Source organism: Marmota flaviventris, chromosome 3, assembly GCF_047511675.1.
Source record: "Marmota flaviventris isolate mMarFla1 chromosome 3, mMarFla1.hap1, whole genome shotgun sequence".
NCBI lineage: Eukaryota > Metazoa > Chordata > Mammalia > Rodentia > Sciuridae > Marmota > Marmota flaviventris.
In genome coordinates, this window is record NC_092500.1 from 65,336,316 (window position 1) to 65,480,470 (window position 144,155).

Below are 144,155 nucleotides of genomic sequence, written 5' to 3' on the forward strand. Positions count from 1 at the left end.
CCCTTTTCGCCAACCCTATAGCAATGGGATTTGAGAGAAAAGAAGAAACAACACTCACAAAAACAACCCAGGTGACAGCAGATTTTAAAATCTAAGTTTCAGGACAGTGGACAGTTTCTAAATATTAGCAATTGCTCTCAATGGCCTGGTTTTATCTTCATAATTGGCTTTCTTTTTCTACTGTCCTGATTGCCTCTGCCTGAGCAGCTCCCTAGGAAAAGGCCCGGATGGCCTCCTTCATGGCTCTGCCCCAAGGACTAGTCAGAACCTGCACAGAGGAGGCATATATCCTCTCAAAGCATCTCAGCAATACCACCACACCTTTGTTTCACCCATCTTCATAATTCTTCACAAGTTCTGCAATTGCTCAACAGTGGCTCAGCCCCTTGATTCAGGCTCAAAGAACACTACAGGTACACAGTTTCTACAGATTTTATTTTCACCGTTGAGGTGAGTATACACAAGCCTGGGCAGGCAGAGGTCTAGGAGATGCAGTGTCACAATTACCTGCCCTAGGTCACAGACACAGATTGGAAAAGGAGTCTTGTTCCTACCACAAATTGCTATGGGATTATCACAATGACACATTTATTCCCAGTTCTATTTACACCATGGAGTGTGGAGAGGGTACATTTCTTACACTAAAAATATATACTTTGGAATCTCTAAAACAAAAATAGCTCTATCTCTACATGGGACCTACTAGAAAGAACAACATAGAAAACAAGAGAAATGTACCAGCACCTCAAGTTGTCCCCTTGCAAGGGAAGGTTGCTCTACTCTCCACCCGACCCTATTTAGCTTGGAAGGGCAGCCGTTTCTAATCAATCAGACAGACAGACACAGAGAAACAAGAGGGAGACTTATTATCCCAGAGGAATGAATATGGGAGAAGGGGAAGAGGAGGATTTTGGCTTCTTATACAAAAGGAGTAATTGCACATTCAGTTTGGTGCTTCTGTTTCCAGCGTTATTGCACATGTGAAAAACCTGCATGTTGAAGTCATCCGCAAACCTGCTAAGAGAAGCCCAAGCTTGCTGATTTCTGCTGGGCTCAGAAATGTGCCGTGGGTGGGTTCTCCCTCTTCTCAAGAAATATTAATGTCATCAGCTAGAAGAAAAAGTTCTGTATTCCCCATGCTGAAAGTGGGTTAAATTTAAGAAAAAATGTTATTCTTTATCTCTTCAGAAGGGTCAGAAACCATTCCATTCCCTTTGAGCACAGAATCTTCTAAAAGAATTATGCCTATGGATGAATCATTCAACTTCCTGAATTTTCTACTGGAAAGGTTCACGTAACACTCCTTTCCTCTTTTCACACTTCAAGCAGTGATATAGTTACTTCACACTTCTTTTGGTTATGAAAATTACCTTCCTTTCTGACAAAAAAAAAATGTAACTGAGTCAACCACCCATTCTCTATAATTAATGTTAGGAGACCAGGGACAACAAGAGTCATAAAGAATAGATTTAGTAGAAAAATCACTTCTACTTGGCTTTGGAATGTTTTTTTCTTTTTACACTAAAATATGGATGAGCCTGAGGGCTTGAAAGTCCTCAGTCCCTCACCAAAAATAAGAACATAACCATACAGTCCCCTTTCCAAGAAGCCCAGCACTGATTGACCTCCTTATTCCTCTATCTACCCCAAACTGGTAGTGGTTTTGGGACTTTTGATCAAGAACTTCTTCCCTCCCAAGAGAACTTGAAATACTGAGGAAAAGGTAGGAGGAAGAGTTAAGGGTGCTTGAAAGCTGAGACAGTAAAAGGGGGAAGAACTTGAATGACATCTTTCTTGGCTAGCCAGGGCCTGCTCAAAGGAGGCCCAAAGGCTACCACCAGAAAAAAGTCAAGAAAGCTGGGAACATTCAATGCAGGGTTCCTGGTTGGCCTGCTAGGATGTAGCTTAGGAACCTGAGAAATGTGAGGAAAAATGTAGTGACAAACTTGCAAAAATGATTGTTTAAAAGTCCTAGGAGGAGGAGCTGTCTCTCTTGCAAAAGAACTTCAGAGACTTTGATAAAGTGGCAGAGAGAGCAAAGTGGGTAGTGTTTCTGATTCTGATTTTTTAAAAAAGGGGGTTCTGGCATCAAACCTGTTCCTATGCTTCAGGAAAACTTGAGATACAGAACATGGATAACAAAATCAACAGAGCAGATGCAGGGAAGATTATTGATTCCTCTAGTAAGAGGGAAGTGTGGAGAGTTGAGTAGGCAGAAAATAAAGTAGAATTAGAAACTGTCCTTTTTGGATGACCAGAAACCACAGATTCCCCAACACTAGAGACCTCTTGAAGGTCACAGCTCTCATAACCTGAGCTAGCAACCAAGCTGAATTCTTAGCATATGCCAGATTTTTATCAAACACTAATAACTAACTTACAAGCCAGTCACAACCCAGACAAAGAGAAATAATGACTATTCACATTGTCTTTTGGAACAATATGGTTCACTTGCCCTCTACCCCCCAAGTTTTTAAGAGCAAGAGTTGAGGAGAGGAGCTGCATGTTGTAAAGACCATTATCTCTCAACAATCCTTCAGAAGTTGGAAATCATATCTAGCCACAAAGAGTCAGTCTGTGTTTTATCAATCAAACATATTTGGCAATTTTACAGTACATTTCTGCTGGTCTTCGCCCTCTCTGTAGACCAACTCTTCCTTAAGAGTCATGACTAGAAAGCAAATTGCCCACTTAGAACCAAATTCCACTTACCATCATTTTCTTAAATCCCTGGCCTCCTTCCCTTCCTACAACACCACTAGCCTGTCAGGGTGTGCCAACAATTTCAACCGTTCTTGAATTTTCCTCTCATCATGAAAGCAACTGTGGGCCTGAGAAACACCTAACAACCTGTCTTTCTTTCTACTTCTAAATCAGTTTCTCCTTTATTGAACTTCAAACACCTTTCTTCATATATTAATCTGCCTGTATTTGTCCTTAAGCTATTTTATCAAAGAAGCTCAGATGAGAATTCCCTAGATGGGAGAATGACCGCATTTTTTCAATGTTCTAACAGCCAGGTGCACAAAATGCTTAAGAGTAGCGATGAAAACCTGCAGCTACAGTCCGTCCCGTTTGTCACTATGTGCACATGCATACACACTGCTGCTGTTTCACCGCCTCTCCCAGTTTCTTGCCCCTAAATGCTGCCAGTATGACTATTGCTACCATGATCACCAACCACAAACTTAAGCCAAGAAAGATATCATTCAAGTTCTTCCCCCTTTTACTATCTCAGCTTTCAAGCACCCTTAAAGCAGCCAGGACTGGGGCTGAGTGGTGAGACCTGGGAGAGTGGAGAGAGTAAGAGTAGGGAGTGGTTCCTACCATTGGGTACAACAGAAATGAGGCTGACTACTGTTTGAGAAGAAAAATCTAATGACCTAAAAGGGTGGGCACAGCCTTCCAAAGTGCCTAATGTTCCTAAGGTATAGTGATCTGGGAGACTCTGGCTGGGGAGAACTCAAAGCCTACATGTGATCCTGAAACTGCACTGCACAGGGTTAACAAAGGCAGGTCTCCTTATCCTCAGGCAACTTAGCATACACAAGGTATCAGTGTGTTAGGAAACACATTTTTCTGATGACACTGTCACTGGTTTTGTTCCACAATGGGTTCTTCCCAGTGCAATGGGTGCACTGAGGCTAGGGAAACAGAAGTTGCCAACCTCCTATGCAAAAGTGTGGCTGAATGACGTGGGGGGTGGGCAAGATGGAGCAAGAAAAGGTGCACATTCTCAAGGAACTAAAACAATGGAAAAGAGAAATGCAAGAAAGTAGCCAAAGAGTGATATGGGAAAGTTGGTAAGAAATGGGAAAAGGGGGTACAATGATTAGATTTGTCCTAAAGTAATAAAATGTGAAGCTTTGGCTCACAAAGATTTTAATGCCCATATATTTTAAAGAAACATGCCTGATCCTGTCTGCACCACGTGAAAGAAAGCCAAGGCTGTCCTAGAACAGCCTTGTGAATACAAATCAGACAAACTAGGAACTCTACAATTTAGTGGGATGCCATTTTAATATTTGAAAGCAGTGTGACATTCAGCCAATAGGCACTGGTGCAATCATAGTGTTTGTTCATAGCAGGTACCTGTTCCGAGTGGTTGGTGTCTGTCCTGTAACAGTTGTTAAATATCTTGAAAATCGTCTCTGCATTAAAATAACTGTGGTCTTAAGAGATAGGGAAATATTGGGAAAATGCAGGGTTCCTTTGACATCAATCAAAGGTCATTACAGTAAGACTAGAATACCTTAATATATTTTGAGTGTAAAGAATGCAACATTCAACAAAGTGATGCAGCCAACTCCTCACCTATAAAAGGACAGCACACTAGGGGATCTTCCCACTGTACAAAGATTTTCCAGGATGGAAAACTGAGAGGCTTGGGTTTTCTGGGTGCTAATGGGCTGGCTGGTCACATTCTGTGCACAAAGGCAGGGAAGGTCTATATGCACGGGCACTTAGACCCTTGACATTCATTGCAACAAAGAAGAGAAAAAATGCAAAAGTAGTTTAAACTACATTCTAAAACTAACTTCACTTACAGTTCATTTCCCAGTGTAGCTTTTTATGTCTGAGAGTCATAACTTTTTGTCAACTGAAAGATACCCATGGATGAAGAAACCACGTGGCTGAAGGTGGATTTTGTCCATTGAGCTGATGATGGTTCACTACTAAGGCAGCTAAGAAGACAGTACAAAAGCACTTGGATCTCTCCAGGATGGAATCAGAATGTATCCTGAAGAGATGTCAAATAGTATCACAAAATGGCCAATAAAAACATCATACCTCCTTTTCTACTCACAAACAACTGTTATCAAATCTTTCCTAGATATCTAGAAGGGAGACACTGACCAATCTTCAGAATTGGAAGTCCTTCCTGGCATCTACACTAATTTCTTTCGTAGCAATTCAACTCATTCTCTTACTCTATCCTCAATGAAAACCAAGAGAAGATTCTCATTCTTACTTGTCATTACTGATTTTCCCCTAAATAAGCTAAGCAACTCTAATATCCCCCCTTGGCTTTTGTATCTTCCAAGGGTCTCACTGAGTTGATCCCCCCCCAGGACAGAAATGTCTTCCTGACTGAAGTGGTGAGTACTGCCAATATCTAGGGCGCTGACCGTCCTAGTAGCAGACCTCTTGACTGGGTATGACCAGCATCCCCCCCACCCAGGGTACGCAATCAAACTAAGGCCCAGGGCTTCCTAGGAGCCTGCAGATACCAACATGACTAAGGAAGTTTCCCCTTTCTCTCTGTTCTCCTGCTACTCCCCCACCTCATCCTTTAGGAAGAGGGACCTCAATGCACGACTCCTCAATGGCAGAATGGATCCACGTGGCTCAGCAGGCCAGCAGAGAGTTTCAGAGAAAATGTCTGAAAAATGAGAAGCTGGGTCTTTAATGGTGGCAGTTCTGAAGAGAAAGAAGAAAGAGGACTACCAACAGGAGGTGGCCTTCTGCTTCCACGTTCACATCTGGTGACTGGCTGCTGGTATGGGGATGGCTGGATGGCCTCCAATGCACACCAAGAATAACTGAATGCTTCAGCATGGCTTTGAGATGACCAAGGATAGGGCCAGACTTGGTCTTGCTTCTTCTCTGAGGGACTCACCATTTTCTCTGTAACCAGAACTTCCCTGAGGCACCTCATGGCCCAAATCTTCTATCCCAGCAAAGACTCTTAGTTGAAGAGACTGAATAAAAGTGTTACAATGAGACAAAAAGGGAACACATGATTCATTCCTGCTTTTAACACAATACTTTGAAGATGTCACCACAATTTGGATCTGGCTATATTTTAAGTTCATTTACAAGTAGACTAGTTCTCAACTAAAAATAACTGTGTGCGTTATACAGTTCGACAGCTGCCTGGATTTTCCTCTGAAGGAAATAAGATTCTATATTTCACTCACATTCAGCACAGATTTATTTTAACCCATTCGAAGATGAAAAAACCCACCACTACCACCCACTGGTGGCTGTGACTTTTCAAAGCACTTCAGTTTCTCCTCAGAGCAAACTTATCATTATGTCCATTTTCCTGCTAAGTAAACTGAGTACCAGAAACAGGGATGGGCCAAATTGCACAGCAGGGTTAAGAGCAGGACCAGGTTTCCTAGGCTTTTTTTTTTTTTTTTTTAACTAGAAAAGGTATCTTTAATAAGGACTTAGATTTTGCCCTTCAGTTATCTATATAAACTTAAATGGTGTTTGGACTAAATTATTTAAGCAATTTGGATGTGCAGCCTACCTCAATGTAGGCAAAGATGTCTTAAGTCCTTTCATTTTCTTCATTAACCTGATTAAAACTGAGCTATGGTATTAGCAAATGATATACAGAACATACTTTAATGCAAAATAAGAAAACAGTTATAATTTAACATTTCAAAATCTGTTCATGGCAATAATTCTCATTATGGAACAAGTTAAATAGGTTCAAGTCTGTTATAAATACTATTTGTTTGTATTAACAGTACTAATATAGACCTGTAGCAATTTTCCAGTTTGTGTGGTTAGGTAACAGGAGAGATATCCTTTAGAATTTGAAATGAGAACTAAGAAGAGGATTAAGTTACAAAACAGATAAAGCAAATTTACATCTTAAATAATTTAACCCCGACTGGACCTATATAAAAGGACAGCTCAAAACAGCCTCTCTTCAAATATTTAGAAACCATTTTTACTTAATTTTTTCTTATGCTTAAATCTATTCTTGTAGAGTTAGCAACAGTCCTAGACATGCTATTTATTAGACAAATTCAATCTTACAACTATATATATTTTACCTTTAGCATTATTACCATTTCCAAAAGCCAAAAATAAATAAAAACCTTAATTATAGATCTCTTTACCTTTTTTCCTTTGTGGTTCCAGAATTCATACTGAGAGCTTTCCAGACCGTGGTTTTAGGCATTTCATCAGATATATTAATCTCAGAGGGGTCACATCTGAAATCAATGCTTGGTACAGTGAATGTCAAACATATGGATAAAAACATATCTTACTTTATAATGATTGCCACTCCACTAGAAGTGAAAAGACTGGAAGACTAGCTAACAGTTCTCAGTAGCTCTGGTCATTCCTCCTGCAGCCACTGAGGTCAGAACAGAAAAAGGTAGGCTGCCTATGAGATGATTCTGCAGGCTGAGCTTTTGTCCCAAGTGATGGCTAGTCCTCTGAAAGACCTCACTGGAAATGCTGACCATGTTATGATGCCAAGAGCACAGAATCAGGAACTACTATTTGCTTGCTGGGTTCCAGGCACTCTTCATTCATTTTCTTATTTACATGGCTAAATCTTGTCCATTGATAGTTAACAAAGAACTTTCTCACCATATTAACTATCATAGCAACAGAGATTAATAACATTCTCATTTGAAGGTGCAGAGACCAAAGATCATAGGGCTAAGTGCTTGTCCACTTATGACAATAAGTGGAATCAAGACTCTAAACCCAGTCTTTGGTCCTCTAGAGCCCAAGAGTACTCTAAAGTCTTCTATACACCAGGAGGTCTCTTAAAATGCCAAGAGTGAAGACAGCATCCCACTTGAGAAGAAACAGAGAATTCAAAGTCTACGGCTTCTTCTATAATAACTTATAGAAAATTTATTAGGAACCAAAGACTTTTCTAATTTACCTCACAGTGTAAACCACAACGAACCCAATGATTCAGCAGTCAATTTCCCCAGATCCAGATGCCCCAGATGCCCTTTCTTTCTTTCTTCTCTGCCCCTCTCGACCTCTAAGCTCCTTCACGCTGTGTGTGCCCCTTTCAAAACAGAAACAAGATGACGGGAGCAAAACCACACATGGACCAATTTAGCTTCTTGTAATTTGTGGAGACCAATAGGTTTGGTAGAGAAAGGAATAAAATCAGTGGCAGAACTAAGGCATTTTTAAGATCCCAGCTTGTTCCCCCTGGGTCCCTGAACTATAGATGCCATGAGCCAGGTTGGAATGGACTATTCCAACCCAAAGGCAGGCCTAAGCGTAGGAAAGTCATGCACACCAGGCTGAGAACTCTCTAGAAATAAAAAAAACACATCCTATTCATCTTTGGAAGGTAACAAAGAAAAGCATAAGGAGTACTGATTTGAGGAATAGACAGACCAGGTTTGAAAATTGATCTTTCTACTCAGTAGCACTGTAACTTTGGGCAAATTACCTAAACTCCTATAATCCTCAGTTTTCTCACAAGTACAGAAGTAGATAAATGAGACCTTCTCAGAGAATGGTTGTAAAGACTAACAGAGAACATATAAGGAAACCTTCCTGCACAGTTGTATTATGGAGGAAGGCACTAGGGACACTGCCCGCCTCTTCACCTAGTACAGTGCTGGGCACAGAGTATGTATTCAGTCCACAAAGAAAAGGAAAAGGTATTTTCATAGGATGAACCTGGGAGACTGGATGTTTAGCTCTATACACCAGCAGCTGCATTTTGATAACACCCTACTTCGAAGTCAGAATGTTTACAGAATATCCCAAATAGTAAATTCCTTTGTGTTTGGGGAGCTTTACCTGAAACTGTTGTTCTTTGCAGGACTACTTAGTAACTTCCTGCTTTCGAGAGGAAACTTTTCTCCCCCAATTTCTAACATTTTCTCAGCCTCCTGGGGGAAAAAAAAAGAGATATTATTATATCTTCGACAAAGTAAGATCATGAATTTTTTCACCACTCATTCTTCTACTATCATAATTTTTATTTTTCTCTCACATTCATTATAAAATATAATTAAGTCTTTTATAGGTTTGAGTCACTGCAAAAAGAGACAATCTGATATTACTACACATGGAATAGTATTGGGAAAAAACAAAACAAAATATCTGAATCTGAGTAAGCTTCTAGATTCAATGACCAATTTGACTGGAAACACCATGGATATAAGATGATGTTAAATGACACCAAAGAAGACATTTGGCAAAATCTGCATCATGGGAAAGCTTATAGGGACCCAGTTTGTCAATAAAAAGAAAAAACTGGAAAGGAAACCCCTAAAAAAACTTAAGAAAGATATCAATTGAAATATAGCAATCTTCTTTAGATCCTGATTCAAATAAACATTGTTAAAAAATAATAAGGTAATTGGGAAAATATGAATATTGACTTTTCTTTCTAATGTTTAAAATCTCCCATAATAAAGTGTTTTCTTTAATTTAGCCAGGTGCAGTGACACCTGCCTGTAATCCCAGCTATGGGGGGCTAAGGTAGGAGGTTCCCAAGTTTGAGGCTAGCCTTAGGCTAGACTCTAAATTTTCTTTCTTGTAGACATAATTAAAATCTTTTGTCAACATTGTCTACATATCCTTAAGGATAAATTTTAAAATTAGGAGTTACTGGGCTAAAAAGCATATACTTTTTCACTTTTTTTTGGATATAGGGTCTCAAATAGGCTGGTCTCAAATTCCTGGGCTCTGGGCTGAAGCAATCTTCCCATCTCAGTCTCCAAGTGCTGGGACTACAGGTATATATCACTGTGCTTGGTTTGGGCTTATACATTTTTAAGACTCTCCTTTAAGCTGCCCTCTAAAAGAGATATATCCAATTTATACTACTACTACTTTTATTGTAGGAGAAACCCATTTTAATAATAGTGTTACCAACATTTTTTTTTCAAAATCTTTGTTAAGTAAAAAATGTATTTGAAATTTCCATTTCTTTGCTTATTTGTGAGAATGAACTCAGTCATGAAGTAATTAGTCATTTGTATTCTTCTTTTGTAAATTATCTATGTCCACTGCTCATTTTCATTCTATTATTGTTTTATTAGAGATAATTATTTGAATAGAAAGGATTTTGACAAATGTCTTAACATTATTTAAAAATTTTGTTTATAGAATTTTGGATACCTGAAAGCTTCACATTTAAGGTAGTAAATTCTGTCAATATTCCATTTAAAGTTTTCTTCCATTGCTTTTGTTTTTAAAATTTCTAAAGCTTATTTAATTATACAAGGTCTTAAAAATTCAAGATATTAGAAAAAATGCACGTTGAAATATATTTAAAGAATACTATCTGGGGCCCTAACTGTATTTGGAATCACTTCCAAGTGCATTCATCTCTTGGTCTGGTATTTTCATTTTGCTGTACATCCTTTCTTTGCACGTGTAAGCCAATTATTGAAGTTCCACTGTATAGAAGACAAGATGCTAAGTGCTAAGGGAAATGAAGGACACAAAGTCCTATGCAAGTTATCTCTGCATTGTGCCAACCACAATACTGTCAGCAATGGGGTACATAACAAATACTCTCTGAAAATATACTTGTTAATTAGGTCTTTGGGAAGAACATGAGCCATCAGATCTGATAATAACAGATTCTATGTTCATATTCTAGATGGTAGCCTGGTGGATAGACTCTAGAAAACAAAGGGAAAAACTACTGATTATTAAATCCAAAAATGAAGGGCAGACAAGAACATGAATCCTGAATCCACTCTCAGATGAGAACATTATGGGGTAATCTTCCCAGCTCCTAAATATAACCCCTGGGATTCCAGACATGCTGACTTTTCATGTGCCCTTTCCTATGTTCTGTAACTTGAGGCCCCAAAGCTGGTACAAGGACTGTGACCTCTTCCTCCTTGGCCTTCTTTTTGGCATCATCCAACTTCTTCTTTTTGCTTTCAGGCATGAGATCATCTAACCAGCTCAGCTCTCGCTTAGAGAAGCAGAGATCCATGACTTTCCTGACAAAGACCAAGGCCAAAACCTGAAGAAAAATAAAGGAAGTGAGTTAAAGGGGCCAATTTTCTTCCTGGAATGAAAAGTAAAGTCTCATTTTCATAGCCAATTAGGAGAACATTTCAAGAAAAATCCAATTTTTAATAATCACAATAGTTGCCATATTTTGAATGTGTTCTTTGTACCAGGTACTGGAATATTTTAACCATCACTACAACAACCCCACAAATTACAGAGAAACTAATTTAATTTCCTCACTGAAAAAACAAACCTATCATCTGCAGATGGCCCTGACAACTGCCTTCCCCTAGTTTGCAGTCATCAGGAAGGGCTACAGGGCAGCATGGGAGTGGAGAACCTCTGCAGGGCTGGATCAAAGTAGGCCAGCTGCACTCAGAATAAGCCTGCCTCATCAGGGATGATGGGACCTTGGAAGACCATCTTTATTCCCTCTAATCCTTTGTACATTTCTATCCAAAATCCTTGCTCTATGCCTGCATTGTGTATCTGTAGGGTTTTTATCTCTGCCCTTTGGCCTAGGCTGATGTTCACTTTATAGGTGAGGAAACTGAAGCCCAGAAAGAGGAATTGTCTTGGCTAGAATCTGGCAGCTAATCTCTCCAACAGAGGCAAGTCCAGGGTATCTCAACTACTGCTCCACTTTCTTTTCAAGAAGGCCACATAACCCATAAGGATGTACCTGGGTCCCTTGGGTTTTCATCAATTATATCTCTTGGTAGGATGAGGAATGAGGCAAATTTGGCTCATTAAATTCTATCATATTTCTAATTTTATTTATTTATTTTTAAAAATATTTATTTTTTAGTTGTAGGTGAACACACAATAACTTTATTTCATTTTTATGTGGTGCTGAGGATCAAACCCAGTGTCTCACACATACTAGGCTAGCACTGTGCCACTGAGCTCCAACCCCAGCCCCATATTTCTAATTTTAATGACTACATTTTAAATAAATTTAAAATTGATAGGATTCCTTCCAGATGTTCCCAGGAATTTGATATGTTTTTAACTAAACACTTAATCCTTGAACATAATACACAAATGCAGAGCTCTACATGTATTCTGACAAAACTGAAAAAAGAAAGAAACCAGGAGGATATTGATCTAGAAGTTTAGATAAAAAAAATTAAAAATGGAATTACCATATGGTTCAGCAATTCCATTCCTAGCTGTATTCCTCCCCCAAAACTGAAAGCAGTTACACAAACAGAAATTTGTATACCCAAGTTTGTAGCAACATTATTCACAATAGCAATATTCAAAAGGTGGAAACAAACAAGGTGCCCACTGACAAATGAATAGAAAAACAAAATGTGATTTAGGTGATTTAGATATACAATGGAATATTATCCAACCTTAGAAAGAAAGGAAATTGTGACACATGCTACAACATGGATGAACCCTGAAGATATTAAGTGAAATAGGCCAGTCACAAAAGAAAAAATACTATATATGAGTCCACTTACATGAATTACCTAGAATAATAAAATTCATAAAGACAGAAAGTAGAATTGTGTTTTCCTAGGGGTTGGTAGGAAGGAGATAATGGGAGGCAGGATTGAATGGGTGTGGAATTTCAGTTTTACAAGATGAAAAAAGTTCTGGAGATGCATGGTGATATAACAATGTGAATGTACTTAATGCAACTGAACTGCATACTTAGAAAGAGTTAAAATGCAGAATTTTATGTTATAGGTACTTTACCACAACTTTAACAATAACAGTAATAATATATATTCCAGAAAACCTCACCATCATTGGGAAAACAATGGCAGCTGGTGATGCCTTGATGACCCAGAGCAGGACGAGGCAGGTCAGCTGGATGAGGGTGAAGAGGTGCACTTTGCGCAGTGGCACATGACGCAGGTAAATAAAATCTGGCTGGTGCTTTGCGGGCATCCCAAAGAGCTTCAGACGATCAAAGAACTGAAAGGAGGGAACTGGCATTTATTTTCAGGAGGCTTCGCTGGGTCAGAAGCTGTGTTAGACCCATTCATGTCTCTTATATCTCCTGCTCTGAAAAGTAAGTAACACCATCTCCACGGGACACTTAAAATGCAGAATTTTATATTACAGGTACTTTTACAGAAATGGAAACTTAAATCTCAAGAGAACAGGAAATATGGTCAAAACTGGGAAATTTCAGTTGAGTTTTGACTCAATCTTTTCTAATTCTAGGTTCAAACTTTTTTTCTCCTATGCCACACTGAGGCTCCTAAGAGAGTTCTTTCTCAGGGAAAGTAGAAAATAAGTGAATTGCATCTTTTGGCTTACTATTAAACCAAATCTCTTACTTGTTCTTTGTGAAGTTAGGAGCTATTTGTTTATTATTTAAAATGAAACCTCATTAACATTCTGGATATAGAAAATATGATCATTCTTATAGTATAAAAAAGGAAAACAGAGACCCAGAGATTAAGCAACCTGCCCAAAGTCACATTAGAACTCAGTATGTAAGAATGACCACAAGACATTCCATACAAGAAGAATTGGCCACCCAGAGAAAAAGTTGAGTTATTACATCAAGTTATTGATGATGGCTCTCAATTGTCTCTGTTTGAAAGTCTTGGAGGAATGAGTTGATAGATGGGAGAAGATACAGTATAACAGAAAGTGCATTTGCTTACCTGGGGCAACTCCTATTACTTCTCAAAGTTGAACTTTCTTCTCTTACACTTTAACCTGACACTAAATTTCAAGCTGTACAGGTGTGGAAACCAGTCTGGTTCTTGACCAACATTTCAGGTCTTGTTTTATCAGCATTTGGCAAAGCATTTTGTGTTTAATATGTGCTAAATTTTGAATAATCAGTGAATGAATGACTGGAACCATGATATTAAGCCAGGCTACTCTGGAAGTCTGTGAACTTTTGTGCCTATATGACTGTACATCTGAACAAATTTCTGAAACAGCTCAACCAGAAAAACTAGGAAATAATTTCTCAAGAATTGTGCTTCCCTTTGGGAGCTGCCCCTCCCTGGTGAGGACAGGTGAACTCAGTGAGAGGACACTGGCCTGGCTGAACTATACAATACCTGAATTCCTTGTAGTGAAGAAACTCCCATGTAGAGAAAAACTCCATAGAGTACAGGCATTGGAATAAACTGCAGACAAAAGGGCAGAAGGGCCAGAATTAAGTTTGGTATCATAGCATGTTCAAGGATATGTAACTTTTAAATCTCCAAGAACAAAACAAAATCACAAAATGCCTTCATAAACATTGTGTTAGTTTCTGTTGTGTTTACATAATTTTGAAGTAGAAGCAAAAGCATTTGGTGTACTCTGACATAGACTAAAAAAGTTTATCTTTTACTGAACAGAGATTTGAGGGCATGAATGGGGAGATATCTTATCAGAAAGAATGATTTGGGGGAACATATTAATGTTTTTATTTTGTACTTGAATATCCACATGGTCCTTGAATATGAATTTCCCATCACATCATATCTATCAACCTAGATAATCTTCTGAGAAACTCTGGGACAAGAGAATGGGACTTATAGAATCAAGGTAAGAAAACTTTCATCCCTGAAGACTAAATTCAGTTTGTTATTATTTTGGGAGCATTCCAAAAACATTCCAAAGAACAATCTCAAATGTAATTCTTCAGTATTAGAAAATCCACATTGGGTTTCACATCGTTCCCCTTTTGTAGACAACCCAATTCAGCGATGACCTTGTTTGTAGAGCTATTTGATAGGATCCTAAAAGAATTTTTTTGGTGATATCTACCACTAGGCCCTTGTGGTTATATTCTTGGGGGAACAGTAACTTTGGGGTCCCTAATAATGGCACCTAGATCAGGAGAGGAAGTGAAAAGAGCGCTATAGACAGAGAGTAGACGGATAAGGAGTATGAGGAAAAGCAGGTAGTGAAGTTGAGTGGAAAGGAAAGGGACACGAAGATGGTTTCAAAATACTTCATCATTCTCTCAATTCTCACCCTTGAAGGGCATTTGCAGGGTAGGCTGGGGTGGTTAAAAATCAAAAAGAGGGAGAATAGAATCAGGAAAGTGCTCCAGATGGTTGGGACCTTGGCAACATAGCTAGATAGCTTTTTCTTTCATTCCACTTTCCCAGATGCAGTGCTTATACCCCGCCCCCCACCATAAAGTTTTTTCTCATCTTTCACCTTTATAAAAACACCCTCTTTTAGCCAGCTGCTGTTTTTCTGTTTCACTTCACAAACAACCTCTTGAAAGAGTTGTCTGCATCCATACTCTACTTCCTTCATCTCTTATTCACTCTTCAGAAACCTGCAATTAGGCTTCTGCCTTATCATTCCACAAAGTTTGCTCTCTGATAAGATACCTCCCCCAACTCTTGCCCACAAGTTTCTGGCCAGTAAAAGAAAATTTTGTTTTAAAGTCCATGTCAAAATACATCAAATCTCTGAGGAGATAATTTTGATTACAGAAGATTTAAAAAGCATTAATTCTGTAGAAGAGGTGTGTGTGTGTGTGTGTGTGTGTGTCCCCATCTATCTATCCTCAGGGAAAAGGAAGAGCCAGACAGGGTTGAGATGTGAGGCCTATGATTTAACTTACAGGTGATCATTCCATTTTAGAACAAAAAGACTTTTACCGTAGTCAGCTTCTGCTTTTGCTTCTACTTCTAAATTATGTAAAAGCAGAAGAAACTAATCCACTGAATCTGTTCTTGTCTAGTCATGTTAAGTCACCATATTGTTAAATCCAATGGCTTTGGCGTAGTCTTCATCTTTCCAGACAGCTTCTAACCAATCCTTCCTTGAAACACTCTCCCAGCTTGGCTCCTGACATCACACCTTCCTGTTTTCCTTCCTACCTCTCTGGCAGCTCCTTCTGAGACTGTGCTATCTCTTTCTCAGCCCATCCTCTAAACTCTGCTCTTCTGTCTAACCTCTCTTCTCTTTTATATCCACCCATCTCCCAAGTGAGCTCATTTACTTCTTTGGTTCAACCCAACCAGGTGCTACTGGCTCCCAAGTTTGTATTACTAACCCAAAACCCTCCTCTACTCTCTTCACTTAGATAATTCCTGATTTCTTACTCAAGTGCTGATCATAGCCTCACTCCTCACAAAATCAAAATGCTATCTTCTCCATAATAAATGTCATCTTTCCACTAGATGGCTAAGTCAAAAACCTAATAGTCATCTTTGATTTTCCCATTTCCCTCACTCCATTCCACAACCAGTTAATCAGCAAGACCTTTGGATCTGCATCTAAGATGTGCAGAGCCTTGCCTTTTTTCTTATCCCTACTACCAACTTTCTTATCAAAAATCAATTTCTTCCCTCACCTGTATTATTCTCACTTGTCTCTCTGCTTCTCTTCTTCCCCTACCCTAAAAACTTGTCTTCTAGACATCAGCCAGAATGATCTTTTAAAAATATTAAGTGAGTCACGTCTATCTCCTGTTAAAAGCCCTCAAAAGTAATCTTTACTAGTATGAACAAGGCCCTCTGAGATCTGGCTCTGTCTACTCTTCCATCTCATCCCACTGAGCTCTTGCTGTAACTCAGTACCCTTAAGCCACATGACCCTGATATTTTCCGCAACACATATTACTCTTTTCTTTCTCAGGACCTAACTTGACTGCTTTTCTCCCCTCCCTCCATGCTATCTTCCACCATTCATGGCAAGGCTAGCTCCATTTTATTTTAAATATTACCTTCTCAGGGGTTGGAGTTGTAGCTCAGTGGTAGAGTGCTTGATTAGCAAGTGTGAGGCACTGGGTTCAATCCTCAGCACCACATAAAAATAATAAATAAATAAAGTTTTTTTAAAAAAATTACCTTCTCAGAGAGGCTGTCTTTGACTATCCTAACTAAAAGAGAACCTTTTAATTCCCTATAGCATCAAAGAACTCTATATATTTCCTTATATCACTTATTAAATTCTATAATTATCATGTTTATTTTCTTAATTACACATTATCTTACTCAGGTAGAATAAGCTTTTCCAGGGCAGCAGTAGTTTGTATGTGTATCTGTTTGGTGTGCCACTGTATTCCCAGAACCTAGCAGGATTCCTGGCACAAAGGCACTATGTATATGCCTAACAAGTGAGTAAATGATTACCTTTAAGACAGTGGTCATGAAGACGGAGCAGCCCATCAGCACAAAGATCATAAGACCTGTCACTCTCTGTTCTCGGATGCCTAAGAACTTGGGCTGTTCTCCCGGAGCAGAGCACTCAGATTCCAGCTTGAGGCTGTTCACATGTGTGATGGACAGGACAGTTGCAGCCACAAACCAGGGTAGGCCCATGATGGAGCAGACACCCAGCATTATGGCCACCATCAGCAGATCCAGGTGGTAGCCGCAGCCTTTCTGTGGAGAAACAGAATATCTATCACCATCAGTGGGCTGGCTATAGTGGGGCATATAACAGTGAGCTAAGAGTCTCATGCCTAAGGCAGGAAGGGATATATGGGTAAGGAGGAAGGAATCCAAGGATCCCAGAGGAGTTTTACAATCTTCCTAGTTAGGAGAGAACAGAGAAGGGAAATATTAGCCTATCCTATATGTCAATATCCATTCAGTAACCTCAGCTTCCTCTGAGTCCCACACATTCAAAAATCCATCCTTCTCTGGAAAAATAACTAGAGACCAAGCTGCATCTTGACCATTCTAGTAGACACTATAGAAGTTGGAGATAAATGTTAATTCCTACAACACACTTCCAGATCCTTGCCAGATTTGGATGTTGCCTGTTCTGAGTAAGGAAAGCATAGAGATGGAAGGTATGAAACATCCCACTAATACATGTACTAGAACTGTTCCTAGTACCTGGTAAACCTTGGTCTCAGGTTTAATATGAGAGAATACTGCCTCTAGGACATTGCAGTCTAAGATCCAGCCTGAACCTGAGGAAGACAAGCTGAATGGTAGCCAACTCAAAACAAGTAGCTGAATAGGGACCACCAGGAACTCTGTCTGCCACAAACCCACAGGTCTGAGAGAAGAGAAATGGAATCCAAGTTTCTTTCACATTATACCACAACGTTTCACTTTAGTCTCATCTCCAACTAACAAGTAGAGAATGAATACTCCTTATAGGCCCCTTCTGTGACTTTTTATCCAGGTTATTCAGTTCCTGGTATGGAAGGGCTTACCCTAAAATAAAAAACGTAGCAAGCCACCAAAGAAGTCTTCTAGGTCAAAATTTCTTGTTACCTTGAGCTTATGTTCCTTCCTGTTAATGATGACAGCTGTGATCTGCTGGTCCATGAATATCAAGATAGTGCAGAGAAGAGCTGGGATAATGGCAGCTATCACAGTCCACCAGGGATTAGGGCCAATGGGACTGATAAACCATCCTCTATCATCCCTTGTAGGCTAAGAGGAAAAAACAAGACATTATTTTTATATTTTAAGTTAACTATTGTCATTAGAGCACAAGAGATCAAACTGAACCACAGTTCCACATTTCTTTTTATTCTCATTTGAATGAGAATCTTTAAAAAAAAAAAGCACAAAATATAGCAACTTCTTGGAAATCTATAATCTTTCTCCAAATCCGCTTTGAAATAGTCCTCCATTATCAGCCTCCTATGGAATATTCACTAGTCCTATTCTTCCTCTTATTTACTCCCTAAGCTCCAGTGTATAGAAAAAGCAACTTTATCTCAATATCAGCACAAGTAAAATATAGTTAACAGCTAAATCTGTTGTTGAAGAAAAAAAATGACTCTCAAAGACAAATATAAATATCTTAGACTATCTTCATCACTGCTTTTCCTCAGAAGCCATATAATGTGTGTCTATAACATAAATAAAAGCAAAATATAGTCAGTTGCATGAATCTCTTGGGTTTAGATTGGAAGTTCCAATGTCCTTCTCCCATCAGCAGAGGAATGGAGGCCTAGGCACCAGAGATTTGACACAAGGCTTAAGACTGCTAAACTTGGCAACTTTTTGACCTAGGACCCTCTCCAATGCCCCTATAAGACAACTGTTCACAAATTTTATTGAGGTGTTCATGACATACCTAAACTTTCCTAGGTCCTCAACCCCCACTCCTAGGGTACTCTGGGGAAGACAAGTTCACCTTTTTGGCAAGTGGAGCTAGAGGATAAAAGCCCAGGGATTCAATTGTCCCAGAATTGACCCAAACTCAATAAACAAAGACTATTCTATCTGAAACATTAGTTGTGATTCTTGGATTAAAAAAACTTCAATAACATTAGCAAGTCCCAAATTATGAATTAGATTCTAAAAGCTTACAGAACCTGTTTCCTTAGTATTAGTGTTCTAACTGGCATTAAGTTTTCAGACCAAAACAAAAACCTATCAAAACCTTAATGACATTATAACCCCTAGTAAAAGTATAGCTGGCTCGCCTTATCTGTGGGTTTTACATCTTCAGATTCCACCAACCACAGATTGAAGATATTCAGAAAAAAAATACTTTTGTGTTAACACATACAGACTTTTAAAATTGTCATTATTCCCTAAACACTACAGTATAACAACCACTTACATAGCATTTACATTATATTAGGTATTATAAGTAACCTACAGATGACTAAAAGTATATAGAGGATTATGTAGGTTATAGGCAAATACTACACAACTTCATTGAAGGGACCTGAGCATCTGCATCCCCAGAGTATCCTGGAACCAATATCCCATGGGTAGAAAGAGACACTTGCACCTGCCTTCATATTGGGTCTTGGGACTTGGGGGTCATGTGGTTTACAAAGGAAGGGAAGAAGGAAGAATAGAAGAAAACTTTCTCTCTGCTTCCTGAAGGTGAAGCCTGGATGCCATGAGCAACATTTTCTTGGACATTCTCCCATTTCCCTTTCTCAATTCTCTCCTACTTCACAGAGGTTTTCTTCACAGATGTCCCAGAAATTCAGCACCTTCTGATGCTCTTAAGCCTAACCATCAGGGAATTTTTCCAAGGACTGCTTAATGCTCCCAAATTACCTATTTTTATACAAAATCCATTCCTCCTGCAGGGCTGACCTCAGCTAGGTATTAGAGAGAAAGCTGAGTGTGCTCATTCACACAAAGATGAGAATGCCAGATTCTCAGAGATGTTATGCTTAGAAAAGAAAAGGGTGTTTGCTTGTTAACCCACAAATTTCTAACTGAGGGCTGGGGTTGTAGCTCAGTGGTGGAGTGCTTGCCTCAAATATATGGGGCCCTGGGTTCGATCCTCAGGTCCACATAAAAAAAAATAAAAATGAAGATATTGTGTCCATCAACAACTAAAAAATAATAATAAATAAATTTCTAACTGATAGAAGTTCAGCAAATTTAATAAAATTAAACATGTTTTGACAATAAGGAAAAAGACACTTTCAACCAGGTCTTTTTCAGGGAGAGAAACAAAGGGAAGCCAAAAGCAGGGCCTTTATAAGTCAGGGACTGTCTACCTTCCGTTTTCTCCTCACATCCTCTCCCATCATTCTATTACTCTTCTGAAGTCACTGAGCATGCTCAGTCTTCCTCCTCTCTACCCAATGGGAATCTTTGAAACTTAACTTAGCTTTTTTATCTTCTTTGTCTATTTAGTAATCCGAACCTGAAAGACTTTGTATTGATCATTTATTTCATTTATTGTGTAGGCCTTTTGAAAAATACTATAGATTATAGAGTTATACAAACAAACAATAAAATAGTGTTAAAGGACTATCCTATAAATATCCTAGGGCTCTAGAGTCCAGACAAAGTCCCTCTTATGTCCATCCTCCTCCTACCCTGCAAGATCCTTGAGAGGAGGGGCAAAGACCTTTACCTTACTCATCCTTCCCAGTGTCCTTAAACAGCTGCTGCTCAATAAAGGTACTGGTAACCAGACTTTTTCCAGGAACCCACATTTCCACAGTATCCCCAAATATATATATATATATATATATATATATATATATATATATATATATATATATATATATATGTAAATGGGCACATTGCACTATTTTAAATCTTAACAATAGTATTTATGATAATAAATAATACTTTTCATTCATTAAATTTAAACAACTTTACATTTTCTGTTCTCTCACTTTTCCAACTTGAACTCTACCAGATCTAAAGAGTTTGCTTTTCTGAATGGCCAGGTATGAGGAACAAGGTTCAGATTTAGAGGACTACAAGACTCCTCTTATGATTGTGATGTGAAAAGGCCTTTGAAATCAACTTGGGATCAGATTCTATGAGACTACATGAGGCACCACACATCCTGAGACTTTTTTACCTTGAACACACTGGGAACTTGAAGCTTTGGTGATGGGACTCCAATCAAAAAATCAATAATCACCATTGTGAAGATTGTGAGGAAAACGGCAAAGTCACTCACCATGGAGCGTACCTGACGTGAGAAAGGATTAGAACAATGTTTTTGCAGGTTAAATATAGTAGAAAAGAATTTAGTCTTGCAAAAGGTTTAGAAATTCTCAAAAAATTCCCTTATTTTACATTTAAACTAATACAAGCATATTTAAACCATAGGAATATATTAGCATTTCCTCCCCCCAATCATGAAACCCCTTTCAACTAACCAAATTAATGCTGACAAAGTGTGGATATAATGAAGGAGAAAAAGTCTCTGACAAACTCTAATGTAACTCTGAAGAGTTCTTTTTAGGGTATTTAGAACCAGGTTCGGGTTCTAGTTCTAAAAACTTGGAATACAATTTTTTGAAACCAGCCATAGTTCATTATGCTAGCCCAGAACCTTAGCATCAAGGCCAACTGTGCTTCTCCCTCAAACCCTACATCCAGTTCATCTCCAAGTTCATAGGCCCTATCTTTAGAACATATCCAGAATCATCACTTCTCATACCTCCACTGCTCCTGCCCAGATCAAAGTTACACCAGCTCTTGCTGGGTTAATGGCAGCCATCTCCACATTTGCTTCTGCCTCTGCCCTCCACAATTTTCTTTAAATATAGCTGCTGGAGTACTAATTTAAAAATTGGATCATTATCACTCCTCTGCCAACACCCTGAAATGGTTCCTTGTCTGAGTTAAAAACCTAAAAGGCCCCATTGGTTTCTGAAGCCCATACAACTGGTGTCATCTCCTTTCCAGTCCCAACTCCTAATGTTCTCCTGCTTACCCACTCTACTTCAGCCACACAGGCCTCCTTGCTGCTTTTTAAATAAATCAAGCTCACTCCAACTTCAGAGTCTACCTAAAATGTTACCTACAATTAACCTCTTGGGTAGTTCCCTCACCTCCTTTAGGCTAACTCAAATACTATCTTCTTCATGAGATCCTCATTCATCAGAAGCCACCCTTCCCTGCTTTATTATTTTCAACAACACTTATTTCCATTTTGTTGTAGATTCTCTCCAATTGAAGACCTGCCCCAAGAGAACTGTCTCACTTTATAGCTTAGTGTCACTTTAATAAAATGCAGTGACCTGTTGTCTGTCTTAATCTGCAATTCCAACAGAGACAGAATAAAATATTTCTTAGCCATGCGTAACATCATTAGTAACTTAACCTGACTAACTAGTAACTAAACCAGCATCCTCTTCATGGTTTTGTTAGTTCTTCCCTGAATGTTATATTAATTCTCTGAAGCAATCACCCCTTTCTAATTATGAAACCCTGCTTGACCATCGTAGGGCTCAGTGCCCCTTCTCTCCTCTGAACTTCTGTGGCACTTACATCTCCGGCTTACCACCAGCTCTTGCAACACTTACTATTGTAGCATATGGCACCTACTTGTTTCATGTGCTCCTCTTCCTCTCTGATGGCAGACAGCATCTTTTAAACTTTGTTTATGCGCCCCCGGGTCTGAGCATAGTCAGTATCCAACAGTCACTTAGGTTAATGTATTTTTCCAGATAGGAAATAAAGACTTAGAATTTATTTAAGACATGCCTCCCTTAACTATTATGCAGGTTCAATGAAGCCCAAGAATATTTTTTAGTTATGTATGTGTATATAATAAATATCTAATAAACTGTGCCCCTACCCATTCATATCTCTGTTCTGTGAATGTACCTGATTGAAACCTCACAGAAAAAAAACATTTCCTCCTGAGTCTAGCTCCCTTTTAAAGAAATAGCCCCCTTAGCTGCCCACACTCAGCCTCTAATTCTGCCCTGCAGGAGTACTGCTCCTGACATGCTATCTGTGTCAGAGAAAGCTGTTGAGGCTTCCATCATGCAAACCAAGACAAGAGCATGCGGGCTGCTATAGTCAATGTGGGCAATGATTTCATAAGTTATTATAGAAGCCATTCCTGGGAGGGGACTTCGTAGCTAGAGTATCTAAGTACTAAAGTATCCAAGACAGTCACCCCAATTACCATCATCACAAGCCAGCTCCAACTACTAATGCTAAGTCTCCCAGAATTCTGGAAATGACACTTAACAGCATTCTAGAAATGAGACTTAATAGCTTTTAGAGAACGTTACTACCACCTTAAACTTACCCAGCACTTTTAAATAAAAAAGGTTTTAAGTATCCTCATTCAATACTACAGATCTATGAAAGCAAGATCTATGAAAGAGGCTGCCAAACACTAGAACTGACTGCCGCAGTGTACCTCATGGGGACATCTGGAGCTTTCCCCACTGACAATCTACTCCAGAAAGTATGGAGGCTGAGTATATTAGAATCCTAACACAAAAGTAATGCATGAATATGCTACCTACTCTGGTTGGAAAATAGCGGCTTGTCTTAAATGTCTTTAAGGTGCTTGAGAGGATGAAGGTGGTGAAGAAGAGAATACAGGACCAAAAGAGCACATCAGGAGTGTAGGGTCCATGATGGCCACATGCAGATCCCATGAACTCTCCATGCATTTCTTGGCATTCCTGGAAGAACAAGCAGTCTGGTGACAAAAGTTAGGCACAAGGAAATAAATAGATGCTGCCTATCAGAATAGGCTGCCAGCAATATCTACTTGACCTTATGAGAGGCCCTCACCTGCAGGTCTTTTTCAAATGGGGCACTACTACAGTTATAACTAAGTTTTAAGAATAAAGCTATAAATGTCCTGAACAAACAGTACTTTCAAGGCTTTGGGAAGGCCTTAGCAATCTGAATTGTTTTTATTACAGAGGACCTCCAAACTTACTATCCTTTAAACTCCACAAACTTGGATCCTACCCTATGTGGTTTCATCTCCACATGTCCTTGATGCAGAATCACAGGGTAGGGTGCATATGGTAGAAAAGAGAAGGGTGATCTACTTTTATGTACAAGAAAATTTTTGAAAGGGAAAAAAAGTAAGAACAATTTTTTGTTTGTTTTTTAATTAATTTATTGTTTTTTTTTTAAGAGCTTTCTTTCTTAAATGCTAGAATTCTCCAAAAGGCTACTCCCAGACTTACACTGACAGTCAGGTTATCCCAGTGCACTTCTGCTGTCACAATGTTGTGGTCCTTCCAGTACTGCAGGGTATGATTGTTTGGATTCTCTGGGAGAGTACACCTACAGCTGGGGGGAAAGGAAAAAAGATTCCTGAGGAAAGCAGTAAGAGGGTTAGTTAAGTATTTTTAGACATGACTGGATTAAAGGCTCTACAAAGCCTATCTTCTTTCTCTTTTGCCTACTTCAGATCTGTGAGATGGGTCTAGTTTGGGCCAAGGACCAATAAGGCCAACCAAACCCTGAGTTTTCACTGGCCATTATTAAAGATGGATTCAAATCAGCAGGTGGGTCTTGGATAAAAATGTGCTGACAACCACACTTGGCATATGATTTTCCCAGAATAAATAAGCCCTGGTGGTTTCCTTTCCTGCTTCTATCTCTTAGGTTCTAGCTATGAAATTCAATCTACTTGGCAAGGAGGTTCTGATACACCACTCAGTTCTCAACAATTTCCTCCAAGTCTGGATAATTTTATTCCTATACTGCTCCTGTTCTAAAAACCAGAGATTCCTTAATTGTGATGCAAGCTCTTCCTCACACTGCATTATCATTAATAATCCTTGGTCATTTCCTGGATATTTATGCTGAAGCCAGGCCTAGCAGCTCCAATAGCTTCCTCAGGCCTCTTCTTTCATCCAAACCAAACTATACCATACCTGTTCTACCATGTTGCCTCCCAATCCCAGCATGCTTCTTGCCTGAACTGGCTCCCAGTATGATCAATTGACATAGCTGTCCCCACCACCTTTGTTTCACCTGTGAATTTAATAAACATGCCTTCTATGACAGAACTAAAATTCAGAAAGTTCCCAACAGGTCAAAATAATTGGAAGAAACCAACAAAACAAAAAGTAATGGGGAAAGCTATAAAAGTTCTACATTTAGGTTAAAAAATAAATTCCATAGATATGCCAATTACTCTAGTTTGATAATTACATATTATACATATGTATTGAAATGTTACACTGTATTCCATAAATATGTATAAAAATTACTATGTGTTAATTAAAAATAAAAATAAGCTGAGTTTGGTGGCATGCATCTGTAGACCCAGCTACTCAGGAGCCTGAGGCAGAAGAATCACTTAAGCCCAGGAGTTTGAGGCCAGCCTAGAAAACATAGCAAGACCCTGTCTCAAAAATAAATAAATTAGCTGGATATGGTGGTGCACACCTGTAATCCCAGCAACTTGGGAGGCTAAGACTGGAGGATTGCAAGTTTGAAGCCAGCCTCACCTGGATAAGTTAGTGATACCTTGTCTCAAAATAAAAATAAAAAGGATTGGCGGGGGTGGGAGGAAGGATTGGGAACGTAGCTCAGTGCACAAATCCCTGGGTTCAATCCCCAGTAATACAAAAATAATAATAATATGATGGTAGATGTATCTATACATTTGTCAAAATCCATGGAATATACAACACAAAAGTTAACTCTAATGTAAATTGTCAACTTTGGGTGATACTGATGTATCAGTATAAATTCATTGATTATAACAAATGCACTTTTCTGGTGGAGATGTTGAGAATGGGGGAGGGTATGCATACACAGCAGCAGGTGGGCAGGGAGTCTAGGAGAACTCTTGTACTTTCTGCTCAACTTTGCTGTCAACCTAAAACTGTTCTAAAAAATAAAGTCTTTCTACCCCCTAAGACTGGTGATTGAACCCAGAAACACTTTACCACTTGAGCTACACCCCCAGCATTTTTTATTTTTTTATACTGAGACAGGGTCTTGCTAAGTTACCCAGGCTGGCCTTGAACTTGCTATCTTCCTGCAATCTTCTTGCCTCCGCCTCCCAAGTATCTAGGTTTACAGATGTGAGCCACCACACCCAGCAATAAAGTATTTTTAAAAAATCAATTTTGTGGACATTAACATAAAATCATTTAAAGAGTGGAGGTTTCTAATTTCACATCAATTCCATATGAAACAAAAGTCAAATGTAACTAAGAAAAAATACCATCTTCAGTTTTTAAAAAAATATTTATTTAGTTATAGATGAATACATAGTATATTAATTTATTTTTATGTGGTGCTGAGGATTCAACCCAGTGCCTTATACATGTAAGGCAAGCACTTTACCACTGAGCTACAGAGCCTCAGTCCCCCATCTTCAGTTTTATTAACAAAAAAAGATTTCAGCTTCCAGATACGAAGTCTAAACTTAATCCAGGGCTGGTCACTTTTGTCTGTCTTCTCCCACTACAATATAAGCATCCTAAGTTGCCCAGTTGAATTGTTCATTGCCCCAAGAACGGAAAATGGATATATTGATGTCATTTGAAAATAAGATTTTAAGTAACTGTATGACAACTTGTAATGTGAATAGCACCATTGTGCCTTTTATGTATTTTTGAATACTGAATTGAGTCTTTGAAGAACAAGAACTTAATTAAGGAATCATATGTAAATGGATTTGGATACCTGAATTATTAAAGTGGGATCTGTTTGACTATTGTGTTTACTACTGTTTCCAAGGCCTAAAACAGTACCTGGTGCATAACAGGTGTTTGACAAACATTTTTTAAATAAATGAATGATTAAAAAGAGGTCAAAAAATTAACTTTACAAAAGTAAGAACTTCAATGACAATAGGTCACAATTCATTAGGCTTTGGAGATGATAGTCCTTAATCATTGTTATTAAAATACTTTGTTTTAGGGGCTGGGGATATGGCTCAAGTGGTAGTGAGCTCGCCTGGTGTGCGTGAGGTACTGGGTTCAATTCTCGGCACCACATAAAAATAAAATAAAGATATTGTGTTCACCTAAAATTGAAAAATAAATATTAAAATATATATATATATATATATATATATATATATATATATATATATATATACTTTATTTTGTATTAAAATACTTTGTATTAAAATACTTTAAATTTTTTTAATAAAAGTTAATGAATGGATAACTAGAATAGATGAAAGTATATTTGTGGCTGGTTGGCAGATGCTTCCAATCAGATTCTCCACATGAGAACTATATAGTCAGAAAGGAGGGAATAATGTACAGAGCCAGAGGAAGAGGATCTTTAATCATAATTTGGAAAATACTATTCCAGAGAAGAAATGATATGTAGGACTAGATTTTCCTAGATGGTTGATAATACAGCTAGATATGGTGTTTATTTTCTAATTGGTCCAAATAATGTCAAACACATGAAGAAAACACTCTCTTGAGTTGAAATCTAGAAGTAAAGAAAGAGGTTTCTAGATCTTTATGATACAGTGGGAGTGACTCGTGATCTGAAAGGAATTATTAAACCATCTCTACCTAACATTTCCTACACGTTGCCTATACACCTTCAGAGAAAGGGTCCATTCTCTCACTTGATGGTGTGGTCCCGGGGGCTCACAAGTCCTTACAAAAAGATCTTTTCAATAACTAACTCAAATTTTCTCTGCTACATTTGAAGCCTATTTTTGTTTCAAGGCCTAGACCCAAAAGACATTCTCTAGAAAGAACTTCTCAAGTCTGCTCTGGGCTTCATTCTCAGTCCATCCTTTGTCATCACTTTTGATTGTTCTTCTCTGGCGGTCCTCCAAGCTTCCTCATACATATCTAAGTTCTGTTTCCCAGAAGGCCAAGACGCTTCCTCAACAGAAGCTACAAGCGCTGCCTGGCACACTACACAAGCTATTAAACTTGGGCCCCTTTGTCCATTAAAAGAAGAAGAAAAAAAAAAGACAAGCAGAAAGCATACTTACTAATAGAGGCTAAGGTGGTCCAGCTGGCTGTGCATGTGGATAGGGTAGGTCTCTGCCAGATGAATCAGCTTTTCTATAGCTTCATAGATGAAAATAATGCAAATCAGGGAGGCAAATGCTTCTTCAGTGAAGCGGGTAATGTAGCAGACAAGAGAACTGGCATCAGTTGCCACAAGGACAATACACAGGAAGGCGGTCCACAGTCCGATACAAGCTCGAAGAGAGAGGTATGAAAGGGTGTAATCTCTGAAACAAGACCAAAGTTCATCAAAAAGCATGAATGGCACGAAGACACAAAAGGGTCAAATATGGTTAATTCATCTCATGTCAGCTACACCACCATTGCAACCCAGCTGATACTTAATCCTGACTGAACTTCAGTTCTAAATAGTGCCCTGGGACAGGTATGTTACAGATTTGTTTCCCAAGTGCTATTCGCCTGTGAAGCTATATAGAAAGTGGAGAAGGAAGGAATCCTTTTGAACACATTTTTGCCACTAAAATTCAATGTAATTAAGAGACTGTTCATGCAATAAGAAAAAAGAGCTGGTTCTAGTCCCATATTCTCCTAATTCTAGTACAAAATGGAAAAAAAGACTTTATAGAAAAAATAGGAAATCTAAGACATTGCAGAGCCCCTACTACCACCAGCCACCAGAACATTAAGGAGGGATAGCAGGAAAAATTATAAATTGACTTGAAATGGACATGGAAGACTTGGGGTTAGCTAGGGAAAGTTTTTTTAAAGATTAAAAAGTCAAGATTTCAGGCCTGGGTTGCGGCTCAGTGGTACAGTACTCACCTGGCATGGGTGAGGCACTGGGTTTGATCCTCAGCACCATATATAAATAAATAAATAAAATAAAGATCCATTCAAACTAAAAAAAAAAATTTAAAGAATGGGGGGTGCTGGGGCTGTGGCTCAGCGGTAAAGCGCTTGCCTAGCATGTGTGAGTCACTGGGTTTGATCCTCAGCACTGTATATAAATAAATGAATAAAATAAAGGTCCATCAACAACTAAAAAATAAATTTAAAAAATAGAGGATCTACAATTTTAGGTACGTGTTGCCTGGGGGCAGAATTATAGACCAAATGATGTTCTTTCTTCAGGTTTCTTATAATTCAGAATATTTGCTTACTTTTAAATTTGTGTAGAATCCTGTTATTCAACCCTGGCATCACAATAACCACAGCCAATAACAGTTTTCAGAAAAACAAATATCTTACTTGCAGAATTTGAATAAAATCTTTTCAAACACAAGAACGGGCCCCGTACTTCCTAAGATGGTAAGGGGCTGTCCTGCAAATAAGGAATAGGCAATCCCGGTCATGGAGGCTCCAAATAAGGATTCAATTGCACTCTGAGAAGGAAAAGAAATCACTTAAGTTCACGTAGTCCATCAGTAAAGAGTAATGTTGGCTTATATATACTCCCGACTTAGCCCTAATATGTGCCTTGACAGTTATTTGCTTGTATTTCTTAGCAAGGGTGATGTGCACACACCATCTAATACTCTTGTAAACAGATCCCACTTTAATAATTCAGGTATCCAAATCCATTTACATATGATTCCTTAACTAAGTTCTTGTCCTTCGGTGATTCAATTCAGTATTCAAAAATACATTAAAGGCACGGTGATGCTATTCACACTACAAGTTGTCATACAATCACTTAAAATCTTATTTTCAAATGACATCAATATATCCATTTTCCATTCTTGGGCCAATGAGCAATTCAACTAGGCAACCAGCTATTGTAACTGACATTGGAGCAGAAGATAGTCTGCTCAAGAGGGAGAAGGTTTTTCTTATATGAAGACAGAAGTCCTCAGTTATTCAAGAGAAAGAATCCAATTTCCTCAGTCCTAGTCCAGGTAATTTCCTCCCAATGGAGTTGGCTGCCACCATAATATTTTTAAGTTGTGTTTAGGACCATTAAAAGTGATTGAAAGTTCTTACTATGCGTCCCTCAGTGGCTTCTCCAAGCAATCCCCCAAAGGTGATGACAGGTGACATGCAGGCACAATACAGGAACAGAAAGGAGGCTAGACACTGTAAGCTGAGTGCATCCCGGTAGTCGCTCCAGTACCAGGGGGCCTTCCGCTTGATGTCCAGCACCAAGCCCCCAAATAGCCTGCAGAAACATAGCAGACAGGCCTCTAACACAGCCCCTCTTTCACAAATGCATAATGAATGGCACACATTTGAAAACATTTTAAATGTACTCTGTACTAAAGTAGTATTTTGGCTTCAATTTGACCTCAAGTATAGCAGATCTCTCTGGGGTCAGCACAGATTCTATGTGCCATCAAGGCATAGCTTACTATAAATCTGAATGATTTATTCAATTCAAAAAAATTAATTTGGGTATCATATTACCCATTTAATAAAAAGTTCAAAAAGTTAATAAGGAAGCAAGTATTGGCTTCAAACTTCAAATTCTGATCTGTTTGGAGAAAATATACAAAACTGACTCGAGATATAAAATTGTTAGTTTTATTACACATTTTCCAGATGAAATGCCCCATCACATGTACTTTCTTACTCTGAACAACTACCTACCTTCCTCTTGAGAATTAGCATAATCGTTCGTGCATGCCATTGACAAGTAGTAGCAGATACTTGGTGTTAGGCACTGTGCCAAGGTACTGGAGATGCAGCAGTGAGCAAGACAAACACAGCCTTTGCTCTCCTCTAGTACAGGAGACAGGCACTGTGGTAGCACAGAACAAGGAGGGGAATTTCAGCAGGGACTCAAAGGATGGACTGGAAGATAGCCAGATGAGGCAGAGGAACCAGCATGGGTGACACCTAGAGTTGAGACTACACAGTGGTTCAAGGTGCTGGAAGATTTATGACTAGACAATACAGTGCAAGGGGCAAACACCAACAGACAAGGCTGAAGAAGCTGAGTCACGAAAGGCCTTATGACAGTTTTAAGTCAAGCTACTCAAGGACTGTAAACACAGTGGAGCTTTATAATCCAACAAGCATAAAGCTCTCAAATTCCTTCCATTTTTCTGCAAATGACATAATTTAATTCTTCTTTGTGACTAAATAAAACTTCATTATGTATATATCCCATAGTTTATTTATCCATCATCCATTGACCAACACTCTTGTGGCAGTGTGATGAAGGCAGTGTAAATTGGGATGAGGAGAAAAGTGGATGGATTTAAGGTTTAATCAGGAAGTAGAATCAATAGGACTCAGTGGCAGGACTTCAGAGTCCTCTCCACTTCCCATGGATGAGACAGATGAGGAGCAAGATCTTGGAGAGCCAAGGAGGAGATCTTGCTCCCAGACTCAGTCATTTTTTTCTAAGAATGGAGTCACTGTACCAGGGGGGAAACTGCCTAGTGAGTAACAAAAAGAGCCACACTGTATCTCACAGGACACATCACTTGGTTTCTTCTACAAATCAACAGCATAGAGAAAAAGGAAAGGAAGAGGGACTATTGTAGGATGAGAACATAGTAACCAAATGCAAAATGGACTGGATCCTACATCAAACAAATGAACCCTAAAAAGATGATGGTGACAATCACAAAAAATTTAAAGTGCACCTAAGTATTAGATGATTTAAAGAATTATTATTAGATTTGTTACATTTGATAATGGCATAATTATTTTTTAAAATGTTCTTATCAAACATGATACATACTGAGGTATTTATAGGAAAAAATATATTTTGTGATTTGGTTTAAAATAACCTAGAAAGCAGAAAAATAAGTGGGAAGAAATAGATAAAACAAGATTGGAAAAATGTTGATAACAGTTGCTTCTCTTCCTTTTTTTACATTTGAAATTTTCCGTAATAAAGAGCTAAAACTAAATAAAAAACAAAAAAGTTGGGCCGGGTCTGTAGCTCAGTGGCAGAGCGCTTGCCTAAGCATGTGTGAGTCACTGGGTTCGATCCTCAGCACCGCATAAAAAAATATACAAATAAAGGCATGCTGTCCATCTATAACTATTAAAAAAAAGTTACTCTCTCACGAAAGGAGGCTTGCCAGCTCTTTCTTCCCTTCTCTCTCCTAGGAGCCTGGAAAAGTATGGTGAGGTCTAGGACCCACATGCCAGGGGAGAAAGCCCAGCCAGTTCTTTCTCCACTCACTCTTTCTTATCTAGCTGCACAATGGGTATGCAGGTGTTCACAGGGCAGACACTGTTCTATCATGCCCACTTGCTCTATTTCTCTGGGTGGGTGTAGTTGGGATTCACCTTTGCTCCATCTATAGTAGTAACATGACATCTGAGTGTAGGCTTAGAGAAGAGAGGCAAAGCCAGTCTTATGACCTGCCTTTAATTTTAGACTGTCTGGCAAACCTAGCTCAGGTAAAGAAGTATCTAGAGGGTTCAACATAGATCAGGAGCCTTCAGCCTCAGATTTTGATTGTTGCTTTGTCTTGCTCTCTTCTCTGGATAAATAACCCTTCAAGGATCTCACAGGCAACAGTGATTATTCTGGGGATAAGATTCAAGTGTTTCTGGGTCCTTAGCTGCCATAGCATCCAGTGACTGTCACCTCCTCATCACAAGCAACCTTCCTCTGAAGGGCATTATCTTCGAAAAAGAACTTCCTTCTGACCTCCCACTGAGGCCACCAGAAACACTGCCATGATTAGCCTATCCCTGGACACAGGAGGCATCTTTGGAGAGGAGAGTCTGTGAGCAACAGACAAAAGATTGATGTGACATGTGCTTATGAAAAGCCACAAAAAGGGAAGAAATCTGTCTGTCTAGCAATGATTAAACAGAAGAGGGAGATTTGAGGCTCGTACTGATGGTATAACATTTAAAAAAATAATTTCTGAATACTGTTAATACCTCATTCATGCATAAAACCAGATGATAATTTCACATCTACCACAGATATTAACTTAGGCCTCAATGCTTCTTTTCATATTTGAGACTTCCTTTCCCTTTCAACACTGTTCTTGATGTTCAAGTTTTGGGGGGCAGGAGGCACAGAGGAATATGAATTTAAGCTTGACGTAAGAAAGAACTTACCCGTGTAGAGGGTCACTAGGATCTGGAGCACTGACTTAGGGAGCCCTTTCCTGGAGGGCTTTAGGGACAGGCCAGTCATCCATTTGTCTGGTGTGCTTTGGAAGAAACCTGTTTGAAGTGTGGGGGTATCATCGAGATAGCAGCTCCTGATTCTTTTTTTTACATTAACCCTTCCCCCAAACTGGCACCTCCGATAAAGGATATAAATCTACCCTGGAAAACCCCTTTCCAGAGTATCTTTCTTGCTGTGGATCTTCTGGACAAGGAAGACTCTAGACATACTTTCTTGCAACATATGGTGTCCCTGTCTGTGATGACATCAGGGAGGTTCAAAACACTGTCATAGCCCTGGCTTGGAGGGTCAGATAAAACAGAAATCACAGTACTATTTTCAACTCTGACTCCTTTCCCAGCTTCTTAGAGTCTACTCTACTCCGTTTTCAAATACCTCTTAGTCCTACAAGAATAACGTCCCTTATGTCTTCAAGTTTTGCCTCAACGTTGTATAACATGATATGCACAAAGCAGGCTTTGCTTACAAAGAAACTTAACTAATGGTTTGAAGAATTATAAAACCTAAGATAATGTGTTTATCACATGTTTTATTGGTGCATTATAATTATACATAAAATTGGGATTCATTGTTACATATGCATACATGCATGAAATATAATAGTATAATTTGGCCCATTTCATTTCCCAGTACCTTCCCATTTCTCTCTTCTCCTCCCTCTATTCTACTGATCTCCCTTCTATTTTCATGAGATTCCCCCTACCGTTTTTTTGTCCCTTTTCTCTCTAACTTCCACATATGATAAAAAAATAACTTATGATCTTTAACTTTCTGAGTTTGGCATATTTCACTTAACATAAAGCTCTCAAGTTCCTTCCATTTTCCTGAAAATGACATAATTTAATTCTTCTATGTGACTAAATAAAACTTCATTGTGTATATATACCATAGTTTATTTATCCATCATCCATTGACCAACATCTAGGCTAGTTCCATAATTTGGCTATTGTGAACTATGCTGCTATAAACATGGGTATATATGTATTGCTATAGTATGCTGACTTTAATTCAATAGGATAAAAACTAAGGAGTGGTATAACTGAAAAACCCAAGTTAATGAGTTTTTTAAATTTTTATTTAACAATGTATTATTATTATTATTATTTTGGTACTAGAGATTGAATCCAGGGGTTCTTAACCACTATCACTGAGCCACATCTCCAGCCCTTTTAATTTTTTAATTTAGATACAGGGTCTCACTAAATTGTTTAGGGCATCACTAAGTTGTTGAGGCTGGCTTTGAAGTTAAGATCCTCCTGCCTCAGCCTCCTGAGCTAATGGAATTAAAAGCATGTACAACTGTGCCTGGCTACTAATGTGTTTTCAGATTGTGCAGTCCGGGAAGGTCCAGAAATGTCTGGATGTCCATCTACAGCAAATGTCTCACATTTCTTTCCCACATAACTTGAAACGGAGAAGGGGCCAGAGATGGACTGAAACTGGGATCTCTGATACCAATACAGGCAGTAAGTCACCTGGTCCAAGAAGAAAGTCATGGGTCTGAGGCCCTTTACTAAGTGCTCAGAAGGAAAGGTCTAAAGCAAAACTAAGCTCTGAGCCCAGTTTTTAGCTTTGTTAATTTCAGAATTTCCTGATGTGACATTATCAAACTCTATCTGAATTTATATGTTAAAGTACTTGGGGCAGGAAGATCACAAGTTCAAAGCCAGCTTCCACAACTTAGTTAGGACCTAAGCAACTTAGCAAGACCCTGTCTCTAAATAAAAAATAAAATGGGGGCACTGAGGTTGTGTCTCAGCAGTAGAGTGCTCGCCTAGCACATGCAGGGCACTGGGTTCGATCCTCAGCACCACATAAAAAAATAAATAATAAAGGTATTGTGTCCAACTACAACTAAAAAAAATATATTTAAACAAATAAAAAAGGCTGGGGATGTAGCTCAGTGGTTAAGTGCCCCCGGGTTCGATCCCTGGCACCAAAATACATACATACATACGTAAAAAATACTTGGGGCTTTTGATTAAGCATGTGATAGACCTGTTGATATGAAATTTTCTGTGGATACATTAGGTACCTTTTCTGAGATCTCAAAATGGTTGAGATGCAATCAAATGGTTTCCCAAATCCTCATGTAGAATTAATCATAAACATGGCTATCTTGTTTATTATTTTATTATTATTATTTATTTTCTTTGGCAGGGAAAGAAAACTGAAATCTTTTTTTTTTTTTTTTTCTGAAATCATACCTCTGTACAGATACCTGTTTGAGGAAAACCTGTTGCTTTTGATTCCATTATTTTCTAACTTTAAGTCCTAGGGTGTGGACACCCTTTTTATTATTAAAAAAAGTCATAATTCTGAAATTATCAAATCCATACTCAAGACCCTTTCCTTAAACAAACAACAACAATTACAAACCCCATTTCTTCTAAGACAGTCCCAATCCTGGAGCCAATTCTAAGGACAGTCATTCCCTTATTGCCTCTCAGGATCAGGCCTCCCTGCCATTCAGACCTCTTCTCAGTGACTCTTTCCTTTCAAAGGCTCCTCCTTTGTGCCAAGGCTCCCTCTCAGAGCATAGCTATCTTCTTGAATGCACTCCTTCAACTAGAACATATTACTTTATCAGGATACTATTAGATAAGTGCCATTCTCTTGTTTCTCCTAGTTTCTCCCTGAATTTTCATGAGTGAAAAAGTAAATCACTGTCCATAATTTCAAAACAAAACAAACAAAAATCTGACTTTCCACTGGGTAGAATACTAAGGATAAAAGACGAAAGGAAAGCAATCTCAAGCAAGATAGGAAAAAAAGGATTAAAAAAAAAGAAATAGAAGCCATAAAAGCTTTTTTTTATGATATGTGAATCTCCATCCAGTACATTCTTCTCAGCACAAAAATACAGAGCCAGAGTCAGAGTCGTAACATTCTCTAATCTGAGAACACCACTGGATGTCACACCAATGCCAAATATCATCCCCTCTTTTACCACCTTCCTGGCTGGGAAATAAAACCTCCTAATCTGGAGATTGTTGCTCTCACCTACCATAAAAGCCCTTTTCCTTGGACATCTGTTCTTAAAAATATTGGCCTAGAAGATTAGATTGCCTATTCTGAGACATACAAACCTAAGATAGTACCTTTTCCCTCTAACGTAATGCTGAGGCATTACACCACAGGAAAACCTACCTTTGACTATGGAGAACACAAGAAAGCTTTCCAAAGGAAGGGACACCTGAGTTGAGCTGAGTTAGCCAGGAGATGAGGAAGGTGGAGAGTGTTCAAATCAGAGGGAACAATGTGTGGAAAGGATTGGACACGAGACAGAACATGATAGGTGGTTTCAGAAACTTGAATGAATGAATACATTTGATATATTTATAATACCTATACTTGGTAATTCCATCTGAAAAGTTATTTCCAGACAATAAAGTCCCACTACAGAGAAGAAGATTGAAAACAAAAAAGGATGCTTCTTTCCTTCACACAACTTCTGCACAGTAAGCAGCATCAGCTGTGAAATAACCCAGAACTTACCGCCCAGTACGCTGCAGTTCTGGTCCACTATGACCCCCGTGTGGTTCTGGTTCTATGTGGCAAACATTTCCATTTGGAACACCAGGCATTTTCCTTTTCTCCTTTTAACAGAAGACCATAAAGTTAGTAAAATCAGTATTTATCTGTAGTTCCTGCTAACAGTGGGGAGTGGTGATGGGATAACCCAAAAGCAACCCAAATGCTCAAGTGTTTGTAGTTTTCAAATGCATTTACTGAGTTGATGCAATTTACTGACTTTCCTGGGGAAGAAAAAAGTGTGTGTGAATTTATATATATAAAATTTCTTTTCCTCTGCAATAGAACCTGACTCCTAACTGTATCTTGCCCAGAAACAAAAAATGGAGGCTTTGGCATCAGAGTTTCAGTTTCAGATCTGCTTCTGTATAATCTTACTTTACCATAAAACCTTGCCCTAAGATCATTTTATTTCTCATGTGTAAACTAAAGATAACAATACCTTTTGGAGGAAATATTGCTGGGAAAGTTGAATTCACATGTATGAAGCATCTGCCCTAGTACCTAGTACATAGCAGAAATTTTCTTCCCACTCTTAATATGTCAGAAAGGTAAAGAAATCCTATTTGTTCTCTCCATACAGCTTGTTGTCTTTTTTTCACTTGATAACTTTAAACATAATATACTGTCAAGAAATGTTCTCCCTTCTCCTCTCTGCCATTCTACATCAATGCCTTCAAAATTTGGCTGAAAATTCATGCCCAGACTGAAAATTGGTGTAACCACTCTGGAAAGCTGTATGGAGATTCCTCAGAAAACTGGGTATAGAGCCATCATTTGACCCAGTTATCCCACTCCTTGGTATATACCCAAAGGACTTAAAATCAACATACTAGAGTGATGCAGCCACATCAATTTATAGCAGCTTGATTTACAATAGCTAAGCTATGGAACCAACCTAGGTGCCTTCAATAGATGAATAAAAATAGAAAATGTGGTATATATACACAATGGAATATTATTCAGCCATAAAGAAGAATGAAATTATGGTATTTGCTGGTAATTGGATGAAACTGAAGACTATCATGCTAAGTGAACTATGCCAATCCCAAAAAACCAAAGGCTGAATGTTGTCTGTAATATACAGATGCTAACAAATAATAAGGGGAGGGGGGGAAGGGAAGCATAGAAGTACTCTGGATTAGAAAAAGGGGAATAAAGGGAAGGGAAAGAGTTGGGAATAGGAAAGACAGTAGAATGTGTAGTACATAGCTTCCCTATGTTTATATATGAACACATAACCAATGTAACTCTTACATTATGTACAACCACAAGAATGGAAGTTATACTCCATGTACATATAACATGTCAAATTACATTCCACTGTCACGTATAACTAAAAAGAACAAATAAAAAATTTTAAAGACTTCATTCCCATGTAACCCTGCTATCTCATTGCATCTAAAACAATCTATATTACTGAATATTCATTTTTTATTATTATTCTGACATTCTAGGAGCCCCAAAATAGAACCACAGCTCAATTTATTTAGTATATGTCCACATGGACTTTGCTTTATTCATGGTGGGCACTCAGTGACACTAGCCACCACTGGCTAATGTGCATACATTACCTGTGAAGGGACATTTTTAGGTGGTTCAATTCTAATGGAGGGGTCCCATTCCCCTGGAGGAAGCACCGTCACCTGGTCTAGGAACTCATCAATCCCAGCTAGGAGATCATCTCGCTCTTTTGCCTTATATGCCACATCATGAAAAATCTACAAAAAAGGAAAAACTCTTATGAAAGTTGAAAGTTACTCTACTCAAATTATTGATATTTATCTCTGTCATAGGGACCTGAGAAGAAGAAAATTTAGCACTTAGACAAGTGCAAAGATAAAATATTTAAAAAAATGAACCTTTAGAGATGAGTTGGGTCAAAAAGAATTAATAAATATCTGCTAGTATAAGAAGAAATAGATATGACTCTAAAGATATACAAAGCTATTATATTCTCAAAGGATGGGGAAAAATGATGTATGGAAATTTTTTTGATTATAATGTTTAGAAAAATTGGATGGAATTACTAAGGAAGTTGAAATAAGCCTCCCAAAGAGAGCTGAAAAAATAGCCCATACCTCCCTTTGCCTACTACAACATATGCTTGAAAGCTCAGCTTTGCAGTTCATATGTGCAACATGGTCCTCTCCAGGGTTTGGCACTGTGGATCGTACAATGCCAAACAAGAACATTCACATGACACTGGCTAAGATCGTACACCTGACCTTATACAAACTGGTCTCATTTATGTGGGAGTGAAGATTTTACGCAAATAGCTTAGATATATTTAATTAACCATATTCTCTAGGAAATTAAGTCAGCTTTAAGTGTATTTCTCTCCATATATTACTTGGAAATAATAATTTTCCCAGAAAAGGATTTCTCCTCATCCTTAATTAACCAAAAAGGGAGAGATAACATAGGAAGAAAAACCCCCAGATACAAATAGGAAAAGATGAACTCAAACTATCACTATTTGCTGACAACATGATTCTAAATTTAGAAGATAAAAAAATTCCACCAGAAACTTCTAGAATTAAATAAATAAATAAATAAATTAGCTTTAACTAAATGAATTCAGCAAAGTAGCAGGATATAAAATCAATACCCATAAATCAAACGCATTTCTATATATAAGTGATGAATCCACTACAAGAGAAATTAGAAAAACTACCCATTCACAATAGTTAAAAAACAAAAAATAAACAAATAAACAACAACAACAAAAAACACCTGGGAACCAATCCAACAAAAAAAGTGAGAGACCTCAACAATGAAAAAACTACAGAACACTAAAGAAAGAAATTGAAGAGACCTTAGACAATAGAAAGACCTCCCATGCTCTTGGATAGGTAGAATTAATATTGTCAAAAGCATATTGCCAAAAGCGTTATGCAGATTTAATACACTTCCCATTAAAATCCCAATGACATGGGGCTGGGATTGTGGCTCAGTGGTAAAGGCACTAGGTTCGACCCTCAGCACCACATAAAAATAAATAAATAAAATAAAGATATTGTGACCATCTACAAATAAAAAATATATTTTAAAAAATCCAATGACATTCTTCATAGAACTAGAAAATTAGTCTGGAAAAATAAGAGACCCAGAATAGCCAAAGCAGTCCTTAGCAAGAATAGTGAAGCCAGAGGCATCACAACACCAGACCTCAAACTATACTACAGAGTAATAATAATAAAAATGGCATGATATTGGCACCGAAATAGACATGTAGACCGATGATACAAAACAGAAGATACAGAGACAAACCCACATAAATATAGTTACCTCATACTAGACAAAGGTGCCAAAAACATACATTGGAGAAAAGATAGGCTATTCAACAAATGGTGCTGGGAAAAGTGAAAATCCATCTATAGCAAAATGAAATTAAACGTCTATCTCTCACCCTGCACAAAAATCAATTCAAAGTGGATCAAAGATTTAGGCACTAGAACAGAGACTCTGTGGCTAACAGAAGAAAAAGTAGGCCCAAATCTTCATCATGTTAGCTTAGGACCTAAATTCCTTAATAAGACTCCTAAAGTGCAAGAAGTAAAATTAGAATCAATAAATGGGGATCAAACTAAAAAGCTTCTTCTCAGCAAAGGAAACAATCAATAATGTGAAGAGAGAGCCTATAGAATGGGAGAAAATCTTTACCATATGCACCTCAGAATACTAATCTCCAGGATATATAAAGAACTCAGTGGGCTGGGATTGTGGCTCAGTGGCAACGTGCTTGCCTCACATGTGTGAGACACTGGGTTCAATCCTCAGCACCACATAAAATAAATAAATAAATAAGAGTATTTTTGCCCTAGTCCGGCTGGGTTAAATAACCGAGAGATGACAAGCAACTTGAAGGTTGAATCGGGAACTACTTTACTGCGAGTGAACTCAGCAGGAACTGAGCGAGAACTCAAAGTAGCGGGCACCCGAGATAGTAGGAGCCGCTTCTCTGCTGGACAGCAGAGGTATATATACTTAACTAATTACACACAGCTTAACTCAATTAACATAAACAAGATACAGCAGTCAACCAATAAGGAATCCTCATCATCTTAATGGCTTGCTGGCATTGCTTCACAGACCACTCCTCCTGGCAAAGTGCCAGGCGCCATCTTGACTTGATTTCAGCCCTCAACATATTTTTAAAAAAAAGAACTCAAAAAACTGAACACTAAAAAAACAAACAACCCAATCAATAAATGGGCTAAGGAACTGAGAAAACATTTCACAGAAGAAGAAATACAATCAATCAACAAATATATGAAAAAATGTTCATCATCTCTAGAAATTAAAATCAAAACTACTCTAAGATTTCATTTCAGTCTAGTCCGAATTGCAATTATGAAGAATACAAGCAATAATAAGTGTTGGTGAGTATGTGGGAAAACAGGTACACTCATACATTGCTGCAATTTGGTGCAACCACTATGGAAAGCAGTATGGAGATTCCTCAAAAAACTTAGAATCACCATTTGACACAGTTATCCCACTCCTCAGTTTATACCCAAAGGACCTAAAATCAGCATACTACAATGACACAGCCATATCAATGTTTATAGCAGCTCAATTCACAATAGCTAAACTATGGAACCAACCTACATGCCCTTCAACAGATGAATGGATAAGGAAAATATGGTACATATACACAATGGAATATTACTCAGCCTTAAAGAAGAATGGCATTTGTAGGTAAATGGATGGAACTAGAGAATATGATGCTAAGTGAAATAAGCCAATCCCCCTCTCCAAAAAAGAGGCCACTCTGATAAGTGGATGCTGACCCATGATCAAGTGGTGTGGGGAGAATGAAGGAACTTTGGATTATGCAGAGGGGAGTGAGGAGAGGGGTAGGGCACTGGAGATGGAAAGGTTGATAGAATGAGACAGACATTATTATCCTATATACATGTATGATTACACTACTGGAGTGACTCTGTACCATGTACAGCCAGAGGAATGAGAAGTTGTGTTCATTTGTGTGCAATGTGTCAAAATGCATTCTACTGTCATGTATAATCAAATAGAACAAATTTAAAAAAAATTTTTTAAATCTCCCAGAGGGCTTGGTATTCCTACAAGAGGCTCTCAGAAAAATGCCCTGAACTGATTCCCACCAGACAATGCAATTGTAATTATTTTATCTCCAATCACTAGCACAGTATTTGGCACAGAATAAACAATAAATATTTATGAGATGAATGAGTGAAAAGCAGAAATGGCACATACCTCATCTGTCATGATGGTGGCCATGGATCTGCCAATTTCATGGTACTGCTGACCTTTTCCTACTGGGCCCAATAAGATAAACAAAAATCTGGCAAAACACACAGAAGAAGAAATTACATAAGTAACTCTGTAGAAGCAGCATCTTATTCCTCTCTAGACAGTAAAACATTTCTCTCTCCTATCCAAAAAAAAAAAAAAAATCATCATTGTACCTTCAGAGAGAGAGAGACAGAGAGACAGAGAAACAGAGATGGATCATTTCAAGTTGCCTTAACCTAATAGCCCCACTATGGACACTGAAAGCTATTTGTATGACATCATTCAATACTGTGGCTATATTTCTTAGGGTTTTCATAGACACAATTCCTAGGTGTAGGAAGGACACCTTTTCAAAACATGGCATTGTTGTACAAATTCAAGGTTATCTGACTCCTATTCATTGTTCTAATAAGAAAATGCAGAAAAAGGAAGCTGAAATGATCATTATAAAGAAGTTTAACCTCTGTTCTGGACATCTGAATACTATCTATAATTTGTGGGGCTCTGGATCAATGGCATCACCACCTTCAGAGCACATGAATAGCCTTTTGAACAAATGCAGGCATATATGCAAAGCACATAAACCCTTCCAGAATTGTGGAAAGAGACACCAATACCCTTGCTTAAAGAATCTCCCTTGAATATGGCTCTGTAGAACTGAGAGAGTGAGATTTAGGCTTCCTATTATAACAAGTGACTGGCCTTTGCTATGCCCTCTGATTGCTCCTCCATTTTCCATTTTCAAGGCTGTAGGTACCATGTAATCATAGCCTTAAAAATCAGAATTTCTTTGCATAGCAGTTAATCAAATATACCCCAGTTTTCTGAGCTTGCTGCCAAATTTTTTAACACCATTCCTAAATTAATCAGTTCTAACTTTTGGTATTAGCTATCTTCTACCAGTGTTCACATAGATTTATACTCCAGATAGAAAGTTTTATCTTTGCCTTTACCTTGTTGGGATTGGCACTTCTGTCAGGCCTGAGAGAAGAACAGCTGGAGACAGCCTCACAAAGGCAACGATGGGCCGATCCAAAGTATCCACCTCTCCAACCAGGACATTTGAGGCCTCTGCCCCACTGGGAATTTTTTTCATAAAATGAAGGTCCACCTGAAAGTGCAAAAGAGCCTTCTGACAATTTGGGAGCCATCATCTTAAATATAAACCACTCTCCTCATACCTGAAATTCACATTGTGATTTTATGGTTAACAAGTATTTTCTCATAGTCTTATTTGATCCTTACAAAAACTCTGTATGGATAGATAAGACAGGCCATAATAATATTACTATTTAAAAAATAAAGCAACTGAGATCCAGAGAGCTAAAGTTAACTTGCCCAGGGCTGTAAAATAAAGAATCAAATTTAAATTTAGGTATTCTGAAGGCTGGGGGTGGGGTGTGGCTAAGTGGTAGAGCTCATGCCTAGCATGTATAATGCTCCGGGTTCAATTCTTGGCACTTCAAAACAAACAAACAAACAAACATAAATACAGGTATTCTGGTTTGAATTCTACTCTACCATGCTTCCCCAGACTCTGAAATGCTGGGTCACATAATTTCACTTTTTAAATACTTGAATCCATTGTCAGAGGTTTCAGGTTTTCTAAATAAAGCAGGAATCTTCGAGCAGAGAAAGTGATATGACACTATTTTGTTTTAGAAAAATAGTGCCAGGGGTAGACCAGAGCAAGGAGAGGTTAGAAGCAGGGAGATCAAGGTTTAGACCAGAAACTGCAGTGAGGTGCTGCTATTGCTGCAGGCCTCAGATTACACAGTCACAGCCTGCAAGACGTGTTTCTACCATGAGGTAGCAAAAGTACTGTTTTGGCAAAACTCTTGGATATAAGAAGGAGCTGCAGGAGACTGGCTACCAAAAAATACGTGAAAAAAATCAAGAGGTCTGGATTGGGGAGGACTCTCAGTAGCTGGTCACAATTTTCAGCATTTTGAACCTGGAGAAACAAACTAACAAGTCAATCCCACCTGGGGGTCAGGTAGTGGGGAGAAGACCTGAGCAGATGGGCCTCCTTTTCCACAGAAGAAACTCTGGTCTTGCAAAAAGGGTATTAAAATAGCAAAGCTTGCCCAGATTCCAGCAGTTGGACCTATGGTTCCACTAGAGATAACCTTAAGCTTTGAAATCAACTTCCCATGTCTCTGCTTACCTTGCTTAAATCTACAGGACTGTGTTCACAATTCACTCCATTTTTCACTTCAAGATTTGTAGCTGGAACAGACTGAGGAGATAAAGTTTGACCTATTTGGAGAAAATCAAATAGAATCCTGTAAGTGCCTGCCCTTTTCCTTGTCTGACACACCCTATCCATCACCAGTTGGTTAGGACTTCTCCTGCAAAGTCTACATGGAGAAAAGTTAAGGTGACCATGAAGCCGGGATCCACTCATACCTATCTCCTTACCTACTAGTTAGTGGTAAGGGAAACAGAAGTCTTATTACTTTTGTACCTTTCTAAACATATTAGTGACTCTCTTTTATTTCTCTGTTAAAGCAGTAATTCCTAATCAGAAGTATATAGGAGAGACTCCTTTGAAGAACTTTTCAAAAATACAGATTCCCAGGCATATCTCTGCACATTGCAATTCAATAAATGAGGAGACCAAGAAATGAACATAGATGAGGCAAACAGCAACCGAAATTCAATGAGTGGTTACAACCCACCATGTACCTGGCTAAAGGCTCTATAGAGATTAACTCATTGAAATCTCACAATATACTGAAAGAGTAGGTCCTATTATTATCTTTATTTTACCAGAGAGAAAGAAAGAAGTTTAGTAGGTCATATGCTTTGCAAGTGATAAAGCCAGAAACACAAGCCTAGAAGTCTGACTCAAGGGTCTACACTATCATATTTTGCCTCCCCAGTCTAAGATATTTGTTTACTCCTAAAAGGCTCCAGTTTACCTTCTCTGACCCCAAATTACTCCCAATATTTATATGGCCCCAAAGCTACATCAGTTATGAGACCACCCTGGGGTATAAGTCCTTTATCCTGAGTCCACTAAGATCTATCAAAAGCAAGCATATCAAGTGCTGCAAGAGAGACAAGTACCAGTCCCAGCTACTCACCTCACCAGTCACCGAAGTACCGTGTCTAAGTGAGCATGGAAACATACTGACAAGTACAGTAACTCAGCATCTCCAACGAGTTCCCCATTACTTATTAATAAAAGAAACAACAACCATTCAAAATAACCTTACCATTTTTATCCATTGAATGTGGATCAGACTGCTTCTTGCCAACTTCAGCAAAAGAGCGAACAATAGGAATAAGGTTGTTTCTCTTCTTTTCATTCTGATGATGATGCTTTTTGAGAAGGGCTTCCCGCACTTTAACCCTCATGCTATCGTTTAGGTCACTGAACAGTTCTTGCTGGTCCAGTATCAGGTCTAGAAAGTAGGCATTCATAAGAACACTCAAACTGAGGCCATCAGGTGGGGTGACCTCTCTAAAGCATTTGACATGGATATATAAAACTCTCCCCTCTCTTAGTTTTTGTTATGGGTTGAATGGTAGGTAACCCCTCAAAAGATTTCTGTCCCAACTGCCCCACTCAAACCTATGAGTGTTACTTGATTTTTTAAAAGGGTCTTTTCAGATATAATGAAGTTAAGGATCTCAAGGTGAGATTTCCCTGCAAAAGCCTTCAGAGAGAGTATGGCCTTTCCTATATCTTGATTTTTGGGCTTCTGGCATTCAGAACTGTGAAAGAATAAAGTCTATTGTTTTAATCTACCAAGTTTGTGTGGAAATTGTTACAGCCATCCTAGGAAACTAATACAAATTTTATGGCCAGTATCTGATTCTTCTCCCACTTCTCTGAGCACTCCTTCTCTGACTCCTTGGCTAAACTTTTTTCTTCTAATATCCACAAGCCCGCTATGCTACCCATTGAAGGTTCCCAGTTTCTGATCTTCCTTTCCTTTAATAATCTCAACCACCTCTAAGACTTTAAGCACCAGCTGCCTATGAACTTATCACTCCTAAAACTATATGCTAGTTCAGATCTCTTGCCTAAGCATGACATTGAAGTTCCAACTACCCACTAGACATTTCCATCTAGATGTTCCACACACCTCTGGAAATCAATATGTACAAAATCAAACCCACTCTCTTTTCCAATAGACCTGCTTCTTTTCTAGTCACCCAACCACCTAAGTCAGAATCCTTAACTCTCTTTCTTTCAGAACTCAACTAATCTGTCAAATGGGTTTCATCAGTTCTACATGCCCAGCTTCACTAGAAATTGTCTCACTCCTTTTCCTCCCCTACTACCATTTCTCATAGTGTAGTAGTCTCACCTGAACTACTCTAATAGTCTAATGCATTTCTCCCTTCAATTCACCTTCCATATTGCCGTCATCATTATCTCTTTTTTTTTAAATTTTTTATTGTTGGTTGTTCAAAACATTACATAGTTCTTGATATATCATATTTCACACTTTGATTCAAGTGGGTTATGAACTCCCATTTTTACCCCATATACAGATTGCAGAATCATATCAGTTACACATCCATTGATTTACATGTTGCCATACTAGTGTCTGTTGTATTCTGCTGCCTTTCCTATCCTCTACTATCCCCCCTCCCCTCCCCTCTTCTCTCTCTACCCCCTCTACTGTCATTCATTTCTCCCCCTTGTATTATTTTTCCCTTTCCCCTCACTTCTTCTTGTATGTAATTTTGTATAACCCTGAGGGTCTCCTTCCATTTCCATGCAATTTCCCTTCTCTCTCCCTTTCCCTCCCACCTCTCATCCCTGTTTAATGTTAATCTTCTTCTCATGCTCTTTGTCCCTACTCTGTTCTTAGTTACTCTCCTTATATCAAAGAAGACATTTGGCATTTGTTTTTTAGGGATTGGCTAGCTTCACTTAGCATAATCTGCTCTAATGCCATCCATTTCCCTGCAAATTCTATGATTTTGTCATTTTTTAATGCAGAGTAATACTCCATTGTGTATAAATGCCACATTTTTTTATCCATTTGTCTATTGAAGGGCATCTAGGTTGGTTCCACAGTCTTGCTATTGTGAATTGTGCTGCTATGAACATCGATGTAGCAGTGTCCCTGTAGCATGCTCTTTTTAGGTCTTTAGGGAATAGACCTAGAAGGGGAATAGCTGGGTCAAATGGTGGTTCCATTCCCAGCTTTCCAGGAAATCTCCATACTGCTTTCCAAATTGGCTGCACCAATTTGCAGTCCCACCAGCAATGTACAAGTGTACCCTTTTCCCCACAACCTTGCCAGCACTTGTTGTTTGACTTCATAATGGCTTCATTATGTTGTTTGACTTCATTACTGGAATGAGATTGTATCTTAGGGTGGTTTTGATTTGCATTTCTCTGACTGCTAGAGATGGTGAGCATTTTTTCATGTACTTGTTGATTGATTGTATGTCCTCCTCTGAGAAGTGTCTGTTCAGGTCCTTGGCCCATTTGTTGATTGGGTTATTTGTTATCTTATTGTCTAATTTTTTGAGTTCTTTGTATACTCTGGATATTAGGGCTCTATCTGAAGTGTGAGGAGTAAAGATTTGTTCCCAGGATGTAGGCTCCCTATTTACCTCTCTTATTGTTTCTTTTGCTGAGAAAAAACTTTTTAGTTTGAGTAAGTCCCATTTGTTGATTCTAGTTATTAACTTTTGTGCTATGGATGTCCTATTGAGGAATTTGGAGCCCGACCCCACGGTATGTAGATCGTAGCCAACTTTTTCTTCTATCAGACGGCGTGTCTCTGATTTGATATCAAGCTCCTTGATCCATTTTGAATTAACTTTTGTGCATGGCGAGAGAAAGGGATTCAGTTTCATTTTGTTGCATATGGATTTCCAGTTTTCCCAGCACCATTTGTTGAAGATGCTATCCTTCCTCCATTGCATGCTTTTAGCCTCTTTATCAAATATAAGATAGTTGTAGTTTTGTGGATTGGTTTCTGAGTCCTCTATTCTGTACCATTGGTCCACCCGCCTGTTTTGGTACCAGTACCATGCTGTTTTTGTTACTATTGCTCTGTAGTATAGTTTGAAGTCTGGTATCGCTATACCGCCTAATTCACACTTCCTGCTTAGCATTGTTTTTGCTATTCTGGGTCTTTTATTTTTCCATATGAATTTCGTGATTGCTTTCTCTATTTCTACAAGAAATGCCATTGGGATTTTGATTGGCATTGCATTAAACCTATAGAGAACTTTTGGTAATATTGCCATTTTGATGATGTTAGTTCTGCCTATCCATGAACAGGGTATATTTTTCCATCTTCTAAGATCTTCTTCTATTTCTCTCTTTAGGGTTCTGTAGTTTTCATTGTATAAGTCTTTCACCTCTTTTGTTGGGTTGATTCCCAAGTATTTTATTTTTTTTGAGGATATTGTGAATGGAGTGGTTGTCCTCATTTCCATTTCAGAGGATTTGTCGCTGATATACAGGAATGCCTTTGATTTATGTGTGTTGATTTTATATCCTGCCACTTTGCTGAATTCATTTATTAGCTCTAATAGTTTCTTTGTAGACCCTTTTGGGTCTGCTAGGTATAGAATCATGTCACCTGCAAATAGTGATAATTTAAGTTCTTCTTTTCCTATTTTTATGCCTTTAATTTCTTTCGTCTGTCTAATTGCTCTGGCCAGTATTTTGAGAACTATGTTGAACAGAAGTGGTGAGAGAGGGCATCCCTGTCTTGTTCCAGATTTTAGAGGGAATGCCTTCAATTTTTCTCCATTCAGAATGATGCTAGCCTGAGGCTTAGCATAGATTGCATTATCTCTTTAATATGCAAAACTTGATAGGTCATTACCCTGCCAAAAATATTTCCAATATATCCCCATTGTTTACATGGAGTTATAACTTCAATAATTCCCAGGGATTCTTCTACCTAAGATAAACGCAACCTTTTAAGGGACCATCATTGTATTTCAGGCATTAACCAAAAGTGAACAAAATGTAGATGTGAACACAGTGGTTAACACAAGAGTTCCATTTTTCACAATCATTGGTACTTCTGGGGCACTCCTTTGAAAGGAGAGAGACACAGGATTCCATCACAGCTGACCCTTCACTTGGGTCCCATGTGACCGCAGAGAAGCAGAATTACTTAGATTCTTGAAATGGAGAAAGGCTTGAAAACATCTTTATTTAACTTGTCTTGCTAAACAAAGCCCATTTGAGGGGAAAGTCCCCATAGGTGAGAATACCTAGGTGTTTCTCCAACTGTGATACCAAAACATAGTAAATTAACATCCAATCACACCAGGAAAACTCCATAAGACATGGATCTCCCCTTCACATCTTACTGAAAATGTGAGAATACTATGGCTTGATTTCCTACATATCTTTTCTAGATGCCATATTTTAAAACCTTTGATTCTCTTTAACTCCCTCTTCTCTGCACAACTCCCATTGCCTCTTTCTCTAATTATTCTTTTGGAGGAGGGTACTAAGCATTTAACTCAGGGGCAATTTACTACTGACCTAATTATTCTTAAGCATGTCTTCGTTGATGCACTTACTTTAATTGCTGATTCCATAGCCACTACCTGACTAAAAGATGCGCTCCCTGAAGGTAGAAACAATCTTACCTGTATAACCCTAGCCTCACACATTATGAAGTGTATAATATATACAAAATAAATGTTTGTCAAATGAACCAGCAAATGTAAGACTAAGTGCTGTGTCATCTGAATCCCATAAAAGCCTGGGAAATAGAGTAGCTAACCCTTCCCCCTGCTGAGTACATGGAGGTCAAGAAGGCTATGACTTGCCTAAGGACACACCACCACTATTCTTCCCTCTAAAGCATACACAAGCATTCCTTTTTCACTAACCTTACCTGAAATTTCTTCTATGCTATTTGCACGCATATCCAAAAGGACAGTTCCATTGATGAGGCAGCTCCTTAGCTCAAAGAGACTGTGCAATGAGAGGGTTGCCACATAAGGCTTGCTCCAGCGCTCTCCCCCATCCTCAACATCTTCTTCAAACTTCAGCCACCTAAAAGCATTACAAATAACTAGATGCCAAAGAAAGAAAGTGAAGAATTTTCAAGAGAGAAAAACATCTGAATAGTCATATTGAACATTGTAAAATCTGATCTATATGTTTAGGATACATTGTTCGGTGAAAAAAGCAATTTTTTTTTTCACTGTCAATGTAACAGTGCAATATTGACCATAGTTTAATTTTGTTTTTATTTAAAGAAAAAATTTAAAATACAATTATATACATGTATAAGATACCAAATATATTCTTTGTTATTCCTAAGGTAGTGGGATTATAGATAATTTTCATTTTCTTCTTTTTGCTTATCTTTATTTTCTTTCTATAATAAGCATGCATTACCTGAACAATTAAAAAAAGATCTAGTTTATATCTCTTGGACAAAACTGCCAAATCATATTAATAAATCAATATTTTTTTTTAATCAGTGTTCTGTATGATCTTTAGTAGTTCTATGTTCTATGTGACCTTTAGGAGTCTACAAAGACAGAATGGCAGGAGAATAATTGCCTTTTCACCTGATATCAGGTTGACTGTCCTGTTTAACACTCTCTATCCATAGAAAATGTCCATGATACAGCAGGTATCCAGGAACAGCTATTTCAATGAGAGCTGATGCTACATTTTGCTAGTTACCCACCTTGCCTCCCAAAGTTCAGGCATGTTGGCTTTGTATCATCTGTCAAGATCACTGGCCAGTTACTAGAGGAGCCTAGACATGACCCTGGTTAATCTGAGGACTCTTCTGGGACTTGAGTCTCAGACAAACAGAACCACTCTACAGCAACTCCAGGAAATATAGTATTGAGCTAGTTATAATTTCAATGGTCTCTGTAAGATTAAATTGTCCCAGAGGAAATTAAAGTCTCAAAAATTCTGGGACTGTCAATGAATTAAAACCCAAATGACCCTATGGTTTACCCACAGACAAAGTCTGAACCTATGCTTGCTGTCTGCTCAGCCAGGTCACAACCAAGGTGGCCCTGTTCAGCATCTTCTAAACAAGGCCTGTAGTATCAAGAGAGCCCATGAACTTACTCTGACCATCAAACAAATGGAGGAATCCCTGAAAGTTACATATGTATGTCACCAATCCCATGTTCAAGTTCACTAAGCAACAGGTATGACCAGAGACATCATAAAATGACCAATACTAAGATTCCTCATAGAAAACTCTGGAACATCAGTCCTCATTGTCAGTTATCACTTCTCCCAAAAAGAAAAGACAAGCAGGATTCTCATTTGCCTGCCCAAGCAGATCTTGATCCAGGTTATTTTAGGACTTTACCTGGCTGTCTCCTTCCACTCTGCATCTTCTCCCTCTTTCATACAGATCTCATCCAGCTCTGTGAATAGCTCATGAGGTACATGCTCCTCATCTTCCTCAGTGCCAAGAATGAATTGAACACGCTGAGATGGTGTGTCTAGGAAATCAATCACAGAGAAAGGTCTGCATCTAGCCTCAAAACTAGAACAAAAATAGCATTCTGCCTTATCTAACAACTTCAGGAATGTATAGAAAAGGATCCCTAGTACAGATCAGAAATTTTCCTTTATTTTCAGAGAAAAAGCTATTCTCTGGAAGTAGTTTCATGAGAGGGAAAATTTATGAACTAAGGCCACTTACAGAAATCCCATAAAAACCCTAAAGTATGACAAATTTGATCAAAATGAATGGTTAACTCTCTAGCAAAGGATTTTACCTGTTATTGTATAAACTAGGGAGGAGTTGCTAAACTGTTGAGTTTTCATGAAGATACTTTTGGTTCTTAGAGGATTTCCACTTGGAAGCAAGCTCTGAAAACCGTTCCAAAGGTCTAGAGGATCAAGTGCATCTACTTCTGTCCCTCACATGCTCCTCGCCTCATCAAGCCTTCTGGATACCCACCCTCCCTCCCCAAGTTGTTACCATGGGCTAGAGCTTCCAGGCCCTCCTCCCCCTGGCTGGCTCCTTTGCCCCGCCCTCGTCTTCGGTGCTTCTGGCCATGGGTGCGGTGGTGCCGATGGCTCTGCCGGCCCAGTGGCATCCGAACCCCCACATACAGAGTTCTGTGACCTGGAAAGAAGCAGAAGGTCTGTGGAATTAGCTCCTTTAGTAAAAGGAGCCTAGCATAGTTAAGAGCAAAAGGAACACAGAAAAAATCAGTTTTTGATAAAAAAAAAAAAATTTCAAAGACTTCCAGGACTACAGATATAGCAATCTCAGAGATGAAGGTGTCTTCTTCTGTCCTGTATGTGGCTGCAAACCTTACAGGGATGTTAGGAAGATAAAAGAAATAATGTGCATTAGGGGTTGATAATATAACTCAGTGGTAGAGTGTATGCTTAGAACTCCCCCACCCCTGTAAAAAAAGACACATGAATATGACTTGCAAATTGTAAAGGCCTATATGATTTAAGTTATTATTATTACAATGATAATCTAACTTTTAAAAATGCAATACAATTTGCTTATGATGATTCTGGCAAGTCTTGGCAGGGAGGTAGTTTAGAAAAGTGTTTAAGAGCACAATTAAGGCTCAAAAGAGCCTGCCTGGATCCAAGACTCCATTTCATTATTTGCTAGCCATGTCACCTTGAACTAGTTATCTAATCTCTCTGTGATTCGTCTTTTAGAAGAAATACTAAAAGCTTACTATTTAGACTCATAAGCTTGTCATAAGTAGTAAATAAGATAATGCATGTAAATGCGTAATGTAATATCAAAATACATCAGCCAATACATTCTAGGATAGGCTTGCATTTTTTTTCTTGAATTATAGAATACACAATCTAAAATAGTAGTAAAAGACTAGTTATAAATCATAAGGAGCATGATGCTGGGTTTAAAGAGAAATATTAAATATTGTACAAAGAGTGAGGAACATGAGAAAATAAGTGATCCAATAACATTCCACTCTAGTTCCTCCCTACTCCCTCATTCCTTCAATAAGCCTGTTTTTTGTTTTGATTCTCCTACTGGCTTCATCAGCCTTCCTGCCAAACCTGGAGCTCAGAATCACTAGCTACAGAGCTTCTCCCACCCCCAAAACACAGAGTCTTGGTCTTCCCCTTATTTCTACCTGATTTCTACAAATCTGAAACCTTATCCATATTCCCTCTGTCTGATCAGGTGACTTTGCTTTATATTTTACCCAGAAGACCAAGGCCCTCTCATGTGAACTTTCTCCATCTCAGTCTGGCTCTTCTCTTTGTCAGGCTCTCAATCCCATTGCTGCCCACCCCTCTGGAGTCCCTGTGCCTCAGCTATCCTCAGCCTCTCCTTTCTATCCATCCCTTCCACAGGTTTCTGACGATCTTTTTTTTTTTTTTTTTGGTTGCTCAAAACATTACAATGATCTTGACATATCATATTTCATACATTTGATTCAAGTGGGGTATGAATTTTTATTTTTACCATGTGTACAGATTGCAGGATCACACTGGTTATACATCCACGTTTATATATACTGCCATACTAGTGTCTGTTGTATTCTGCTGCTTTTCCTATCCCCTTCCTATCCCCCCTCCCCTCCCTGATCTTAAAAGGAAAACTTCCTAATGCAGTACTTCTCCCAAATTTCCACTTTTCCTTCCTTTTCCATCAAACCATTTTCAAGAACTCACCGACCTAACTCTTTCCTCACCAATTCCTTGTTCCATGTTCCATAGAAGTTAACAAAGCAGGGGGCCTCCTTCCTGCCTCTCATACTAATTTAACCTTACAAACTAATCCTCCTGGTCACATCTCTGATCACAGCTCATCTTTTTGAATTCACGATTCTTCATGATGAATCCTCAGCCTCCTTTCTAGTATTTTCTTCTGTTAGGATAAGTTATACATTCAATGTGAAAAAAGAAGACCTCCAAGAGATCAGCTCAAGAGACATAAAAGGCAAATCCTCCATGTACTACCTTCTCATACAGTTCTTCTCTACCTGAACCAAATTGTTATTCTACAAATGTGCCAATGCTTTCTGGGCACTGAGTTGGTTCTCTCATGCAAGATTCATTGCAAATGCACCTTCCTTCTTAGTATTATTTCTGATTTCCCTGATCAGATGTGCTGTCTCCTTTCTCTAAATACTCAGATCCCTTGGTTAGCACTTTTCTTATACACTTATTTTCTGCCTTGCATTAAAGTCTAGCAGGTGTCTTATCTCCTCACTATTCATCTACAAGCTCCTCAAGGTCCTAGGACAGACTCTCAGAATCCCTAGCACAGGGTCTTACACATTGTCAGTGCTCCACAAACATTCAGCAAATGGAATGTCTTCTAAGGGCCTCCCCTAGGAGTATAAACCCTTAGGACTCCCTCAGGACTATACCATTTGACCTAAGAGGGTCTCTGATCTGAAAGATGCTACAAAAGGAACCTGTAACTAAAGTAAGGGTGTTTAGGGTAGATGACGCACTAACCAGAGCATGGGGGATTGAGAAGATCCTTAGCAACCTGAGAATGGAAAGCTTAATCAGGAAGACTTCCCAGAAAGGCAGACTTTAGGAGAAGAGTTGCCAACTATACATTTTTCCCCAGTACTGGGATTTCCTAAAACTGCACTCAGCTTCCTTGTTAGCACGCCCCACTTCCAAGTGGTGATAAAGTGTCTTGGGTACTGCTCTAATATCCCTTTGTCTATTCCCCCCTCCTTTCTTTGTCTTTCCTATTTTCTAAATTCCAAAGTGATAAAGAAAAATTGAACAGAAACAATGAGAACTAAATGAGAAATGGTCAGAGACTTGTTAGACTGTGGAGAGGCAGGAGGATAAAATGTTTAGCATCTGATAGAACTGCACCTTTACCCTCCTCCAGTCTAAGAATAGTCTTAGGTTGCCTCATACACATCTCAGCACATTTTTGACTGATAGATCTCTAAATATAATGTGGCCATCTTACAACTTCATAGAAAGAGAAAAAGAGAGTCAGGAATGTTGGCACACAACTGCAATACCAGCTACTCAGGAGGCTTAAGATAATAGAATCACAAGTTCAAGGCCAACCTCAGTAACTTAGTAAGACCCTGTCTCAAAATAAACAAATAAAAAGGCTGGGGATATAGATCATCGATGGAGCACCCCTGGATTCAACCCCTGTACCACAAAGAGAAAAATATAGAGCCAAAGGAGATCAGCTGCTAAGAATCGGGATTCTAGACCTCTGACATTATAAAATATAAAGGGTATAAAATATGAAAATGATTAAGTTGAAGATCATCTGTTAATTAATAATATTCCACTATAGTATACCAATGAAGTCCTTATGGTACACCACTGAGATCAATCCAGGTAACATTAACAGGAGACTAGAGTCATCTAATCCTGTCCCAAAGGCAGGGGATACAGTTGTGAATGGCACAGTCTTCAGGATGTATTTCTAGTTGAGGGAGACAGACATCACAAAAATAAAAAGGTGTTACTTCAAATATTAATAATTGAAAATCAAAGGTAAAGTGCCAAAGTGTCTGTAATAGGGGGTAGAATGGAGGAGAAAGACTATTTATTTATTTATTATTGGTATTAGTGATTGAACCAAAGGAAGCTTTACCACTAAGCTATATCCACAGTTCTTTTTTTTTTTTTTTTTTTTTTTTTTTTTTTGAGATAGGGTCTCACTAAGTTGCTTAGGGCCTTGCTAAGTTAACCAGGCTGGCCTTGAACTTGCAATCCTCCTGCCTCAGCCTCCTGAGAAACTGGGATAACAGGCATGTTCAACAATGCCTGGCAAGAAGCAAGACCTTAGCTAAGATGATTAGAGGGAAAGTCATGATAATGAGATAGTAAAGCCAAAAGAAAACTTGGGAGAGGATTATTTTAGGGAAAGGGAAGATCAAGTGCACATGCCCTAAGCTAGAATGTGCAGGGCTGGTTCCAAGGTAAAATGACATCCAGTAATGCCAGAGCAAGGTAGAAAAAGGAAGGAAAGGATTTCAAAGAGGACAGAAAGACTGGCAGGAGCAAATTGTAAATCCATAGGCCACAAAAAACATAATTAGATCCCAGAAAACCACTTCAAATGGCCCTTAAATTGGTGATGTTGGTGTTGAAAAGTTTGGCTCCTGTAGGTACAGCTGGACTTGGGAAAAGAACCACCTCACTGAGGGATGAAATTCAGTCTTTCATTTCATCCACCTCAACCATGGGCTTCCTCTTTCCTCAAAATGCCCCCAAAAGTCAGGCTATGACCCCCACTTCTCATTGAGCACATTCCAAATACTTCCACTAGGCTTACACTGGAATGTTGCTAGTATTATTTAATGTTAATTATATTCTAAAGAGAAATTGAGAAGGCAGTGATTAGGTATTAGAATCAATGTTATTAGATCACATTTTGTTTGTTAATTAGCTCACTGTAACTATTAGTAAAAACAAAAAGAGTAGATCTCCTTATTGACTTCCTACATCTTGTCCAGATGATGGTGAGTCCAGATTCTAATATTCAATTTCTAGGAAAGGTTCAGGCCAGATCACTCTTTAGAGATAACACAATGGTTCAATTGTTCTAACTATCTCTACTTATCTCTTCAGAGAAGGATCACAGAAGGCACTCAGTAAATGTTTGCTGACTAATTCATATATGGCTTTGCTTGATATCTAAATTCCCACTCTGTGAGTCTGAGTATAATGGGAGCAAGTTTCTGGAGCAAGTAAGACAAAAATCTTGAGAAAGGAAGACCTTCTGCCTACCTCTAGAAAAACCTTTAGAGAGAAGGGCAGAAATGAAAACAAGCTCAACAGGGGTCACAGCTAAGAAGGACCAAATGGTTGTTGGAAAATTTGATATCAGTTTCTAGGCTGGGGATTCTGAAGTAGGAATTTGTATTTTCTGGATGAAATTTAGCAGCAAAGATGACAAATACATTATTAGGAAGAAATATAGCACTAATAAAGTTCAGTCCATCTAACTGGATTCTGGCAGTCCTTTACCAAACTAATCCTGTGGCCACTTCATTGGTCATTCAATTACTCTTCTACCCACAGTCTTTTCCCTTTCATCTACCTACCAACTTACAAAAAAAACATTTCTTCCCATCTAATTCCTCATTCTTTTTCCTACTCAGTATCAAAACTAGTCTATTGTGGCTATCTGTGTGCAAAAAAGTATTCCAATTAAGCAAAACTTATGAGAAAGATGTAACTTTAGTGTGTATTTTTTAAAAATAAGTATATATCCACATATATAGTACAAGCATTATTAAGCTGGCACTGAATCTTGTGGAGCAGGATAGAAACCATAGGTATTACCATGTGACCAATATATAATGCAGTACACTCACACTGTTTACCCCACATTCACAGAGAACCATTAGCATATACTAAAGGATGTTCTGCTCCTCTGGGTTAAGAGGTTGACTCAAAATCACAGGGGGTAACCTATGTGTAGAACAGATGTAAGCCTTTTTTAAAAAAGTAATAATTGTGATCAAATGGCTCTTATATCTGCTAAAACTTACAAAGTCATTAAACTTGTTCCAGGATTTATAAATCTAGTATTTAATCAAAAATAATGACCTGCCAAAAAAAAATGGAAAAAACATTCCTCTAACTAAAGCAACTGCCCTGTTTTCCCCTGGGACTATAAAGCACATCATGGAATATTTCTCTTCTTGCATTTATCTCTGAAACTCTGTTCTAATGTTTGCTTTTGAATATATATATGTGTGTGTGTGTATATATATGTGTGTATATATGGTATATAATACATGTATATATTATACACACACACACACACGGCAACATCATGATATAGTATATATTCTCTTACTGATAGAATTAGTTGGTGCAAGAAGACCCACAGAAATTGTTCTGAAAATGGGGTTAGGGAATGGTTTATGTCATGTAGGTAGCAGGTGTTGAATAAAGGGACAGGAAGATCTGTAACTTTCTCTGCAGCCAGAACTTTGTATCATAGCATGTATATTATTATTTTTTAATTTGTTTTACTTAGTTACACATGATAGTACAATGATCTTGACATATCATACATTTGAATCAGATGGGATATAATTCTCATTTTTCTGAGTGTAGTGGTTGCAGAATTACATTGATCATGCAGTCACGTATTTACCCACAGCAATAATAATGTCAATTTTATTCTTCTGTCCTTATTGAGTCACAACACAATTTATTTCTGTCTTCCATCAAATGAGGACTGATTTTATTCCATCTCTTCAAGAGACACCACCACCCTGAGTTCAGCCTTACTGAATCTGAAGAATGCACTCAGTAGTGAGCCAAGGGTGGCCCCCACAGTATGGCCAATCCTACAGCAAATCCCAACTCCCTCTCTTCTTCAGAGCTGCTCTCAAACCATATCAAGCCTAGGGAGTGGGTACCATTTGTCCTCTATTTGCCTGTAGTGCTTTTTTAAAAAAAAATGCTTACGTAGAAAAGATCCTAGCTTTCAGAAAGGTCTATGCATAAAGGACCATTTCCCAATACACTACCCTCTAGAAACACTGTCATCATATGCGGCCTTCTTTACAGCAAAATAGAGCATTGTAGAAGGAACAGATGATGTCATTTGGAGATGCTGTTCCTGCTGCCAATTACTTAGCTGACTTCTGTGGATGAAGCCTAGTCCTCAGGATCTAAATGCCTGCCAGGTTTATAATTCTATAATTCTATTCCCAAGTAGACAAAAGTATTCATAAATGCTTACCTCCTTTGCTAGAGGACAACTAAACAAATAGCAACATGTCCCCCAAGGTGTAATAAGAAGGTAGAGAACAGGATTATCAGCAAAGAAGAAGAGGCACGCACAACATTAACATACCTACCTGATAGAGTAAAACTGAAATTGGATCTTTAATGCTGGATACTGTCCTCCCTTGCAGGCAATGTGCCAAAATGAAAGAAGCAGGACTCTATCCAATGATATTAAACTAGATGACCCTGGTGCAGTTTTCCCAGATGTGAAATTTGGATAATGATACCTGTTCTAGAGTACTAAGAAAATGCAAAAGACAACTTGCATAAAGTGCTTAATCTGATGCCTAAAATTAAAGGGCATTCGATAAATAGTCGTCTCTCGCTCCACACCCTTCCCCTATCTCTCCTACTTTCTCTCATTTGCTGAAACCTACAATGGCTTTTCATCTGTATGGTCAAAATAACTTGAAAAACCTGACCTTGATATACCTGAACACCACTGACCACCATAGAGCCGCCCACATAAGTTCTCATGGCTGAGTCAGCCTTCATTATCTCCCCATCCAAAGGACAAGCTTTCTCTGAGGGTTGCACAACTTTGATGAAAAACCCCATCATAGGAACAAGCAGTACAGAGAGAACATTTCACATGCTGTCTAAGGCATCAGAAAGTTGCTGTATCATAGCTTTCAGCTGTGCAGGGGATGCTGCAGATACTTCACAAAGACTTTTGGGCCAAATGTGACTTCTTAAGAAAGCTATACTTATGGAATACATAAAACAGATTCTTCTAAACAAAACTGAACATTACGTATCAGGAATCATGGCTAAATGTGCGTATGATTGCCAAAGTTCCAACTAGGCTCCATGGAAAAAAGAAAAGCATTAGGACATCGCGACGGTCATGTGTGGGGAGCTGGAGAGGACAGAAGAGAAAGGAAGAAGAGTCCTAATAAGGTAAATTAGAGCCAGTCAGCAAAAGTGCCTTTTTCTTCCTTCTGAGTCAGTTGGGGTTTAATTTTTTTATACATTTTTTATTGTCAATGGACCTTTATTTTATTTATTTTTATGTGGTGCTGAGAATCAAACCCAGTGCCTCACACATGCTAGGCAAGCGCTCTACCACTGAACCACGACCCCAGCCCCGTCAGTTGAGTTTTTCAACTGAGGTTTTTATATAACTTTGAGCTATGAACTCCTAGAGAGTATGTCACAGGTATGTTCCTGTTTTCTCTTTTCTTGTTTAGGTGAAACATCAAGTAGAAATGGGTATAGTTAGAATAGGAAAAGCAAATATTGTGAATGGGGTTTAAAAAAAGGGTTTTATAGCCAAATTGAGTTTTAAAAACTATTTGTATTTTATTTTCTTTTTTTTTTTTTTTTAAATTCTCAAAATTTTATTGTGCATTTTTGTTTATATTTTTCCATATCTTGATTTCTTTTACTTTTATAGGCTTAATTAAAAATTTGTATGGTCCCTAGAATGTGACCACGTCTTAGGTAGGTGAGATACTTAAATCAACTTCTTTTACATTCATGCATAATTTAATGTGATTTGAAACCAATTGTCACCTAATTAATCAGACCAAATAATGATTTAAGACAGTCGGTAAGCTAACCCTGCTGAGTACATCTATTTGGGTTCCATATATACAGACAGGGATTACCCAAATGGCTTGCATATGCTAATTTTTTTTTTTTTAATTTTTTATTGTTGGCTGTTCAAAACATTACATAGTTCTTGATATATCATATTTCACAATTTGATTCAAGTGGGTTATGAGCTCCCATTTTTACCCCATATACAGATTGCAGAATCACATCAGTTACACATCCATTGATTTACATATTGCCATACTAGTGTCTGTTGTATTCTGCTGCCTTTCCTATCCTCTACTATCACCCCTCCCCTCCCCTCCCCTCCCCTCTTCTCTCTCTGCCCCCTCTACTGACATTCGTTTGTCCCCCTTGTATTATTTTTCCCCTTCCCCTCACTTCCTCTTGTATGTACTTTTGTATAACTCTGAGGGTCTCCTTCCGTTTCCATGCTTTTTCCCTTCTCTCTCCCTTTCCCTCCCACCTCTCATCCCTGTTTAATGTTAATCGGAGCTTGATATCAAATCAGAGACACGCCGTCTGATAGAAGAAAAAGTTGGCTACGAACTACATACGGTGGGGTCGGGCTCCAAATTCCTCAATAGGACACCCATAGCACAAAAGTTAATAACTAGAATCAACAAATGGGACTTACTCAAACTAAAAAGTTTTTTCTCAGCAAAAGATACAATAAGAGAGGTAAATAGAGAGCCTACATCCTGGGAACAAATCTTTACTCCTCACACTTCAGATAGAGCCCTAATATCCAGAGTATACAAAGAACTCAAAAAATTAGACAATAAGAGAACAAACAACCCAATCAACAAATGGGCCAAGGACCTGAACAGACACTTCTCAGAGGAGGACATACAATCAATCAACAAGTACATGAAAAAATGCTCACCATCTCTAGCAGTCAGAGAAATGCAAATCAAAACCACCCTAAGATACCATCTCACTCCAGTTAGATTGGCAGCCATTATGAAGTCAAACAACAACAAGTGCTGGCGAGGATGTGGGGAAAAGGGTACACTTGTACATTGCTGGTGGGACTGCAAATTGGTGCAGCCAATTTGGAAAGCAGTATGGAGATTTCTTGGAAAGCTGGGAATGGAGCCACCATTTGACCCAGCTATTCCCCTTCTCGGTCTATTCCCTAACGACCTAAAAAGAGCATGCTACAGGGACACTGCTACATCGATGTTCATAGCAGCACAATTCACAATAGCTAGACTGTGGAACCAACCTAGATGCCCTTCAATGGATGAATGGATAAAAAAAATGTGGCATTTATACACAATGGAGTATTACTCTGCATTAAAAAATGACAAAATCATAGAATTTACAGGGAAATGGATGGCATTAGAGCAGATTATGCTAAGTGAAGCTAGCCAATCCCTAAAAAACAAATGCCAAATGTCTTCTTTGATATAAGGAGAGTAACTAAGAACAGAGTAGGGTCGAAGAGTATTTTATTTTCTTTTAAAAATTTCTATGTACTCATACTTCCAGGAATTTGTCAAGAATCAAATAATTGAACTCTGAACTGAATACTTCACATTCTCAAGGAATAGATTATTTATTAGTATTTAGATTGAACCTTACAGCACTTAAGACACTGTATCATATGCTGTCAACTCCTAAGGATATCCCTATCCAGATGGGATGGGATTATTAGCTATGCTTTTATTTAACAGATGAGTACATTGAGGCTAAAATAAATTAAGTGATTTTTCCTCAGGGTCTTATAGCATGAGAAATAGTTAGTACTCAAACCTAGGTCTCCTGAGGGAAAGCCAGGTCTGTTCTTCCTGCATCAGGCTGCCTCTTGCCAATTTCCCTTATTAAACAAGAGCAGCAGCTCTTACCTTCCAGTTCTTCTTTCTCATAGTGAATGTTGAGAACTGTACTGGTCCCACCCTGATCTACAACAGCTTCTTCATCTGGTCTCTGTTGAAACACAAACACAAAAAATAGTCATAGTACTACACATATATTCATTCAAACACTAAAGTATCTTGAGCCCAGACCCTTTTGAGATTATGAGTGGGGAGCTTGTGGTTTACATAAATATTTAAATTTGAACTTCACAGTAGTTTTGAGATGCAAATATGGCAGCCACTCTTTTTCTCATTTTATAAATAAGCATCCTGAGACTCAGAGAACACTAAATAATTTTGACTGAAGGTCATGAATATGATAAAAGGTAGAGCTAGAACTGAGCCCAGGTCTTGTGACTGCAGATCTCGTGTCTTTTCCACCACCCTACTCCACCTATGCATCTATATAATGATTTGGCATTTTGCAAATGCTGTCAAGTATATTGTCTCTTTTGGTGCAAACTGGTCTCCTTGACCTTTCTGCAACATTTGAATGTTTGCTACACTGTCCTTGAAATTCTCCTCCTTGCTCCTGATCAGGCTTTCTCTGTCTCATGCAAAGGCTCATCTTCTTCTTCCTCTAACCTTAATTTCCAAGGAAGAGCTCTCCTTTTTAAAAAAAAAAAAATATTTATTTTTTAGTTGTAGTTGGACACAATACCTTTTATTTTATTTATTTATTTTTCATGTGGTGCTGAGGATTCAACCCAGGGCCTCACACATGCTAGGTAAGTGCTCTACCGCTGAGCCACAATCCCAGCCCCTCCTTTTTATTGACCATACTGAGGATTGAACCTAGGTGTGCTCTGCCACTGAGCTATATACTCCCAGCTCTTTTATTTATTTATTTTTTAAATGTTGAGACAGGGTCTTGCTAAGTTGCCCAAACTGGCCCCAAACTTTCAATCATCCTGCCTCCATTTCCCAAGATGATGGGATTACAGGCATATGTCACCATCTTATGCTCCAAGGAAGAGTTCTTTTCTCTTTGTTTCTCTTCCTTGAGTTTTACAATTTCAACCACAGCCTTAAATTGTGTTGCTCAGGACTTGATGAGGCACTGGGATGCTGCAATTCAAAATCTATGTATCTAAAAGCAAACAAACCTTCCTTTCAAAAGTAGTATCCTTGGGGAAGCTGGGGTTGTGGCTCAGCGGTCGAGCGCTCGCCTAGCATGTGCCAGGTGCTGGGTTCAATCCTTAGCACCACATAAAAAAATAAATAATATAAAGGTATTGTGTCCAACTACAGCTAAAAAAAAAATTTTAAAAAGTAGTACCCTTGGGATGGGGATATGGCTCAGTGATAGAGTACTTGTTTGGCATACACGAGGCACTGGGTTCAATCCCCAGTATTACAAATAAAAATTTTTTAAAAAAAGATAAAACACAAAAGTAGTACCCTGTCGTGATGTATTTATTCCTACCCAGGTACCATCATTTCTTAGTTCTTGTTAGAAATTTCAAACTTATTTATTCATCTATTCTACATGTATTTAATGTCTACCATATGCCTTCAGGGAATTAGTTCCCTTTTATTATCAAGTCCCTATTTGCAATTTTTCTCAAATTTTCTCTCATTTCTCATTCATTCTACCCTACACTCTTTAGTCCTTTAGATCATAGAAAGAGTTTTTTTGGGGGGTGCTGGAATCACACCCACCTTCTTCCCTGAGGGCTATTTTCTCTGCCTGGAATTACCATTCCTACCATTCTCTCCCTGTTGTTCCCAACCCACCATGGGCAGCTAATACATAGTCATCATCTATTAGATCTCATCATATATGCACTTCCTTGGAAGATGTCCCTAACTTATCCCCAATTCTAAACTAAGTTAAGTCCCCCATCTATATGTCCTCATAGTATACCACAATTCTCTTTAGTAATGAAATGTTTCTTTTTGCTCCTATAGGGAGGAACTATCTTCCTCAACATTTTATTCCAGCATGTAACACAGCTTTTTCACATAGTAGGTGTTCAGTAAATCTTTGTTAAAAAAATAAAATAGCACCTACCTTATTAAATCCTGAATTGCTTCCAAAAAACTCTTAACTGATATGGAAACCAATCTATTTTCCTTCTCAAATCTGTGATTTGGCCAGGCTGACTGATCCCAAGAGCACTGTGCATATTCCCACCTTCATACCTTTGCTCAAACTGTATGAGATCTGGTTATCTAATATGCCCTTACTCTAAAATTTTTAGCACACTAGTCCTTACCTTTCTTCCAGATCTTGTTCAAATTTCCAGATTACTATTCCAATGTTACTACTTTGTACATGTTCCCCAAAAGGGGGATTCAATCCAAGGCTTTTCATGTGCTAGGCAAACAATCTACCGCTGAGGTACATTTCAGTCTTTTAAAAAATTTTTTTCAGTATAGGGATTTTTATCATTTATTTGAGACAGGGTCTCACTAAGTTGCCCAGGCTGGCCTCAAACTTGCAATCCTCCTGCTTTAGCCTCCTAAGACACTGGGATTACTTACAGGCATTGGCTACCATGCCTGGTTATTCTTAAATGTTTTTAAGTTAATAAGTTTATTTCTTTTTAGCTCTATCCCTTCAAAAAGTCTAGCACATATGATGAACTAGTAATGAGTATCATTAGCACTTGGACTGTGGTCTCTTAAAATACAATTTTCTACTAAAAGGAATCAGAGCTCCTTGGATAAATGGCTGATCACAGTTCTGAGTCAGGAAATGACTTTAGATGGTCTAAAACATCTTGTCATAATAAATAGTTTTAAAAAGCACTCAAAGACCACCTGGGGTCATGTCAAAAGAGCTGTGAAGCCAATCTAAAGAGAACCCTTGTCAAATACTGGAAAAATTGAACATCAAGGGGCTGGGGTTTTGGCTCAGCGGTAGAATGCTAGCCAACCATGGTGCTGGGTTCGATCCTCAGCACCACATAAAAATAAATAAGTAAAATAAAGGTATTGTGTCCAACTACAACTAAAAATATGTTTTTAAAAATTGAACATCAATAGCCACAGATTGTATATATCAAATATGTTAAGATCCATGAGTTTATAATGTCACTTTAAAAATTAAACAAAGGGCTCAGGATATAGCTCAGCAGTAGAGCATTTGCCTAGCTCATGCAAAGCCATAGGTTTAACCCCTGCACATGTGTGCACACAAAAGGATCATTTATCTGGGATTTTCTACATAAATTATACCATATCATAGATGGCAAAAGTCAATAAGTGAAAAAGGAATGATTTAAAATATATATATAGATAGATATAGATATAGATATATTGATATAACATCACCATTTTGCAATCTCTAATGACCTACATAGATTTTTCAATGGCTGCTAATGTCTCAAGAGAGAAAATCCATGATGTAATCTTAAGTTATTGTCCGTGAATCTGATTAATCCTCTAAATTCAAATATCAACTTACTGAAAATACTATAAAACAGAGTTCCATGGAAAACAACACTATAGGAACACAACCAATCAACCAGTAGGAATGAGTATCGTTAGTACCTAAATTATATATCTATTTTTTCAAATTGAACCCAGAAGCACTCTACCACTGAGCAATATCCCAGTTCTTTTTAAATTTTTTAAATTATGAGATAGGTTCTCACTGAATTGTCCAGGCTGGACTTGAACTTGAGATCCTCCCGCCTCAGTTTTATGAGGCATTATAGGTATGAGTCACCATGCCTGGCTTAGACTGCAGTCTCTTAAAATAGCATTCTCTACTAAAAGGAATCAGTTTTAAAAGAAACAATTAAAAGAAGCAATGAATCAATTGCTATGTGTAGGCTTTATTTGGATCCTGATTCAAACAACTAACTAAAAGCTTTCTAAAAAATTATCTACATAGGGCTGGGGATGTGGTTCAGTGGTAGAACACTTGCCTAGCATGCAGAAGACCTGGGTTTGATCTCCAGCACCACACACACACAAAAATTATCTACACACTTATTAGGATGGCCAAAATCCAGGATGCCAAATGCTGAAGAGAATGTAAAACAATAAGAACTCTCATTTATTGCTGATGGAAGAGCAAAATGCTCTTACAAAACTAAAGATATTCTTACTATATGATTTAGCAATTGTGCTGCTTGGTATTTACTCAAAATAATAAAAAACCTATGTCTACACAAACACCTGAACACAGTTTTTATTCATAATTGTGAAAACTTAGAAGTAACTGAGATGTCCCTTCAATAGGTGAATAGATAAATAAACTATGGTATATCTAAATAATGGAATATTAATCAGTACTAAAAGAAAATGAACCATTAAGCCATAAAAAGACGTAGAGGAACCTTAAATGTATATTACTAAGAAACCAATTGAAAAAAAAGGTTATATACTGTATAATTCCAACTATATAACATTGTGGAAGAGGAAAAACAATGGAGACAGTAAAAAGATCAATGGTCATCAGGTAGATTAGAGGGGAGGGAGGGATAAATAGGTAAACACAGATTTTTAGGGAATGAAAATGCTGTGTATGATACTATAATGGTGGATAAATGTCATTATACATTTATCCTTTCAGAGATATATACCAGGGGAAAAAAGAGATATATACTGAAATATTTTCAGATGAACAGAAAATTTATATATGCAAAAGAATTTATTTAGAAATATTAATTTTATAAATTTTATAAAAATAATATTCAAAATATACAGATAAATATTTAACCTCAATGTCTTCTTCAACACTATAGGTGTTTTGATTTAATTAACACAATTTTTTGCATATTAGTTTTAGTTCCAGCTTAGCTGTAAAGACTCTCATATACTGTTTTTCTGAGCATGTAGAAAGCCCTGCATTTTGTTTTTTGTTTGTTTGTTTATGGTATTAGGGATTGAACTCAGGGTTTTACACATGCTAGGTAAGGCTCTATCACTGAGCTAAATCCCTAGCCCCTGAGGAATAATTTTTAAGTGGAAATAAACTTGGCTTTATTTTGGACTTATTATTTGCTCACCTAGCTTATCTTTTAGATCATGAATTCCCTGACTGCAGCATAATGTTTTTGTTTCCATAATGTGTTCTTCATCCTTCTTTTCTCCCAAAAACCAAAATAAAAGCTTACCACTGTAAGTAGCCTATGCACCTATTTAAATTCCAGGAGGGTGGTTACTGTATCTTATGTTCACCTAGCAGCCAGTACAATGCCCAGCACATGATAAATATCCAATAAACTTCAACAAGTATTTATTAGTTTTATGAATTCTTTATTTGATATCATATATTTTCTCATAAACCAAGTATATGAATAAAAATATTATAAAATGAATAATTATTATGGTTTCCCACTGTTTTTAATATTCAAAGGGCAGGGATAAATTGATTCAGATACTTGGTATATCCACAAACAGCTGACATAGTTGGAATCTGGAGGGAGGAAGGGAAGAAATGATCAATTTCTTACCTCCAAGACTATAAAATCAAAATATGAAGAGTAAGGTCAATCATCTGAAAATTTGAATTGGAAAACTACGTGTTTTTTGTTAGTTTTCTTAATTTAGGTTGATTGACCACAGCCTAAATTCACTGAATAAATTGTTCATCCACTTTCTTTGTCTTGCCAAAGAAAAGAGAGCCACTTTCAGTGACCATTAGCCAAAGTATTTAGGTTGAATGTGAATGTGTGAATCATGGTTAAATAAACCAAATATTTAAAAATAAAAATAATTATAGGGCACTCATAGAAATTTAAACAACTAAATGGTATTTGATTATATTAAGGAATTATCATTACTTTTGAAACTATGGTAATAATCTTGTGTTACAAACTTTTACTGATGAAATGATCTGATGTATTTGGAGAATAGATGAAGACAGATGAAACAAGATGGTGTGCTCATTGCTGAAGCCAAATCATGAGTACATGATGATTCATTATGCAAATCTCTCTACTTTGATATATGCTTGAAATGTTTGGTAAATTTCAAGCATATCCAAAGTTTGAAATCATTAAAAATGAAAAGAAAGGAACATTGGGTCTCTTTGGTTTATGCTTGCTGCAGATTTCTCACCAGTTGGCTACTATTTCCTCTTACATCATCACTATTTATGGCAAAGTATATTTCTCAACCTGGAGTCCATAAATTTCTAGGGTACCTATGAATGGGCTTCAGAGGATCTGTAGTGACATGCGAGAATGTGAATTTTGTGGGGCAGAGGTTCCATAACTTTCATCAGATTTTCAAAGGGGCTTGTTACTCAGAAAAGATTAAAATCATGAGAATCATACTAAATATGTTTAGGAGAAAAAGGATACAAAGGACAGAGGGAAACAGAAAGGAGAGTTAAATAGAGAAAAAGCCCAATTTCTAAGTATTCTTTTTTGTGCTTCCTCCTAGTTCACTGACATGATTGGCTACGTAAACCTGAGGGTGCCTATTTCAAGGACTAGATAAAATAAAAGGAACTAAGAGGGTTAAATATATATTAAGACACTAAAATTACAAGCATTCTTATAAGTCTTAAAAAATGAATGAATTATAGCTGAGTAGCAGACAGCTACTTAATGGCTGAGTAGCAGACAGATTCTAACTTCCAGTAATGAACAAATTAAAAGGCAGGGACAGTGCCGAGTCTTATATGATGGTCCAAACTCCTGGAAGCAACCACAGAAGCTACAGGAGAGGAAGAAGTCATGGGCAGAGCCCACCTACAGCCCTCTCCATGACACATTATCCCTGTAGCTCCACTCTGGACCTGTGATGGTGGACCTGTCCAATTGAACCCTGTCTCTGACTTTTTATCTCAAAGACCCCTTTCACTGTTTTTTTTCTCCTAAAGATCCAATGTTTTCAGACATTACATAACCTTTCCATCCTCAAAAACCTCATCCACACCCACACAAAGGGAAAAAAAAATTTATTGACTTCTGATACATTAAACCATTTTAAAATCAGCAAATGTAAAGATGATTTCCAGGGTTTCTAGGCAAGCATTCTACCACTGAACTATATCCTCAGCACTACTTCCAGGGTTACAAGTCAGCAAACCAAATTGGTACAATTAGAATTAAGAAGAAATGTTTACTGAGCACTCACTATATGCCTAGCATTTTCTCTACAAGTATTACCTCACTTAATCCTTGAAACAGTTCTAAGTCAAGGCTAAATAAGCTCTCATAAGGGCTGAATGGGCTAGGAAGACTCAAGTCTGTCTTTCTTATTATGTGCTAATATTGTCAAAAGCAAAGAACCTAGTCATTTTAGAGAGTTCAGGATGCTGAATCATGGATTAATGCCCACAAAGAGAATAGTTCAAGATCCACATTAATACCTCATTAAATCTTTAGCACTCCAGAACCTCATATGCCAACTGTGCATTTGCTGACCAGAACTCCAATTATTTTCCATCTCCTTATTCATTTCCATCTTCATCTTCATTCAGCAGAGCATCTGACTTCTGGCCCCTCATAGACCCTGTCTCTGAATCTAACTCAGATTACCAACTCAAATGCCCTCAGTTACTTCCTTACTAACTACAAACACCCAATAGCAAGGAAAAAGTTTCTGTGAGAACTTGTGCAGCTATTTCAGACCTCCTCTTCTCAGGGCCATGAGCTCCTAAATACCCATGAGCTTTCCATTTGACTCTTCAGCAGCCTGTTAAGGAACTAAAATTCCAAAAAAAATCACTCAGTGATTTTTTTTATTGAATCCCACTTGGACTCACTCTTATCTAGTATAGATGACTAGGTTAGTACATGATGATAGGGAGAATAATGACTCCCAAAGATATGTACATCCTAATCCCTGGAATTTATGAATATGTTACCTTCCATGGGGAAGGAGAATTAAGATTGCAGATAGGAATCTTACAATGAGATGATCATGAATTATGTAAACTACAAAGTAATCTCAATGTAATAATAAGGATTCTTAAAAGTAGAAGAAGGAGACAGAAGAGTCGAACCAGAGAGGAAGATGGGACAACAAAATTAGGGTCTAAAAGATGAGGTTTCTGGCTTTGTAGATAGAGAAAGGGATGGAGGAAGGTAACTCTGAGCCAAAGAATGTGGACAGTTTCTAGAAAACGAAAAAGGCAAAGAAACAGATTTCCTCCTGGCACCTCCAGAAAGAAGCCCCGCCAACGCCTTGATTTTAGTTCAGTAAGACCTGTGTCAAGACTTCTGAACTACAGAACTGTAAAATGATAAATTTATATTGTTTAAGCCACTAAATTTGTGATAATTTGTCATGGCAACAATAGGAAAATGATACTCTATAAATATGATGACTTCCTAACTACCAAGACCAGAGTAAACTTGTTATTATTACCTTATGGGAAACAACCAACCACTCTATTATCTAAGATTTGTTACTGTAACCTAGCAGCAGATTTAGAACAAGCACAGTTGCTTTTCTTTGTCTTGATTACTACTGCCAAGGCAAACCTTAAAGCTAAGATGATTATCTATAGATTTTGAAGGAAGTAAACTTACATTCTGAATTGTCCCCCAATTCTCTGCTCAAGTCTCTGCTTGGCAGAACAGACAACCAACATCTCTCCTGAAGCTTCCCTGCAGGGCTGGTAAAGAGAATGCCCAGACTCCCTAGTTCCCACATACCAATTCATCTGTGTTGGGAATGGGGGATGGGCATGAAATGCACACTGCAATATGGTGTGAGGAGAAACTGCTATCTAGGTAAAGTTTTATTCAATAACATTGAGCAAATATTTACTAACTGCTTACCATCAACTGAGCATGACCCTCAGAAAAGTTGATACGCTTCCTACAGAGCCATTCATTCATTCACTCAGCAAATATTTACTAAGCGCTAACACGCACCAGAAGCTCCTGTCTGGGAATTTTTTCAGATCCACCATAAGACCTGGGTTGTGACTCTCTTTCCATTAGTCATGCATCTTAATACCATTTACCAGAGTTTGGTATTCTGAAGATATCTCCAAAATGTTCCATTCTGAGCAGCCCTGGCACACATAAAAGCCTTCATAATTGCCCCAAATCACTTGCTTTCCCCCTCCTCCACTTCCGCTCTCCCTAAACCTCCCTTCAATTCTGCAGCCTTCTTCTTTTAGCACTTCCTCAGATCTGGTCACTTCTGAAAGTGATGAGGAGGAGAAATGTGAAGCTACAAGATGTTCCCAGTTCCAGTCTAAAGAAAGGGCTTTCCCTAAAGCTGTCTTGTCATCTTCCTCTATTACTTACTCCTTATAAGAGCTCATCAACTCTTAAAGTTTCAATAACACAGATATTTCATCAAAATGAATAATGCAGACCTTAATTAACTCAACCTAAACTTCACCAATAGCCCCCTAACTGGCCTCCCTCATTCCAGCCTCTCCCACTCTAATACAGCCTTTGTACACCTTGCCATCAGTATCTTTCCAAACATTTTTTATTTTATTTTATTTTATGGCAGTACTGGGGATTCAAGCCAGGGCCTAATGCACAGTAGGCAATCACTCTACCATTGAGCTATATCCCTAGCCCCCAGATACTTCTTAAGCACTCACTCAGAGTCGGGTACTGATCCATATTTCAAAGACACAAGCTTCAGTAATGCACAGTAATTAAACACACATCCTTTGGAAAGAGGCAGCCCTGGTTTTGGCAGAACCACAAGCAGCTTCATCACTTATTAGAAGTTACTTAACCTCTCTTGAGTTTCCTCATTTGAAAATTGGGAGTAAAGCCGAGTGAAGTGGCACATGATTATAATCCCAGCTATTCAAGGGGCTGACAGGCAAGTTCAAGGCCAGCCTCAGCAACTTAGGGAAACCCTGTCTCTAAATAAAAAAACATTAAAAGGGCTGGGGATGTAGCTCTACTAGCTCTCCTGAGTTCAATCCCCAGTTTAAAAAAAAAAAAGAATAAAAAGGGTTATTTTTATTCCTTTTTTCCCCCTTTTTTATTCCTTTTTAAGGTTACAGAGAGAATTAAATGTAATAGTGGGACTGGAAGTGTAACTCAATGGTAAATGGTCAAATACTTGCCCAGCATGTGCAAGACCCTGGATTTTGTTCACCAATGTGGCAAAAAAGGAGGAAAAAGGAAATGGGATAGTGCATGGAAAACACCTAGCATGGTGCCTGGCACATGGCAAACACTCAATAAAATTAATTTATTAATTTTTATTTTTGCAGTACCAGGGATGCCCATGCTGCCCTTAAACTTGTAATTCTCCTACCTCAGCTTCTTGAATTGCTGGGATTACAGGTGTGTGCCACCACATCTAGCTATAGTCAGTAAAAATTAACTCAACAGCAAAAGCAAAGGGAGCTGTGTCAACTGGGCAGCTGAGATGAACATGTATGTTCATGTATATTCAAGTGGTTGTGGAAGGTGACAGCACTTGGTAAGCTCTGTGGGTAAAGAAGACTGTAATTCTGATAGAGTGCAATGGAACCAGACCTTAAAATACAAATGGAATTTCCTCAGTAGAGAGGAAGGGAAAGATTTTCCACTTTGAACACTGAGCAAAGGAACAGCAGCAAAGAAGTGAGAGTGTTTGTGTAATCAATAATGGCTATCTATTGCTCCATGCTATCCTGTCTAGACCATAAACTCCCCAAGGAGAGGTACCTTGGCTTTGGATACAGGAGACTACAATTACTCAGTTACTCATGCAACCAAGCAGTAATTTTACTCCAAGCATTGTGCTAGTTGGTAAGATTTTTCTGCCTGGTCCTTACCCTCATGAAGCTTTTATTTGAAAAAATAATAAATAAGAAGTCAAAACAAGAACATTTCAGATAAGTTATATGTGATAAGAAAATTTAAAAATGCACTGGGTGTAGTGGTGCATGTCTATAATCCCAGAAATTTAGGAGGCTGAGACAGGAAGATCAAAAGTTTGAAGGCACCTCCACAATTTAGCAAGGCCCTTAGCAACTCAGTACGATCCTGTCTCAAAATAAAAAATAAAAAGGGCTGGAGATGTAGCTCAGTGGTAAAGCACCCCTGGGTTCAATCCCCAGCAGAAAACAGAGAGAGAGGTGTGTCATATAAAGGAGAGTGGCTAGTGATGAAGGTCAGGGAAAGCCACTCCAAGGAAGTGAGATGTGAACTAAGTCATGAGGAAGCCTGGGTAGAAGAGTGTCCTAGGCAGAAGGAATGACAATAACAAAGCTCCTGAGGTTTGAAGGAGCTGTCCATATTAAAAAAAAAAAAAAAAAAAAAAACCAGAAAGAAAGCCAGAGCAGGGGTGGGTAAGACCCTGACCATGATAAAGTTTGGTAAACCATGACAAAGGATTTGGACTTTATTCTAAAATGCACTAGGAAGCCACTGAAGGGTTTCAGGATAGGATAGGATGTGATTTGTTTTTAAAAACTCCCTCTGGGGATATAGCTCAGTAATATAGCATTTACCTAGTATGTGCAAGGTCCTGGGTTCAATCCCCAATATCTTGAAAAAAGAAAAAGAAATAAAAGTTCCCTCTTAACTGGCATGTGAAAAATGGTCTGTAGAAGGTCAAGAAAGAAAACAGAGGGTACTGGTAGAAGGCTAGGGCAGTAGTTCACATCAGAGGTAACAGCACAAGGTTCTGATACACAGAAGTAATGTCTGGAACCTCTCTGTTTACAAGTCATAAAACTTGTACCCACTTTGCCAGGTCCATCCCCTGCACACAACCTAGTTAGCACACAGGAGGCTTAATTGGTAATTGTCAATTGGTTGACTGTTTCTCCCAGTAAGTCACCCCACTTCCTTTCCTCTTACTACACTCATTCTCTTTTCCTCACTGTATCTCATGTTTCCATTTGCCTAATGCCTAACTCGTCTTTATGGGGTCCTAATGTTCCCACTCTTTTCCATTTCCTCTGCTCATTCCACCACCTGTGAAAGTTTCACAAACTGTTGTAAAAGAGATAATTATTACCTACCCGACCCCAGAAACACTCAGGATTATCAGTTTCTCAGAACACTAACAGAAACCTGGTCTATTATGCTGTCAATATAACCTGCACACATTCTGCATGTTAAAGACACTGTCTCCTCACATTCATTCCAGCCTGTTCTACCCACTGCAGCCAGAGAAATCTTCAATAGGAAAATCTGATCATGATCTCATTTCTTCTCTCTTGAGGCCTCTCTCCTGCCTAACCTTCCCCTTCCCCTCAAATTCCGCCAGTGGCATCTCCTTGTTCCTCAGATAAATACCAAGAGTCTCAACAGGGGTTATAACCCCCAAATATATCTTACACCATTCCCCTCATTGCTGCTTGTGGTTCTAACCACTAGGCTTCTTTTAGTATATACCCCTTCTGCCACAGGACTTTGATATATGCTGTTATCTTTGTCTCCAAGTCCCTTTGATCTCCCTCTTTCCTCAGATGATATTCACCCATCCTTTAGATCTTTATCTAAATTTTCTTCCATAGCAAAACTTCTCTAGTCTCAGATTGAGAATGAAATCATTATTTACACTCATGGGACTTCCTATATTTTTTTTCCAAAGCCTTTATCGCAGTTTATAATAATATGATCATTTGAGTGATTATTTGATTTAAAATGGTGATTTCTGCTAGGCATAGTGCACATCTGTTATCCTAGCAAGTTGGGGGCTAAAGCAGGAGGATTACAAGTTCAAGGCCAGTCTGGGCAACTGGGTAAGACCCTGTCTCAAAATAAAATTATAAAGGGCTGGAAACATAAATCAGTGGTAGAACATTTGCCTAGCACGTGCAAGGTTCAGGGTTCAATCCACATTACCATAAACACACACACACACACACACACACACACACACAGAAAGAGAAAAGGTTACTTCATCCTGCTTCCCAAAAGATGGTGGTAATCTCCAGACAAGCAAGAGCATTGCCTATTTTTGCTCAATATTGTATCCCAAACAGAGGTTGAATACATGTAACAGGCCTCTAAAGTATTAGATATTGAAAGATTTTTTTCAAAATCTAGATATTGTTCCTTTTTTGACTGAACAAAGAACGAATTATGGATCTTCTAGTAGCAAACTATTACCAGGAGGAAAGGAAGGAATCAGTGTCTGATATCCATTTTGCTACAAATTCGAGATGTTTTCCTTTCATCCTTTCAGAAACTATCCCTGAGTCACATCAAGATGGCACTTGTCTCCAACACTTGTTATCCTTCCTGAGATGGTCATTATCGTCTTCACAGACCTCCGCTTGTTTTGACTTCCCTCACCCTTTAGAGCCTTCTCTCCAGAACAGTAACCACACCATCTGACTGCACAGGAAAGGAGGAGTGAGAACTCAATAAGCTGCCACTCACTGGATATCACACTATAAACACTTCACAAAACCTCTTCACAAATGCATCTCATTTGATCCTCAAAACAACCATATGAGGTAAGCAAAGCAAGTATCACCATTTCCATTTTAAGAAATCAAACAGGCTCAAGGAAGCAAGTAACTTACACAAGGTCACAAAACCTAGTCTAATGCTTCATTACATGAGCCATCCCACAGTTGTCATCAATTACTTAAACCTGATTTCCTCATTCCATTTAACAAGTACCTGTTTCTGAACCCTCAACATTTCCTCAGCCCATGTTCTTCCCCTGCCTAGAACTTGTCAAATGTCTGTGCAATGGGGTGGGATAATCACAAAGCCGGCCATACTAACAGGGACAGTTCTCAGCCTCCACAGCTTTTCTATGCTCTTCCTCTGAGCTACTGAGAAACCAAAAGCACCCAGAAACAAAAATACAAAGACCAGAGCAAGCTCCCTAGATACCCTTTCGTCCATGTTCCTCAGGACAATGAGAGGTCAGAAGGGGGCGTCTCCCACCCCGAAGACCCGAGAACAGAGGTCACCGCCCGCCAGCCGCCAGGGCTCCTCGGCTGTGCAAGGGATGCAGCAGAGATGGGCCGGCTCCCGGTTCGGCCCAAGGTCATCCTCTCAAGCAGCCACGGCGTGATCCCCAATCGCCCGGAGCGCCCCCTGCTGTCCCGAGCTGGCCTCCCCTCGTCCTTAGGGAGTGGCCCAGGGAGCCCGGGCTTGGGGGCAGAAGAAAGGAGGGTGGGCACAGGATGAGGAGGCTGAGCCCCAGCCCCGGGGAGGGGCGGGAGGCGGAGCCCTACCTGATAGCTCAGGACGCCGTCCGGCTCGTTACTCCCCGCCGGCATGGCGGAGCGGAACTAGGTCCCCCCAGTGGGTTCCAGGCAGAACGTCAGCAGCCCTCGCCCCCTGGTCGTGTGTGAACTGATCACACGAGCGGCGACCCCTACCCTGGAGCCAACGGTCAACCATCAACCGCCTCCGCCTCCATAGCCACCGGCCCGCGAGGCAGCCGCCGCAGCCAATCAGCGAGAGACCAATGCAGCCAATCAGGGCTCAGAGCACCGGAGGACGCTGTCCGGCGGTACCCGAGGCTACCAGGAGGAGGAGGAGGAGGGAACTGGAGGAGCCGTCTGCTCCCGGGCCCGGTTGCCGTGGAAACCGCCTCCCTCCCTTCAGGGGCCTCTGGGTTTGAAGGTCCTTCCAACTGCTTGCTAGACATTGAAAATCTCTGCTTCTATTTGCAACTGCACCTGACTCTTGAAAACTGAGAAAGTGTCGGTTTTGTCTATTCTGATTATATTCCTTAAAAGTTGGTTTTTAAATTCTGAGAAAATGAACCTCGGGATTACAGGAGGAAGTCATTGAGGATGATGGGAGGCAGCCTTCTAAAATCATTAATCCCTGAGCTAATGGACAAATTAAAAGCGTTAAAGAGTAGTAGGTAGGCAGTGAACAGGCCCGCTCCACAGGCTCTCTACATCTTAAGTCTTCTCCCTCCCAGGTCCGCTTCAAAAAGCAAAGTTGGGCTAAGGGATGATTGTTGAAGCAGTTTCACACACACACACACACACACACACACACACACACACACAAAAAAAAAAAAAAAAAAAAAACCTTCAGCTTTTCCAGGAAATGATCTAAGGCAAATTATCATTTAACAACAGAACTAATATCTATGACGAGATTAGAAAATCATGAGGAATGTATTCAGTTTGATTTGGGTTTAAAAGAAAAGGCTGGCTAAAATCCAACATATTCTCTATCCCTAAGATGAAGAAAGTGGCCTTTTGTCTTATACACACTTATCATATCAGACTGTAGATGAGTCCACATTATTAGGGAAAAAAATCATTGCAAATAATTCTCAGCCTCCAAAGAAACTACTCTTGGGGAACATGTTAAGGTTCAGCATTTGCATACCATCCTTTACACTGGCCCTGAAATTGATAACAAAGTTGGGGTTTACCATCCCCCCCAAAAAAACAACAGATTTCTCAACCCTGCATAAGCTCCTTGCCCTGTTTCTGAGTTTTAATGTCTATATCCACACTCTCTGTCCATGTCTGCATAAAGCCTATGCCTTGAATCTTAATTCACATCCCATCTTCATCCCCCATTTTTGCCTATCAAAAATCTTAACTGTCAGGCTGGGGTTGTGGCTCAGAGGTAAAGGGCTTGCCTAGCATGTGTGAGGCACTGGGTTAGATCCTCAGCACCACATAAAAATAAAATAAAGATATTTTATCTGCCTAAAACTAAAAAATAAATATTAAAAAAGTCTTAACCATCCTTCAAAGTCAGTCCCAAAGGCCACCTCTTCCAAGAGGTGGAATTGTCCCTGACAATTGCTATTGTCCCTGACACCCTTAACAGATGTCATCTCCCCCTCTTCAGAATCCTCACTTCATATGTTTCTCATAACAGTTACTATGCAGTGTTTATTTAAGTACATTATTTATATGTTGACTTTAGCTTATTACAATATCATAAGATCTTTGATGTTAATGATTATTTTTCTTATTCCTTTCTGTATATTCCACAGAGCCTTGAAGAATGCTGGATACATAGAAAGTGGTTAGCAAATATGCTGGGCACAGTGGACACCTGTAATCCCAGAGACTCAGGAGGAAAGGAGATAACAAGTTCCAGGCAGCTTCTGCAATTTAGAGAGACCCTGTATCAAAATAAAAATTTAAAAAGACTGGGGATGTAGCTCAGTGATAAAGAACCCCCCCGGTTCAATCCCGAGTAACCCCCCCCCAAGAGAAAAAAGTAGTTAGCAAATATATGTCCTTTTAATTCAATCTAATAAAAAATATATTGAATATCTACTATGTAGATATAGCACTAAAGATACAAAGAAATCTAAACTATATTTCCAAGTAGCTTAACAATCTAAGAGAAGACATGTTAATATAATGACAAGAAAATAGAACATAGAATAAGAACCATATGAATAACTGTCCTTCAAAGTTAAGTCAAAAAGCCATCTCTTCCAAGAACCCTTCCTTTCAAGGATGGTGGATAAAGGAAAGGTGTGCTTGGGGAACAAAGATTACAAAAACTTAGAAGATTATGAAAATTCAGAAATGTTCTTTGACTTGGAGTACTTCAGAAGAGGATATGAGTTTGACCTAAGTCTAAAAATATGGGTAAGATTTAATTGAGCCAAGATAAGAAGGGCAAGTATCTCAAGTCTTGGGCAAAAACTTAAAGAGTAGTAATGTATATGGGTCATTCAGGTTAGTCATGATTTGGGCCAAACCCTGTATGTAACTTGCTATCTCCCTTTCTCCTGAGTCTTTGAGATTACAGGTGTCCACTGTGCCCAGCATATTTGCTAACTACTTTCTATGTATCCAGCATTCTTCAAAGCTCTGTGGAATATACAGAAAGGAATAAGAAAAATAATCATTAACATCAAAGAACTTATGATATTGTAATAAGCTAAAGTCAACATATAAAGAAAGAGAAAATCAGTAGGAAGTCAAACTTGTAGTAAAGAAAGGCTATGGTTAGGATTTGGGGTGTGGCTCAGTGGCAGAGTGCTTTTCTAGCATTCACATGGCCCTGGGTTCAGTCCTCAGCACCTTGAAAAAAAGGATGAAGTTAGCGGGTGGGGGGGCCTGTTGTCAAATTTTGGAGAGCTGGCAGTTCAGACTATTTTCTTACACGGGGTAGAATTCTGCTGAAAGTTTTAGGGAAACACATTCCTGCAATAGTCATTGTATTTATTATTTTTCCATTTCACTTCTAAGAAAACTAAGGCTTAGTGAAGTCAAGAAACTTTCTCAAGTTCAGGCAGTCATTATGCTAGGATTTGACCATTCATTTATTAATTCAGAATACATTTATTGAGACTTTATGTATCCAGCCCTGTGTTAGGTAGTGAGGAAACCGCAAAAAGACAAACAGGGTTCTTGCCCCCTTGGGTACTCCAGTTAGGTGGATAGACAGTAAACAAGTAAGCAAACAAGATTATTACAATTTTTGATAGCTACTAAGAAGTAAATGACAGTTATGTGATAGAGGGCTCCCAGAATGGGAGATGATCAAGGAGAGCTTCTCTGAGATGAGGAAAGCCTCACCTGATTGAAATGAGTTGAGGGCCTAGTTCTAGAGTTCTTGGTCCTATACTACACTGTCCTATACTGTTCTATGAAAATAGTGCTATCTCTGAAATCTGCCATGAGGGCACAATGGATTAGAGGCAGAAACCTGAGACAAGGGGCCCAGTTAGACTGACTCAGGCAACATACTAATTCGAGAGGTGCCTAGGATGGTGTCCAAAAGGAAGATATGCCTACATTCCCATTCCCCTGGAAGATAGGTTCCAGCCAAGTAGGAGTGGACAGTATAGTAAGAGAAATGAGGAGATAGAGATGATTTTTATGAGCTCTGTTGGAACTGACCTTCCTCCAGTTCAAATATGAAAACATAGCCTCTGGCCCTTGACTCCAGGGTCAAGAGCCCCATCTTCTGGTCTATTGTGCAAATTACAAAAGGAAGTAGGCCATAGAGGCAGTCTGCGACAGCCTGAAGCTGCTGCTAACTGGGGCATTGCAGGAGACAGGCCCACCCTTTCCAGGACTGATTTGGTTTCTCCTTCCCAAAGGAGACTGACTCTCGGGTTTTCAGGCACCACCAGACTGTTGGTCTCTTTTGCTCCCTACTCTGATTAGAAAAGTGCAAATGTGTGAATCTTGGTCTGTCCAGCAAATGGGCCCCTTCAGGAACTGGAAAGAAAATATTCAGTATTCAGCTAAGGACACCATCTCACACTGGATTATTTTTCTAAATAAGATATTTAAAAAAAAAAAAAAACAGCTCTACTGAACTCTGAGCTTCTGGGGCCTTCACTTGGCCTAGAAGGAAGCAGAAAGTGCACAGGAAAATAAGATCAGGTAGGAAGGAAGAAATTAAAAAGATAGATGGAAAGAAGACAAAAAGAAGGACAAGGAGACTTTAACTTTAATCTGAAAGCCTTGTGCGAAATTTCCTCATACCTTCACTCCCCAAGCCTGTTTTTCTCTCCCAGGCTTGATACTCCCAAATTTCTGAAAAATCTACAGACCCTCACTCACAATCTTAAAGTTGCTTGAAATTCACCCATTTATGAAATTTTTTCCTATGCAATGTTAATTATCTCATTAGTACATGTATTTTTTAGAATAGATTGAGTAAGGGAAATATGAAACTTATAACACAGGGTACTTTCTCAGTGTTGTCTATTAATATCAGATAATAAGAGACGATGTCAACTGAGAATTGCCAGACCATCATAAACCATCTTAGCTTTGACCATATTCATGTCATCCCCACATACCTTCCCATGCCCACCCCTTCATCCTTTATCAAATTTCCTTTAAAAGAAGAGCCCAGGACCCAAAACTGTATCTCACTCTTTTTTTTTTTTTTTCTGGTACTGATAATTGAACCCAGGAGCACTTGACCACTGAGCCACATCTGCCACCGCCCCCTCCCCACTAGCTTTTTTTATTTTTTTATTTTGGGACAGGGTCTTTTAAGTTGTTTAGGGCCTCACTAAATTGCTTAAGGCTGGCTGGCTTTGAACTTACAATCTTCCTTCCTCAGAGTCCCAAATCGCTGGGATTACAAGCATGTGCCACTGTCCCCAGTCATGCATCTCACTCTTTAAATAGCCCACATTCTCCCCTAAATGTGTATTCCTTGCTTTCCTGAATAATCTCTGTGGTTCCATATCTGATGCATCTAGAAACTTTAGTAAAATTGGTCAAGGACCCCAGTGGTCCTGAGCAGAGGTCTCCCTCTCTGAGATGTCCTCAGACCACCGCCAGTGACATACAGACAGAGACCACACAGAAAAATATAATCTTATAAGGCTACCAATGAATATGTGATCCGTTCTTGACTAAAAAATCTTTATGCAGTGCATGACTGTATTGTTTGAAAAAACACTGAAATTCCCTTATTCAGAGACAAAAAGACAGAAATGCAAGAAACTCAAAACATTTGAAAAAATGTTCTATAATTGCAACCGATTTTTTCATCAACAGCATCTGAAGAATCAGGCACAGTGGCACATCCCTCTAATCCCAGCAGCTCGGGAGGCTGAGGCAGGAGGATCACCAATTTAAAGCCAGCCTCAGCAATTTGGCAAGGCCCTAAACAACTTAGCGAGACCCTGTCTCAAAATAAAATATAAAAAGGGCTGAGGATGTGGCTTAGAGATTAAGCACCCTGAGTTAAATTCCTGGTACCAAAAAAAAAAAAAAAGCCACCATAGGTAGTCTTTACTTGTAATTAGGTAGCTACCAAGCTCCCAAATTTCTGCTCCCAGCTGGGGATCAAACCCAGGGCCTCATACACACTAGGCAAGTACTCTACCACTGAGCTACATCCCCAGCCAATCCCCTTCTCAATCTTATACCTGATTTGTTTCTCTACTTTCCTCTTAATTACATATCTAAGCCCAAGAAAAGATTGAAGGAAAAGACCTGGGAACACAAGGAAAGACTTAATTAGGGTGTTTGTGCTGTCATCTGGGAGCATTTCCTGTGGAAGGGAGGGACATGATTCTTTGTCATGATGAAAAGGTTATGCAGGTGCATGATTAGCTTTCAGCCCTTGCCAAGTCCCAGCATATTGAAAGAGGCTATAGAATACAATTTTCTTTGTTCACAGCATGCTGCCAGCCTGGAACACTGCACATCACAAGGAAGAATATGAAGCAGCACAAAAACTGAGAACTGAGCTCCTAAGTGTGAAAAATCACTCCCCCTTCGTTCACCACCACCACCATCATCCATAGAGCTTGGCTATGCTGCACTCATTTACACTAGCTGAGACTCTGAGATAGAATACAATTAAAAAGGAGAAATCCTAGCCCCTGCTTTCTTTATGGTCACAATTAAGATATTTAACAGAAGCCAAAGTAGGGGAAAAGACTTCCAGAGAGAGCAGAGCAACACAGAAAAGCGTTCTGTAAAAAAAAAATCACTGTGTATAAATCAAGAATAGGCTTTAAAGGAAAGGAACTGTGGGACCGTGAAGCCAGATGGGAAGTCATTCAGCAATTTGAAACACCTGAAACAGGTGTTCACCAAGGACCACTTGCCAAAGTCTTTGATACCAGATTTGAACACATTTGTATTATATTAAATACATTTATCTAATCTGTTTCTATCCAAACCCTTGTTAGAAATCAGGTCTGTTTAAAGTAGTTCCGCTTCACATCTTATCTACTTGAGGATAAGACCTCCCAAGCAAGCTTATTATACCAAGTAGGAAGTTCTCACTTTGCTTTTAGCCAGTAGGCCTGGGATATCCTTTAGGTGGCAGCAAGTTCATACTTCACATTTGTGTAATTCTATATACTCAACTTTTAAAAAAATATATTTTTTAGTTATAGATGGACACAGTACCTTTATTTTTCTTTATATGGTGCTAAGGATCAAACCCGGGGCCTCACACATGCTAGGCAAGCGTTCTACTACTGAGCCCCAGCCCCAACCCTATATACTCAACTTTTTAAAGAATTAACACTTTCCCATTTGTCTTCAATGGGTCTGTAAAATGTACACAAAGCTTTTATAGAATAGGAAGCTGAAATAATGGCTACATATAGGGACTTGCCCTGGCCAGTTAACAGAAGAGCCACACACAGTTCAATGAAATGTGTGGCTTCTTAGAAAGATAATTCCCTTCAGCCACTTCCTGCGTAAAATTAAATTGACTTCCATCAAACAGTGAAAAGGTGGCCCTCCTTTAGAACTGACAATACCTGCTGCCATCACCACCAAGCAAAAGCCCAGGGCTTCTCCCCTCTTACCCTATCAGACCTGAGTTTTATCTCATCAGTGATACCCACTCATTAGTCAAACTCCCATGAAGTTCTAAAAATAACTAGTGCTGCTTCTTATCTTAAGAAGCATATTATCGACATAGATATAAATTCCATCTAAGCTACTCTTACATCTAGTGATACATCCCTTGAGGCAGTTAATAAAAAGGAAAAGAGACCCATTCAGACCTCTGAGTTGGAGCAGAAGAGAACAGACAGAGAATGTGAATTTATTTCACTTGTTTATCTTTTCCTATCTTTAATCTTTTGCCAAAATGAAAAGACCGCCTCCTTTCTAAAGAAAGCAGAGTTTTCTAAGTCTTTCTGCAAGCCAATAGAAAATATAAGAAAGAGCATTTGCCAGATTTACCAAAATCAACCAGGCTATAAAAAGGTCAGTCAATGAACTGCAGAGAAAAATCCAATCTCAGAACTCATGTAGGAACAATCAGCTTTATTGGGGTAGGCAGAGTGGAGTAGAACTGTTATAATGAGATTATAACTTACATATCAGTTGGAGGTCTCTCCAGAAATTCTTATTTCTGTCTCCTGAGAATTGTTGGAAAGGATTTAAAAGTCCTATAAATCAGTTTCTACCCAACACAATTTCTCTCCCCTGCTGGGAGCCATTAGCCAAGTAGGTATGACAATTTCCTTGCCAGCGTACCCCATGTTGCTTAGTGGAAGGACTCGTGGAAATAGGACATTTTGCAGTGACATTGCATGTAGGTGACCTTGCTCAAGGACCAGGGCGGATCCGGGTTTAGGGTGTTCCCGGTTTAGGATAATCCGGGTTTAGGGCGTTCCCGGTTTAGGACAATCCAGGTTTAAGGTTATTCCTGCTGGGAATAGGGCGTATCCTGCTGCCTGAGTTCCCCTTGAGTCCTCACGGGATTCAGACAGTATTTTTTGGGAGACAGAAGCCCAGTGGGGGTGGATTTGGGCAGAGAACGTGGATTTCCCCAGAACGTGATTGTAGACGGCTGGTGTGAGTTCGGGAATAAAGAGTTGCTGTTTTGGGCTGGGGATGTGGCTCAAGCGGTAGCGTGCTCGCCTGGCATGCGTGCAGCCCGGGTTCGATCCTCAGCACCACATACAAACAAAGATGTTGTGTCCACCGGAAAACTAAAAAATAAATATTAAAAAAAAAAAAGAGTTGCTGTTTGAATCTACAAGCTGTGTGGTGGCTCGTGATTTTGTGCCCAGCCAGACTGCGGCACTCCCCAACATCCCAGAGAAGGGGCCATCCAATTTTCCCTGGTTATCTCCAGTGACAGGGAACTCACTCTGATTGGGCCTGGCAGCCCCAATCCAGATTCAATTTTGCCTCCTTGAAACTTTCATTCTTTTTCCAATTGCACTCCTCTGGCTCCAAAGGGAATTCCAACTCAGTCTTTCACACAAGAGCCCTTCAAATACTTGCAGCCAGTTTTGACACCCTCCCTTATTCTGGCACAGGGTATGATAGGATAGGATTCCTATCTCCAACAAATACTTGCATCTCTATGACTTTAGGCCACTAAGAGAACTTCCAGCAATGGAATGAAGAGTTTAAAAAGACTGTCACCATTTGTAGATGATAATGCAATTGAGGTTATATGATGATTCTTAGTTCCAGGAGATACATGCTGCAGTGTGGAGGTGGAGTATCATGGTGTCTACACCTTACTTCTGAATTATACAGCAATATATATTTATATATATATATATAAATAGATACACCTAGATAGATAAAAAAAGAAATAAAATAAAGCAGATATGACAAAATATCCTCATTTTTAGTCTTCTCTCTCTGAAAAATTTCATAACCCAAAGTTGGGAAATAAAAGGCCATTTCCTTTCTCAGGCTTCAAACTTTGCCAGCTTCTACCCCAAGGGCAGTCTGGCCTAGACTGGCTCTTCCTCACTAGCCACAGCCCTCTGCTACAATAACACCCCCCACCCCAATCCTCAACCCCCTCCTCCAAACCAAAATCAAGCTAGACTAACTTCCTCCCCTCTACATTAGTAACCCCAAGGATCCTGGTAGAACCTCAGAGGGCCACAGACTAGACTAATGTCACTCTATGTGGGGCCCTACTAAATTCAGGGAACTAGTAGGGAAATGCTATTTACACCCCAAACTGTGGGGACCATTGATATGATCCATGCTTGCCCTTCACTCTACTTGTGTCTCTCCCAATTACCCACCTGACAGTGAACTTCTATTCATTCTTCATGAACCAGCTCATGTTACCTCTTCTAAATCCTCTTAAAACAGTAGATGAAGTTAAACACTGCTTTCTTATTAGTTCCATTACTGGGTCTATTAACACTCCTTTGTCGCAGGTCTCACCACATTCTAGAGTGATTGTCCAGGGAGCTTCCAGCCATGGGGACCATGTCCATAATGTCTAACTCCCTAGTACCTAGTCCTATCCCACCCCAATAATGTTTTATGGTCTCTACAGTACTTTCAAATACTTTAATCTTTGCAACTATTAAATGCTCTTTTTTATACTGGACCCAAATCTCTCCCTTAGGATAATTTTATTTGTAGTTAGTGATCTCTCTCATTAGACAAAGAGTTCCTGAGAGAGAAATGAAAATTCTTCACTTTCCCCTCGTCCTAACTCCATTTATTCAGAAAGAAAAGCAACTATAGCTGCTGTAGCTGCTGCTGTCACCATTGCCACCACCACTATTACCACCACACTTTCTTACTCTGGGGATACTCTCAAGGAAGCATCCTGATAACTCCATTACATCATCTTTCCAGTGCTTTCTGTCCTGTGTGTCTCCAGGGAACCAGGCAATCCAGTTTGCTTAATGCCACATGATCTGCTGCACTCACACCACATTTTATGGTCCTAATTTAATTTATTATAGATATTGTGATGTGGCTCTGTTTTTCTGAAAAACAGGTCAGCTCTTATATCCATTATTTGGCAATCAGCCTTCTTCTAGTTGACAAGAGCTGGAACTTTTCACATCTCTGTTTGAGATATGGATAATATTTCTTTTTTTATTTTTATATATTTGTTTATTTACTTATTGGTACTAGGGATTAAGCCCAGAGGCACTCTGCAATTGACTGACTCACATCCCAGCTCATTTTATTTTTATTTTGAGATGGGGTTGCTGAGGCTGGCCTTGAACTCACAATCCTCTTTCCTCAGCCTCCCCAACAGCTGGATTCACAGATATGCACCACTACACCCAGCTAATTAGAAAAGGATCATATTTCTTCCTCAAATATGAATCAAAAACCTTAATAATGTTCATAGTCTTTGACCCAGTAAATTCTGCTTCTATAAGTTTACCCTAAGCAAATGGCCATAGTTATGTGAAGAGGGGTTTTACAGAGGCACTATATATATACACATACATACATACAACAGAGAGAGACCTCACTGGGGAAATTGGGTGCAATCTCTCCAAAGCAAACCTGAGGGACAGAATACCAGCAGGCCTGAGCTTAAGGTTGTAATCGAGTAGAGAAATTATGATCTTACCAGTGTTTGGAGGGACTGAAGTATACCATGCCCTGAGGGACTTAGAGGAGGCCAGAGTTTGGACCAGCCTCTTATCTCTCTATTTTGAGTATCACCTCCTCTCATAATGGAAATTCTTCTGGTTTCCTGGTCTCCCATCTGGCTTTAAGACCTACCTGGGAAATTGCCTGATTCAAGAGCATCTTACAGGATAAAGCCACACTTCTCTATTCAAATCCTTGATTCTCTTTCTTTGTTCCCTAGAGAGTTAGAAGTATCATTTCCTAAGTTTTTCCAGGGAGTTTCTCTCGGCTTTCTCCCTGTCAGACCTGAGTTTAAGAGAATATAGACAACCCTTTTACCAACTCCCCTATAGCAATAAATTAGTTCAGTGCATCTTATTATTTATGGGTCAGATTCTTTGGGTTGAAAGTGACAAAAATACACTCAAACATGTTTCAACCAAAACAAGAAAAAGAAGGAAGAAAAAAGAGAAAAGGGAAGAAAGGAAGGAAAAGAAATAGAAGAAGGGAGACACCTAGAAATAAATGATTTCAGGTACAGAAGGATCCAGGAGTCCAACAGATATCACCCTCTCTTTCCCCTTCTCTGCTTTCTCAGTGTTGGCTTAATGTTCAAATTGACTCTCCTTCCTTGTGTAATAGCAAAGATGGCCACAAGCCACTCTAAGCTTCTATCACCTACCTTCCCAGCTAATGATTCCATCAGTGATTATGTGGAGACGTGGGATGGAAGAACAGGGGAGAGAGTTATATTTATTTATTTAATTTTGCTAGTTCCAGGGACTGTCTCAGAGATGATTGAGTGCCTGGCTTGGATAATATGCCTACCCCTAAATCAATCACTATAGCCAAAAGGTTATAGGTCCACCCCTAGTGCTAGGAAGTGAGGTGAGTTAAAACTGAAGGAAGGAAGTTCCCTAAAGAGATGCTAAAGAAAAAAAGCAGGTACTTTACACTTGACTAACCCTGTCTTTGTACCTAGTCAAGTTCTCCAGTCTCTTCTCCATTTGGTCATAGGTCAGTTTCCACAGACAGGCAATTCAGTGTTCACCAGGCAGCCCAGGGTTTCAAATCCATCCATCCCCTTTGATAGCTCCTGGCATCATATATATATTTGCTCTTGTGTTATAGCAAAGAACAACCATGGCTAAATGATAAGGGTCCTAACTTTTTCCCTAAAGTGTGTGAAGCTGACTTCCCTCATGAACCCTGAGGCAGAGATTGCTGTAAGAGGCCCCAAACAAAAATGGGAACTCCAAGGCCCTACCCATGGCTGCCATATGTGGTTGTGCAACTTGTGCTCTGCACAAGCTTAGCTGGTCAAGCCAAGTGTCCTGATTATAGATCTGCATTTGCTGGAGCAAAGAATGCCTTTTAGTAATGCCACACAAGTGTCCTTATGGGCCAACAATACCCCCTGCCTGCAGCACAGGCACAGATAAGGGGTAACTGCCCCAAGGCAAGAATTGTGATGCATTCTATTGTCATGTATTTTAAAAATAAAAGCAATTTAAAAAAAAAAAGAAGAATTTCAAGGCTTGGACTTTGCACCTGGGTGACATGGCTGGAATAACAGAATTATTGCCTTATTAAGTATTCTTATTGTGTCTGGGTGTGGTGCATTGGACTTAGGGTTCTCTCCAACAGCCTGGCAGATATCTAGTTCCACCCACTGATTGCCAACATGGCCAAGCTCTGAAGAGTGCATTTCCTTGAGTGACACAAGAGGCCAGAAGAACAGCAACCACCAACCTGGATAGTTCCTGGTCTCATTTCTATTCTTTACACTGCTTTCAACTGTTTGGGGAGTAAACTAAAATGAAAGCTCCCTGAGCACTATCTTAGTAGCCATACTTGTCTATTCTCATACAATCCCTGAACTTCATGGTCTAGCCGAGCTCATGAATGAGCTGTGGAGGGACCTGTCCAAATTGAAAATAAGTAAGGAAAACTTTCTGGTGGGGTTACAGGCCCAGATCAAGCCAGGCCTTGGCTCTACTGAGCTTCTATTTAGGTTTGAGTGATCTCAGCACCTTTAGTGTAGTTCAATGATCCTGGGTCCCCTTGGAGGCAGGAAGGAGTGGGTGCCTGTGTTGCTGTTGCTACCATTGTTGAACAGAGAGCATTTATAATGTTCAGAGCACTGTTCTGAGTGATTTGCATACATTATCTCATGGAAATTTCACAACAGATCAATACAAATATCCTCTTTTTTAATAAAGAGAAAACTGGTTAAACAGCTTTCCCATGATTACGGAACTGCAACCTAACTGTGGGACTTCATACTGTCATTCTCAGAGCTTCTCTTTTGGTTGGGGTCAGTTCTATCAGAGTCCCATAACCCTTATACCGAGACACACCTCTACCATAGCATCCAGTATGGGATAACCCTGGGAAGAATAGGTGAAGTGAACTGGAACCTCCAGAATGTTCCCCAGTCTCTAGTGTTCTGGTTCCAAAGCCAAAAAGTGCACAAATCCAAGCTCCAGGACTTGCCTCATCTGTGAGATCTCAGAGAAGCTCGTCCATGGGCAACAGACTAAGCCTCCCACAAGACATGGCTTTCTCAACCTCTTGAGTTAAAAGGTTGGTTCGAAATGGCTCCAAGACTCTTTATCTCCCCAGGTAGAATTATTCATTATTGCTTTCTAGGTTTTTGCAGACTCAAAGCAAAGTCTCAGTGCCCTTGGAGAAGGTCCAGGTCCTTTTCGGCTGGTGTACTCTACATTCCCTGTTGGTCCTGCCTTTGGCTCTAAAACCACCCACTGAGTTATTTCACATAACAGATGCCAAGGTGGAGTAGACCTCATGACCATTATGTTGAGCCCCAGCTCAACATATCAACAAAGCCTAGATTCTCTCATCCCCTGCTCACTCTTTGGGTTTTATCACAGGGGGCTCCCGAGGAACCACCTTATTCTTATATGTGTTTCTTTCAATAGAATGAAAACTTGTTCCAGAGACCCCCAGCAGGGACCTTTGCTTGCCCATCATTGGGTTGGACTATAAATCACCAAGGAATCAATAAATGCTAAGGGGTCAACCTCCTGACCAATGGAACCTTCCAATTTAGCACCTGTGGGTTCAACACAGCAGCAAAGGCCAGGACAGCATAACTAATGACAGAGCCTGTCAGCATTCCAAAAGTCCAATATCAAGGCGACCAAAGTGTAGCTTTGCTTCTCGAATTTTCAAGACATTCTTGCTTTCCCTGCCCATAAGTCCCTCAGCAGTTTGGCAAGCCTGGAATAGCTTCTCATAAACCTCTTATGGCAGCTAAACCCCAGGATATTTCAAGACATGATCATTAGTAAGCAAAGACAATATCATTTCAAAGACTGTGCAGATCCCTTGTTGTGACAATATGTGCCTGTCATATCTTACTATAGTCTGGCAGAATGCACATATGTCAAGATACCACTTCAGATTTGTCTTCTCCTAGTAGGATAAGATATAAAGGAATTTTAAAAAAATATGTGAAGGAATTTATTTATGCTCCTCTAAGGTCCTGCTGAAAAAAGTTATGTCATAAACATATTAGATAATCCATACCCCTAGTTACCTTTTCCATTGAGTGGTTAAAGGGATCAGAATCCCTGAGATGTTTGGGGGCATCCTTTAAAACATAAAATTTCATGGAACAGGGGGAGATTACCTCATAAACATAGTTTTCTTAGTGTCAATCCTCACCCAACACCAGCACCAAACACCACCAACTCCCTGACTGGCAATGGGTTTCAACTCTGAGAACACCTATACACATGCCATTGTACCCAACTGTTTTATCCACTACCACAATGGGAATTTATAGAGTCTATCTGATAATTAGTGGCTTTCAAAGAGTTTCTGTAAATCCCTGATTTCAAACACTAAATTCTATATTAATTAGCTTTCAGCAAACATAGCTCATTTCCCATGAGAAAGAAAAGGTTATTCTAGCTTAGGGCTTCCTTTTTGGCCTCTTCTCTAGATCTCTGGGTGGTTAGGAATCCTTGAGATCAAAGCCTTCTGGATATATCCACAGGTCCAGGTGGAAAAATTCTAGGAGAGGACCAAGGGGAAGGACGTGCCTCTGTGTGGCTCTGCCCACTCCTCCTACCACACCTGGGAGGACTGCTTTGTCAGTCTAATATTTACAATATTGCCAGTCTAATATTTACAATAGCAAATGTATTATAAAAGCCCAAAGAATGATTTTAACAAGAATTATTCTCTCTCCTCAATGTGCAGATTGGAGAGAGATAATCTGAGAAGACTTTTTTTGAGGATCATAAAATAGAGACTTGAATAAATGGGGAGAATTGTGAAGAAAAAAAAATTGTGGCCAAGAGCTCAGACTCTGCCGTCATGGGAAACTGCTGTGCTTATAAACTCCTCACTTGTAAAAATGGGAATACCCACTGCAGTAGAAAGCAAGAGAAGTTCATAGTCCTACCCAGAGAAGGGAAGTTACTAATTTGTGATGAAGTCTGTGTTATACCTGGCTTCATCAAAGATAAAAATATCAGAATTTTCTGCAACAGATGGGACAGAGATCTGGACAATTTGGGCCTAAATTGTAAACAAGCTCCATTTTCTAGTGCAACATCCACTATGAGTATCTGTCCCAATGTCCACAGTCTTATCTCATGCAGGAGTACTGTTTTAGTCAGAGTTCTCTAGAGAAACAGAACCAACAGGTTTTGGAAAAAAAAGTGATAAGGAGTAATTTAAAGAAATTGGCTCACAGAATCATGGAGACTGGCAAATCCGAAATTTGTAGGGCAGTGCAGCAGGCTAGAAAATCATGTAAGAGCTAATGTTGAGCCTGGTGCTGTGGTACATGCCTGTAATCTCAGCAACTCAGGAGGCTGAAATGGGAAAATCACAAGTTCAAGGCCAACCTCAGTAACTTAGCAAGACCTTAAGCAACTTAGTGAGAACCTGTCTCAAAATAAAAAACAAAAAGGGCTAGGACACAGCTCAGTGGGAGGGAGGGAGGGAGGGAGGGAGAGAGAGAGAGAGAGAGAGAGATTGATTGTGTGTGTGTGTGTGTGTGTGTGTGTGTGTGTGTGTGTGTGTTAGTTAGTTGATGTTGCCATCTTGAGTCCAAAATCTTCAAGACAGGCATCAGGCTGGAAAGTCAGGCAATCCTGAGGCAGAATTGATCCTCTCCCAGGAAACCTGTCTTTACCCTTAAGGCCAAACAACTGGGTACCATAGCCCAGTCAAGTTGACACACAGAATCAACTAACCATCACAAAGGGCCTCTTGGATAAAACACTCCAGCTACCTTTCCTCCTATTCATCTCCAGGGATTGGCATGTTAAATATGTCCCCATCACTGAGCTGCATCCCCAGTGAAAAACCAGCCTCTACCTCAGAGCAAAGCCTGTCCAAGGAAGGGACATGACCTTTGTCCTTGGAAAGACCCACAGAGCACTCCTAGGCACATTCCCACCCTGCTAAGTTGTTTATCTACAAATAACAGGAGAGATCTGCTGCGCCAGGTGTCCCTGACTCAGTCAGGCTAGGTGGAGACCCATAGTAACCCCCTAGCAGCCACCAATCAGCATGAGACAGGGAAATACCTGGGATGCCAGATGACCCTCCCAGTAGTTTATGGTGGTTGATAACGTGTTGGGAAACCATGTAATTCAGCATGAACACCCCTCTTGGCTTAAACCAATCAGTTCAAATGAATACCCCTTTTGTACTGACCAATCACCCTTACCCAACTTGTTCCCGCCAGTGAATGTGCTAATCATGTTTTAGAGTTGTTATTTGATTTTCCCGCGGTGTGTGATGATTTGCTAAGAGATGCTATGATGTATGTGGGGGTCCCTGCCTTCTCCAAAGAATGTATAAAACTGCTGCAAACCCTGGGCTCAGGGCCTCTCAGCGTCACCAGTTGCTGTGTGTGCGCGCGGAGGACCGAGCTAGCTCGCAATAAACACCTCTTTGCTGTTTACATCGATCTTGGTCTCTGGTGGTCTTTTGGGGGTCCCGAATTCGAGCATAACACTCAGCCCACTGTGTGTGTGTGTGTGTGTGTGTGTGTGTGCGCGCGCACGCGCGCTAGGTAAGACCTCTACCAGTGAGCCATAACTGCACCCCACCCACAATTTCTTAGATTTTTTAAATCTTTTTTTCATCATAGATTTTTTGCATTAATTTTGATGTTTTTAAAATATTGCATTAAAATCTTATTTATCTCGATTACTGAATATTTTGGTGTCCCTTTTAATTTTTCACCCAAGGCAAATGTCTCATTTGACTCACTCAAGTCCTGGCCCTACCCTACCATAACCCATTTTACATGTATCAGTGACACCTGATTGACCATGGGGGTCCAGAGAGAGAGAGAGAGAGAGAGAGAGAGAGAAGACATAGAAAGATAGAGGACACTTCTGTATCCTTGTATCTCTGCCTGATCTTAGACCTAACACAGAAGCTAGCATGTGGCTGACTTAGACAGCATTTAGTTGAAGGAAAAAAATAAAAGAAGGAAAACAGCTAATGATAATGGCTAACATTCTGACCCTTAGTGGGTGCTTATTGTCTACCAGGTTTGGGGCTAAACACTTACCTAAGAGCTGAGTAATAAAAATAATATGCTCTTTTACAAATGAGAAAATTGAAGTACAGAGGTGAGTGAACTATAATGCATGAGTGATGATGGCAAAATTTGGAAGAGCTCTGCCTGATTCCTAAAACATCTCTTGCTTGACTATTTCTCTTCTGAGCCCAGGAATGAGATGAGAAGGAGGAAGTGTGAATATCAGAAGAAAAGAGGTAAAAGAATTCAGAAGAATCATCACACTTTCATATCAGTTGTCTCACTTGAGCTTCCCAACAACCCTAGGCGTCATTAACCCCATTTTACAGGTAAGAAACTAAGCTGCAAGAAGGTTAAAGGGACTTGCTGGATTCCTACTGCAGGCCCCGCCCCCAGGGGTGAGGTGAGGGGTAGTGGTGGCAGGAGGGCCAGCTGGGCTCTTCCAGACCTCCTTGGCAAGTTCTGTGGCATCTTCTGCAAACTCTCCCAGGTAGGTGGGGCCAGCACCTCTCCCCCCAGGGCAGGTCTCTGTTCCTTCCGCCCCACCCAGAGATGGGTGTTTCCTCACCAGGGACTGAAGGTAGAAAGAAGACAGCTGATAAGGGACAGAGCTGACATCACCAGCCTTACAAAGCTGCCCTCCTCTTGCTGGTTTCAACAGATCTGTTTCCTGCCCCGTGGTGGGGAAACCCCCTGAAAGCACACTGATGTGAAAAGTGAAATTCAGATTACCCAAAACCTGAATCTAAAATGGCCCAGAAGTAAAAATAAGATTGTAAGGGAAAAAATGAAATTCCTAGTACTTCCTGAGAAGGGGTCATTTTAGGTTTCTTGCAGCTAGGGGAATCCAGTCATGTCTTGTGGAAGCAGAACATGTGTGGATGATTTCTGGAGAGAAGGACTGCAGGTCCAGGAAGGTAGGAGATGTAGCTTTCATTCTAAACGTTTTCGTAGTGCCTGAGTTTTTTTTTTTTTTTTCTTTTTAACCACATGCGTATAAAACTTTGTCATTTAAAGAAAACCTTTTTAACTGGGCGTGGTGATACATGCCTGCAATCCCAGGTACCACCAGGAGACTGAGGCAGGAAGACAACAAGTTCAAGGCCAGCCTTGGCAGTTTAGTGAGATTTAAAAAAATAGATATAGATATAGATATAGATAGATAAATAGAGCTGGGGATGTAGGTCAGTGGTAGAACACTCCTGAGTTAAATTTAAGTACCACAAAAATATCATTTAAATATATGTATTAAGGGGCCTGTCACCAGTGGAGGTTAAGGTAGCAGTCACCATTCTGAGGTGACTCATCCCCAGACCTTCTTGGAGCAGAGAGGAGAAAGCCAGGACTGTCCTTCCTGCTAAGAGAGAGCAGCTCAGTGCATGACACATTATGGGTGGGCCTACTGCATAGGCCTCCAAATTAGGCAGCTAATCATTCTGAGGACTCAAAGTCACATTTAAAATCAGAGTCAGCTGAAGTAAGATGGAATGAGTAATTTGCTTCTAGAATGTGAAATACACACCGAGACTGATGCTGCTTCTTGGCAAGCTAGGCAGAATCTCTCACAAGCTCCAGCCTGGAGTCAGTGGTCATGAACCTACCCTAGGAAAGAACTGAGATTACTTACCTTAGGTCAGGTTGGGTCCTGATTTAGGATCACACAATTCCTGAGGGTCACAGAACAGAATGAGAAGAATGGAACAAAGACAATAGGTCATACCTATACAGGGAGCATTTGGCTGCCAAGAAGACAAAAATGAGGGGCAACATTTCATAACCTTCAACAGAAAACATCCTTATCCTAAGAAAGACAGTAGTCGAATAAGGCAAGTGACAAGAATGTGGCAGCTGCCACCACAAACTTGAAAGGTTGAGGCAGGAGGATTGCAAGTTTGAGGCCAGCCTCAGCAACTTAACAAGACCCTTTGCAACTTAGTGAATTCTGTCTCAAAATTAAAAAATAAATAAATAAAGAGCTGGGAAATGAAGCTCAGCGCAAAGCATCTTTGGGTTAAATCCCCAGTAAATCCCTCTACCACTACCACCACTCCTGGGTGGTGGGGTGGGAATGGTGGCACCTGGAACAGAGTTAGAATGAGCCCTGAGGGTCTGAAAGGAGCTAAAAGGAATGATCAAAGAAGCTCTGTGGGAAATATCTCTTTAGAAGATTAATCCCCTCCTAGATAGAGTGTGAAAGGAAGGGAGTGGTGGGAGAGAGAACTGTTTCCTCACTGCTTAGAGTTAGGGAAGATGGGTGACCATGCCAATAGTGAGTGACACCTCCTCCCTCTCTAGAACTGTGGGAATGTCATCCTTCAACATCCCTCTGATCTAGTGTAGCTGGGCAAGCTCTTCTTAACCCCAGCTCTGCTGTCCTTCTCTCCAGGCGAGGTCATGGAATGTCTTTGGCCTACTGAATAGCTCAACTCTATCATTAGATCAGAAAACAAGATTACTTTCCTTCACCAAGTGGCTTCCCCAGCCCTTCCAAGTTCCTTTTAGAACTGACTTCTTGCTAGACGCACCCTGCTCCCAGGTCTTGGGGACTTGGAAATACCAATTCATTAAAAAACAAAACTTGGAGGGGCTGAGGTTGTGGCTCAGTGGTAGAGTGCTTGCCTCACATATGTGAGGCACTGGGTTTGATTCTTAGCACCGCATATAAACAAATAAATAAAGGTGCATTGATACCTAATAAAATATTAAAAAAAAAAACTTGGATTAGCAGTCCAAGTTTCTACCATACAAAGTTTTCAAATTATCAGCTATTTGGAGTCATCCATGCTACTCTCTCTTACTAAGGACCCTAAAATATTACATCACAGAAATATGAAAAATTGTGCTGCATATATGTAATGTGAAGTGAAGTGCATTCTGCTGTCATATAAAACAAATTAAAATCAATAAAATTTAATTAAAAAAAAAAAAAGAATCTTAGAACTGTAGAGCATCCATGAACAGACCCGTAGTCCTGGTGGGATGATTCAGAACATAGGTTTAGGAATTGAATTTACGTGTGTGTGTGTGTGTGTGTGTGTGTGTGTGTGTGTAGCCAGAAATCAAACCCAAGTTCTCATTCATGCACTATCACCACTAAACTATACCTCCAGTCTGAGTTACTTGGATTCTAATTCCACCCCTGACACTATTGTTCAAGAGTTCTTAAAGTTGAATGTGAATCGCAATCAACTGGAGGACTTTAAAAATACAAGTCGCTGGGTCTCATCCTGAGTTTCAGATTTAGGTCTTCTGCGGCAGGACACTAGAATCTACATTTTTTTGGGGGGGGGGGAGTACCAGAGATTGAACGCAGGGGCACTCGACCACTGAGCCACCTCCCCAGCCCTATTTTGTATTTTATTTAGAGACAGGGTCTCATTGAGTTGCTTAGCGTCCCGCTTTTGCTGAGGCTGGCTTTGAACTTGCGATCAGGACTCCTGCGTCAGCCTCTCAAGCCCCGCTAGGATTATAGGCGTGCGACATCGCCTCCGGCTAGAATCTACATTTCTAAAAAGTTTCCTGGAGGTGCTGATGCTGCGGGTCAAGGGACCACACTTAGAGAAAATACTAGCTGTGTGATCAGCCACCTCCCTGTACAGTCCGGACAATAAGTAGGTATCTTCTGAGGCTGGTTTAACCTGAGACCTGGCACCACTCAGGGCACACAGTTAATACCAACTCTTGCGGCAAATGAAGGGACAAAGCCTATGACACAGCCTCGGGGCTCCTCCCTGCTAGGCCGCGTTTTTTCACTCTGGCGCCAAGCCTCGGGGCTCTGAACCCTCCAGCCGCGCTGTCAACCAGCAGATGTCTCCAGGCGCGCCGCGACTCTCCGCACGCGCCGCCAACGGCTCTGCTAATGACTGTGGCCCTTGGGGTGTCTAGGACCTTCCGATCTGTTTTGGAGCTGAGAGTCTGGCGGCGGAAACAGCACCCGGGGTGGGCTGAGATCTGGAAAAGGCGGGGAGCCGCTCCACCGGACCGCGAGCCGCTCCCCGCGCGGTGCGTGGCGGGCTGCACCTGGCCCGGGAGGGCGGGGCGGGGCCGGGGCCGCGGAGGAGGAACGCCCCGGCCCCGCCCTCCGGCCGCCCCGTCGGGAAACCCTGGAGCGGCGCGGCGGCCCGGCGGCTGCTCTGCCTCGGCGCGACAGGTAAGCAGCAGAGGAACCCGCGACCATGTCCCCGGCCTCCGAACCCAGAGTTTACCGGCTCCCCGGGACTTCTCACCAGTCGGGCTCGCTTCTGCCAAGCCCTCGCTCCCACCACCGGGTCCGTCAGACTCTGTCCCTCTTCAACACCCCACACACTGTAAAATGAGGGGCAGGGCCAAACTGGTCCCTCCTGCCTGCGCTCTTGGCGGTTGCGGGTGGCGGGTAGTTCCTCCATCCGTGGTACTTCCTCCACCAAAGAGCTGAGGGGTGAATGGGGTGCCCAGACCGTCTTCTGGAACTTGGGGTGTGGGAGGAGTACCAGCCATAGTCCTCCCTCAGGGGCTCTACACCCTTTCCCCCTCATATCATGCCCCTCCTTGGTATTCCTTCTGCGTGTGTCTCCCCAGATTGGACCACCCAGGACTTATGTGCTCCAGTACAGAAAATCTATCAGGAAGGTTTCCTCCTGCCAGCACGGCCCGATCACACTTGAGCAGAAGGGACAAGCAAGCAAAAAGCTTGCTGGTGGGAGTCCCTTACAGCCCTACTTGGTTGACCTCCCCTAAATGCTTGGGTCTTTCGGGAGTAGGGAGGGATTTGTGTGGTATTGTGTGGGAGGGGACCTGATGGTTGTGCATGACTGTGGCTGTCATCAACTTCCTGATTTCTCGTCACTTGTTCCAAGCCTCACGCTGACAGAAAGGAGGAACAGCTTGTATTGCCCCAGGGGCCAGGCATCCCAGACCCAGAGCTCTGCAGAGAGTAGGACAGGACTGTCCTACCTGTGTGGGCACTGGCAGTGATCACTTTGCCAACAAAGCTTCAAACAGACATCCTCTATTAACCAAGAGGTCCCAAGGAGGGTCTTAACACTGTGCTCTCAGATCACCCCAGGCCCACAAACACAGTTTACAGACACTGGGTGAGGTTAATAACTCAGGACACACCAAAAAGCCTCCAGGACTTATGCTTATTTTACCAGGGATGTGTGTGCACTGTGTAGGCCTACTTCTCCTCTCCAATGGGTGAGCTGTTTCCCTACTCATCAGAGAAAGGTTGGGAAGGATGACACAGACAAATTCATGTGATTACTAGAGCAAGGCAAGGCCAGGGTTTTGAAATATGCTTTTGTTCTAATTATCCAACAATGGCCAGGATCATTGCAGGCATTTCCCAGCTCCAGTATCATGCATTTTTTTATATTTATTTTTTTAGGTGTAGATGAACACAACACAATGCCTTTATTTTTATGTGGTGCTGGGGATGGAACCCGGGTCCCGCCCGTGCTAGGCGAGCGCTCTATCGCTGAGCCTCAATTCCAGCCCCGAGTACCATGCATTTTAAGAATCCAAAGGTAACAGGAAAAAAAAAAACCCTGCTCTCAGGAGTATCAGGGCTGAGTGCAAGGGAAGATGGAAATCTGGAACTCACCATACCATGGGAGATACTGGGCTGCTAAATAATCACCACCCATGGTTGGCAGAACAACTAACTCCTATCCGCCACATCATGGAAGAGCTCAGGCCTGCAAAGGGGAGGCCCTGATGTTTATCAGGTGCCCTCTGAGATTGGAAACATCTTAGCCAAGTTCAACTGGAGAGACCTGGCAAAGAGATATGATCATTGCAGTCTGTGTAGCCATTGCCTAGAACTGAAGTCAGGACTAAGAGGGTCAGCTCATTCTAGGGCCAAGGGCTTCTCATGCAGGGAGACAGTGGGTATAATGAAGGTGGAAGGCTGCTGACTCAAGTCTGTCACTAATTTAGCTGTATAACATTGTCCAAATCACGTAAACACTCCCTGGGTGGGGAGCAAATGAGAAGGTATATATGAAAGTGCTTTTTGGCAAATCTCCAAGCACCAGCCAAATGCAAGACAATATAGTGCCATGGGTAAGGCAGAAGGCTCTGAAGAGAGATGAGCCTGAGTGCAAATTCAGCACAGCTACTTCCTAGCAGTGTGACCTTGGTTAGTTAATGTTCCTGTGTTTCACTTTTATTCTGTGTAAAATGGAGAAGATAACTATAACTTGATTTGATAGAATACAGTGATGTGTACCTGTAGTCCCAGCTACTTGGGAGACTGAAACAGGAGGATCACATGAACCCAGGAGTTTGAGGCTAGTTTATAGTTTGGCAACAAAGTGAGACCCTGTCTTAAAAAAATAGTATTTCCCTAAATATCTTATGACTCCTACAGATATATTCTGATATTTCTAGCCCTGGAAGTGAAACTAAGGACCAGAGGGGTGTGTACATGCTGGAGGGACTCTTGAGTGGCTATGTCAGAGCCTGGGTGAACTTGGATCTTTAGCCCCTGTCCCTCTTTGGGAAAGCCCAAAATGACCATTCTCATTTGATGGGTCTGAGAGTGAGGATTTGAATAAGCAAGAGGTCAAGTGTAGGGCAGTGCCTGTCTCTGTGTCAAGCTCAATGCTGTAATTGTGCTATATAAAAGGCTTGTGTGATGAACAAGAATGGGTTCAGTCCAAGGAGAAAAAAAGGAATGTTAGAAGACTCTTTTATGGTACCTGAGAGCCCTAAAGGGTCAGATTATTCTCCTGAACCCTGTCCAGCCTACTCTGGGTCCTAGGAAATGGCCTAACCACATACCTCAGGGCAGAAGAATGCTGCAGGCACTGAAGGCCATATGGATGAGTCAGGAAATAGAAGTTTGGGGACCAGGATATAAGGATCAGGGAGAAGGGAAATAATATGTAGGTGTCTAGGGCTGTTGGTTTGCCTCCATGAAATCTAGGAGGAATTCCTACATGGGGAAAGCCAGTGAGAAACTTAGAAGCAAATAAACACACCTAGATCCTGGGGGCATCTAGACACACCTTTGTCTAAGAAGGCTTCTTTTGCAAGAGGGGACTTAGGAGTAAGAATTTGAACAGAAGCATGGCCTGCTTACCAGGGAGATAGGAGCAAGGATTTGAGGAGGGAGAGCCAGCCAGTGCCAAGCATCTGGTCAAGTTTGAGAATGTGTGCAAACAGGAAGCACACTGCCCAGGCTGCGTTTCCGCCACAATCAAGTAGAACCAAAGGAACATGAACACGGCTGTTCTGATTGTAAAAGGGGGAGACAGGCCTGAGGCAAAGGAGCCTGGCTGGCAGCTCTGCTGATTATCCAGATGCTGGGCTGTAAGGGTACCCTTTCAGATGCTGATTTGCTGATTTTGAGAGTAGAGAGGAAGGGGTGGATCCTGGAGTTAGGGAATGAATCAACAGGACCTGGGAGTAAGCCTGGGGTGAACCCACCATGGAGAAGGGATTAAATACTCTATAGTATTTAATTAATTAGTTGGGGTTGTTTCGAGGATTTTTTAAAATATATTTTTCAGTTTTATGTGGACCCAATATCTTTATTTTATTTTTATGTGGTGCTGAGGATCGAACCCAGTGCCTCATGCATGCCAGGAGAACACACTATACCACTTGAGCCACATCCCAAGCCCTGTTTTGAGGATTTTGATGTGACTGGCCACCGTGGGAAACTGGGAAGGCTGGCTCCTTAAGGGACAGGGCCCAGATCCTGAGTTCAAAATGTGGCAGATAGAGTATCCAGTCTCCCTGGGTAGAAATTCCACAACCTAGAGCAGGCTGTGGGAGTGAGAAGGAAAAACCTCAGTTTCACCCTCTCCAATCTAGAGATTGGTCCCAGTCTTCAGGAACACCCTTTTTTCCTCTATTTTGATCTTGCCCTGTCTCCCAATCCCCTGAAACCAACAGATGGTTAAACTGAATTAAAATTTCTTTTTTCTTTGTCTTCCTTCAAGTCCACACTGCTTGTCACCAGAATTCCTAGGCCAGTAGAGAAGCCCACTTATACCCTGCCTGGGACCATCTTTCATCCCTGGATTCCTAGGGGTCCAGGACACACCTCTTCCCCACCTGGCAGGGCCTGGAGATCCTCCAGGGAAAACCCTATAAGCTGTTGAACTTCCTCTTTGTCTCCCTGTCAATTTGATTTTCAGTGACTTTTGCTCAGAATAAGTCAACAAAGATTTAGTGAGCACCTACTATATGCCAAGCACTGATCTGGGTATACAGTGTGAGGCAAAGTTGGGTTGGGTTTTTCAGTTGAAAATCTATGTTTGGATAACTTCAGCTTCATATTGAATGTAAATATAGAATGAACCTAGATATACTGGGGGGAAATGTTAATAGACTGGTACAGGAATAACTTTCAGCACATTTCTTGGGGACAAATAAGTACTGCAGCTTTGGTCTTGAGGAAAAGTCAAAAGTGTCTTAAAGGTGTAATTATGGGGGAAACTCCCAGTATTCTGTGGTCAAAAGGGTCAGAGGTGGGAGGAGAGCTTTGGAAGAGATAATTTACCCCTCTGTTCATAGCATGGTACTGGGGACAGGAAACAAGAGCTGGGCTTGATGGGGAGAAAGTGTTAGCCAGGAAGAATAGGCAACCAACATCTGGCCAAACAGCCTCGTAGTCCCTTTCTCCACCAGGAGCTTGAAGTTGACCTGTCCCCTCCCTAACATGATGTCCAGCTTCAGACACCTGTGCCCTCAGTGAGAGTGATAGCAGTCCTTACTTTTCAAAGAGACTTGTAATTGGGCTGTAGTTTGACTAACTTGAGCAAACATCCCCCTGGGTATGACGAATCAGCTTGCTTCTTGGCTGCCACGTCTCCCGGAGGTGAACAGCTCATTCAATAAACAGGAAGAAACTTTGTTACAAAAAAGGCCACCTGGCCAGCAAGGGTGTGTTCTGAGTGGCTGACCCTGGCTTTCACAAAACAGAGACTTTGCCTGGGACTTCTCAGTTTCTGCATATTTAAAGTATTTGAATCCCTGGGTGGGAGCTGGAGGAGGGCAAATGCCACACAGGGGGTCTGGGAGTGGAAAGGGAAGTTCTGCTAGAGCCTGGAACCCACATGACCTCCAAGGGGGAGGTGAGAGTTAGCTAGCAGAGCAGCAGGGTTCTGGGCTTGTGAGTGATGGGGTGTCACCTAACCAAGTGAAGTCACTAACCAAGATAGCCTCACCAGTAAGATGAGGGCACTGAACTCAGACAACTAATCAAGACAGCAAGCTAAGGGGGGTCTAACAGCAGAATATCACATAATGAAAATACCTGTGGCAAGTGCGTTCAAAACATCATTTAGTGTAGCCAGTGCTTAATGTTTAACCTCTCTGGCTTCATTTCATTTAATAAGAGTTTATGGAACACCTACTCCATATCAAAGGAATGCTAGGCTTTGCCAGTGATAAAAAGGTGGAAACAACAAGGCCTTTCAGGTCCCAGGAGGGAGAAGAGATGCCTCTGACACAAGGCAGGCAGTGATGAGGCCAGAGTGTAGGTGGAAATAGGAGGCCAGGGCTAGGGATGGAGGTCATTTGTGGAGCCCTTGCCCAACGTGGGCTTTCAAACTTCTATGACCGGAAAGGAAGAAGCTTTACAAGACCTCATATATGTGTGGCAGGTAACCCAAAAACTCTTAGGGCAGTTTTATACCTTAATAACATCAGGAGTATAAATTATACAAAGTAACAACAAAAAAAAGTCATTCAAAAATTTGATCAGCCTGGTGGGGTGACACCCCACCAAACTGAGTTATATCTGCAACCCCCAGTTATGATTTAATATTTTACCTTAACATTTGCTATATTTCTCTCCATTCAAATGGCATCATGTATGGTCTGTATTTGTGTGCATAAGTTCTGATAAAATTTAGATTTTTATAGTCAGGTATGGTGGCACACCCTGTAATTCAAGTGGTTCAGGAGGCTGAGGCAGGAGGATCACAAGTTCAAAGCCAGCCTTAGCAAAAAAAAAAAAAAAGGCCCTAAGCAACTCAGTGAGACCCTGTCTCTAAATAAAATAGGGCTGGGGATGTGGCTCAGTGGTTGAGTGCCCTTGAGTTCAATTCCTGGTTCCCCGCCTCCCCCCCCCCCCCCCCAATTTTTTTTTTGATCAGCCACATCATGGTGCTGTAATCCCAGTAGGAGACTGAGGCAGGAGGAACAGGAGTTTCAGGCCAACCTCAGCAACTCAGTGAGGCCCTGTCTCTAAATAAAATGTAAAAAGGGGCTGGAGATATGGTTCAGTGGTTAAATGCCCCTAGGTTCAATCCCTGGTACAAAAAAAAAAATTTGTTTTGGATCATTTAAATTTATTTTATGAATTTTGAATAACAAAATTCTAGTTTTAATTTTCTATCAGATACTGTTTGTCATCTTCAATGAACTGAGGATAAAGATTAAAATAAAAATTGATTATTCAAAGTTGATAAGACTAACAAAGGCAAAGGAAATTTAAATGAAACTTTCCAGCGATATTCATTTTTAACATCTGTAGCCTTCATATTTCTGAATTTCATACTTCTGAAGTTATTAAAGCTCAGAACTGCATGTATGTATGTATAAATAATACCTGAAATGAAAGTTTAATGGAATAATACCTACCCATATTACATGTGATACAATTTGATAATTCCTTTTTCATCATTCATTCTTTTCAAGAATTATTTTTCATGCTGATCTGCCACATTCTTAAGTTATTTTATAGCACTGTAAGAGGTTTGGTTAGTGGTTGGCTAGCCTCTGGCTCCTGGTCCTCACACCCAAGAGAGAAGGTACATTCCTGTTTTGCTTGGTGGGGCCCAGGAAGCAAGTCCCATTCATTTAATCTAGGAAGACTTCCCATAAGAGGATTTCTGGCATTATCTCAGTGAATTGAGAGTCTGATGAATTAAAAAGACAAATGATCAGCAACAGCAGGAGGGGAGTAAGTGGACAAGCACTATGGGCACTTTTTTTTTATCAGTGGCCCTGGGTGTGGGACCCCAAAGGTGAGGGAGATAGGCAGGACATGGCAGGTGGATCCTGTGAAGCCTTGCACTTAACAAAGTACCACAGTAGGAGCTATTCCTTCTCCAAGGCTGGTGGAGGGGGTGACCACCCAGCTCTTGCTAACCGCACTTGTGGGAATCATCTCCTATGCACAGGGCAGGAATTTTTAATCCCAAACTCCTGTGGCCCACTGGATTATGTATCTCTTCTGAGGGACTATTTGGTTGCCTGCATGCCGAGCAAACAAACCAGACAGTGATTACTGCCAAGCCTAATCACAGGTGTCTTGTTTCAGTTCAGGATGTGGTGAGTACCTTGAGGAACTATAGATTCCAGAAAGAAAAGTTTTAGACAGCTAGTTGGACTGAGAGAGCGAATGCCTGGGAGCAGCTCATTTTGACCCTAGTTCTCTTTCTCCAGGAGAAATAAAGGAGACGAACCCTGCTTCGGGGACCAGAAGGCAGTGCCAGAAAGAGTGAGCTGGAGTGACCTGGGTGGCTCACATTCCTAGAGGAGGTGAGTCCTAAAGCAGTGGGTACTGCTAATAAGCACAATGTTACCACACCTTCATTGTTAACTGTGTTCTCTTTCTTGCTGGAGGGGGAAGGTAGACAGAAGATAGCAGAAAACATGTTGCCTGCAGAATGTTCCATACTATCCCATTCTGTAGCTCTCCAATTGGGCTTGGCTGCAGCAGTTCCAAGAATTAATGAGGTGTTTAGCTCAATGAGAACCCTTTGGATTGACCCCAGCATAGTTCTAAACCAGGGTCAGAAAACTGCCTTTACATTGAACCCTCATTTCTTCCCTTAAACCCCCTTCAGTTCCACAGGAAAGTCTTACCTTTTCAGCTAATTCTCTAGGCTATCATTAAGTTTTAATGTTATAAACTTTTTTGTGTGTGCACCAGAGATTGAACTCAGGGGCACTGGACTGGACCACTGAGTCACATTCCCAGCCCTATTTCATTTGTTTGTTTGTTTGTTTTTTAATTTAGAGACAGGTCTCACTGAATTGCTTAGCACCTTGCTACTGCTGAGGCTGGCTTTGAACTCCTGCCTCAGCCTCCCGAGACACTGAAATTACAGGCATGTGTCACCACATCTGACTGTTATGAACTTTTGAATAGGTAATATAGTCAGGGTTCAAAGGACAAAAGGAGATTCTGTGAAAGATTTTTTTTTTTCTGCCCTGTCTCCTCCTGGGACAGGTGCTACTTGTACCCCCTGCTACCACCTCTTTCTCCAGCAAGAATTTTAAATCCCTGGAGAACAGGAATTCAGTCTTGCATTCCTTCACGTCCCTCTGTGTCCCACCCTAACACTCAAGGGAGTTTTGCTATCACCCCATCACTACATTCCCCCTCTTCATTGGCTCTGCTGCTCTACTGGGTCAGACCCTTCAGGCCTCTCTTAACTGACCATCCAGCTGCCAAGCAGGTCCTTTTCCTAGACGCTTTGTACCAGCTGTTATATTGCTTCTCCTGGAATTCTGGGCTCCCAGCTAATCCTTTGTTGTTGCTCACACCTCAGGTCAAGGGCAAACTCCCCAGTTGCCTGTTCAGACTCATCTGCTGTTGCTCCCATCAGACTTCATACTCCCACCATAGCAGATGGCTCTCCGTTTTCTGATTGGCCATGTTGTTCCCACCCCTAGGCCTCTGCTTGTGCTCTTCTCTCTGCCTGGAACATGCTCACTTCACCAGGGTGACTCCTACTCTTGTGTTGGTGCTCAGCACAAGCTTCCTCCCCTGATGGGATGTCTCTACTTTTCAATATTTGTTGAGATTCCCTTCTCTTTCATCACCCAAGGTGCCTCTCTTGTATTACCATCTTGCTGAGTAATCACTGTTTAACATCTTACTCCCTCAACTGATGAACACTCCCTGGGCCTTGTTCACCCCTATGTTCCCACAGTTTGCAGAGTTGCCAGCAGATAACAGATATCCCATAAATATTGGCAGAATGAACAAATCTCTCCCATCTCCTAGACAATACAAAAAATGCAAACCAAATGCCCAAAGAGATTTCTTTTGTTTGATTTTTTGATGCTGCTGCTGAATCTAATGTTATGAAAGAAAGTGCCAGTCTCCCCATGCCCAGAGCAAACCCTGCTCCCTGTCGAGATTATGACAGCCATGTATTCCCCAGATGTAAGTGACTATGCCAGGCTTCCCCACGGGCAGGAGAGAGTAGGTTTAAATAGCAGAAATAAAGAGCTGAACCAGAGTTACTTTTAAGCAAAATATGCAAGGGATGATCATCGTGGTTTTGGCCAGGGACCAGATGCTTGAGGTTAATTCCTGGGAGGTTGAGCAGGGATTCATTAATTATCATAATAGAAATACTTGATACCACTTATTGAGAGCTTAGTAAACGCCAGGCACTCTGCTGGGTATTTTACGTACAATATCCCATTTAATCCTCATCAGCACCCTGTGAGTTAGGTATTAGTTATTCCCACTTTATAGATGAGGAAATTTGAGACTTAGAGGGATTAAATAAATCACCAAGGGTCTTGCATGCCTAGTGATAATAACTAATGCTTTTTGAGAACTTAATATGTACAGAGACTGCCAATTTTTTCCACATTTTTTTTTCAAAGTTAATCCATATACCAACCCTAGGAGGTAGGTGCTGTTACTATAGGTGCAGTACTGCATTCATGCTCCATTCTCTTGCCACCAACATCTAGTGCTCCATCAGTGAGCCTTAGACTTCCAGAGCTGGCCCCAGGAAAGTTTTGCAAATACTCATCCTTTGAGGTGTGGGATACATTCCTGAGGTTGGAAACTGATGAGCACCCATGCTTGGTCCTGCCTGGAAGGTATCATAAAATCTTAAGTTTAAAGATCTTTTTTAAATTTTCATTATAAATGAGTAGATTTGGAAGAATAGTTAGTTGGTCCTTGGACAATATGAGTTTAAACTGTGTGGGTGCATTCATACATGAATTTTGTGTGTGTGTGAAGAGGGAGATTTTCACCAGTTTAAAAAACTGACAAATCTTTTATCCTGTAAATATTGAAAAATATTAGATATGTCATGAGTATGTGAAATATAGGTAGATAAAATTTATTTTAATCTATTTTATTATTTACTAACATAAAATATACAAAAATCTATTATAAAAAGTTAATTTCTTTTGGGGGGAGTTATCAGGGGTTGAACTCAGGGGCACTTGGCCACTGAACCACAATCCTAGACTTAATTTGTATTTTATTTAGAGTCTCACTGAGTTGCTTAGTGTCTCGCTTTTGCTGAGGTTGGCTTTGAACTTGTGATTCCCCTCCTCAGCCTCCCAAGCCATTGGTATTACAGGCATGCACCACCGTGCCCAGATGTAAAAAACTAAATTTTATCAGAATTTAAGCACACAAATATAGACCACACATGATACCATTTGAATGGAGAGAAATGTAGCCAATGTAAAGGTACAATATTAAATCATAACTGGGGTTTGGGGATGTAAGTCAGTGTTAAATTGTGTAATTAGCATGCACAAGGCCCTGAATTATATCCCCAGCACCAAAAAACAAATCATAACTACGTAAAATAACTTTGTACATATTGTACTCCTGTAATAATTTTGTAGCTACCTCCTGTTGCTGTGGTGGTGAGTTCCATTATTTTGAGTATCCAGTTGAAACAGCATGCAACACTAATTATCTTCAAATGAGCAGTTTCTCTCCTCAGAAAATTGAGTATCACACTAAAAAGTGATCCCTGGTTCATGCGCATTTTTCACCATATCTATTATATATACCAAATATGATCGATTGACTGTTGATGTTATCAGTAAGACTTCTGGTGAACAGCAGCTATTATTTAATTCGGGGCAAAGTCAAGCTCTATTTCTAAGTTCCCTATTGCCCATCTCTAATCCCATACCTTTTTTTTCCTTGTTCAGAAACTTTGGCTTTATTGTTCCTTTAGTTTCTTTATTGTTTATATTAATACCTATTTAATATGAATATGAATACAAAAATGCATTTGTATTCATAACAACATGTTGTTTAGTGTCAACTTGGTTTCAAATTGTCTGTAAATGGAATCACACCATATGTGTATTCCTTTTATTTGATCTTATGGTGCTAGGGAATAAACCCAGGGCTTTATGCATGCTAGGCAAGTACTCTACCACTCAGCCACATTCCCTGCCCCTATGTAAGTCTTTCTGCAACTGGCTTTTCCACCCAACCAAAGGTCTACATGTTGCATGGAGAAGTGGTTCATTCTTTGTTATGGCTGTAGAGAACTTCATAGTGCAGCTATTTCACACTTTATTCATTCTGTTGCCAATGTACTTGTAGATGGTTACCAGATTTTTGTGGTTTTGACAGCTTGTCTAGGCTTCCTGGTTTGCATGCAGTAGAGTTTATCTGGGACATAAAAGTAGGAATGGAGTACTCAGTACTGGGGGTAGATAGAACTCAGTGAAGAACTCACTGAGTAGTGATGCCACTATTCAGAAAGGCTGGGGATATAACTTTATCCCTAAGTTACATCCCCAGCCTTTGCCCCCGACCTTTTTTTTTTGAGATGGAATCTCACTAAGTTGCTGAGGCTGCCCTCAAATTTGTGATCCTCCTACCTTGTCCTCCCGAGTCTCTGGGAATAGATGTGTGGGCCACTATATCTGGCTAACCAAGTAAAATTTTAAATAAACAAACCTGGCAGGTGTGGTGGCATACGGCTGAAATTCCAGTGTCTCTGAAAGCCAAAAAGGAGAATTGCAAGCTCAAGTCTAGCCTCAGCAATTTAGTGAGACCCTCAGCAACTGTCTCAAAATAGAAAATAAAAAGGATGGGGAATATAGCTCAGCAGTAAAGTGACCCTGGGTTCAATCCCTAGTACCAATACATACAAACATACATTTTACTTGTTAGTACCAAGTTGTTTCCTAAAATGTTAATGTTGATTGAGTGTCTTCCTGTAGAGTTTCAATGTTCCAATTGCCCAAATCCATGAAATGTCAGAATCTTAGGGCAAGAAAGAAACAGAGCCCAGTTTCTTAGTTTACAAATGAACAAGATTTAAGCACCAGCACATTGTGACCGTTTAAAGGTGATGCCACTATTCAGAAAAGAGCCTGGACTATAGCCCCAAACCCCAGCTCCCTCCCCACCCCTATCTTGCCTCATTTTTCTCTCTCCCTTCCTTTCTCAGGCCAAGACCCCACAGTGTGGCCACCACGACATATCAAGCTATTTTCAGGGTCAGGCCTGGTACTTGGAGCTGAGCCTGCTGGGGTCCCCACTGGTTGTGGAGGATGAGGCTCCTCCGCAGACGGCACATGACCCTGCGGCTGGCCATGGTGGGCAGTGCCTTCATGCTTTTCCTCTTCATCCGGCAAAAGGACATAAGTAGCAGGAAGCAGACCACGGAGAAACCATGGTTGAAGTCTCTGGTGAACCAGAAGGATCACGTGCTGGACATCATGCTAGGGGCTGTGAACAACCTTAGAGATTCAATGCCCAAGCTTCAGATCAGGGCTCCAGAGCCCCAGCAGGCTCCAGTCTCCATAAACCAGTCCTGCCTGCCTGGGTTCTATACCCCAGCTGAGCTGAAGCCTTTCTGGGAACGGCCCCCACAGGACCCCAACAGCCCTGGGGCAGACGGGACCGCATTTGAGAAGAGTGAGTGGACCCCCCTGGAGATCCAGGAAAAGGAAGAGGGCTATAAGAAGCACTGCTTCAATGCCTTTGCCAGTGACCGGATCTCCCTGCACAGGGCCCTGGGGCCAGACACCCGACCCCCTGAGTAAGTAGCACTGAGTCCTGGGTGGAGGCCCGGGCTTTACCAGAGATTTTGAAGTTAGGGCTGTGGCCCCAGGCCATGTGCCAGGAATAAAGTTGAAGGGCATTTGAGAGTACAAGGAAGGATTTCCTATAAGCCCTCTTTTCTTTCACTGACCAGTTGTCCTTATCCCAAGAACTAAAGGAATATTATGGGCAGGTCAGAGACCTACAGAGACCTGAGAGAGAGAAACACAGTTATGAAGGTGACAGGATAGAGAAGAAGGAACTCAGGGTTTGGGACTAGTATTGGGGACAGAGGTACCTGGGAAGGACTGATAGCAGGCTGTGGTTTCAGTGGCCTTACCCTCTGCTGAGGCCTGTCCCAGAATCAGTGGGACTCCGAGGCAAACCTGTTGGGAGAGCTGATGTTTCCTAACTACAGCCCTGGAGGTCTGGAATGTCCTCACACCACCTGGTTTCCTCCAGTGAAGGCCACAAGACCATGAAGTCATTCCAGCCTTTATTTGAAACTGTTTATATTCTCAGTCTTGATGATGAAATCAACACTTCCATCTTTGAGCTGCCCCCACCTCATCTAATGTGGCCACAGCTGTGTTCACACTGTCTTCAAGTTAAAGATTCTGAGTCCCCACTCAGCCTTTGTCTTTTTCAATTTAGGAGTTACACCCTTGATGGGTGCAGTGGCCCACCCCTGTAATCCTAGTGACTCGGGAGGCTAAGGCAGGAGGATCCAAGTTTGAGGCTAGACTCAACAACTTAGCAAGACCTGTCGCAAAATAAAATAAAAAAATACAAAGGGCTGGGGGTGTAGTTCAGTGGTAGAGTGCTCCAGGGTTCAATCCCCAGTGACAACAATAACAAAAATGTTAGACTCTTTCTGGCCTTTCTCACATGCAGCTCTTCATCCCAAATTCAGGATCCTTTAGGGCTATGAGCCTGGAATTCCTCAGACTTGGACTACAAGTATCATAACCCAGAACAAGGGTCACTTGGTGTTACTGCAAGCTTGTTGGCAAAGGAGGGCATTGTTTCAGGCACAGTGGAGGAAATTGGAGAATCTCTCTGGAGGGCCCATGAGCAATCTCTCTGAACAACAGAGGGGTACTAGAAGTGGTGTTAAACCATGGGATTACCGAACTCCAGATTCTCACCCAAAGATGGAGTGTCTAGATGGCAGTGTGACCAAATGCCACAGAATGGTTGTTGTAGTAGATGGGAATAGAGAAAAGTTTGCAGGAAATTGACTGTGATAATAGAATTGTATTATAGGATGTTAATAGGGAAATGGATTAGAGAGGAACTGTAAATTAAAAATGGAAGAACCTTTTTTCCTCACATTGAGTAAGAAAATTGTAGTCAACGTTCTCAAATGTCAAATTTGCCCTTTATCACTTACCCCTTGGGGACTTCTAGACTGGATTTCATTTTACGCAGTACACATACTACAGACAAAGAGTCAGCCCTGGGAAGTCCTAGCCTGATAGTAGAGAACAGATGAAGGAAGGAGGAGGTGGGAAAGACTGAGCATCACATCTGGAGCACTGAGCCAGCTCTGGAGACCAGGGGAGGTTGGGGTGTGTTGGCTAGGACCTGTGCAAAGCTCAGAGCACGTGATAGGAAATCAAGGAGCCATAGCAGGGGATGTCAGCTGGCGGTTCACAGGAACAAAGGATGGTTTAGGGGAGCTTTAGACCCAGCCCTTCCTACTCCTAGAATTTCCATGGACCTGGACAGCTGTTTCCATTCTCCCATCCTTCCAGGTGTGTGGACCAGAAATTCCCGCGCTGCCCCCCACTGCTCAGCACCAGTGTCATTATTGTGTTCCACAATGAGGCCTGGTCCACACTGCTGAGAACGGTGTACAGTGTCTTATACACCAGCCCTGCCATCTTGCTGAAGGAGATCATACTGGTGGATGATGCCAGCACTGAGGGTGAGGCTTGAGGGGCCCTGAGGAGGGGCTGGGGTCCCAGGGGTACTCTGAGAAGGAGGACAGTTTCTCTCAAGGAATCAGGCCTGTTGCCTGGCATTGCACTCATCATAGACGCCAGGAGCAGAAGACAGGTGGGGGGCAGGGAGACTACATTTGTAGAGCCCGAATGTTATTCCCACTGGACCCCAAGAACTCTAAGAGCTTTGCAGCTTTGGCCTTCAGGACTCCCTGAGAGCTGCCAGGCTCAACCTCAACTCAGAAATGCTGGGCAAGGACAAGGCAGAGGGTAGACACAGGCCTTTCCCTGTTGCCTTCCTGCTAGAACACTCTTCTGAAGTCTCCACCTCAGAAGCTCTTTTTGCTATGGTTGTTAATAGGTAAGTGAGGTTGCTCACTTACTTGCTCACTTCAATCAACTCCACAAACATTTACTGAGTGCTTGTGCCTGGCACTGACCCAGGCCCACGGGGTGTCTTGACAAACAAGACAGACCCTATCCTGAAAAGGCCAACTAACAGCCCTCACAGGTCAGATAGTGGTATGGCCATATGAACACATATGAAGGGGTGTGGACTTGGGAGTCCAACTCCATGAATTTAAATCCCAGCTCTGACTCTTCCTAGCTCTGTGAGCTTGGGCAAGCATTTAACCTCTATGAACTTTGGTTTCCTTTTCTAAAAATGAGGACAATTGAATTCTTTATATGGTAGGTAAGGGGTCTGAGATAGGTGATAAATGAGATGATTCATGTGACACAGAGTAATTGACATCAAATAATCAATCGCTCCCTAAGCAATGGTTTCATTTTATTCATTGTGTGGGGGCCATGTTCCATGGGAGTCTAGAGACAGAGGTGTTATTTCTGCCTTGCATGTCTGGGCCTGGTTCACAGGGGAGGCCAGATTGGAGATGGGCCTTAAAGAATGAATGTCTAGGAAAGAGGAATGGATAAAGGGCATTCCCAGGAGAGAGAACAACATAAACAGAATCCTAGAGAAATGAATTTGTTTGTTGGAGAGATCTAGTGTGGCTGAAGCTTGGGTTTATGGTAGGAAATGAGTCCAAAAAGATGTTGAATTAACATTCATACCAGGATAAATGTATTTATTTAGGGAGAAATGAGTCATTGAAAGTGTTTAAGCTGGACAGTGACCTTGTTTCAGAAGGATGGCAGCTTTGGAGGAGGGTAATTGGCAAGAAGATAGGCAGACGACTCAGAGTCCAAAGAATGAGTTCTTAGAACCACTTGAAAGTGGGACGATGGTTCCAGACTAGTAAAGGGGCTGTAGGACTGATGCATAGACAGACTGGGAGTCTCCAGGTGCTGGTGCCTCCTCTCAGATGGCCTGTGGTGGCTGGGGCTCTCCCAGACAAGCCTCCATATCCAAACTCCCATATTGAAGGCAGGAACTGACTCCACACCTGCAGCGTATGTCCTGGACCACTCTAGTAGAACAGTTGACCCTCCTCACTTCCCCAGCCTCCTCCTGCCCTCTGGGTTGTGGGAGATGCTGAAAGAGGACTAGGGCTGTTAAAGGAGAACCTGAGTATGAGCACTGTCGAACCCATTTCTTCGGGAGTTAACATTTGCCCAGGCAAGAAGACACTTGGCATCATTTACAAAGGTAAGTGTCAGGAATGTGGTCAGAGACTGGTGGACAAGGAATGTATAGATTAGGCTTTTGGAAAGGGAAGGGCAAAAGTTGGGCAGATATGGGAGGGTCTTGGGAGTGGCCTAAAAGGGCTCTTACAAGCAAATAGAATGGCTGTATGGAGCAGGAGCGAGTGTATCAGCTTCCTCTCATACCAGGCTCTTTTGCACCCCTGCTCCCCCAGCCCTGTGCTACTCATCCCTCAGAATCTTCAACCCCTGAGCCATAGGGTGGGAGATATGAACTGCTTTCACAGGACTTTCTGAGTTCATAAGTACCCAGTTAAGCCACTCCTGTGACCAGGATGGACAAATGACAGAGTGCCAGATTGGCATAGGAAGCATCTAAAGGGCAGAACAGCCTGTGCCTCGTAGGGCAGAATTTGTAGTAGCCCCAGGCACCTCTCCAAAACTTCTTTCTGCTCCTAGCAGCCGTCAGACACATATTCACATTCTCTCTGGTTGTTCCTACCTTGTTGCCCTGGACTTTCTCTTAAGGACAATTCTAGCACCCCTAGCTCATCTTCCTGAAAAACCTAACTTGGACCTTATTTTTCTGTCAGCCTGCTCCAAGAATTCGTTGAAAACTCTATTCCTCCACTGAGACTAGAGCACCATCGCCCTCAACAATGTGCAGCCCCCACAGAGAGTTTGTGCACTCTAAACTTAACAATCCTAGCTAGGTATAGTGGTGCACACCTATAATCATGGCTACTTAAGAGGCTGAGGCAGGACAATCACAAGTTCAAGGCGAACCTGGGTAATTTAGGAAGAGCCTGATTCAAAATGAGAAATAAAGGCATGGGGTTATTAATGATGGTGGAATATGATGATCATTGTTGTCCAAAGTACAGGTATGAAGACATCAATTGGTGTGAATATACTTTATATACAACCAGAGATATGAAAAATTGTGCTCTATATGTGTACTAAGAATTGTAATGCATTCTGCTTTCATATATAAATAAACAATAAACAAATAAATAAAAAAGAAAAAAATGGGAAATAAAGAGGGTAGGGGATGTAGATCAGTGGTAGAACACCCCTGGGTTCAATACCCAGTGCCGCAAAAAATAAAAAAGGGTTAATGGTGTAGTTCAGTGGTAAAGTGCTTTCCCAGCATGTACAAGGCCCTGTGTTCAATCCCCAATACCACAAAATAAATAAGAAGTAAATAAGTAAAATAAAATAAACAACCCAACCTTGAGGGCTTTCAGACTCTAAAGATACTTTAGGCACTGTTGAGTGGGAAAAGGCAAAAGCAAAACAAAAGAAAAACCTCAGCTTCTTGGTCAGAGATCTGCAGTCCACAGTGGGGTAAAATTTCCTATGCATTTGACTATTCAATCAGATTAAACGACTCTCATTACACACACACAAACAAGGGCTGTGCCTCTGCTGAAATGCAGTGTCCCAGCTCTCTGTCCCAGTCTAGGTGCCCAGCAGGAACCCTATGACCAAGAGTATTTGGGTATTTGATACTGAGATGGGTGGAGACCCAGTACCAGGCTGGGAGACTTTTTCTTTTTCCTACCTCCCAGTCAAAAATCAGGGCACAGATTTCACTCCTGAGTGACTGGGTCAGTGTCCAGGGTTCACTCCTGGTCTGGCAAACACTACTAGCTTCTGAAAACTGGCCCCCAACCCATCAGTCTGCCATACCCTAAACAGTACATTCCATGTTCAAGGCCCTGTCCTGCCCCAGGGGGAGGCTGAGGAAGAGACAACCTAGACCTCCCTCCTGCAAGATTTACTGGTTGAATAGGGGAATCAGATACATACCTAGGGCCCAGAAAGAGTGGAGAAATGAACACAAGCCTTAGAGGCTAGGAGTGAGGAGGTGGGGGGAGGGAAGTGAGATGAGCAAGGACAGGATAGGAGAAAAGGGGCAGCTCTCATTACACACACACAAACAAGGGCTGTGCCTCTGCTGAAATGCAGTGTCCCTGCTCCCTGTCCTCCTGTCTAGGTGCCCAGCAGGAACCCTATGAATGCACTGTAGGAAACCCCCCAAGATTCTCCTGCTTCTGTATCCCTTGCTTGTCAGAACTGAAGTGAGTGGCTGTTTTGAGGCTTCCTGAACCTCCTAAGAGTTGTCAGTGATATAATCAGAAATTGTTCAAAGGCTGTGACTGTAGTTGACTTACAACTTCCAGCGTCTGTTTTAACAAGTAAAGTTGCTTTATTACTTGCAGTTTGTCTCCATATTAACCCTATTTACATTCTTCTGTTTCTCCCCATAAAGAGATTCTGTCTCCATCCCCATTGGCATCTCAGCAATAATGTCTGCAAAACAGTCAGTCAGTGCAAAGTCCCTAAGGCTTGGCATGTTTATGGGACAGAAAGAAGGCCAAAGAAGCTGAGAGCAAGTGGGCAAGGAAGCAGAAAGAACACTGGTACAGTGAGCGAGCAGGGGTTAGAGGGTGTGAGTAGCTCAGTGGTAAAGCACTCGCCTGTGTGCATGAGGCCCTGGGGTCAATCCTCAGCACTGCAATTAAATTAAAAAAGGATGAGTGGGACTGAATCACAAGACCTTTATAAGCAGTGAGCAGTATGTGTTTGTGTGTGTGTGAGGGGGGAGGGGGAGTAAAACATAAGTAACAAAATTCACTATTTTCACCATTTTTAATGACAGAGTTCATTAATATGAAATATACTCACATTGTTGTGCAACCATCATGGCTATGGCTGTTCATCTCCAGAATGGTTTCATGTGGCTGCCCGCCACTAAATCAATCAGGGTCACTCCAAGTGAATTTGAGCTGACATGAAATAATCACACAAAGTCAGAGAAATACCTTTTTCATTGGGTTCAGTGACTGTTCCTCAGCTGAGCTCCCACCAGGGGGGCAAGGTAGGCAAGAAAGAGAGGGAGCACACCTCAAACCTGGGTTTTATTAATGGGGGGAGCTAATCTATGGAAGATTCTATCCAAAAAAGGGCAAAGGGTAGGGTTGCAACAAACAGGTGGGTGTAATTCAACCCCATCCGGTGACGCCTACTCCTGGAGCTGCATCTTTCTTACCTCAGCGGAGGTAAAGTCCAATTGCATTGCAATGGGTACAATACCAGTTCAGTACCTCTTTACTCAGGACTTAAAGGTGTGTACACAGCTCCTGTCCAGAGCGGCTCCTGACAGTTTCATCTTCCCATATTGAAACTCTGTACCCATTAAACCACAACTCCCCATCCTCCTTGCCCCCAGCCCTGGAAACCACCACTCTACCTTCTGCCTCTGTGAATTTGATGGATCTGGGTACCTCATATAGGTGGAATCATACAGCATCTGTTCTTTCATGACTATTTTCTTTAATGTAGTAATATATCTAAGACTCATCTATATCAGAACATCTGTCAGAATAATATTCTATCCTATGCATATACCACATTTTGCTTATCCATTGATCTGTTGATGATACTTGTGTTGCTTCTGCTTTTTTAAATTGTTGTTGTTGTTGTTGTTTTCTGGTATTAGAGATTGAACCCAGAGCCACTGTACCACTGAGCTACATCCCCAGCCCTTTTTATCTTCTGTTTTGAGATAGGGTCCACCAAGTTGCTCAGGGCCTAAGTTGCTAAAGCTGGCTTTGAACTTGTGATCCTACACCACTGTGCCTGGCTGCTTTTGCCTTTCGACTATTGTGAATAGTGCTGCTTAGAACATGGATGTACAAAGATCAGAGTCCCTGTTTTGAATTTTTTTGGTATATAACCAGAAATGGAATTGCTGGCTCATATGATATTCTATAGTTTTAAAAAGAAACCACCATACAGTTTAGATTTGTTTTTAAGTGTACCTTAAACCATTATTGGTGAAATGATCTGATTTATAGTTTTAAAAGATAGCTTGGTTGCTCACTGTGACTGTGTTAAGAATAGTTTGGAGAGAGTAGTGTAGAATTGAGGTGTCCAGAGACCGTTAAGACATTTGTGCTGGGGCAACGACGGGATGGAGAGAGAACTGGCAGAACCTGTTGATGGGCTGGCTGGTCATGGACAGTGAGAAAAGGGAAGAAGAATCCACATGACTCCAAGTTGGAGTAGCTGGAGAAATGCTGGTTCCCTGTGCTGACAGGGGGGAAACTGGGTAGGGAGGTGGGTTAGGATCTGAAGTTGTTTGGGAGACATATATTAGGTTTGCAGTTCTGTTAGATGTCCAAATGAAGAGGAGGACAAGGCCAGGAAGGAAGACTTGGGAATCTTCCACATATAGATGGTATTTATTTCAAACCATGGGGCTGCATGGGGCATGAGTGTTGAGGGCAACTGCAGTCTTGTGGATTCGAGCCTTGAGGAGTAAGCATGGTTGGAGTGATAGTGCTGAACCTAAATTAAAAGACTGTCATCTGAGAAACATGAGACAGCATAGATGGGCTTGCCTGTCTCCATGCTCAGTTTTGGTATTCTCTGTATGTTAGTAGGGTGGGGCCATTGGAGAATTATCAGGGGGTCTTTCTTAGGGAACTGTCTCATTTCCCTAGAAGGGACAGAAGCCTTGGACTGGGAGCCTCTCAGGCTCAGAATCCCCAGGTTTAGCCTAGCCACGTGAGACTGGAAGGAAATCGTGGGAGAACTTTGCAGAGCTCAGATCCCCCTGAGGATCACAGCTCAGTGCTTCTCAGTTACCACAAAACCCACTTCCTATGATGTTTTGACTCTGGGTTACCTCCACTACCATGAGCTTCCTGTGAGCAGATTAAACCAGTTCTCAGGGGAAATATGAGCCATGCTGAGAAGGTGAGGCTTCTGCTTGGGGTTCCTCCCTCTTTTCTGTCAGAACCAGCCCCTGGGCTTGTGGTTGGGTCATAAGGCTACAAAATCCCTGGTGGCAGGACCTGGTAGGCTTCTCCCTGCACAGGACAATATCTGGCACCTGGAAATGCATTATCAGATGTTCACTAAGAGATCACTGAACTGAAGCTGCCATGGGAGGCTAATTTTGACTCATAAGATCCTGATACCAGAGGGAAGAGTTCTCATTCCTGGAGTAAGTAAGATACAGCTCCCCTTTTGAGTGATTGCCTAAAGGATTCCATTCACAAGGAAGGCAGCACCATGTCTGGAATACCTGTCTATCCAGAATTGAAGAAAAGAGAAGAGTTGAAGTTCCAAATTATAGCCAGGCACAGTGGGGCACGCCTATAATCCTAGCCACTTGGGAGACTGCACAAGTAGGTTTGTAAGTTCAAGGCCAGGCTATGCAACTTCATTTGAACCTGTCTCAAATTTTTAAAAGAGTAAATGGAAAGGGTTGATATGTAGCTCAGTGGTAAAGCACCCCTGGGTTCAAGCCTTAGTAGTGCCTCCCACCCAACACACACACAAAATCCAAATTATATTTTCTTTCCCCTGGGCTCTACCCCCCTTAGTAAAAGCAAAAAGAGGAGCTTGATCTATCTCCTTCCCTGTTGGGGTTTCACATGTGGGGAAGTGGTAAGGCCTCAGATAACTGCAAGAGGTTGCAGAGACCACCTTGAAGCCATGCATATTGTCCTGGCCAAGTGTCCTCACCTCAGACGCAGGCTGGTTAGGAACCCACAGCTGCCCTTTGCACTTGCTGTGATTCTGGGCTCATCACTCTTGAGTCTTTCATCTATTTTTTTTTCATCTGTTAATATCAGGGGTAATACTCCCTGTTCCGTAGAGTTGTTATTGAAAAGACTGAAGAAGGAAGTCAACATGAAAATACCTAGTTCAGTGAATAGCACATAGTAGGTACTCAAGTGTTCACTATAGTGTGCATGTGTGTATGTGTGCAGGATTAGTGGCAGTCTGCTAAATTGATTTCATGGGGTTTGTAAAATTCAGAGCAGGGCCTGTGCACTGGGCTGATCCCAGGATCCAAAAGGAAAGGACACAGATTTGCCACAGTTGTTAACACTACAAGAATCTCCATTCTTGGATGTGTAACTGATGTGATTCTGCAATCTGTATATGGGGTAAAAATGGGAGCTCATAACCCACTTGAATCAAAGTGTGAAATATGATATATCAAGAACTATGTAATGTTTTGAACAGCCAACAATAAAAAATTTAAAAAAAAAAAGAATCTCCATTCTGCACAACTGAGACTAGAACAGTGGCACAGGTATATGTGGAATATGTTTCAAGATGGATTCCTTCAGAATAGAGCTATTTTTAATGTGCTGAGGGTTTCAGGTGGAGTACCAGGATCATTAGGGAAGATCACTCTGAATGCTCCCCACCAGGAGAACAGCCAGTGTAAAGGCCAGTAAAGAAACAGAATACTCCCTCTCAAAAGGAGCTGGAGATCTCAGTGAAGATGCCCCTCCTTTCAGAAAGCTTTTTTTTTTGCTGCCTTCTAATTCAAATGTTTGGTCCTCTTGCAAGAATGGCCCAGCCTGCATTACCCCTAGCAGATCACTGACAGATCATGGGGCAATGTGTTCTTTAGGTCAAATATCATACAGTTGTAATCACTGTATACTAGTCCCTAACACTGTGACTGGCCCATGGCAGATAACTGGTGTATAGTTGTTTTTTAAAGTGTATGTGTATATCGAAAGAGAGAGAGAGAGAGAGAGAGATTGATTGATTGATTATAGGAATGGTGTCACATGCCTATAATTCCATATACTTTTTTTTTTTTAGTTATACATGGGCACAATATCTTTATTTTGTTTATTTAGTTTTATGTGGTGCTGAGGATCAAACCCAGGGTCTCACACGTGTGAGGCAGGCGCTCTACCGCTAAGCCACAACCCCAGCCCTAATTCCAGATAGTTAGGAGGCTGAGGAAGGAAGATCACAAATTCTAGGCCAGCCTGGGCAACTTAGCAAGACCCTGTCTCAGAAATAAAAAAGGCTAAGGGTGTAGCTCAGTAGTAGAGTGCTAACCTTAGCATAAGTGAGGCCATAGGTTTGATCCTCAGCACCAAAAAAAAAAAAAAGATGATGATGAAGGAAAAAGTATTAAGACTTCTTGCTGATGATCCAGCAGTTGATTGACTGGCAAGCAGTCAACATCCGTGTTTGCTCTGTCAGTCAAACTTATTCCAAAGATCCTGGAAGACAGGGAATCATAGACACTGAGAAATGAGGGAGCACCCACCAGGTGTGAGGGGGAAGGAGGCGGAATCACGGCTCTGAAGGCAGTGTCAGGGACAGTAGAGAAACTGTGAGAGGCACTTGAGAGCCTTTGTTATTTTGTATTCACAAAACACAACTCTGAGATGCTGTCATGGAATATGGAGAGGTGCCTCAGTAAACAGGCACCACAAAGCCCCAAGGAGACTTGGCTGCAGATGGGACTTCCTCCTTCCTCTGCCATCCTCCCTCGTCCCCCTTTTTCACCTCAGCCTTTTGTGGAGTGGCTCAATGCAGTGGGGGTGGGGGGTATTTGGCATTCAGGTGTGCTGGTGACCTTAGAGCACCTAGGCTTGGTACCCACAGGGGATTAAGTTTGCAACAAAGCGGTGAACTGGCAACAGTGGCCTTGTCCCTTCCAGAATACTTGAAGGAGAAGCTGGAACAGTATGTGCAGCAGCTGCAGATCGTAAGAGTGGTGCGGCAGGAGGAGCGGAAGGGGCTGATCACTGCTCGGCTGCTGGGGGCCAGCGTGGCGCAGGGAGAGGTGCTCACGTTCCTGGATGCCCACTGTGAGTAGGAGATGCCTGCCTGGCACCCAGGAGGCCCACATTACCACCTGTCCCTCCCTCCTGGCAGAATGAAAAGCTGAGACCACCCTGTTCAACTTTTTCAGGAGTGAAGGAAGCTTGGGAGCCTCTTCTTCTTCTGCCCCTTACTTCCCCAATCCCAGGGATGTTTAATTAGGAGGCACAAATAACTCTAAAACAATTGGTGACCCCAAAATTGCTGAGAGTGTACTCTGGAGCCCTCGACGCTCTTCCTTCCACCTTTCCCCGACCTATATTTTGTTCTGAACTCTGTGCCTCAAAGAGACCTCAAACTGGGAACAATTTGGGTGGGGCTTTCCTATGGAGCCATGTGGAGTCAGAAAGGCCTTCTTCTTGATAAAAGTCAAAACACTTTCCTGGTGTTTTGGAGGTCAACCAGCAGAATACCCGTTTATTATCATCGGCCAACTAGCATCCATCTTATATTTCACTATCATTCTTCTTTCCAATCATTTTCAGGGGGAAAAAAAAGTATTGTGTAAGAGCTGTGAGATATATTAGGGAAAGCTCTAGACTTGGAGTCAGAAACTCTGGTTCCCATTCTAACTGTTCCACTAACAGCCTCGGTTTCTTCATTTGTAAAATGGGAATGAGAATACTAAATCTTATTTACCTAACAAAATTATTACTCTGAAGGCCCAATGAAGTAATATATGCAGAAGTTCATTGAAAATGTCAAAAGGACCTGTCTCAGGGATGCAAGCCTGGGGTGGGGCTTGGTTCAACTGTGGGGAGGACCTTGACTGCTACCTCCTGGTCTGGCTCTGCAGGTGAGTGCTTCCATGGCTGGCTGGAGCCCTTGTTGGCTCGAATTGCTGAGGACAAGACAACAGTGGTGAGTCCAGACATTGTTACCATCGACTTGAATACTTTTGCATTCTTCAAGCCTGTCCAGCGGGGCAGAGCCCACAGCCGTGGCAACTTTGACTGGAGCCTGACCTTTGGCTGGGAGACTCTGCCTGACCATGAGAAGCAGAGGCGCAAGGATGAGACCTACCCCATCAAGTAAGGATCACAGCCTGATGAGCCCCCAACATGACTTCTGTGGCCACAGTCCTGCCCAACTCCAGGGACCTGTGCCATCCCACATCAGCATTTATTAGGTGCTCTGTCAAGTACTTGACATTTTTATTTAATCCTCACTCTGTATGAGGTAGGTACTATGATAGTCTGTTTTATACTGAGGCTCCTAGTGATAAATAATTGACCTTAGATCAGGCAGGTAGCAAATGGTAGCAAAGATATTCCTCCTCTGTCTACCGCACAGCCTTAACCATGGCACTGTACTGCTGCACACCAAAACAGCTTGCTGTTATTCACACTGACTGTGCACCAGGCACTGGACTAAGGCTTCTACTTTATCTCATTGATTCTTTTTGACACTTAGGTCATAAATGGTGCTGGAAGAACAGGTGAGAGATGGGTGGAGGTCAGAGTTGAATAGCCATTGTAATAAGTAGGGGTGGCATGCATTCCTAAGTACTGGTCTCTAAGAGATTGAGAACATATTTAAGGAAAATAAGTTTTCTGCAGTTTAAAGTTTGTTGCAATTTGTAGTTGCCCTGAATTTTTTTTTTTTTTTTTTTTTTTTAGTACTAGGGACCCAGGTGTACTCTACAACTGAGCTAAATCCACAGCCTTTAAAAATTTTTATTTTGAATTTTGAAACAGAGTCTCACTAAGTTGCATAGGCTGGTCTTGAACTTGCCACTCTCCTGCCTCAGCCTCCCAAGTTGCTAGGATTGCAGGCATGCACCACTGCACCCTGCTGCCCTGAACTTTTTCAGTAAAGGGCCAGATAGTAAAGATCACAGGTTTTACCATCCACATGCAATCTTGCTTGGTTTTTTTTTTTTTTTTTTGGTACTTGGGATTGAACCCAGGGGCACTCAACCATTGAGCCAAATCCCCAGCACCTTTTTTATATTTTATTTAGAGACGGCATCTTGCTAAATTGCTTAGGGCCTTGCTTAGTTACTGAGTCTGGCTTTGAACTCATGATCCTCCTGCCTCAGCCTCCTGAGTTGCTGGGATTACAGGTGTGTGCCACTGTGCCCGGTGCAGAGAGGTTTGAAAGGAGGAGAGGCTTGGGGTTCCTCCCATTGCACATGCCCAGAATCCTGAGAAATGGTGACCAGAGTCTCGGTTGAGATAGCTCGGGTGCCCAGGGATACTGAACTGCCAACTGTCTGTCTGCATTAGAAACAAAGAGGGAAAAGAGAGGACAGGAGAGAGAAAAGGAATTGGAATTCCCTAGTGACCCTCCACTTTTTCCATAGATGTCTTTTGTTTGGCATGTACAGCAATAAATCCCACACCCAGACTGGGGCCAGGCACATAGCAACACAGTCAGGGACAAGGCGCCTGGCTGCCACTCATCACTGACATCCCCAGCTCCAGCATCCAGGGACATACAACTGGAGAACAAAGCTCCAGTGTTTGAGGAATGAATTTGCTCCTTGGTTCCAATCCCCTGGTGGCAGTCATGGCATGCCCAAGGAACTTCACAGAGTGGCCCATGGCAGGACTTCTATAGGACTTCCTCACCTCCTCTTTCAAAGAGGAGGTGAGAAAATAAGGGGAGAGGCAGATGAGCCAGAGGGATCCCAGGGCTAAGAAATAGAGGGCATTTATTAGAGGTTGCTTGTTGGTTGTGGATCTATTGTGATATTCCCTGTGTAGGGTTTATCCTCACAGCTGATTTGTCAGTGACTTAGTCTAGGAGACCTTTTGGAGATGAGACAGGCCACAGTGGGGGAGACTCTCAAGAGCAGGTTAGCTTCAAAGCCATCTGGAGTTCTAGGACTCTCTGAGCTTCTCTGGATGCTACTTATTCTGGCTTAGGACCCCTGGGAGAGGACAGAACCAGTGACAGGAAGCCAAGCTGAGCATTCGGGTTTCCCAACTGAAATTCCTCCCAGAAAGTGGCTGAAAGAGCCAACTTCAGGGAGATTAGTGCAACTACAGGATAACACCAAGGTCAGGCTCTTGTGAAGTCACCTTGGTGGATCAGCCCATTGAACCTTGATTGGACCTCACTGTGATGAAAGCCCCTTGATAGGTTCTGGGGTTACACAAAAAGTTTCTGTTTCTTTCTGCTTGGTCTATCATATGAAGCTACCCACTAAGGGCAGCAAAGAGCTATTCAAGCCAGCCTGGCTCAGGTGCAGAAGCCAACAGCCAAGGACTAAGTGCTCCTGCCTTCTATTATGCTTCTACTTCCCTTTGTCCACTCAGGTGCCCCACCCTTAGCCTGGTATTTAATTCTAGGAATGAGATGTTTTTGTCAATTTACCTAAATTGGGTCTATGCCTCCTTGCCTTTGTCTGAATGCCATAATCTTTTTATGGCCTCCTAGTTGCTCCTCATAGTCCAAACATAGTGCTTATCTCACACTTTCTTCCCATTGTTTCCAGGGGCACCTTTTATCAGTTTCCCCCGTTCAAGGTAACTGGCATCTTGAGTTTCTCAGGCAGCTTAGAACACCAGGGCTAGATTCCTGCTAATACTGTGGCTTTATAGTCGCCGAAGGGCCAAAGACCCCAACATAGAATAGGGCCAGCCCAGATGATAATATGTGTTCATTCATTCACAGTTTGACTCCTGCCTATTTTCTAAAACAATTTCACACAACTTCCAAAAATTGAGTATTTACTTCATTCTAGCACATTGCTGCCAAAAAGTGAGCAATGAAGCTTCCTGCTCTACTACTATACTGTGTACTCAGGGAATGGGATTGTCCTTGTCAGCTCTGGATGCCCCTCATGTATAGCACATGCTGGAGGCTGGTGTCTCATACATTCTTGGTTGAATGAAATTCTGAATGAGTGCCTTTCAGAGGAGAGTAATGATAATTACATCTGTCCTTGACCCAGAATTAGAAGGGAAAAAGGACAAAGTAAAAGTTAAGTGGACAGGTGACTTAGCAGAAGAGGGGCTACATGTCCCAGGAAGAAGAGGAGGTAGGCTATGGAGGCCTAGGAAATGAGCTCACAAACAGCATTCCTCAACAGCCTCCTGCTCCTCCCCCTGCAGAAGATACACATGCTTCTTCTTCTGTCTCTCCAGGTCCCCGACATTTGCTGGTGGCCTCTTCTCCATCTCCAAGTCCTACTTTGAGCACATCGGTACCTATGATAATCAGATGGAGATCTGGGGAGGGGAGAACGTGGAAATGTCCTTGCGGGTGAGAGTGAAGAGGGCTTCGGGGGAAACTACAGCTTCCCAGGGGACAGCACAAGGAGCTATCCTTTAGGCAGGGATGTCACATCTGGAACTGAACTTGAAAGGGTGGCTGTTTTCTGTCATGGTCTGCCCTTTCTCTGCTCCCCTCCCTGTCCATGGCAGAAGGGTTCTGGCAATCAGTGGGATGACTTGAAATAAATTACAAGGTAGAACTACTAGGAGGGAATGGATAATAGAGGCATGGGGGACTGGGGATTCTAATAAGCTCTCCTTCCTGTGTCAAAAGATACATCCCCTTAGGGTTTCTCTGTCTATGTTAAATAAACTCTTCATAACAGTAGGAGAAGACAGAGACCCTGATTCTGGTAGATTCCAGAACTCTGAGGGATTTTAAGAATTAGGCAAATCAAGATTGGGGTAGGAAGAAAGGATTTTCTCTTTATGAAACTTATTCAAATCCCCATGCCAGTAAAAAGTAATAAGTAAATGAGCTCATTTTTTTTCTTCTTTCTTTCTTTTTTTTTTTTTGAGTTAAGGACATTTATTTCACATTCACACAGATGTAAATTTTCTATAAATAACGTGGAGCTGATATATTTACAATCATCCTCCACCCCCAGGCATCTTTCTCTCCTGGCACCTGATACCAGGAAATACTACCTCAGACAGGCATTTACAGTGATCTTGGCCCTGTCCCGCCTCCCCTGGTTCTTGGACAGAGCAGCCTGTGGTCCCTGGGACTCTGTTTCCCCAACCACTCTTAGATGAGTCCATTTTTGAAGTCACCTCTTACAGTGGCACATAATAAACACATAATTGATATCTCCTATAATCTAACTATGGTTGTACTACAGAAGCTAAAGAGAACAATAACATATCTCCACACATGAAACCCAAAAGAAGAGACCAGTGGAAGGGATGTTTTTGGCCAGCCCACTGGTATGGAGAAGGGTCACTGGCCAGTCATAGTAACTCCCAGGATTCTGATTCTAGGCTACTCAGTGAGTCTCTGACTCACTGTTCAGTCTGTCTCCTGAGAAACTGGTGTGCTAAGGAACCAGGTGACTACCCAGGCTACTTGGCAGTTGACAGTCCTTGCTGTTGACTAGTGCACTAATTCTATGACTTGGGAGATCTTTAGTTTCCAGTAATACCTAGGTGAGCTGATAAAATCACATCTTCAGGACAAAAAGTGAAGTGATCAGAGTGAAGAGTAGGTAGGCAGCACAAAGTGAACCAACTATCTCTTCTCTAAAGTGGGCCATAGTGACCTCAGGATTCTGCAAATCTCTATTTGCTTAAACAAGAATGAACCAACATCACAGAGCCTGGAATTGTGTAGTCACAGCCTAGGAAGAAACTTGGTCAATGTCCCTTTTTCCAGGAAGAGAGTAAAGTTAACTGAGTCCTTGGACCTGGAGTCTAGTGCCCTGGAAACTGAACATAGCTACCTGAGGGGAGATTGTCCCCTCCCCACCCACCTCCTAAGACACGGTCCTGTCTCCTCTTGTGCCAGGTGTGGCAGTGTGGGGGCCAGCTGGAGATCATCCCCTGCTCTGTGGTAGGCCATGTGTTCCGTACCAAGAGTCCCCACACCTTCCCCAAGGGGACCAGTGTCATTGCTCGCAACCAAGTGCGCCTGGCTGAGGTCTGGCTGGATAACTACAAGAAGATTTTCTACAGGAGAAATCTGCAGGCAGCAAAGATGGCCCAAGAGGTGAGAGGAAGTGGTGCTCAGAGGTGTTAGGATGAAGTAAAGCACAGAATCCCAGACTCCAGTCAGGGACTGAATGGCAGGGACCCCATCAGTACCATTGGTGACTCCCCTCAGCCCGAAGAGCCCCGTGAGATAGAGCCCAGGGGAGGCCATAGATCTTGAAGGCTAGAGGAGCCCTTGTTGTCCCTATCTGGAGAATTACAGCATTATTTAGGAGGGGAGGGGAGAGAAGAAATTTGGGAGAAAGAACCTCTTACAAAAGAATCACTCTGAGAAGCTTGGACTGAACCAGGAGGACTTACTGGCAGTCACAGGAAATGAGGAAGTGGCGGGTTTTTGTTTTTTTTTTGCAGGGGGTGACCCCAAACCAAGGTGTAGGGAGTCTGAGATTGGATATGAGGCTGAACAACTAGCTCTAGCAGATCCTAAATGGGAATGCACAGGACAGAAAGTGGCCTTGGGAGCAGCACAATGTCTGGGCTGCTCAACCCAAATGGGAAGGTCAAGGCTGTGGAACTGACCCTTAGGGGACTGGCTTGGTTGGCAGAAATCCTTTGGTGACATTTCGGAACGACTGCGGCTGCGGGAACAACTACATTGCCACAACTTCTCCTGGTTCCTTCACAACATCTACCCAGAGATGTTTGTTCCTGACCTGAATCCCACCTTCTATGGAGCTGTAAGTTTGGTTCTCAAACTGCCTACCTATTATCACAGCAACCCCCTGAGAAGTTCAAGACCACCTACCCCACTATGAATGGCAAACAAGAATTGACCTTTACTACCACAATCTTTTATCCAGGAGGAGGATGGAGGGTCCACTTTGGGACTTCTAGATATAGGTAAAAACCTGATCAGAAGGAAACAACCCATAAGTAGTGGTTCCCAAATGTCAGTGCACATCAGAATCACCAAGGAGATGTGTTAAAACACAGAATGCTGGGCCCCATTCTAAGTTTCTGATTCTGAATGACTGGGATAGGATTTGAAAATCAGATGCTGATAGTCTGGGCATTACATGCTTTGAGAACCACTGCTCATAAGGAAACTTCTTCCAAGGAAGAAATCTTCCAAGGAACCTGATGTCATAAGAGGTTATGCATCCTGCCCCATGGTGGATGTCCAGTCCTGCCTCTCCCTCACTTTGCTAGAACTCCTGGCATCTGGGTTAATGAGCAGAGAAGATGAGTAGAAGAGAAAGTTTTTTTCCAGTTGGGCCTCACAGCACAAAATTGGAAACTCCCAGTCACGCTACCCTGGTCCCCCTCTCTGTTTACCATCTTGCAGATCAAGAACCTTGGCATTGATCAGTGCCTGGATGTGGGTGAGAATAACCATGGGGGGAAGCCCCTCATCATGTATTCCTGCCATGGCCTCGGTGGCAATCAGGTAAACAGCTCACCCATACTAGGCAGACCCAAGAGAAGCCAATCTCTGGGGTACTTCCTCTCCTCATGGTTCCCTTCTTCTACCCTAAATAGTCCTTTCCCAAGGACTGGAGTGGAGGTGGTCTGAAAGGCAGAGGAGGTACCATCTCTGTCTCAGGGAGCTCAGTCTGAGGGATAATGCATGACACAGACAGATAAGACCTGAAGTCTGGGGACAGAGGGCACACGGGCAGCAGTGCTGGGTGCTAGAGAAGAATGAGAGAGAACACTGTAATCAGAGAAGCCTTGCTGGAAGGAAGCCAGCTGATATTTGCAGGAAAATTTGAAAATTTTTGAACATTTCCCTTTACCTACATTCAATTTTTATCTCCCCTGCTCAGAAACTACCACTCTGATCCTCCCACCCAGCAGGGACCCCCAAACGGTCACCTACTGACATCTCACAATTACCTGGCGTCCTGGAAGTTTACCCTAAGTCCCAGAATGCCCCAGCACTCCCCTGAGAAATAACTAGTAACCTCCCCATTCATTGTCCCTCTACTACCCTAAATGTACACCCGCTGGTAAATAAGAGGTACTTAAAACAGAGCTGAAGCAAGGAGAGAAGTGGCTCGGGACCTGAACAGGCTGTCAGCATGTGCAAATGAAGACAAAGCCATTCAAAAGCAGTTTCTTAAACTACTGACCTGCAAGATGATTTTTAGGTGGCACACAGATGAACATTTTTTATTTTAGTAATAATTTACTAGCAGAGATAGAACTAGCATATTCAACACATGATTTTACACACAGATGCTGCTTAAAATGAGGCTAAGCTAAATTAAATTTTACTTTATTTATTTATTTACTTACTTTGATACTGGAGACCAAACCCAGAAGCACTTTACCACTGGGCTATGTCCTCAGTCCTTTTTATTTTTTACTTCAGACAGGATCTCACTAAGTTGCTCAAGTCCCTAAGTTGCTGAGACTGGCCTCAAACTTGTGATCCTCTTGCTTCAGCCCTCTGAGTTGCTAGGATTATAGGCATATGCCACCATGCACAGAAAATTTTAATTTTTAACTAAATATATATTAATTGTTATCCCAGTATATAACCTGTATTTGATAAAAATCATGAAGGCAACAAGAATTACTGAGAGTCTTAGCATGGCCTGGTCCACTTGCTTTCCTTCCCAGCAGTCCACCTGTGGATGGTGTCTTAGGGCATGTGGCTTTGGAAGACAGTGGGCCACTCCCCACCTGCTCCTCAAAACTTCCTCTTGTTTTGACTTCCAGTACTTTGAGTACACAACCCAGAGGGACCTTCGCCACAATGTCGCAAAGCAGCTGTGTCTACATGCCAGTGCTAGAACACTGGGCCTTCGGAAATGTCAGTTCACTGGCAAAAATAGCCACGTACCCAAGGATGAGGAATGGGAATTGACCCAGGTGAGTCAGTTGCCCAGAAAGCTTGAAATCAAGAACTCAAGGCCACATCTGCCTGCTGCTTATTCTCTGTATCTTCTGCCTGAGATACCATGAGGTGACCTGGTGAGTGAGGGCTTGATGACAGGCAGGGTTCTCAGGACTTGATCAATGTCGAGTGATGACTGGTTCTGGCTGATACAAAGATAGGGTTGGCAATTATGGCCCATGGCCAGTTCTGCTGTGGCACAAGCATCTTTAGGTAGGCAGTGGCCCCATGCCTATAGATGAGCCAGATGAAGCTCAACAAGTTTGCGACTGACCCAAGACTCATCACAAGGCATTGGCAGGCTGGGATTCAGACCTAGGTTGTCTGGCTTGAAAGCACAGGCTCTTTCCATGGTGCCACACTGTTCCAGGATGTATAATGTAGCATCCATATCGCTGAGCCCATTTTCAGCTCAGGAAAAAAGAGCCTAACCTGAGGCTGCAGGAAAGGGAGGAGTTAAAATAAAATCAAAGACAGGAAATGGGGGGCAGGCAGCAGTGACCCCAGGTCTTTGAGCCTGGACATCTAGGTTGGCAGGAGTCCCTTAGAGCATTTTTCTCTTTCTTGTTTTTCTTTTCCTTTCCTTTCTTTTTTTTTTCTCTCTCTCTCTTTCTTGACATTTAATTCTCAGAATTTAGTTTGCTACTTGTATTTCCTGCAAATATGGAGTAACCACACATCCTTGAAGTACTAACCCCTGACTTGTCTGAGCATTGTCCACAGGAAGCTCCCTCCTTCAGAGATCCAAAAGAAATCTAACCTGGGTCAAGTATTTTGGTTTCAAATAGTCACCCAGCTCCTCCTTACTGGCGCACACATGATGGCCCTTTTTCCTGGCCTGGAAAAAGTCTCTGCTTAGTAGTAGTGCTTTGAAGAAGAATACTTTGGCTCCAAAGTTACTTTCTGTCCACGTTGCCTGCAGGTATCTTGAACTTGTAGGGGCCACAAGATGCATTTCCTAAGAACCTGGCTTCTATATTGTTTTCTGAGAGAGTGGCCAGGGTTTGTTCAGCTGTCACTTGTAGGGGCTCCCCAGACTGCTACTTTGTCTGAGAGGGCAGCATCTAAACATCTTCAGGCTTCTCTCTAATAGGATAAATTCCTAGTCTAGCTTCCAGTACAATAAGGTTTATTTGTTTGTTTTGTCAGTTTCTGTTATACAAGCTCCAGATTTACAATAGGAATTTCTGCTTCCATGTCTTCCAAATCTTGCCCAAGTAATATATTCTGTTCATCTTGTTCTTCATCAAAGGTCAGCTTTCTTCTTTGCTAGTCACTGGACTTCATCTAAAGCATGAAGCTCATGGTCTGAATATAGTTTGTTCTCTCTATATATCTGTTTTAGCAGAGCTGCCATGGGGTCAGTGGGTTGGAGATTAGCCGTGGCCATGTAGACAACACACTCAACAGGCACCACTGGGACCCACTGCTTAAGAGTGTGGTCTAAAGGATCAGGCTGCAAGAACCCAGGCTACCTGCCTATACCTTCTGAAAGCATTTTTCTATTAGCCTCTGGTCTTGCTTTCCTTTATTTCAGCCACTCAAGCTAAAGCTGGGGCTTGGGAATTGGCCTCAGACAGGGACGCACAAATGCAGCTCATCAGAGTGTCTGCCTCCCAGGAGAGAAATTGCAAATGTCTTCTTTGTGCCTTGTTGGGTTCCTTTGCCTCCTTCAATTGTCCCCTATCTCACTGCTCCCCAGTAGCACTGTTAGAGGTCTGCCCCCAAGTTGATCCTTTGCTGTTCTGTCTTTTAGGATCACCTCATCAGGAACTCAGGATCTGGTACCTGCCTGACATCCCAGGACAAAAAACCAACCATGGCCCCCTGTAATCCCAGGGACACCCACCAGCTCTGGCTCTTTGTCTAGGCCCTGGATCATCCCCAGCAAGCTCCTGCGATCCTCTCAGGAAACAGGATTGCTGAGGTCTGACAAACTGACACTAGCTCCTCAATAGGCCTTAAAAATGGATTGCTAAACCCAATGGATGTCAAAGCAGGACCATCTTGCTCCTTGCAACATTGGACCCATTTTCTTTCCTCCACACTGATGGAAGAGTCCTTGAGGACACATGATGCTTGGCCTAGGGCTCTCCTTCTGCCCTAGAAACAGAGTCCTCCAAAGCAGAGAAGGCAGCTGGGGGAGGGCCCAGGACAGCAGTGCTGAACACAAGAAGAATACCTCTGTATCCCCATCCTGAAGCCCTGGTCACCCAGAGCACCTGCAGAATCTAGTGAAACAGGGTGCTCTCATGGAGGGATTAGAGGTCAAAGAGAGCCTCCCTTGCTCATAGCCCAAAGTGTGTAGAACTGATCATGATTCATAGGAAGTATCCCATTGAGTATCCTTTATTTTATTTCATTTGTCCAATAATCCTGTGAGAAAGACAGGACAGGAACCACTGTGCCCATTTTACTGACAAGAAACTAAGGCAGAAAGAGGTAAATGAGTCTGTCGTAGTCACACAGCTAGTGGATAGCTGTAACTAAGACTGAGGCTCTTCACTGCTGAACCAAAGCTCCTTCCACCACACAAGAACACTAGACAAGCCACCAACTTTACTATGCCCTCTTCACCCCATTCTGATCATTTTCAGTTAGCTGGCTTCCATAAAGCCTAGAACAATAGAGCTGTGTAGCCATGTGGAAGGAGACCACATTTGGGAATCCTGGGATGTTAACGCTGAAAGAAAGTTCATGGAAGCAGTGATTCTCAAGTTTAAGCCCCATATATAAAGTAGAAAAAGCAAAGCAGCATGGTGAAAATTGAGGGAGGGAAGGGCAATGCTCTCCAATCCATGAACTTGTAGAGGTCTATGAGCCTAATTTGAAAACTGATATTTTAGTCCAATCCTTTAATTTCATATTATGAAACTGAGACCAGACGAGTGAATTTGTCCAAGGACACCCAGCAAGGTATTGGCAACCCTGAGACTAGAACTCAAGCAGGGACAGTTTGCAGAGTTGAGCAAGACTGAAAGACTGATCCCTTCCACTGCACTGGCATAGGCATGGTATGGAGTGGACTTGATGTGCTACCGGCTCTTCGCCCGAGGTAGAAAGCTCTCCCTACTGCCAGGACTGGACTGGTGGCACATGCCTATAATCCCAAAGACACAGGAGGTTGAGACAGGAGGATTGTGAGTTCAAAGCCAGCCCCAGCAACTTAGTGAGGCCCTAAAGCAATTTACCAAGACCCTGTCTCTAAGTAAAATATTTAAAAGGGCTGGAGATATGGCTCAGTGGTTAAGCGCCCCTGGGTTCAATCCCTGGTACCAAAGAAAAAAAAAGAAAACCCTCCCTTCCCCCCTCTGCCTAGCTGAAAACAAATTCTGTCCAGGAAGTCTTCTTCTGACATAAGTAGCAGGCTATCACCACTTGAGGGTGCCGTGGAACCACAGCTGCCTCCTGTTCCCTGCAACTCAACCCTGCAGGAAGCTCCCTGGTACCCTTTGGGAGCCAATTATAGAGAAGATACTCTAGGGTGGCCCAGCCAAAGGGAAAGAAAGAAGTGGCCAGGATGTGACCTACAGTGGGGAAAAGGAGAAGTTCTTTCTCAGAAACAAGAGAATTGGGCCTGGAATCCCAGTGGAAATAAAGATTTTAGGGCATTGGTAGAAGAAGTGTGTGTTGGGTTCTTTTCCTGCTTTGTCCCTTAGCTGTATCTGTTGATTTAGATTGGGAAGAACCACATACATTTGAAATACTCTGTTACAGTCACTGGCTGTTATCCCCAAATATCTATGTATTGGATGTCAAGTACATGAAGTTATGAGGAAGTGTAAGATGAGGTTATTTCCCCGTGGAACTTCTACTCTAAATAAGTCATGAGAAGCTTGGAGATGTCAAAAGAAAAAAAAAAAGTGCTATGTGTATTAGAAGGAACAGTCCCTTCCTCTCAGGGGAATGGGGAAAGGCCTTACAAAGAATGACGTTTGATCTTGTGGATGGGTGAGTTCTAAGGTGGAAAGAACTCGAGAAGCAGAGATGTCACACAAACAGTATGAGCAGGGACACAGAGGGACAAAGATACAAAAGGTTCTGGGAAACTAAGAAGACATCAGGGAAAGGAAACAAGAGCTATAGAAGGTAGAAGATAAGGGCCATGTTTTAACTTTGATGGGCCCTAGGCTCTTCATAGGACCCTTACTCCATAAAAAATTAAAAATTATATTTATGATTACATTGGCATAAGGGTGAATGCAAATCTAGATTCTATTTACATCTTTTAATCTTCAACTAAAGCATTTTTGTGGGCCCCTAGAAGTATTATGGGGCTTGGGCACTCTGCCTACCAGGTAAATCTGCTCTATAGAAGAATGGATTAGGGCCCAATTGAGAAAATCTGTGCTAATAAGTCAAGTTAGCCATACTCATATAACGCCTGATCTTTTATTTTTTAAATATATTAAATAATATATTTTAAATATATTATTAAACAAATACCTTTATTTGTTTTTATGTGGTGCTGAGGATCAAACCCAGTGCCTCAACATGTGCTAGGCAAATGCTCTATCACTGAGCTACAGCCCCAGCCCCATAATCCCGGCTCCTGGCCCTACTCTTGGTTGTATTAAACATCCAAACATTTATTAGTCTTTTTTTTGCCACTTATTCCAGCTCGCCTCACAGCACCTATAGCATCACCCAACAGCTCCCCAGCCAAATCATATCATGCCCAACCAACTTATGTTGTGCCAAGAAGCTTCTTCAAGCCTGCCAAAAAAAATAGCATAGCATTGCCCAGGAAGAGTGAGCTAAGAGCAACTCACAGGGAGTGAGAGGTACAGAAGGGGAAGAAAGGACCACATGCTGTAATGGTCAATCTGAATTGTCAACTGATTGGATTAAAAGATGCCTGAAAGTAAGAGGCTTCTGGATGTGTCAATGAGAGTGTCTAGGATATATATGTTGGTTCTGTTCCTCTAGAGAACCCTTACTAATACACATGCCAACTTGGGCAAGGGGAGATAGGAAGGAGCAATGGTAAAGAAGAGGAAAAGGATTTGTAAGAATGCTAAGAAATTAGTTTCTTGCCTTCCAGCCACAGCTGGCCTTGCCCTAACTCAACACCTGCACTTTTCCTTAAAACCCATACCCTGACCATTCTGAGAGTTAACCTAGAGCCTCTGCCTCTTAAAACCTGCTGCCAGCCCTGTACCAACTATTTCCCAACAACAGATCATTGAAGCCTCTGGGTATCTATACCTGACCTGAAGACTGTTGGACCCTTGCTAAAGATAGCTTAATATCCCAGAATTTATTTATTTTGTAATTACTTAGTTATTTTGATACTGAAGATTGAACCCAGGCATCCTTTACCACTAAGCTTCATGCCCAGCCCTATTTATTTTTTTAGTTTTGAGATAGGGTCTCACTGAGTTGCTGAGTCTGGCCTCAAATTTGTGATCATCCTCCTTCAGCCTCCCGAGTCACTGAAATTATAAGCAAGCGCCCCCATACCCAGAAAATTTATTCTTTTTTAATTATAAAAGTAATATAATAGAACCAGCTGCAGTGACACATGCCTATAATCCCAGTGGCTCAGGAGGCTGAGGCATGAGGATCACGAGCTCAAAGCTAGCCTCAGCAAAAGTGAGGTGCTAAGCAACTCAGTGAGACTCTGTCTCTAAATAAAAAACAAAATAGGATTGGGGATATGGCTCAGTGGTTGAGTGCCCCTGAGTTCTATCCCCTTACCCAAAACAAACAAACAAAAGTAATATAATGGAGAAAAATCGAATAGTATAGAAAAATGTTCCAGACCTATCGATTTATTCTCTACAACTAATAACTAATTATACATTAATTTTATATGGACTTTTACATGCCTTTTCTTTATTTTTTCCATATTTTTATTGGTACATTATAATTGTACATAATGCTGGGATTTGTTGTTACATATTCATACATGCACACAATATAACAATATAATTTGGCCATTATCATTTCCCATTATTCCCCCCATTCCCCATCCTTTTCCTCTTCTCTACTCCATGCCTTTTTAAAGTACAAATATACACACACATAGTACCAGATTTTTTGAAACTTGCTTTTTTCACTTTACATACTAAGGATGTCTTTTCATGTTGGTTCATTTAAGTCTAGCTCATTCTTTTTAAAAGACACATAGTACTTCTTAGTGGGGTTAGATCCAATTTATTCAACCATTCCCTGTTGATGAATACTTAAGATCTCCCACTTTTGTGACAAACTTTGTGACAAACCATACTACACAAAGTATGGTGACAAACTATACTATAACCTACAACCTCATTCATTTATTTTTGTGCTTGTGTTTATTTCAAAAGAATGCATTCCTAGCATTGGAATCACTTAGAATTGCAGAGCCTCGAATATAAGCCAAGACCACTGTATGCCTAACCCTAAGAGCAAGAATAAAATAGTCTGACCACATGGAAGATTAAGTATCTGTTGTGAAGGGCTTGAGTCCTAGAGTTTGGGTTTTTTATTGTTGTTGTTTTTGTTTTGTTTTGTTTATAGTACTGGGACTGAACCCAGGGTCACTCTACCACTGAGCCACATCCCCAGCCCTTTTTATTTTGAAACACATCCTTGCTAAATTGCTAAGACTGGCTTTGAATTCGTGATCCTCCTGTGTCAGCCTCCTGAGTTGCTGGGATTACAGGTATGTTTTAACACGCCCAACTAGTATTTGGGTTTTAAGCAATTATGGATTGAGTTTCTCTGCGTCAGGCCAAGGGTACAGAGACAGATGTGAAACTGGCCCTGCCTTAAAGTTTCACCACTTTCCAGTATGTGATGCTGATGTCAAAGCATAACCTCCAGGAGGCCCTCGCCCCTCCTCTTGGACTCTGGGTCCTGGGCTGACATTTTCCTTACTCTCCAGAGAGACCAGGAGGTGGGCCCCCTAGCTCAATGCTCAGCCCTCTTCCCTGCAGTCCACTTTGTGTCTGAATGCTAAAGGTTGGACTGGGGAGGGTGACCTGAGTCTCAAAGTGTAACTCCACTGAACAGCTCAAGGACCATTAAAGGTGGTAGTCTGACTACTTGAGATCTTTCCCAGATCTCTCCCACCCCTGTAGGCCTGAAGCCTGGATTCTGGAGTTGTGAAGGTAACAAAAGCCCCAGGTGACTTTCCAGCTTTCCACCTCCATTCTCCTCCTTCCTTCCTCTGCTATTGGCCTTGAGTGGCAGATTCTTGCATCTCCTGCAGGGCCCACCCACTCCTCTCCTGTGGGCCCTCTACCTTCATGGCCCTCTACCCTCATGGCCCTCTACCCTCATGGCCCTCTACCCCCATGGCTTTCTACCCCCAAGCCCTCAGACTGTTTCCCTATGGCCGAGGTTTCCCTTCTCTCTACTGCCCCATATTCTCCTACTCCAAGACTCTCCCCACTTTTTTTTGGATCTCCATTTGAGCATCTCTACAGAACTCTCTCCCTACCAGAGATCTCTCCACAGCCCCTGCTTGGCTTTTAGTCTCCCGCTGTTAGTCTCCCTACTTTCCCTCCCAACCCTCCCTCCCAGTACTGGAGATGGAACCCAGGGCCTCTCACATGCTCCAAAAGTGCTCTTCCACTGAGCTACACCTCCAGCCCTTATAATTTTATTTTGAGATAGGATCTCACTAAGTTGTCCAGACTGGGCTTCAACTTGTGATCCTCCTGCTGATACCACCAGTGATGAGAATCAATCAGGGCCGAGTTCCATTTCCCCAGATGTGAAGATTGAACACCCGAGAAACACTGAAGAAAGCGTAGAAAGCTAGTTTTATTTAAAGGATGGAAACAGACTTCTCCCAGGAGAAAGAAGGGATCCATAGCTGGAATCTGAAGTGGGGGTGTCCTGCTTCTTTTATACATTTTAGACTTCCTTTGTTCTCATGACCTTTCCCCCATCCTGTTTACATGACCCATGACCAAAGTGACTTGTGATCAAAAGGTGGGCCAAGGCTAGGAACAAAGCCACCCAAGGGTCCAGGCAGGAAGTTAGCAGCCCAGATGCATTCATTAATAGCCCCTTGTATGGAGGAACAATTCCCTGGAAGCAGGTCACCTTGACAACAGGTTACACAGGGGGAAGGGCTCTGGAGGCATTAGCATTTCAGTACCGCAGGGGCAGGTTACTTTGGCCATGAGTAAGGAGGATGTGTCCTGACAATATTAACATTCCTTTCGCTTTGAATCAGTTTCCATCTTCCTGACTGATCATCTATCTTCACTAACTACTTGACATTTGTTCTTGTTTCATTGCCCCCTCTAATTTTAGGGAATCCTCACTGTTAGTTATAAGGAAAATGGATGATGACTGCTCTGGCTGCTTAAAGCTGAAAGGGGGCAACATGGGGCAAGCAGTTCAGATTTCCCTTTTAGAAATCAGGTTCGTTGAGGGGTCTGTGGCAAAAGTCTGGTTCAGAAAAAAACAGGTTGTAAAGTCATCTTGGGGTAGGTGCTTCTATGAGAGAAGCAAAAATACATGATACTGGAATGAGATTAATACAAAATAAATGTTGCAGCATCTGATACAAGTCAATGAATATCATGAAGACAATAGAAACCAGTAATCTTTCACCAGGAGATACAAGAGCTGAGTAGTTGTCCCCATGACAAGGCTGGGTGAGGACAAGGCCTTTATCTGGAAATGTAAAATTTAACATGGCCAGAGTTATCAGGAATGTAAACACACTACTTAATTTTTATAATGTCACAGATGCCCCCATAAGTTGTAGTTAAGCTATTTAATGTCATCTGATTTTTATAAAAAATGACATAACCTCTGTGCTTAATAGAGATCCCTTTATTTCTGTTACTTAGGGCTAAATAATCATACCGGTAGACACTGATCAAGCCTATGTGTGTAGGAGATTAGGAAGATTTGTAGGCCTTTTGACTATTGGAAAAAAACTTCTGACTCTGATAGTCCCTTTTGATAGTTATTAGGTACTCCTACCTAGAATCCCTCTTTTGTAACCTCCAGTTTTACACAGTATATCTTCAGTTACATTAAAATAACTATTGTCTTCCTTTCAAATGCCCAGGGATAGCTGTGCTTTAGTTTTAACTGTTATTTTAGATGTTTAAGAGCTGGTCAAATTGATCTTGTTCCTATCTGTTGTTAAGAGTTGGCTGAGTTCCCTCAGGGGGTCACTCTCAGAGAACTTGTGAGCAGCCTTCTTAACTCCTTTAGTGCCATCTGCCAGGACAGGTCAAGGTTTTGCTGACCATGTGGCTTCCTTGGCAGATTCAGGGATGCCTCCCTTCTCCAATGACCCTCCTCTTTGCAGCATGTGTGCTGGTCTGCAGCATGTGCTTTGATCAGCTTTCTGCTCTCCAGGGTCTCAGTGATCTCCCTGGTTGAGAGGTCTTATGGCCCAGAGTTGCAAAGCCCCTAGAAAATTCCTCTTATTCCCTGGATTCAAGCTAACTCAGAGTGCAAGAGCCAAATATTGGCTATTTTCTTTCTTGTCCCTTTTATTTTTTTTTAACTTTAATCTCCAAGTTTTGGTCTTAAACATCCAGCAAGCCAGTTTCACAAGTTTTAAAGAGTTCTAGGTTTTAACTCTAATGTCTGTAACTTTACAGTCATTTACCCCTTATATTTAATTGGGGTCAGTATTAGTACTGGAAATTAGACTTATATCCTGTCTATTTATGATGGCCTACTATCTCAATTAACTCAGGTGGTCATATTGAAATTTGTATTTCTATAAGGCACTAACAGACAACAGTTAAAGTTTACATGGAAAATACAAAATGAAATTAACAAGAATAAAAACATATTGACTTTATATAATAGCTATAAACCAAGAAACATAATTTCTATAATCCCAAACCTTTACTTTAAACCTTAATTATATATTATATCTCCTATTTGTTTTGAGATCACAGTAATCTTTACAGCAGAAATTTATCCTTTGAACATAACTTTAAATGAGCTTAAGTCTAGCCTACTTCGAAATTATCTTAACATAAAGTAAGGTGAGAGGTAGAGTCTTAATTCAGGTAAGGTGGGACTCTTGACAAATCTTAGGTAAAGTGTTTTATTCTGAAGCTGATTTTTGCCTCTTTTTAAAATATTATATTACAAAGTTTTTATATACCATTTCCTGTGTCTATTATGGGTGTTTGCTAACATAACATAACATTACATCTGATACATGAATCAAACAAAAGCTAAAAGAGCTGGCTCTCATTACTTTTAAAAATACATTTAAATTTCCACCCCAGGGTAAAAAGTAACAAGATTTTATATATGTCTTATTGATAACAGGTCCAGTTACAGAAATTAAATTATATAAATCCACAATTAAATTTGCTATTTTTTTAAGTTTAAAATTACCATTATAGATAACTTTAGTTTGGAGAACACTAACTTGATAAAATGCTCTTTTAAACCTCATACTTTAAAGACTCGTGTATCTGAAAGATATGAATACATTTAGTATACAAAGAATCTAGTAATAGCACCACAATTACACTAATGTTTTTATATTAACCAAGTTTAGCTTTTAAAGAAAAATCTTGATGCTGTAATATAGTGTAATACTCTAAAATAGCAGTTGCTGTTTAACCAGAGTTGTACAAACCCTAATTCCTTTAAAACTAATTTCTCTAAAGAATAAAACATAACAGATTATCTTGAGAGATTAGAAATCTTTGTTATTTCAACCTATAGAGGATTAAACTTTGATTTATATCAGTACATTAACATTTGACCTTAGGGGGAAAACTTGAATAGCTTTAACTCTTTATACTACTTATATTAATATAACCAACTTAGTTACACACAAACTTTTTAAAATTTACCCTTCATGAACCCTTTGCAACTTTGCTTAGGCATTTTATTTTACCCCATAAAAGACTTTCTTATCCAGAAACATTTCTTTTTCCATCTACTTTCTATATTAAAATATATTTCCATACCTAGAACTTTCTGATGTTTCTTTCCTAGCTGTTGATCCTTTCTCTTAATTCATACTCTGAAAACACTTATGAAATTTCTGAATTTAGACAAATTACTCTACTTTAATAAGATGAAATACTTTATACTATTTACAGTGCTTTAATGGTAACACAGTTGAAACTTTTTGGACCCTTAGCATATAGAATTACACCTGTTAGAACTTTAACTCTTAGTAGAGGCCTAGACATAAGACAATCTTAAACCTTTTTCCTTTACCCATTTTATGAAAACCCACATAATATTTAAATATATTACCTTATGGAATTTAAGATATCAAGTGTTTTCATTTTATATTTATCAGTTAGCACTGTGACTTTTTAAGTTAACCAGGTGTCTCCTTAACAAACACATTTATGAAGATTAATCCCATTGTGTTAAATATTTTTAATTAATTTATTTACTTACTTGTTCTAATTAGTTATACATGACAGTAGAATGCATTTTGACATATTATATTATACGTAAATGGAGTATAACTTCTCATTTGTCTGGTTGTACACAATGTAGAGTTACATAGGTTATGTAATCATATATGCACATAGGGTAATAAATTCCAATTCATTCTAATATTATTCCCACCCCCATGCCCCCTCCCCTCCCTTCACTATCCTCTGTTTAGTCCAAAATACCACTTTTCTCCCCTGCTGGGGATTGAACTCAGGGCCTCACACATGCTAGGCAAGTACTTTACCACTGAGCCACATCCCTATCTCCTAATTTACTTATTTCTAAGTATAAAAGCCAAGATATCAGACAAGTGTAATGAACAGTATTAGCCATCTCTTCCTTGTTGAAGAAAAATCCTAGAAACAATGGACATTACATTCTAGACATTTTGTAGAAATTAACATTCTATTCATTTTCTGACCACCTAGAAAAACTTGTGAGTTAGTAATTTTAAAGACATCTTTATTCTCATTTGTTTACCTAATTTAAATTGAACTTTTTAAATCACATGAACTAGGGGTATTTGGATTCATTTTACTTTTAAATTTTAATTTATGAGCACCCATTTATCTATATGCCAATTTTGATACCATGTACATGATATATGGACACAGGCACATGTTGACATGACAACACACAGTTGTGCACACTTACACAAAACGAACAAGAAACAAAGACCATTGTGGGTAGAGCTCCACTGCAATGCTACGGATGTTCACTAAAGCCTCTATTAGATTGACAGCTAATCCTTGAAATATTTGGCCTCTGAACAAAACAGTGTAAAAACCTCTATAATTAGATAAAGTAAGACTGACCAGGAAAACATATTAATTTAGGCATGCAGAATCAAAATGTGAATTCACCATAAAACCATGAGCTCAAAAATATATAGATTTTTAAAAACAAGAGTTCTAGGCGGGGCGGGGGGATGACGTGTTGGTTAATTACTCTAGTAAAGAGGCATGCAGAACATTTTTATCAGATCAGAGTTTACTTCTGGCTCAGATTACAGTGAGTTCAGATATTGAAAGAAAGAGAGAGAGCCCTAAAATCCTTGGGTAAAGATTCTAAAAGTAAAGAAGACTTGACCATTTATTTTATTTTTCCTCCCTGTGCTGCAGCCAGCCATTTATGTCTCTCAAGCTGCTAGGATTTAAAAGCCACATTTTTTTCTCTCCATCCTAAACCAGACTCCTGTGGAAATTTGCAAGCATCCCAGGACTCTACAATTTACATTTTAATGCAAGACTTGGTGAGATAGATCTGGCATAAACTAAGTAAAGGAAACTGTTGTTTTGAGGGCATTTTTAAACTATTTTTATTTCCTCAGTTGGTAATCAAGCCAAGTTTGAAAGCAGAAAATCATGAGACATCCTCTCCCATTACTTTTGAGGATGAGACTTCCCTCTGAACACATGAAAACAAAAAACACAGGGAAAGAGAACAGATCCCATAAGTGCCTACACTGAGCAACTGTCTCTTTGGCTGAGCAACTGTCTCTTTGGCTAGGGGATGTCTCTGTGATATCAGAGCCTGTATTCCTGGAGCCTCTTTACCCATCCTTCCATGTGTGACCTCTGGATTTAACTGCCACCTTACCAGTTTGGTCATGACCCCTGTGCTTTTTCATGGGTGGCCATGAAAAAGATGTAAGCCTCGGGACTATCCACCTTTACTGAATGTGAAGGTTATGAAAATAACATTCCCCAAGACAGCCCAGGAAGAAAGGAGGACAGTGTGGCCCTGGAGGAAGGAGAGAAGAAAAAGGCAAACATTCATCCCTTTCCAGTGACAATGGGACTTGAAGGGAGGAGGCAGATACTAAGTGCTGGGCCCTGGACCCTGGACTTTCACTGTTCTCACTGCTGATGAGTCCTGGAAGGAGAAAAGCAAATAATGAAGTTCTGGGTACAATGGACCCTGGAGGAAGAAGATAACCAATGAGCACTGGGCTCTGAGCTTTCATCCCTTCCCAGTAACAATCAGTTTCAGACTTTTCACAACCTTTTTCCAACTGCCTAAACCAACAGGTTCTGCTTCAGTCTCCAGTGATTAAGCCAACCTTATTGTAAACTATAAAACACAGACTCTTTCTGTAACCATCAGCCATTTTCTACCTCAAAATGAGCCCCTCCAGAGCTTAATAAACGGGATTGCTAAATACATTGAGGTCTGCTTCTGCCTCGGTTATTTGTGCTTACAGTATGACTTGTAATTCCCTGGGAGAACATACAGCATGTTCTCATGGAGAACATTTTGAAATGAACCTCGATCTGTCTGTGTTGAGCCTCCTATTGGTTAATAAACTTTTGGGAAGGGAAATTTGGCCTCACTTAGAATGGGGATCATAGCTGAGTCTAATTTACATTTTTGGCAAAATTTGGGTTTCTTAAGCAAGGTCGGTACCTCGGGCTATCTCCTTCCTTTTTACAGAACAAGCTGAGCTGTAGAATGGTATTAAAATTTATATTTCCCTCCAATGGCCATGATTCTCTATTCCATAGACGGTTGGTATTGAGATCACATTTGGCAGCAGCAGGGGTAAGGCTAGGATAAAGAATTTATGCTCACTGTGGATCAAAAGAATTGTTAGAAGGCTGTGGGTATAAATCTCCATTTTTGTAGTCAAAGAAGGTAGCAAAGCACATAGGAACAACAATGGGGTGAATCTCGACTAGCCTGTAAACGCTGTGAACAAAGGGAACCCAGGCACTTCCCTAAGAACAATTCCACGTCCCTCTCTCAAAACCCTAGAGTCCGAATAGCTAGAATCTGATCTATGAGGGAAGGGGAGTACTCCAGAAAGAAAGAAAAGATATGGGGTGCATGTGAAGGAGCATACCTCGGTGGTGATCTCAGTGGGACCTCCAAATGAGATCCTGCTGGTGATGAGAATCAATCACAGCCAAGTTCTGTTTCCCCAGATGTGAAGATTGAACACCCGAGAAACACTGAAGAAAGCATAGAAAGCAAGTTTTATTTAAAGGATGGAAATAGACTTCTCCCAGGAGGAAGAAGGGGTCCACAGCTGGTATCTGAAGAAGTGGGGGTGTCCTGCCCCTTTTATATATTTTAGAATTTCTTTGTTTTCACACACTCCCCATCCTGCTTACATGACCCATGACCAAAGTGACTCATGATCAAAAGGTGGGCCAAGAGTGGGAACGAAACTGTCCAGTGGTCCAGG

General features: G+C 41.0%; 2 protein-coding genes and 1 pseudogene across 5 annotated transcripts; 1 reads left to right on the forward strand and 2 right to left on the reverse strand.

Moving 5' to 3' along the window:
- Nucleotides 1-416: 416 nt before the first annotated feature.
- Slc4a8 (solute carrier family 4 member 8) lies at nucleotides 417-61,831 on the reverse strand. Its single transcript, XM_027949766.3, has 24 exons — nucleotides 61,755-61,831; nucleotides 51,572-51,718; nucleotides 50,951-51,086; nucleotides 49,496-49,656; nucleotides 44,870-45,058; nucleotides 43,816-43,907; nucleotides 42,602-42,759; nucleotides 41,610-41,697; nucleotides 37,943-38,089; nucleotides 36,333-36,433; nucleotides 29,711-29,885; nucleotides 28,979-29,112; nucleotides 27,751-27,996; nucleotides 24,002-24,107; nucleotides 23,321-23,482; nucleotides 20,905-21,018; nucleotides 17,874-18,035; nucleotides 16,776-17,027; nucleotides 13,749-13,817; nucleotides 12,466-12,639; nucleotides 10,583-10,720; nucleotides 8,530-8,621; nucleotides 6,861-6,956; nucleotides 417-5,702 (listed from the first exon to the last, which is right to left on the reverse strand). Exons 2-24 carry the CDS (start codon nucleotides 51,687-51,689, stop codon nucleotides 5,690-5,692), a joined length of 3,123 nt encoding a protein of 1,040 aa, XP_027805567.2. The 5' UTR covers nucleotides 51,690-51,718; nucleotides 61,755-61,831; the 3' UTR covers nucleotides 417-5,689.
- Nucleotides 61,832-96,952: 35,121 nt separating this feature from the next.
- Galnt6 (polypeptide N-acetylgalactosaminyltransferase 6) lies at nucleotides 96,953-135,991 on the forward strand. 4 transcript variants are annotated; one of them, XM_027949839.2, is made up of 12 exons: nucleotides 96,953-97,010; nucleotides 104,246-104,341; nucleotides 108,994-109,587; nucleotides 111,347-111,519; nucleotides 120,640-120,789; nucleotides 121,599-121,833; nucleotides 124,897-125,014; nucleotides 126,530-126,730; nucleotides 127,278-127,409; nucleotides 128,018-128,119; nucleotides 129,397-129,549; nucleotides 131,331-135,991. In XM_027949839.2, exons 3-12 carry the CDS (start codon nucleotides 109,097-109,099, stop codon nucleotides 131,442-131,444), a joined length of 1,869 nt encoding a protein of 622 aa, XP_027805640.1. In that variant the 5' UTR covers nucleotides 96,953-97,010; nucleotides 104,246-104,341; nucleotides 108,994-109,096; the 3' UTR covers nucleotides 131,445-135,991. The 4 variants fall into 4 exon arrangements, with proteins under 4 accessions (XP_027805640.1, XP_027805641.1, XP_027805643.1 ...); XM_027949840.2 differs by lacking the exon at nucleotides 128,018-128,119; XM_027949842.1 differs by lacking the exons at nucleotides 128,018-128,119; nucleotides 131,331-135,991 and having other exon boundaries at nucleotides 127,258-127,409; nucleotides 129,397-129,481.
- LOC139704980 (large ribosomal subunit protein mL46 pseudogene) lies at nucleotides 130,311-130,964 on the reverse strand (annotated as a pseudogene).
- Nucleotides 135,992-144,155: the final 8,164 nt, after the last annotated feature.

Excerpts from the sequence above, each read along its gene's own strand:
- Slc4a8 (XM_027949766.3), bottom strand. The coding sequence starts at position 51,689 with ATGCCACTGGGCCGGCAGAGCCATCGGCACCACCGCACCCATGGCCAG. Across the intron at positions 27,997-28,978 it reads ATTTTATTCAAATTCTGCAA|AGATTACACCCTTTCATACC; the intron begins GTAAGATATTTG and ends GTCTTGTTTCAG. Across the intron at positions 18,036-20,904 it reads AAGTTCCCAGTGTGTTCAAG|CCTACAAGGGATGATAGAGG; the intron begins GTAAAAAAGTCT and ends TTTTCCTCTTAG.
- Galnt6 (XM_027949839.2), top strand. The coding sequence starts at position 109,097 with ATGAGGCTCCTCCGCAGACGGCACATGACCCTGCGGCTGGCCATGGTG. Across the intron at positions 120,790-121,598 it reads CACGTTCCTGGATGCCCACT|GTGAGTGCTTCCATGGCTGG; the intron begins GTGAGTAGGAGA and ends CTGGCTCTGCAG. Across the intron at positions 125,015-126,529 it reads ACGTGGAAATGTCCTTGCGG|GTGTGGCAGTGTGGGGGCCA; the intron begins GTGAGAGTGAAG and ends CTCTTGTGCCAG.